Source organism: Rattus norvegicus, chromosome 10 (genome assembly GCF_021556685.1).
Source record: "Rattus norvegicus strain SHRSP/BbbUtx chromosome 10, alternate assembly SHRSP_T2T, whole genome shotgun sequence".
Classification (NCBI taxonomy): domain Eukaryota; kingdom Metazoa; phylum Chordata; class Mammalia; order Rodentia; family Muridae; genus Rattus; species Rattus norvegicus.
In genome coordinates, this window is record NC_141543.1 from 51,484,860 (window position 1) to 51,627,727 (window position 142,868).

Below are 142,868 nucleotides of genomic sequence, written 5' to 3' on the forward strand. Positions count from 1 at the left end.
CAAGAGAAAAACATATGCTACCTGTCTTCTGAGACTGGCTTAACGCAAGGTATTGTCTCCAGTTGGATTTGTTTTGTTGCAAATGGAAGTCCAGTGAGAGCTCTGTTTACTTAACCCGTCTGTGTCTCCTGTCTGAGGTGGACTCCTAGGCTGGCTGCACAGCTTAGCTATTGTGAACAGTGCTGCAGCGCAGAGATGAGCAAGTGTCTCAGGTGGCCTGATGCACATCCTTCGGGTAGCGCAGGACATGGCAGATCTCTTTTAGTGTTTTGAGAAACTTCCATACTGATTGCTGAACAGGTCTTACTAATTTAGAATCTTCTTTTAAAGATTTATTTATTTTATTTATTATGACTACACTATCTTCAGACACACCAGAAGAGGGCATCGGATCTCATTACAGATGGTTGTGAGCCACCATGTGGTTGCTGGGAATTGAACTCAGGACCCCTGGAAGAGCAGTCAGTGCTCTTAACCACTGAGCCATCTCTCCAGCCCACTAGTTTAGATTCTTACTAGCAATGTGTAAGAGTCCTGTTTGTCCACATGCAGGCTAGCATTTGCTGTTTTCTTAGTGATTGACTGTGAGAGCTCTGGCTTGCGTTGCTGATGAGCAGTGAGATGGAACAGTTTTCATGGTTTTGGCCATTTGCATTTATTTCATCTTTGCTCCACCTGATCCTTTTTAGAAGTTCTCCATGTATTCCAGATATTAACCCTCTCAGCTGTAACTGACCAAGTTTCTCTAATCCTGTTGACTCTCTCCACTTAGAGTTAAGCTCCCTTTGCTGTATAGAAGCCTTTTAGCTTCATGAGGTCGTTTGTCACTTGCTGGCCTTGTCACCTAAGCTGCAGGGGTCCTGTTCACAAAGTCCTTACTTGTGGAAATATCCTTACTTGTCCTTACTTATATCTGGAAATATCTTAACTTTTTCTTAACAGGTTTGCGTTTCACATCTTACATGAAGGTCCTTGGTGTTTTGGAAAAGATTTATTTCTGTGCAGGATAAGATAAAGATCTAGTTTCATTCTTGACTATGTGGATGCCCAGGCTTCATGGCACCATTTGTGCATTTTTGGCATCTTTGTAAAATCAGGTAGCTCTAGCGATGTGAGTTTCTAAGTCTTTGGTTTTGTCCCATTTGTCTATGTTTGCTTATTCTGTTATTATGCCTGTAATATAACTTCAAGCTATGTAAGGTGATGGCCACCCACGTTTATTCCTTTTGTTCAAGATTACTTTGGTTGTTTGGGGTCTTTTATGCTTCTGAAGTTTGTCTTTCTAATTTTTATTATTTTTAAGAATGGCTTTTGAATTTTGATGCAGTTACATTGAATCTGGAGATATTTGGAGATAGCCAGGTTCCTTCCTCCCTTCCCTCCCAGACTACATCTCAGTCTGGTCTCAGACTCGCTCAGTAGTCAAGGATGGCCTTCTATGTATGTCCTAATCCTCCTGCCCCTGCCTTTCAAGTGCTGGGGCCATGCATGTTTATGGAGTGGTAAATAATCAGACCTAGGGCCTTATGAATATTAGGCAGTCACAGACTGAGCTACATTACCAAGATAGCTATTTTCACAATATTAATTCTTCCAGCCCATAAGAATGGAGGTCTTCCCATCTTTCTAGTGTATTCGCTGTCTTTCTTGAATATTTTAAAGTTTTCTTTGTTGAGGTCTTTATCCTGTACCTTTGCTGAGAATGCGTGTCAGTTCTATTTTTCTGATGAAGTTAAGTCATGTAGAAGCATCATTTGCAAATAAGGATACTTTTCCCTTTTCCTGTTTGTTTTATCTGCTTACTGTTAAGCTGTTTTTTTTTTTTTTTATGTTTTATATGTATGGGTTTTGTCTGTATGCATGTCTATTGTGCACCATGTGCAATGTCTGATGCTTGTGGAGGCCAGGAGAGGGCCGCAGATTTTCTAGGACTGAAGTTATGGTTTTAAACTGCCATGTGGGAGCTGGGGAGAATTGAATTTGGATCCTCTGCAAGAGCAGACAGGACTCGAGCCATCCCTCCACGGCCTTGTGCTTTTTTTCTCTTGATCCTGACAGGTGATGTAAAAAGCTGCAAGTAGCCTAACACCAGTGTTGCAGACTTTCAAGTTTCCCAGGAGAAAGAGGAGTGTGCGACCAGACCTGGTGACTTATTTACCATGGCTCACACCTTGTCCTAGATGGCTCAAGAACTGTGGGTGAAATGTGGATACAGATCATGGGTGGCCTCTCATCTTCCAGACACCATCCACCCTCCTGCCAAGGAGGAGGAAGGACTCCTTTGTGTTCACGTAGATCGAAGTGCGGGGGGGGGGGGGGGACCAGTACCAGCAACAACTGTACTAGGGCTGCCGCTTAGGGTCCCCCACCCCTGTGACACAAGGCTACAAAGCACTCAGCATGTTCCTAGTGAAAAGCAAGCATCCTCCCCTCTTCTCTGATACTTGTTGGCTGGCACTTTGAGAAGGGCCATGTCCAGCTCCCATTCTTCCCTCTCCATTAAATAAGTCATAGCAACAGCACACTCAGCCATCACAGGAGATAGAACAGCAAACTGTTGAGGCTGGTTTGGGGGACAGTAGCAGGCAACTCTACAAGTGAGGGCACCAAGGATTCATGTGACCTGCACACTCATAGACACTCTAGCCGTGTCCTTTGCTTCTCATGTCAGATGATGACCTAAGCCCAGGTATGAGGGCAAGAGCCATCAGCAAGACTATAATGAATAGCTACTCCCAGCCCTGGCCTGCCTTCAACTCCTGCTCTCGAGTTTACTTTGTTCCTGACCTGATGTTGCAGTGATGCAGCACTGCTGACCTTGTCTTCTGCATCCCTCCCCACAACCTCAGCCCCTTTCATCCAATCCCTTTAAGTATCTTGGTGATAAAAGTTGTCTCCATCTTGATCTTGAAACCTGTGGTATATGGCCACTGATGATGCCTGACCCTGTAGCAGCCCATCCTGCAGGGCAAGTTCATGCCCCACAGGCTTAAGGCTTTGCCTTGCAACAAGGACACAGCCACTGGACCAGATTGAGGTACAAGTGGAAGGAGCTCCCCAGGCTCTGCCTGTCTGTCTACTGTTAACTGCCCCTTTATAGAGCGCTTTGCTTCTGAAAATGGTAGCAGGTAGGCAGCTGAGACTAGACTCCTTTGTTAGATTCTTTCTGTGACCCGTGCCCTGATGGGTTACACAGAACTGTCAGGTGGGTTTCCAACAGGATGGTCTAAGCCATGTGACTTTCTTTCTTCTCAACAGAGAAAGCTATTGTGAAAGCATTGTGGCTACCACCAGAATGTGAGGTCCATATGCTGCCCCTCTTATAGCCCAGCTACCCTTGCTCTTCTGGCCAGGGGCCAGATTACTAGATGGCATTTCAGAATCAGGGTTAATATACTTAACAAGAGTCACTTTGTTCAATGCAGCTTGGGAAATAGGAAGGAGCTGTTTGTACCTGGTTTCTATTTTAGGCAAGGGCATCTGCTCAGCTGAAGTGAAGTCCCCAGCCCATAGTCATCACCAACCCTCCCTCCCCCGAACCCCCCACGCAATCTGATGTGCTGAAAGAATATAGCCAGCCCAGGTGACTGCTTGTTACAAAAACCCTCCCATGCTGTGCTTGCCCATCAGGCTCAAAGCCAGCCTTCAGTCACTCAGGGGCTCTCACTGATACCAGATACCAATTCGCCCTGCAGACACTAGTTCATTACCTCTTCATCATCCCTGGAACCATTACTTTTTCTACAGTATTTGGAATTAAGTCACGATTTCTAATGCTTTTTGCAGGCTTTTAAAAATGTCCCCCAACTCTGGACCTCTCCTATTACAATTGCTCTATCACTCCTGTAGTTGTCTAAAACTTGCTTCCCTTACATCCAGGTCAGGCCCCCTTCCTGATGTCGGGCACTGCACCTTTCTATGGAGAAGCTGGCTTAGCTATCTACTGGAGACCACAGAAATGCCATGCCCCAGCCTTCATGCAGGCAATCACTTTCCACTTACTTCGAGCCTTAGGAAAAAGACACAAAGCTGGTCGTGGTGGCACACATGCCTTTAACCCCAACACTCAGGAGGCAGAGACAGTGGATCTCGAGTTCTAGGCCTGTGCCTGGTCTACACAGCAAGTTCCAGCAGAGCAAGAAAGACAGTCTCAAAACAAACCTTGTAAGGCTCACTGCCCTGGGCAAGGGCACCTCCCACAGCTTGGGGCACTGGGTTGAACTCAGGGTTACATTGTAACAGCAGCAATTTCTATGCTCTTTAAGTCAGTCTTTGGAGAAGGGCTTCTGGATGTGATGCTCCCCGGTGAGCCAAAGGGAAACCAAGGTTACCTACTATATCTTTAAACAGTACATCACCAGTGGAAACAAACAACATGGCCAAGGGGGACCACGACTGGGCTAGACTAGCAGGCCAGAAGACTAGCAAGCAGCTAGTCCTATTATGTCGTGCATTCTTTCTGGCAGGATGTTGGCTCTAGAGCCACTCTGCTGCAAGGAGGCACAGCAGGGTGTATCTGCAGCACTTGCCCATTTCACACACAGCAGCAGCTGCAGGCATAGGCAGAAAAAGAGAACAGATGTTGAAATTCTCATAATTTTAATGGTCAATAGCTTCCGGTTGGCTTCTGAATGGTATAGTTAAACAATATACTTAAGACACCCCCACAGCAAGTTCATACCCCTCAAAAAGTAGCATTGGCTCTATCCATATTCCACTGCTCAGTCAGACTTCCACAGCCTGGGAGCCACTCCTGGGTTATGGAAATAGACATCTTAGTGTAATGAGCTGAAACCCCTGGCACACCCATGATCTGTTATTTTTGCTTAAAAAAATAACAAGTATTAAACCAAACACTTTCCCAGGTGCTGCTGCTTCACAGAGAAAACCCAGTGTTGCTGTAGGGAATCTGAGTCCTGTGGGCCCTGTGGTTCTGCTTCTCGTCCCACTCTCCTGCAGTCATACGGCGTAGAGCTCATAAACCTTCTTTACACAGTACACCAGGGCAGCCAGGGCTATTGTGTTGTGCAGTCTCTTTCTGTGCAGGTCGTCCTTCCGAACCAGCACCACTGGTGTGGAGGAGGTGAGCGTGTGCAGAGGCAGGCGGGACAGTTTATAGGCATCATACTCCACCTGGTACTTGCAGCAAGGGTCAAACTGCCAGGAGATCCCATAGAGGGTACAGCAGGCCAGGCTCAGCACACCAGCGGGCAGGGAGATGTAGTGGGAGTAATCCAGGGGCAGTGCCAATGGGGTGAAGAGGCAGGCAGTACCTGCCAACACGGCCGTCTTGTGCAGGCAATTGCCTACGGTGATCCAGCGTGCTGTCTCGTCTCCAATCCGGGTGGGCTCTATCACAATGTACTTGTACTGGGCTTCCAGCGCCTGCTCCAGCTCATACTCAAACTGGTCCTGGGCATTCTCCCCACTGTAGATCTCATGCACAATGTAGCAATCTGTAGCTGACAGGCTAACCCTTTAGTGGAGGGAAAAGACAAGGAGGTTAGGTCGAAGGGTCTAACCTATTTGGGTGTGTAGGATTAGGTAAGTGTTTGCCTCAGACTAAAGGACACCCCACTTATAGGTTTCTTTGCTTCAGAGCCCAATCTACAAGAGAGCATTTTTTTCCTCTGAAAGAAATGGTGAAACAAAAGGTCACAAAGGTAGGCAGGCAGGCATGGTGGTGAACACCTTTACTCTCAATACTCTGGAGGCGGAGGCAGAGGCAGGCACATCTCTGTGAGTTCAAGACCTGTCTGTGCAACATAGTGAGAAAAAAAGTAAGATTGCATTCCAAGTACAGGGTGGGGGTGCCCCATACCCAGACCAGCACCCCCTTAGTAAAAAGGCAATAGATCGGACTCAGGCAATACAAATACTTTACCCTAAAATAGTGACTGCAATTAAGCTGGGTTCAGGTAAGGCTTAATTAAATCACACACAAGCTAGGTGTGCCCCAGGGAGGCGGCTATTCCTTGGGGTGGGACCAAAAGCCTCAGCATGGGGAATGGAGGTGGCTTAGAGACAGAACTTGCCTAGTCTGCACAGGGCCCCTGGACTCACCCCTAACACCACAAAAAAAAAAAAAAAAAAAGCCACAGAATGGGACATGGCCAAACAGCCTGTCCATTGGCGTGCTATGTTGCAAGCTTCCTGAGAGCCCCCAGGAAGCTGACTATCCCAACTGGAAAACAGCCTTTTCTCATGAACATCTTCTGTGGACTTCGTCCATTTAGAGTAAAGTTCAAGGGGAGGAAGGGGAGCAGGCCACTGCAGTTGCTTCTTCACAACAGGACAGAATTATTGTCATACACAATTAGTCAATAGAGTTGAGACCTGCCTCGGTGGCACATGCCCACAGTACCAGCATTCAGGAGTCTGCACCAGGAGGACAGAGTTCCAGGCTGGCCTGAGCTGCATAGGGAGAGCCTATCTCAAAAACAACGAAGTCTCTCAATGATACAGGACAGGTAATGGATTCTGTTTTGAAGTGGGTGTACTCATGGCCAAGAGATTGCCTTTGTAGTCTCATGTTCATCAGCCAATAAAAGCCAAAGCACCAATTTACACACCCACCTGTGAAACAGATTCCAGGCAGACTTACTTCCAAACCATCCCAAGTCCTGCCCACTTTCAAAATGGGAACAGGGCACCTCTCTATGCACAGAGTAGCTGAAGCAATTCTTCCCCCACTGTGGAACGCAAGGCAAAATGTGGGTTCAAGCTGGATTTGCAGTGCCCTTACAATGCCAGCTGGCTTTAGTGCCATGGCCTTCTCTGCCCTGCAGGCTGTGGCCATCCTGAACACAGGAGAAAGTTTGTCTCAGGAAAGCACATTCAGCACCTACAACAGCCTGCCCCATCTTAGATGTATCACTAGGCAGATGACACTTCTGATTTCTTCCTGGCCAGTCCCAGAGCCTTCTGCATGCCTAGCTGACACCCAATCCGCCCAGGCCAGCATGAGAGAGCCTACTCTTGCCTACTCTTTGTCAGAACAAATGAGTGAGCATGTTCATTGTTCTAAACATGTTTGGAAATGGGAGGCCAGTGCTCCAGAAAGTGGAGTGACATGAAACAGACACAGCCAGGGAAGAGCTCTGAGTCTGTGGGTCTGACTCCCACAGGTGCTCACTGCAGGCAATTCTGTGAACATCAGAACTGTGTTACAGCAGCTATAAACACAGGTATGCCTACCCAATCCTTCATATTCCTGAGCTGGTTCTATAGATGAGCTCACCACAACCCTTTCCTAACCCACTATGGACTTGGCCCAACTATACAGCATGAAAATCAAAGCAGACAACAGTAGGCGGTGTCACACCTAGGAGTAGACAGCACCTATACACCATGGCTACCAGAACCACCCACTCTTGGGGGACAGCTAGTTAAGGAAAGTAGTCCTGAGTCTCCTTTGGGATGGTAGAATCTTTAGAGAAGTGTATTTCCTGGAAGAAAATGGAAACACGCAAACCAAACATCCACGAAGCACAAGTTCCCCATTTTGCAGTGCATGGGACCAGACCAGGCACCAGCATGGTACTTGTTTAGCGCTGGTAGGAGGGAGTCCTGCATACCATGGCATATGTGGGCTTTGAAGGGTCTCATTGACTTCAGTAACTGGTGCTGAACTCCCCAGGAAAGAGCCAAGTCCAGCCATCTCTCAGTCACTCCAGCTAGAATGGCTGGATTTTGAGTCAAATCCCAGCCAAAAGGCCAGGTGATGAACAAAAACCTTGGTTTCCACACCAGTGGAAAATAGAAGTAGGACAAGTGACGGGCAGGAGCTGGCCCCAAGTTGGACAGCCCTGGGTCTTAAATTCTAGGTGATCTGACCTGCACCTGTAACAGAATAAAAGCTGCTGCTGCTGGCTGAGTGCTCCTCATCAGCAGTGCTGGAGAGCAGCACTCTGGATGTGTTCAGACTGGAGAATACTCAACAGACATAAGAGGTTATGGGCACGCCCTAAAGGTGAAAAGAAATTCAGTTTTGCCCTTCCTTTATATAAGCTGTGCTGGCTAGCTTTGTGTCAACTTGACACAAGCCAGAGTCATTTGAAAAGGAGAGAATCTCAATTGGGAAAATGCCTCCATAATATCCAGCTGCAGGACATTTTCCTAGTGATTGACTGGGGGTTGGGGGAAGGCTGCAGCACAGCCCATTGTGGGTGGTTCCATCCCTAGACTGGTGCTCCTATGTCTTGTAAGACAGTGGGCTGATGTGGATGCCTGTGGTCCATGCTTCTGCTGACTGACTTGAGTAACTGGATGTGACTTTTACCATGATATTGGTGACCGCAGATTCACAGTTGAGAAAGGACATAAGAAGGCTTTTGTAACCCCAACCTCCTCCCTACCCCCCAAAAAGTGACAGTCTAAACAGAAAGCCATTTTAAAGAACTCTTAAAAATTGTGGTAAGGATGCTGAAATGTAGCTCTCCACAATTAATGGCTTCTAGTGGGGGTGTGGGTAGGGAGACTCAGTTTTAAGAGGCTGGTCACCTATATGGGCAACACAAATTGGGACTTGTTTTTGTTTTTCTTAATTCTTTTTGAGTGCAGGTAAGGTGGGGGGGGCAGCGCAAACCTGAGAGAACTAGGAATTGAGGGTGCTCAAGTTTCATGATGTGAAATTCCCAAATAATCAATAAAAACATTATGGAAAAAAAGAAATGAAGTGGTCTGAGCAAGCCATGAGGGGCAAGCCTTAAGTAAACAGCACTTCTCTATGGCCTCTGTATCCTGCTTCCAGGTTCCAGCCCTGCTTGAGTTCCTGTCCTGACTTCCTTCATTGATAGACTATGGATGAGGAAGTGCAAGCCCAATAAACCCTTTTCTCCCCGACTTGCTTTAGCCATGGTGTTTGATCACAGCCATAATAACTAACCCAAGACACAAGTGAACCTAAGGTATTTTGTATGCTATTTTCAGTGCACCTGCATTGTGACTGCCTGTCAATGTCAACCGAGTGTGGGATTTTCGACTTCAGACTAGAGATATAATACTGTACCCCCTGCAAAGATGCTTCAATGTGAAATGACAGCTCAGAGTCAGGGGCTGAGGGACACTGACAACAGAGAAATTGAGTCAAGGGGAAAAAGCAAAGTAGAGAACCCTGTTTGTAATACACCTCTTGTTCTCTGCGTGTTGTATGCATGCAGAAGTGCTCAGGTAAGTACGTGCATTTGGAGGCCAGAGGTCAGTGTTATTTTTTTCTCCACCACCTCTCCACCCTACCATGTTTTTTTCTGGGTAGCCCTGGCTGCCCTGGAACTCACTTTGTAGATCACCAGGAAATTCTCGAACCTTGAACTCAAGAGATCCCCTGCCTCTGCCTCAAGTTCTAGGGCTAAGGGCATGTGCTGTGAAGACTTGGCTCCACCACTTTATTTTTCTAAAGCAAGGCCTCTCACTGTCCCTGGAGTTTGCCAACTGGCTAGACTGGCAGGCCAATGAGAGTTCCAAGCACCCATTTGTTTCTTCCCTCCCCTAGCACTAGGGTTCCAATCAGGCTGGCACAACCAGCTTTTATTTTGGTGCTCTTCCTGCAAGCAAAGTGAGCGCCTTATTCACTGAGCCATTTCCCCAGCCCTGTCCACCTTTGACCTTTGACCCTACACTAGGCACAATCTCTGGTACTTAATTAAGAACACTGTCCCATCACTCTAACACTGGGTGAGGGGTCACGCTATCCTAAGCCTTCAGCAGAGCAGGTAGCAACCTTGCTCCCACATTTCAGGTCATGGGCCATGGCTAGATCAGTTTTGTGTAAGGGAGGGGAATAGTTATAGAGGAGTTACTTGGAAATGCTGGGACTGCAGCAAAATGCAGCAATAAGGGAAACTCTGTGGAATACAGGAATAATGTCTGGCAGACTGTATATAAGGCTCTGTAGTTCCTGCCTCACTCTTGCCCAAGGCCTAACCTCAAATGTCAGTCTTCCCAAAGTCTAAAAATATCTGTTCAAGAGCCAAGTCTGTTTAGAGCTGAGCTATACGATGAGAACAAAACCTGCCCAAAAGTGAGAAAACTAAATCTGGACGCCTGCTGCCCAAACGGCACAGCACCCTGCAATGGGCATGCAAGCAGCAGGTGCCTTCCCTGCTTCACTTAGGTACAGAGCTAAGACGCTCTGGTTAGACTTGTCTCCAGTTGTCAACTGTGAAAAGTAAGGAAATGAGGCTTCACAAGCCGAGATGTAAGGTAGTCTCTGCTATGTGGGAAAGGCAAGACTCATAAGTGGTTAAACGCAAGGTTTTTGGTTTAAAGATGTGAGCCATGGCTGCTTGACTGAAGCACAGATTTTATTATCTGTGATAAAATATATACAACAAAATTTAGCACCTTATTAAATACAGCTTATACCATTATAGAACCAATCTCCACAAGGTTTAAACCCAAAATCTTATCCACGGAACCCCTGGTACCCACTGTTCTATTTTCTTTTCTGTCAGCTATTCTAGGTACTATACACATTCATGGAGTATTTGTTCTTGTGTGGAGTGTCCATTTCAATTTTTTAAAGCAATAAAAAATTGGGGTTGGGGATTTGGCTCAGTGGTAGAGCGCTTGCCTAGGAAGCGCAAGGTCCTGGGTTCGATCCCCAGCCCCGAAAAAAAGAAAAAAAAAAAGAAAAAAAAAAGCAATAAAAAAATTAATTTTTAGCTCCTTCTCTGACAGGGTCTCACTATATGACCCTAGTTGTTCTGGAACTTACTACCTAGACCAGGCTGGTTTTGAACTCAGAGACCCACTTCCCCCTACCTATTAAGTACTGGGATTAAAGGTGTGCACCATCACATCTGGCTAATGCATGGAACAGGACAACTTGCAGATGTCAGCTCTCCTGCCCTGATGTGGGTTCCTGGGACAGATCTCTCATCAGGCAAATATGTTGAGCCATCTCTTTGGCCCCCTATTTTCAATTCTTTCGAAATACCCAGATGTAAAATTGCTAGGCAACATGTAATTTTATTTTATTTTTATTTTTTAAAGATTTATTTATTTGTTTACTTATTTACTTATTATATGTAAGTACACTGTAGCTGTCTTCAGACACACCAGAAGAGGGCATCAGATCTCATTACAGATGGTTGTGAGCCACCATGTGGTTGCTGGGATTTGAACTCAGGACCTCTGGAAGAACAGTCAGTGCTCTTAACCGCTGAGCCACCGCTCCAGGCCCAGTAATTTATTTTTAAAACTGTTTTTGGGGGGCTGGGGATTTAGCTCAGTGGTAGAGCGCTTACCTAAGAAGCGCAAGGCCCTGGGTTCGGTCCCCAGCTCCGAAAAAAAGAACCAAAAAAAAAAAAAAAAAAAAAAAAAAAACAAAACAAAAAAAAAAAACAAAACTGTTTTTGGGCTGGAGAGATGGCTCAGCGGTTAAGAGCACCCGACTGCTCTTCCAGAGGTCCTGAGTTCAAATCCCAGCAACCACATGGTGGCTCACAACCATCTGTAAAGAGATCTGATGCCCTCTTCTGGTGTATCTGAAGACAGCTACAGTGTACTTATATATAAGAAATAAATAAATCTTTAAAAAAAACTGTTTTTATACTTACTTTGATTAAGTATTATGTTTCATGTTAGCTTGTTTTGTTTGCATGCATGCCTATGCATCACTTGTATGTCTGCTACTGGTAGATGTCCAAAGAGAACACTGGGGTTACAGTCAGTCATGAGCTGCCACAAGGGTGTTGGGAATAGAACTCAGGCTCTCTGAAGAGTAGCCAGTGCTCTTAACCACCAAGCCAGCTCTTCAGTCCCATTTATTTTAATATTTTCACTTAAGAAGAACAAATACATGCCAGAGTGTATATGGAGGTCAGTGCTACAGATGTTAGCTTTCTCCTCCCACTGAGTGAGTCCCAGGGACTCATCCTTACCTGACCAGCCTTGTTCACCCTTGTTTCTTTTAAGTAGTAGTCATTGTGGCAACTGTAAAATAGCCTTTATTTATAATTTATTTGAAACAAAGTCTCAAGTAGCCCAGGTTGGCCTTGAATTCAATCTGTACCAGAGGATGACTGACTTCCTGTTCTCCTGCCCCCACATCCCAAGTGCTGTCTCTATATGTAGCTGACAGTAGTTTTTGATAGCTGAACCCTTGACCTGTATTTTTTAACTCACTTTATCATATGAAGTACGGTGATGCATTCCCACTATCCCTGCCCATGGGCGATGGGGGTGGAAGGATCTGCATCTTAGGTAGCTCATCATCAGTAATTTTAGGCCACTTCCATCATTCCTGAAACTCTGTGCCCCTTAGGGGCACTTCCCTCTCCCTTGAGCCTTCTCAGTTGTTAGTAGTCACCAACTTTTTGCTTCTTCTTCTTTTTTTTTTTTTGGTTCTTTTTTTCGGAGCTGGGGACCGAACCCAGGGCCTTGTGCTTCCTAGGTAAGCGCTCTACCACTGAGCTAAATCCCCAGCCCCAACTTTTTGCTTCTTGACTCCTGGATTTGCCAAATCTGAGATTCCAGATAAACAGAACCACACACAGTGTGGGGTTTTGTGACAGTCTTCTTTCACTTAACACTATGCTTTTAAGAGGTATCATATATTAAGTTAGCATAATATAGTTAATGTTATTTTTATTTTTTAAAAAATACATTTATTATATATAAGTGCACTGTAGCAGTCTGAAGACACACCAGAAGAGGGCATCAGATCTCATTACAGATGGTTGTGAGCCATTGTGTGGCTGCTGGGATTTGAACTCATGACCTTTGGAAGAGCGGTTAGTGCTCTTAACCATTCTCCAGCCTAATGTAAACCCAAGAAAGTTATATGGAACATGTATCCAAGACTCTGCATACCAAAAGATCAACAGCCATTTTCTTCCAATGATGGTCTAATAGTTGACTTTAACATTTTATTTTTGATAAGACTTTCTGTTTAAAAAAACAAAACAAGAGGGCTGTGAGATGGCTTCATGGTTCAAGGTTCTCGTCACTATGCCTAAAGTTGAGTCTAATCTCCGGAACTTCCATGTTTGAGGGAAGAGGACCAACTCCAATAAATTGTTTTCTAATCTCCACTTGCACACTGTGGTATGACTACACGCAAATAAATGTAAAAGAACACTTAAATTACAGCAAAATAAAGCAAACAAGCATGTGCATGTAGAGACCAGAGCAGGATGTTGGTGTTCAGCTGTATCCCTGGCTACCTGTCTTCAGACAGTGCACTTGTAGGCAAAGTAAAATGTACCATTTCTTTTCTGTCAGAGGGTTAAATAAAACAAAGGAAGTTACCTGCCATCTGTGTCTCCTTTGGCGAGGGTTTGGGCTTACACTTCTGACCACTGGGATGTGCCTGTAGGCTTACTCGTCCTAATTCTAGAAGCTCTGATCTTAGGACAAGCCCACAGCCTAACATTTGTCTAAGATCAAAATATGTGCTCAAGATTGTGCCTTCTGCTCTCAAAACATACTTTCTTTATGAACAGTACTACTTTTTCTGTTAGCAGATCCCGTAAGACCATGAAGCTCTGCTGCTTTGCTTGACTACATGGCTGGCTTGATAAATAGTTGGACACCCTTCTGCAGAAGTAAACCTTTTGTTTTGTGTTTTGCACGGTGTGGTCATTTCCCTGAGACCCCAGACTGGTTTCTAATACCACTAAAACAGAAGCTTACCATTTGGCTAGGCCAGCTGGCCAGCATGCCTTCAGGCACCACCTATCTCTGCCCCTCTCCCCCAAATACTGGAGTAACAGGGTAGAGACAGCCATGCCCAGCCTTTTAGGTAAGTGCGAAAAATTTGAACTAAGGTGTGCAAGCACTTGTACCCACTCCAGCCCCATGCTTCTGTTTCCCCCCCAATCCCCATCCTTTTTTTGTTGTTATTTAGAGACAAGGTTTCTCTGTGTAGCCTAGGTTGGCCTCACAAGGATCTATGTGCAGCTGCTTCCTAATGCTGGAATGAAAAAATGTGCATAACCACCAGCCAATTATAATTTTTTTTTCTTAAAAAGAAAAATCTCAATTGGGCTTGGTAGGACATACTTATAGTACCAGCTATCCAGAAGGCTAAGGCAGAACGAGTTCTGAGTCTGAGTTCAAGTTCTTTGGGAGGAAGGAAGGAAGGAAGGAAGGAAGGAAGGAAGGAAGGAAGGAAGGAAGCAAGCAAGCAAGCTAGCTAGCTAGTGCTAGCTGGGGATGTAGCTTGGTGTGGTAGAGTGCTTGTACAAGGCCCTGGTTTTGATCAACAATAGGTCAGAAGAAGCCCAGCTTATTCTACGCTACATAAAAGTTCAATACAAGCCTGGATTATGTGAGATCCCATCTCAAAAACAAAACAAAAAAACATACTTATTCAATAATCTATACCCCTCAGAACAGAGATCAGATAGGAAGAGGGAGAGGGAGGGGGGGGGAGAGTGAGACTGTGTGTGAGTGTGTGTGTGTTAGGGGAGGGTGGTGTCTCTAAATCCAGAACAGTCCTCTTCTTAGGCTCTAGATTGCTGGGCAGGGTTCAAGTAGAAACTCACATCTACCTAGGCTAACAACTGGTGCTTGGGCCTTTTAAAGACAAACAAACCGGGCTGGAGAGATGGCTCAGTGGTTAAGAGCACTGACTGCTCTTCCAGAGGACCTGAGTTCAATCCCCAGCAACCATATGGTGGCTCACAGTCATCTGTAATGGGCTCTGATGCCCTCTTCTGGTGTGTCTGAAGACAGCTACAGTGTATAAATAAATAAATCTTAAAAAAAAAAAAAAAAAAAACAAACCAAGGGGTTGGAGATTTAGCTTGGGGTTGGGGATTTAGCTCAGTGGTAGAGCACTTGCAGGTCCTCAGCTCCAAAAATAAAATAAAAACAAAACAAAACAAAAACAAACAAACAAAAAAAACCCCCACACCAACCAACCAACCAACCAACCAACCAACCAACCAACCAACCAACCAAGCTACACCAACAAACCGAGGATGTTTTCATCAAGGTATCCCCATGTTGCTCTGCCTGATTGCAACAGGTTTCTAAGAATGTGTGTAATGAGGGACAGTAGGAGAAAAACACTATTGTGGCACAACAGCACTGCCCTTCCAGAGAACACCCATTCCAATACCCACATGGAGTGGCTCACAACCACTTACCACTTGCAACTCCAGCTCCAGGAGATCCACAAACACCCACACTCATACATGCACACTCAAACACACCATTAAAACAAATCTTGCATGCATCTTTAATCTCAGCACTGGGGAGGCAAAGGTAGGGAAAGCTCTGAGTTTGAGGCTAGCTTGGTCTACAGATTGAGTTCCAGGACAGCAGGGCTACACAAAGTAACCCTGCCTTGAAAAACAAAAACACTTTGCTACCCTGAGCCACTTTCCCTGGTCTCCCACTGGAGGAGTGTGAGGACCCGACTGGGTGCAAAAGAGGACAGGAACAAAACATCTATAGCTGTTTAAATGTAAATTAATTGATAAAGTAAAAACCTCAGCCCTCTGGCACAGTACCATTTCAAGCACTGACAGACACAGGCAACTAGTGGTGGCTCCCAACAACCGGCAGAGAGGCAGAAAACTCTTCTACATAGCCTTCATCTGAAGAACTGTGGTGAAAATCAATGGTTACTGGCTTTCCCCAGGAACTCTGGGCTCAGTAGAGTTGCTGTCAGCACGAGGACCCAAACAGAGATAGTAAGAATGACCCTTGTACATGCCACCTCATGAATCACACTTCCCACTCCAGCCACAGCTCTTTACCCACTGAAGAAGCAAGCCATAGTCAACCCAAGCTGGTCAGAGAGGCCTCTGCCTATTCGTTGCTCTTCCCTGGACACCGTTAACCCAGCCTTTCTCAGAGATGGGATCTACTGGGATGAGCTTGCAGGACTGACATAGAAGAAGACATCAAAGCAAGTGGAACTCAGGCTGCTTGAATAAAACCCAGGAAAACAGAAATACACCCCAAAGGCTGGACCAACTTACACACTCAGGTCTGTGAGCAGAACATGTGGCTCAGTTATCAGGGCTGTCATCTCTCACTAGCCCAACAGGTAGAATGCCCATGTCCCATCCCCATCCAGTGGCTATACAGATCAAGAGGCTTTGGTGTATGTCCCAGGCCTGCCTGCACACCTCATCTAGACCAGGAGGAAGAATCCTACCATACATACCAAAGTCCGAATGAGAACCTCTTGAAATATTAAATGCCTCAAATCTCTAGAGTCCCAGCTCTAGAAGGATCAGAACAGAAAAGGGTCTATCACCCCAGGAATGCAAAGAATGGCTGTTCAGTGGTAGTAGGTACTAGCCCTACAATGGCCACTGGGACCTTGTCTCCCTATATTCACAAATGACATGGTCTTCCAAGAAAAAGTGGCAGGGAAGGATGTGGAGCATGGCAACCAACCCCATGATAACTTGTTGCCTAACAATGCCCAGAGCAGGGGAAGGAAATTTGAATGCCCCCAAGCCACCCTGTATCATGATGAGATACAGATCAACTATCTCAAAAAAGGAACTCAGAGTACAGGGCCATACTCACATTCCAACAATCATGGAGATCTCAGAGATGCTCAGGGGCTCTGAGAGCAGCACCAAGTAGCCCAGGGAAGGATAGGCAGGGCTGTCTGAGAGCTGGTCCAAGCTGGCACAGGTGGTGGAATACGGATACCTGCTCTGCTTTCCTAGGTGGGTAAGTGGGCCTCAAAGAGGCCAGCAGGACAAACGCAATCTGTTTGCTGTGCTTGCTGTCAGTATGCTCAATTTTGGACAAGAATTCAGGTTACAGCTCAGAGTTTGATGTTCTTCATTACAAATACTGTTGTTTCCCTAGATTTAATGGAGTGGAGAGAAGAATCAACACACAAGCAGCTCTCTGTTTGCTCCTTTCCCCCTCCAATTTCAGTCTAGACCAGTACTGTTCCTATCTATTTCACTGACGGAAAACTTCTCTCTATGCTTAGTCATTAGCCCAAAACGAGTACCGGACACCAGACACATGGTCTACCATCTGGGAGCTACACTTTTCACCGCATTTAATCTTAACTTCAATGGAACTGCCACATATGGCTAGCAGCTACAATAATTGTCACTCAGCTCTAGTATTAGCCTGTGTTTTTGCACTTAACAGGCAAAGCAAGAACCACTGCACACTAAGCTGACAAAGAGCACAAAGCAGGGCCTTAAATATAACATATGCTCCAGCGTATGCAGCCACTGGCAAATACAATGTCTGTTCAAAGCACTGTCCATTCCAGCCCTTTTCACAAACCACACAGCATCCCCTTTGCCTTCAGCACAGGGAAGGCAGCAAGGTGTGAGCAACTCTGGAAGTGCTCTTAACATGAAGCTGAAATTTGAGCCAGTCCAAATGTGACATGGAACAAAGTCACTTAGAAGCCACAAACAGCCTGTGCCACGAGAGCCAATGATATACTCAGTCCTCACAATCTACGGTGCTGAGCGTACAATTATTCTGGCCTGCTCCACCCAGTCAGGCCACCAAGTGAGCAGGAATGGAGGTGTGCCCAGAAGTCAGTTTGCTGGCTATGAGGGGTTATGTTTCCAGGCACTGCCTAGAGTGGGAGGGCCTTAAGGAGATGGGATCCAACAGAGGGGTAATCTCCAGTCACTAGGAGGGCAGATGGCAACTCTCAAATCTTAAAATCAAATGCTCCCATTTCTGGCAGATATACAGCGTCTGCATGCTTCAGTTCCTGGCCAAAGGAACCTACACACCTACAGGAACCCAGGAAGATGGCCTTAATTAGTCAAGATGTCAGGTGAGAAGCAAACATCAGCTGCACTGAAGAGAGTCAACCACTAGCTTTATAGCGAATTCGGTCTGCATTTAATTACAAGAGTGAGTTTCAGAACATCCAGAGCTACACAGTGACTCTAATGACTCTACATACATGGCTCTAAAAACAAGCCAATAAATATATTAAGAATATCTTTGTGTGATTCTGGGTCTTCTAGGAAGGTTCTTCCCTGACTAATGAGCTGAAATTAAAATCCTAAAAGCATTCTTAGGTTATTTAAAGACAGGGAAAACAAGATAACCTCTCTGGCTGTTCTTATCTAAGAAGTGGGAGTTAGAAAAACCACTCCTTGCCACTGCTTTTCCATGTCACCGTAAATGCAGAATGGATTATTTAGCATAAATGAACTCAAAAGTAAAACTGTCTATGCCAGGCAGGAACAAGATTCGTGTGGGATGGGATCTTTCTCTCTCTCTCTCTCTCTCTCTCTCTCTCTCTCTCTCTCTCTCTCAGCAATAGCAAAGAACATGGGATGCATCAGTCAAAAAGGAACAACGCTGATTAGCTGACACACAACTTCTATGGATGACAGTACTCACTGGAAAAGACGGAAAAAGCCAAACTTTCCTTTTTTTTCTGACATCCGCAGTAAAATGTGGAGAACTTAGCAAAACGGACTGTGCATGTTAACCCAGTAGCGCCACCGATATACACCCACCTCCCCAAACTTCTTGTTTCTAGTAACCTATTAGCTAAAAATAATTCCCAGAAGGAAAAGGCTACAAGTTCAACAAGAAACAGGTCAACTGCTCTTGTCATCCGGAAATCATTGGAAGAAACAAATCCCTAGCGCCCCCAAACGCATCCAGTAGAAAAGGTCACTATAAAGGACTTAGGGCAGAAGTGCTTGAAGAGAACCCTCAAAAAGTGGCGACGATTGCTCGCTCAGAAGGCGGCCAGGCACAGGCTCTTGGAGGCGCGCCCGGCACGCTGCCGCTCTCAGCAAACGCCCCTATATAGCACACCGCCCCGCGAACCTCTCTACCCTCCTCCTCTCCCTGGAGCCCCTCCACGCCACACCGGGCGCCCAGGCCGAGAGGGCCACGTGCGCGAGCCAGCGGCCCAGAGTCCAAACGCCGCTCGGTAGGACAGCGTGGCGGTCCTCGCAGCCACTCACCCTGGCTCACTGCCCGCCCGGTTGCGGGTCGCCGCCCCTCCTAGTCGCGTTCCCCTCGTTCCTGGCCGTCGCGCCGCCCCGCTCCTCCCACACCTAGGCCCCCGCGGACTGGGCCCCGCGCGTGGCGAGCACACGATCTGGAGTCGCGCGTGGCATAGAGGCTTCTCCGGCTCTGCGGCCGACCTCCGCCTGCGGTCGCGAGCCCAGCTTACCTCTCTCGGGAGCTGCCGCCGCCCGGACCCAGACGCCTCCTTCCCCACGCGGCCATCTTGGAGACTCTCGGTTCGTCGGGGGCTGGAGCCGACGCGGCTCGGGGCGCGCGCAGGCCGAAGGGAAACGTAGTCCGGTGAGCCGCGCGTCCGCGTTGGGAGGTTGCGAGCGGACTCTACTGCCCACAATGCCTCACGCCGGAAGCCTGCTGTAAGCTGCCGCGCGCAAGAGGGCGAGAGGTGGGCTCCGCCTGAGGAAAGAGTCTCCGAGTCGCAAAGTGCGAGTCGCTGAGCCCACCGCCTGGACGTCCTTGGGCGCCCGGAGCGAGTGGCTGAAGGAGAGCGGAAAGAAAGCGCCTACCACTCCCAGAGCGCTTCGCGCGGCGATCCCGCCCTCAGGGCCTGAGAGGCCCAACCCTTGGCCTCGGCCCTGTTGCCCTTCATTGTGGCTTCGGCCGCTGTGGGCCTGCGTTCCCCAGTTCTCACACTTTACAATGACTTGAGCAGCTTAACCTCCATTTCTCTTTTCCCATCTGCAGAACTGAACTCGTGCGCCTCCAGTCTGAAGGTTACCTCTGCTTCCGTTGTGTCAACTGCCCCCTTCTCCTGACCGGAACTTGCCAGGCTGACAAATCCAGAGAGTTTTGAGGGTCTGTAGATGTGCTTACCTAAAACGCCTTTCCCTCCCAGTCAGGTTTTATGTTTGTCTGGTTTCTATAAAGTTCCTGGTTTTCAAATAATGCAGCCTCGCCTCGATTGCCAAACTCTAACACAATTCAAGTGTGGCAGAAGAATGTGATAGAGAGACATCAAGAATGAGGTATGAGGGCCTGCAGTTCGGTGGTTAAGAGCTCTTTCGAGGGACTCTGGATCAATTTCTGGCACTTGGCAGCTAACAATAGTCTGCTTGCAGTAATGTCTGGCCTCAACCACAGCACACATGTAGTGCACAAATAAAAACACCCAGGTTGATGGATTAAATAAATAAATGCCAGTTGATAGTGCCTGGAATCCCTTCCCCGCCTGGGTTACTCAATAACAAACAGCATGCAAGAGAAAAGCACGACCTAGAAAAGGCAGGTAGTGATGGCTAAGGACTTCAGTTCATGCATTTTTCCAGATCACTAGCCCATTCTCAACCTGAGTGTTTTTGTAATTGTATTTTAAATAAATTACCTCTTGTTAACTATGCATCTCTGATACAATTCTTGGTCCTGATACCCAAGAACCTAGGAACTTATGCAGATGGCCCCTGTGACTCACTCATATAGGAGGTAAAAAAAAAAATCTATGTTTTTACCTCCCATTTCCCCTTCCTTATCTACACTCTCACTTTCCCAGTAACATTTGTGGGAAAGCGCTCAGTTCTCTGAGAACCCTGACAGTAGTGCAAGGGCATGCTCTCTTTCCCATCATTCTTCACTTCTCTGTTTTCTGCTACTGTAGTGCTCTATGTCACTGTCTAGGAGTTGTCTTGACCCTCTTCTCAGCCCTACTGTAATATAAGCAAAAAAATAATGTGCAGTGACCAGGGTCTGCCAAGCCCACATTTAAACTGGGAGGCAGCTGGTCAGGAAGGTCTGCCTTTACTGGGAGGCCTTCGAGTGCCAAGTCTGAGACATGGTGGATCCCATTGGGATTTATGTCACTGTCTTAGTTCTGTTTCTTGTTGCTGTGATAAAAATACAAAAGCCACTTAAGGGAGAAGAGGATTTTTTTGGCTCACACTTCAGGTTACAGTCTGCGGTTGTTTTAATAATGGTCCCCAGAGGCACATATAGTTGAATGTTTGATTCCCAAATGTACTGTTTAGGAAGAATGAGGAGGTATGGCTTTATTGTTGACGGTGTGCCACTGGGAATGGGTTTGAGGTTTCACAAGCCCATGCCAGCCCCTGTTCTTTATGTCTGGTAGTTGTTTCAAAATATAAGCTCTCGGTGACTACTTCAACACCTGCCTGTCTGCTGCCATGTTCCCCACCATAATGGTCATGAATTCACCCTCTGAAACAAGCTTCTAATCAAATGCTTTCTTTTCTGAGTTCAGTTGTTCATGATGTCTCTTCACCACAATAGAAAAGTAACTGACCCAGTCCATGTCAGGGAAGTCATAGCGGCAGGAACGGGAGAACACTGTCATACTATATTCACAGTAAAGAGAACAGAATAATGTATTAATGCATGCTCATACCCAATTCTCTCTCCTTGTGTATAGTCCAGGAACTCTTGTCTCCCACAGTTGGTAGGTCTTCCCATCTTAGTTAAAATAATAATACCCCACATGTATGTCCCCAGTCCACCCAAGTCTAGGTAGTCCCTTTCCAAGTGATTCTAGTTTGTGTAAAGTTGGCAACACAATTTTACCACTTGTAAATTTGACACACAAACATTGCTGTAAGCCATAACCTTAAACTTTCACCCCTTCCCCAAATGTCAGGTTTAGCTCATAATATAAAATAACAATCCAATTTTTTCTTTTTTTCGGAGCTGGGGACCAAACTCAGGGCCTTGTGCTTGCTAGGCAAGCACTCTACCACTGAGCTAAATCCCCAACCCCACAATCCAACTTTTAAAATCCCAACAAAGTCCAAAGTCAATCCCAGCACTTGGGAGACAGAAGCAGGCAGAGCTCTGAGTTTGAGGCTAGCCTGGTCTACAGAGTGAATTCCAGGACAGCCAAGGCTACACAGAGAAACCCTGTCTTGAAAAACCCAAAAAATTCCAAAGTCTTAACAGTGAGCTACAATGATTATGGTGGTAGTAGTGGTGATGATGATGGGGATGGGATGATGATGGTTGTGGTGGTGGGGATGGGATGACGATGTATCATACACTGATACGGAATAAACATTTCTATTTCAAATTGGAAGGATCAGTGCATAACAAGGAATGATCAAAACAAAACAAACATTCAGCAGAGCAAACACCAAATCCTGAAGTTCTCTATATCTAGTATCTGGGGCTTGGAATAAAATTGGCTATGGTCTGAAAAGCTTGGGCAGATCCATTTTTCAAGTCCTGCTACTTCTAGCTCACATAGCTTAACTTTTGGGCCAGCTCCACTCCACACCTGCAGCCATTCTTGGCAGATACCCCATGATTCTAGCATCCCCCAAATCCTAGGTTATCTACTGAAGCACAGGTTTCAGCTTCACAGCTGTACACAGTGGCACTCAGGGACTCTGACCCTGCCACACGGTGTGTGGCTTCAGTGGCCCTCCATGCCTTCCTTGATCTTGCATCTTTGCCATCAACACCAGTACCACATGGCTAGTATTGTCAAGCTATGCTGCCAGCTTGAGGTATATAGATTCTAGCTCTCAGATCACAGCAATACCAGCTTCTGTGTGCTGACCTTAAAGAAATAATGTTCTATGGTCACCATGCAGAGTGTCAGGTTTCTCTTTAGCGAGTTCATTCAGTCCTTTAACAGTTGTTGGAGTAAAAATTAAAAAGATGTTTTCTATCAGTTTCGTGTGCTGGATCCACTCCCTCCGGCTGCTACTCTGCCACTCGGTCCACAAGCTGCCCACTCCCCAGTCTCCCTTTTAGCCACCCTCTCCGCATGGTCCCCTAAGTGGTTACTTGGTACACACACATCTTGTTCTGCGGGCTCTGCTAGTTCTCACTCACTAGTCCTCACTCCACACAGGCAACAGAACCACATCTATATGCTCCAACTGCCTATTAGCCATTTCTTTCACACACTGTCCTCTTTGGCCCGGTAAAACCAGAGTTCCAAAAACTTATAATTTAGCAATTACATTTATATGTTAAATTCTCAATCCACAGTTCATCCACACAATAAATTCACTGCCAATTGATAAAGATATAAACCGCCCACCTAGACAAGATAAAATCGATCTAGTTCACCTAAATCTGAACCATCCTTCCCTGTAGACTCCATCTTGATCTCCTTCCTCCTCTCTCCCACCGTACAAAACTTTGTCCCCACCCTACTCTCTACTGTCTAATCATGTATTGCCTTGACATCAACTTACAAACAGTTATGGCTGCTTTGTTGTCTGCACTCTTCTCTGAAACTTTAAGCTTGCCTACATATACTTTTCCTCTATCAAATTAATTAATCCATTATCTCTAAATTGAACTTCACTCAAATTCTTGGGACATGGCAGAATGAAACCAGATGCTTGGCCAACATATCACGAGAATGGCCCCTTGTATAGGTCCTGACACAGCCCTTGTTCCCCTGTGAAATCACATGAGCCACGCTTCCTCCATTGGGTTTCCCTCAACATTACTATCTTCCCGGCTCCCACCAGAATGACCCTTAATCTCTATTTGCAGCTTTCAATGAATTTTCTAACCTAGAGTTCCAGCTTCTTTGGCACTCTTCCCACAAAACAATTCCAAAGGCCTAAAAGCTGCATGATCAGGAGCATCACAGCAGCACCTCCACTTCTGACACCAGTTTCTGTCGTAGTTCTACTCCCTGTTGCTGGGATTCCCTGACAGAAGCACTTATTTGGTTCACAGTTGCAGGTTATATCCTGTCACGGCAGGGAAGTCCCAGTGGAAGGCATTCCACTCACAGCCAAGAAGCAGATAGCAATGAACACATCCTTCTGCTCAGTTCCTTTTCTACATCTCTACAGTCCACGATCCCAGCCATGGACTGGTTAACCCGCAGTGGGTAGCCGTCCTAACTTGACATAGGCTAGAGTCATCTGAAAGGAGAGACCCTCAGTTAAGAAAATGCCTCCATATGATACTGCTTAGGGCATTTTTCTTTTTCTTTTTTCTTTTTTTTTTTTTTTCCGGAGCTGGGGACCAAACCCAGGGCCTTGTGCTTGCTAGGCAAGTGCTCTACCACTGAGCCAAATCCCCAACCCCTGGCATTTTCTTAATTAGTGATTGATGGGGGAAGTTCCAGTTCATTGTGAGTGCTGTTATCTCTAGGCTGTTGAATCTATATTCTATAACAAACCAGTCTAAGCAAGCCATGATAATCAAGCCAGTAAGAAGCACCCTTTCATGGCCTCTGTATAAGCTCTTGTTCCAGTTTCCAACCTTGTTTGAGTTCCTTTCCTGACTTCCTTCAATGATGGACCATGATGTGAAACTACAAGCCAATAAATCTTTTCTCCCCCTCGATTCTGATCATGTTTCATCATTGCAATAGTAACCCTAACTAAGACACTACCCATCACATACCCATAGACCAAACTAGGGATTTCCCCAGCCCTGCCATGATAGATGCCTTTAATCCCAGCACTCAGGAGGCAGAAGCAGGCAGATCTCTGTGAGTTGGATGTCATCCTGGCTTATAGAACAAGTTCCAAGGAGCCAGGGCTACAAAGAGAAACCCTGTCTACAAAAACAAAGACTTTATTTTCAGATCTCTGTAGATAATGTTGGCATTTAAAACTAATTGTTCTAGCCCCCACTGGAAATGGGCCAGTGCTGGGACCATATAGGCAATCAGATATGCGGTGGCCACACTGGTACTTATAGTAATAATGTACCCCAGGCTGCTCTAGGTGTGCCTTTCCTATGCCGCAGCCGTTTTCCCTTTATTCCCTTCAGCCTCCCTTCTGTCTTTCTAGATGGGGTAATGGGAAGGGTAACTATGGTGCACTGCAAATGCTGACTCGGTTTCCTTCATGGTCCAACACCTGTTGGCTTCATATGCTGACCCAGCCAGACTGTTTCTGGCTGACTGTGCTCTCTACTCTAACACTATGATTTGTCTACTTCTGCCTTATACTGTAAGTGCTAACTCTTCCCTGTCTAATTACAGTAGGCAGTGCCACCCCTGAGGGTATGCAGATAATGTCTCCACTAACAAGATAGTCCTTGGGCATTAGTTCCAAAGGAGCTTCTTAGGAAGCAACCTTTTCCCACTATGATAAAAATAGGTTCAGAGATTGGTGGTGGCTGACACCTTTAATCCCAGTACCTGGGAGGCAGAGGCAGGTAAATCTCCGAGTTCAAGGCCAGCCTAGTCTACCGAGTGAGTTCTAGAACAGCCAGGTCTACAGAGAAACATTGTCTCAAAAAAAAAAATCAAAAACAAAACAAAACAAAATTCTCAGAGATGCTCACAGCAGGGAATAACGTTCCATTTTTATGACTGAATCCTGAGAGAGGGGCAATGTAGGACATTTGTCCAAACCCCATTTGGGTAAAGATTAACCCCAGAAACATTTGAAATACAAACTAGAGCTTCTGATTTTCCCATGACTAGTCTCAGATGCACCAGAGGACACTTAGGGGTGTGAGAACAGGATGGGTGGTTGATTCCTGTTCGGGGTTGGAGATGGCTCTGTGGGTAAAAGCACCTGTTGCCCTTGGAGACCAGGTTCAGTTTGCATTCAGTTTTCAGCACTCATATGTATGAAGGATCAGACACTCTCTTCTTACCCCTGAGGACCAGGCATAAATGTGGTGCACAGAGGTACATGTAAGCAAAACACCAATACAAAAAGAAATACAGTTTTTGGGTTTTTGGGTTTTTTGTTTGTTTTGGTTTTTGGTTTTGTTTTTTTTTTTTTTTTTCCTGAAACTCGATCAGTAGACCAAGCTGGCCTCAAATCAAAGAGATCTGACTGCCTCCACTGCTCAGCTTCAAAAAAGGAAAAAAACTGAAGAAGAAGAGAAGGAGGGAGAGGAGGAGGAAGAAGAGGAGAGGAGAGTAATGAAGGCAGGATGGAGAACAGCTCTTATCACCTTTGGGACTCCAATGCATTCTCAGGAATTGGAATAATGTTAATCTTTGAAAATATTTAATCTCTCTCTCTCTCTCTCTCTCTCTCTCTCTCTCTCTCTGTGTGTGTGTGTGTGTGTGTGTGTGTGTGTGTATTGTAGTGTATGTGTTTGTGCACATGAGCATATAGAGGCCAAAGGTAGATGTCAAGTAAGTTCTCTCCTATTACTGCTATCTTATTTTTTGCAACAGGATCACTCAGTGAATCAGGATGTCACCAGACAGCTGGTGGGCCAGCTTTAGTAACCTGCTTGTCTCTGTTGGAAGCGGGCACCAGACCCCCTGGAATGGAATCACAGATGGCTGTGAGCCACCTTGTGCTGAGAATCACACCCATCTGGTCAAATTTTACAGGGAATATTAGATAAACTCCCTGTTGCCTTGGAAGTTAAACACATATCACACACACACACACACACACACACACACACACACACACACACACACACACGCATGCACACAAATGTGTGGATGATTTCTTACTGTCAGTGGAACAAGAGCTCAACAGCTTAGCCCTGCCAAACTTTCTGGGGGGCGGAGACTTGGAGTTTCTAAAAAGTGACACGGGCTGGAGAGATGGCTCAATGGTTAAGAGCCCATGCTGCTCTTCCTGAGAATGTGAGTTCAATTCCCAGGACCCACTTTAATTATCTTACAACTGTAGATACTTTTAAAAAGAAGTTATGATTTGCAGAAACCTTTAAATTAGACTGAAGAGATGGTATGGCAGGCATAGTAAGAAATGCCTTCTAGAAATAGCTTAGTCAGGAACTCCACTAGAACCCAGTGGCATCATTTACTCATCATAACATGTGAATGCGTAAGCAGAGAATTCCATGATGCCTACTTGTCAGTATATTTTTTTTTTGTTTTAGATTTTTCTGTACTTCCTTATTGGCCCGTTGTCTCTCTTCTGTAAACCTGCTTTGAAACTATTTATGATTTAACTTCTTAAAAAGGCCCAAGAAGGGGTTGGGGATTTAGCTCAGTGGTAGAGCTCCTGGGTTCGGTCCCCAGCTCTGGAAAAAAAAAAAAAGGCCCAAGAAGAGTCATATGATGGCCCACACCTTTAATCCCAGCACTGGGGAGGCAGAGGCAAGCAGAATCTCTGAAACCACTTGGTCTCTGGTCTACAGATCAAGTTTCAGGACAGCCAGGGCTACCCAGAGAAACTCTGCCTCAAAAAACCCAAAACAAAACAAAACAGGGTGGGGGTGGGGATGGGGTGTGTGTAAGAAATGGATTTGAGACTGTTTAACCGGACTAGGGAGGGAGTCCTGGTGAGCCCTTGGGTGCATGTCAATAAAGTCAAGCTTGCTTCAAATTTGGCTCAAAATTATGGTGGTGATCTTGTTCTCACCCTGAGGGATTAACATAACCATTAGTCAAGAAAATAGACCACAGGCTAGTCTAGTGGAGACATTTTCTCAACTGAAGTTCCTCTTCTCAAATGATTCTACCTTGAGTCAAGCCAACAAAGAACTAACAAGGACACCTCCAGCGCTCATCTTAAATACTGAGAGACAAGAATTTTCTGGACCTGGAGCCCCAAGTTTAGAGTTACCTAGGCCAGCGGGTACCTGGGGGTCCCTGTGGCTGAGTACAGCCAAGCCCTTGTTTAAAATGAATCTGGGGCCAGGGAGATGGCTCCATGGAGAGCAGTGCTTGGTGCCAAGCCTCATGATTTGAGTTGACCCCTGGAAGCCACGTAATGGATGGAGAGAACTGACTCCTGCAAGTTTTCTTCCGACCTGCCTACGTGTGCACCTATGCACAAATAATAAATGAAGGTTAAAAACAAAATTTTAAAGAAAGAAATGGGTCTGGTGTTCCAAGAAAATGATCACACAATACAAAGCACTCCAGCGAGGCCGGAAGTTTTACCTCTGAGGAAGAGTGCGAAGCTGCTCTAAGTCCAGGAAGCACACCAAGAGCTCCCAGCTGGGGTTTTGTTTCATTTTGGGACAGGAACTCTCTGTGTATCCCTGGCTGTCTTGGCACTATGTGGACCAGGCTGGCCTCGAACTCACAGAGATCCACTGTACCTGCCTCTGCCTCCCGAGTGCTGCAATTAAAGGCATACACCACTATACCCGGTCCTTAACCCTTTTTCTTATACATTTAGGACCACTTGCCCAGGAGTGGCACCGCCCCCAAGGGGTCTGGACCCTCTCACATCAATCATTAACTGAGAAATGCTCTCCCAACCCACCAAGACTTGCCTACAAGCAGTCTGATGGAAGCATTTTCCCAGTTGAAGTTGCCAGTTATAGGTGTGGGGAGGGAGATCCCGTCATGGCTTCTCAGGTTATTTTATCAGCCAGTCTGTTTCTGTGGGCCTCAGAGTTGTGTCCCCTTAGGTGCCCCGAGATTGGATAATTGCAGTTTCCTCAGGCAGTTGGAAGTTTTCCAATACCTGGGTAATTAGTTCCTTATGATTTAATTCCTTAATTAGCCCCTGAAGCACGAACTGTTCTAAGTGCATTTACGGAGCCCCTTTTCTTTATAGCTTTTCCCCCCTTAACGTATTCGGATATTTTTGCTGGCTTGCATGTCTGTGCACTACTTGCATAGCTGATGGGAGGCACTGGGTCTCCTGAAACTCAGCCGCCATGTGGATGCTGGGATTGGAACCTGGGGTCCTCTGGAAGAGCAGCCAGTGTTTTTAACTGCTGGGCCTCTGTAGCAAGCAAGAAGGTAAGTATTCATAGTTAATATAACAAAAGTTCCATTTATTTTTATTTATTTATTTATTTATTTATTTATTTATTTATTTATTTATTTTTCCTGAGACAGGGTTTCTTTGCATAACAGAGCCCTGGCTGTCCTGGAGCCCTGGCTGTCCTGGACTCACTTTGTAGTTCGAGCTGGTCTTGAACTCACAGAGGTCCCCCTGCCTCTGCCTCCCAAACCCTGGGATTAAAGGCATGCACCACAATGCCTGATGAAAAGTTATATTTTATTATGCTAAGGTTTATTATCACACAAGATTCACTTAGATTCTAAGGTTTTGGCTATGGCCCTAAGCCTATCTCCCCAAGGTTGTTTGCCTGTGTGACATATCTTAGCTGAAGATCCGGTCTAGTCTCTGACCCTAGGGTCAGGATCCCAGGGGAGACTTTTCACCTTCAGGATAGATCAAGGTGGCATCAGCAGTCCTGGAGAGGGGAAAATCGATGCAGTGTTTAGTCTCTGCCGGGTTCTGCACGACCTTGGCGGGAACAGGATGACATGGTTCCTGCCCCTGCAACAGGGCCAGCAGCTGTGGGCCTCCACAAGTGTCCATGGCTGCTATGGGCATAAGGCTTGTTTGTATAATAATGTACATAGTTTACGTTCCTCCTTCAACGAATGTCCTCCCTGTTAGCGTTTATGACTCCACGATAATCAGAGACAGCAAAGGTATTGGTGTGTCTCAGCAAAATGGTAAACATTGGAACCTTCAGGGCAGCCCTTGAGGCTGTTGGAAAGAACTCTAAAAACATGGGTTCCCAAATATATAATTTCTAAAAGATAAGGATGTGATATGAATTGTATAAAGGGCTTCACGAATCTGAAGGAACAAAACCAGCTGCACGGTGAGCCAACTTATCAGAAAGATACTAAGGAAGGAGATAAAGATTTAGGGAATGGTGATTGCAGGAGATCCCACCCAGCTAAGCTTTTTGGTTTATGCTTCCAAAGGCAGACATTCCTGAGTCCAGGTGTGGTAGAAATGGTAATTCCAGGATGGGGTCCCACCCAGCTAGTTTAGCACCTGCACTTAACCAAGGCAGAGAGATCTCTGAATGTTAAAAGAAAATGTGTGCTTGCTGTCTCCTAATAATTAAGGGGCTGGGGTCACAGGATACAGATTCATAATTAAAAGGAAACATGAAGTAAATGGCTGGATTGATATAGAAAATAAAAGACTGGGCTTATAATCTGCAGGAGATGAGCTGTCCAGAGAACTTTTTAGAAGAGCAAGAGGGAACTGCTTGGAGAATTGTATCGAGCAGAACAGAGAGAACTCTCTGGAGATCTCCAGAGAAAGCAGAACATAGGGCTAGAGAGATGGCTCAGTGGTTAGGAGCACTGACTGCTCTTCCAGAGATCCTGAGTTCAATTCCCAGCAATCACATGGTGGCTCACAACCATCTGTAATGGGATCTGATTCCCTTTTCTGCTGTGTCTGAAGACAGCTATAGTATACTCATATACAATAAAAAAACAAAACAACAACAATAAAAAAAAAACCCGGAACATACAGAGAGCAATCTGGAAAGCTGTCTTGAGCATAACATAGGCCACCAGCTTGGACGCATGATTTGACTTTGAGCTGTTTCTTTTGCCACTAAGGTGGTTTCTGTATGCTTAAGGATGGTGATTAGGAGGGGCTGGGGATTTAGCTCAGTGGTAGAGCGCTTACCTAGGAAGCGCAAGGCCCTGGGTTCGGTCCCCAGCTCCGAAAAAAAGAACCAAAAAAAAAAAAAAAAAAAAAAAAAGGATGGTGATTAGGGAGAATCAGGGGAGGTCAGAGAGTGTTCAAAAAGCAACTGAAGGTCATGGGTTGAGACAGGTCAGGCTCTAGAAAACAGACCTAAAGCCAGCAACTTAGTTCTCACAGTAAATGGAGACCTACTTTTTTTTTTTTTTTTTTTTTTTTGGTTCTTTTTTTCGGAGCTGGGGACCGAACCCAGGGCCTTGCGCTTCCTAGGTAAGCGCTCTACCACTGAGCTAAATCCCCAGCTCATGGAGACCTACTTTTAACAATACAGCATAAAGGCCTTCAAAATGGAGTCAGGCAGGTTCTGGGCAGCAGCACCACTCCTGGGCCCGTGGTCCTGTAGTATATGAGAAAGCACAATAAGCCGACCATGAAGAGCAAGTGTCCCAGCACAGCTTCCAGTTCAGTTCTGGCCCTGACTTCCCTGAGTTACCCAGGATAGTTAGCAGAAACAGACCCTTTCCTCTTTGTCAGATCCAAAGGAAAGTGGGCACAATTGTGGTGCCCCTTAGCAAACCAAAGAGCAGCTGACCCTTCTCACTTCTTAGAGTCTAGCTGGCTCCTCTCAGCTTCTCACCACTCCTCTACCCCTTTCTCCTTTGCTCCCTCTTTCTTCTCTTCCTCTCTCTCTCCCCCATCCTCCTCTTCTCCCATGGTCCAGTTGGCCTCCTGTTTATGTCTGGTGACCTCCTTCTCTCCCTGCTTTGGATTCTTCCAGATGCCTCTGGCTGTGCTCTCCCTCAGATCTACAGTAAAACCCTGTCCCCCAACCTTACCTAAGAGCGGTCTTGCTCTCATTGTATTGGCTCCCCAAGTTCATTCTGGCTTTGGTGCTCGATCACAGCAGTTTCTACTAAGACCAGAGGGAGGTGTGCTGTGTGCTTTAGCCTCAAGTACATGGTGAACTTGCAGTGGCACTGTAACTTTGGAGAAACTACCTTTTGTCCTCTCATCAGAGTGCTAGGGGGCAAGTGTTGGTTGGGGTGGAATTGAGGGCCTCACATAAGTCAGATAAGCACTTTTCTCTTTGAGCCCAGCCTCCTTGATACTGTGTCAAAATGGTCCCCATCTGATTACTAACTTCTACGTACTTCCTCTACATATTTATATGGAAAAGTCGGGCCACCCAAGTGGCACGGCTGTGAAACAGGCTGCTGACACAGAACTATAAGGAGAGCCAAGGCAGTGTCTTAAGTCCTAGATCCCATGGCTCCTCTCTTCTATCTCTTCTCTCCCTGCCTAGGCATTTTGTGGCTGATGGGGATGCAGGCCTTTGGTCTGTGGCCACACTCATGCACACTGTGGCTGTACTGGCTGCTCTATAGAAGGTAGGCACTTCCAGACAAGGAAGGCCTATACCTTCGGCTTTACCCTGTTAAAGAACATCAACTTGAAGACAGAGAGATCTTCACAGCTCACTAGGAAGCAGTACATTGCAGCAGTACAGCCCCAAAGACCCAGGTCTCCTGTTATAACAATGGAAGCCAAATATGTCCTCTCATTTGGATGACTGGAGCCTGCAGGAGATTTGGGGGCTGCTCATAATTTCATGGAATCCTGTGGAGAGGGTCCAGGCAGCTAGTGATACACAGAGAGATGTCCAGCCCAGGAGTAGGCAAAGGAGGCTTGGACTTGAGCAATGGGTCGAGCACCATCTAGGTAATGTTACTTATACATTTAAAAACATTTACTGAGACCAGGCCTTAGATCAGTACAAGAATGCTTGTCTAGCATGTTCTAGGCCCTGAGTTCATCCCTGCTAACACACACACACACACACACACACACACACACACACACACACACCACACACTTACTGCCAGGTATGAATGGTGCACATCTGTAACCCCACAACTTGGGAGGTTGAGTTAGAAGGAGGAGGAGTTCAAGACCATCCTCAACTACATAGTGAGTTCCAGGCCAGCCTGGGCTAAGATCCTGTCTCAAAAAAAAAAAAAAAAAAAACCAAACACAAAGGAGCAAGACAATGACTAAACACTGCCTTTGCCAGGCTGTAGAGCTTTAGCAATGACCAAGACAGCTGTGGCTCTACCCTGGAGTATAGAGTCATAGGAAGACAACATGACCCTCCCCTCCGTACTTCATGTAACAGAACTGGCTGGGGCCGAGCTGGTGCTACACACCACAGGAGAGGCAGATACTGTATAAACTATAAGGGATACTGACATCAGGACCAGCGCTTTTGGGGCATTTCCAACCATGTGTTGCTGTTGCAATCTTTGTTCGAAGACACAAGAATCTGAAACTGGGTGCCCTTGGAACTCAGATCCACACCTATAACAAAGCTCATATATAAGACACTAGCTTAAAAAAAAAGACTAATAACATAGGCCTCTGTTAGACTAATAACATAGGTCTCTGTTAGACTAATAACATAGGTCTCTGTTAGACTAATAACATAGGTCTCTGTTAGAATTACATGGAGTAAGCTTACCAATATTCTGCATGTAACTGCTGTTTGGAATTGGACCTTATGTAATTTCCATTATGAAAAAGAAATAATTTGGCAAACATAAAGACACACACATATTTTTTTTCTTTTTTCTTTTCTTTTCTTTTTTTTTTTTTCCGGAGCTGGGGACCGAACTCAGAGCCTTGCGCTTGCTAGGCAAGGGCTCTACCACTGAGCTAAATCCCCAACCCCCTACTGAGCTAAATCTCCCAACCCCAGAACTTAAGTTTTTATTGATTTGTTTTATAGGTATTTTTTAGCATTTATTTAGTTAGTTAGTTTGGTTTTTCAAGACAGGGTTTCTCTGTGTAACCCTGGCTATCCTAGAACTCACTCAAAGCTGGCCTTGAATTCAGGAGATCTACCTGGCTTTCTCTGTCTCCCAAGTGCTGGGCTTAAAGGTATGTGCCACCACACACCACACAGCCTGGCTGTGTATGTGTGTTTTGCCTGCATGTATGTCTATGCATGTCTGGTGCTGAGGAGAGACCAGAAAAGGACACCAGGTTCTCTGGGTATAGTTACAAATGGCTGTGAGCTGACATGTAGGTTCTGGGGAGAACATCCTTAGTGCTCTTAACCACTGATCCATCTCTCCAGTCCCAAAATATTTATCTTGTTGTTTGTTTTGTTTTTTAAAAGACAGAAACTCATTAAGCAGCACTATCTGGTCTGGAATTCACTATAAAAACAGACTGGCCTCAAACTCACAAAGATTTACCTGCCTTTGCCTCCTGGGTGCTGGGAATAAAGGTGTGTGCCACCATACCATCTCTCTTTCTTTTAAAAAAGATTTTGTTATACTTTTTTTTTTAAAGATTTATTTATTTATTATATATAAGTACACTGTAGCTGTCTTCAGATACACCAGAAGAGGGCATCAGATCTCTTTACAGATGGTTGTGAGCCACCATGTGGTTGCTGGGAATTGAACTCATGACCTCTGGAAGAGCAGTCGGGTGCTCTTAACCGCTGAGCCATCTCTCCAGCCCTGTTATACTTTTTATGTTATGTATGTATGAGTGTTCTGTCTCTTGAATGTCTGTTCAAGCCTAGTGCCCTTGGAGGCCAGAAGAGGAGTTACTAGAATTACCAATGGCTGTTAGCTGCCATGTGGAATCTCAGAATTAAACCTGGATCCTCTGCAAGAGCAATAAGTGCCCTACACTGCCCAGCCATCTCTCCAGCACCCCTCATCCCTTTTTGAGACAGGGTCTCACTATGCGGCCTTTCCTGGCCTAGAGTTCCCTATGTAAACCAGAGTGGTCTTGAACTCATAAAGATCTTCTTGCCTCTGCTTCCCCAGTGCTGGGATCAAAGTCCTGCACTACCAAGAAGATCAGGTATCAATTAATGTGGCATATAATCTTTAACGTTTTATAAATAGGTTCAAAAACACACCTTGGAAACATTTTAGAAAGTTAAGAATATATAAGCAGTCTGGGCACTGGTGGCATATACTGGCAGCAGGGAAGATCTCTGAGTTTGAGGCCAGCCTGGTCTACAGAGTGAGTTCCAGGACAGTTAAGGCTACACAGAGAAACTCTGACTTGGAAAAAAAAAAGCTTGACAAATCTATACTACTTAGTGGGCTGGAGAGATGGCTCATTGGTTTAGAGAACTTGGTGCTATTTTGGGGAACCTATGTTCAATCTATAACTTCAGCCCCAAGGCTTCTATCACCACCCCATATCCTCTTTAAGCCTCATGTACACATGGTACACATATATACATGCAGATAAAACACTCATGCCCATAAAGTGAATTCAAATTTTCATTTGAGAGTCCTGGGATTAAAGGCATATGCCACTACCACCTGGATGATTTATTAAGCTTTTAAACACACAATTACACCTACAATGTATCTATGAGAAATTAACACCTTATAAACTTAGTCCAAACACACACACACACACACACACACACACACACACACACACACACACACACACAGAGAGAGAGACAGAGACAGAGACACAGAGAGAGAGAAAGAGAGAGAGAGAACACAAAATTTCTTAAATGTAAAAATGTAGATGCCAGAGACTTTGTTACACTTATTACTCTCTTTGAAATTTTATGTTGTTTGTAGATATAAAACAATGACCATGAACACATATATGAAACCTGAGTGTACCCAATTAAAAAGACAGAGCAAGTATAAAGGTTTTTCTTTCTGTTTCCTTGAGATGTTCCTCTGGTTCGGTGACAAGAAAGCTCAAGAGTGAAGCATGACATGAAGAGCTATCACAGGCAACAGAGGGGGCGTGCCCTCACAGATGGAAAGAAATGGCTCCATAGATGTCACTGTAAGCCAAAGATTTCAATGACATTTTTATTGTATTATTTTGTGTATGGGTGTTTTGCCTGCATGTTATGTCAGTACAGCACAAGTATCCAGTGCACTCAGAGACCAAAAGATGGTAACCAACGTTAGTCCTGAGAAGCATTTCCACGACTGTCTGATTAAGCAAGCGATATTTAGAGGTGAACAAGGGACTGGCCAGAGGGCTGCCTCATCCTGAGTTGGGGTTTCAGAGAACAACCCCTCATGGGTTTTTGGGGTCCCTTTTATGGGGAAGGATTAGTTTTGACAGAAAACAGCTGCCAAGATAATTAGCTGTTAGTACGGACATAAGAGCCAGGGACTCAGGGTTCAAGGCTGCCTGGGGGGGGGTAGATAAGTGTGATAGAAAACAGCTGTTGGGATAATTGGCTGTTAGAAAGGAGGCTATAAAAATAAGTGCAAGAATGTATCATGTTAAGGGGAGTCAGAGTCATCAAGGTATCTGGGAAGATACATTTTCGAAAGGCAAAAGGGCAATCGTAGATCACAGGTTTAGGACTTTAGCAAGGCAGAAGCCGTGGTGGACACACATTATGGTGTTACAAAAGTTCAGCCTAAGTTGAAAAGCATGATGTGTAGGCTACATTGGCTTAAGAAATAGAAACTTATTCTTGTAAAATATGGAGACTTAAAAACAATGTATAACAACCTGGATCCTGTTCAGGTTTCACACAGATGCCCTGAAAACCGGAGTTTCAGACAGTTGCCAGGCAACATGTGGGTGGGGGATCCAACCTCTACAGGAACGGTCAGTGCTCAGGACTGCTGAACTATGTTGTGCCATTCCTTCAATTGTTAAATCATTTATTTTGAGACAAGGTCTCATTTTTAAGAAATATGTAGTGAAACTAGATGGTAATTCCTGTGTTTGCTAGTATCTGTAAACAGAAAAGGGAAGCTGGCTGTGGTGGCCCAAACCTTTAGGCCCAGCACTTAACAGGCAGAGGCAGGTGGATGTATGCAAGTCTGAGGTCACCCTGGCCTAATCCCCTCTCAAGAAACCAAAGAAAAGAAAGAGAGGGAGTAGGAGGGAGAGGAGAAAGAAGAAACCAACCAAGGATACACACACCTCTTCTCTAATTGGACCAGACAACACTGGCCTGGCTCGGTTTCCCTGGACGAGACATCACTCTTCAATGGCCTCTTTAATATAGCCATTTACCCGCCATCTGAGTGTCCCTAAACTAGGATGGCTACTTTCTTCCCAGGTGGCTCTGAGACCTCCCCAGTCTGGATCCAGTGTAGAGTATACAGACAGACACACAAAGTAGCTGGGCTTCCAGGCCCTAGTGAAACCAGGCCCTGAAAGTGATGAAAGAATTAAAGAAAGGGATGATTAGAGTCTCACAAGGAGGAAGACTTGAGGCCAGCAGAACTTCCCTGGAGGCTGTTAGTTTCAGGAAGGGCAATTAAAGTAACAGTGAGTGTGTCCTTTGGAAAGCAGATGAGAAAAGCCACACAAAGTTCTTTTGGAAAACAGAGAGGCGGAGCAGCAGGGTACACCTACCAAGGGAGAGCAGGGGGAAAGGAATGTGGTGCACTGGGAGGTGACCCATGATGAAGAGCATATACTTCTCTTCCCCAGGACCTGAGTTCTATTCCCAGGACACACAAAAGGTGGCTCACAACCACCTGATAAAAACAACTCCTGAAGAAGACAGAGAGCAGGGAAACACCCATGCCAATGTGTTTTGGATCCAGAGAATGCTGCTTGGGATAGTTTTGTCAGTGTTCATCCCAAGCACGGTTCGTTTTCCCTGGCAAACAATCCACTGTATCATTTCAATCACGAATAAGATGTGGAGCTCTGCCTTTGGTGCCTGAGGCAATCATTGAGTAGTAAGTGGATCCTCGGCCAGAAAATGAAAGCTAAATGCATACATACATACATACATACATACATACATACATACATACATACATACATACATACATAAATACTCTGACTGGTAATCAACAGTCGCCTAAGAATCAGTAGGCATGGAATATACCAATGTTGTTCCGACAGACCCCAGATGAGTTTTAACATACAGAGACCTTTCTAAATGAGCTGTTTTGGTAAAGCAGGGCCAGAGATCTTGTAAAAGAGATTATGATGTAGGTGGACCTTGAAGTGGTAAAACTGATGCTACAAAAGATTTTCTAAACTTGCTTGGGAAGCACGAGGATACACATAATATAGTGTAGCTATAGGAACTCTGCCTCCAATATGACGGGAAGATAAGTACGTACACTGACCAGACTTGTTAGAACTGTAGGAATGAACATTTTGTAACATATTTGAAGTTTAGGGTTGTCGAGAAGACATTTCTGCTAATGTTTGTTCCTCAAGATTGACCTCCAATTAGGCTCCATTACCATACAAGAGGAGACAACAGCTTTTAGGTCCATCCTGTAACTTTTAGGTCCATCCTGTAACAAAGAACACGCTTCTAAAAGGCAACTCTAGGGGGCAGCACAGGGTTACAGCCATCATTAAGTCTTGGTCTGTCATTAATTTTCCTAGGTTATATTATCAGGAAAAGCATCATTCTCCCAGGTGGGCAAGATGAACCTGGATCACAAGAATTCAAAAAGATCAAGACTGATATACTCAGGAAATGATTGAGAGCTGGGTTTGGTCAGAACATGCCTGTAACCCCAGCACTCAGGCAAAGACAGGTGGATCATTGGGAATTTAAGGCCAGCCTGTTCTACATATGAGTTCCAGGATACAATGGTATTCCAGAAAGAGCATGTCTCAACAAACGAACAAACAAACAAACAAACAAACAAGCAAACAAGCATCTCAAAAGGCTGGGTGGCAGTGTGGTAATCCTGCTGCCTGACATATCTTTTTTAAAAAATTATTTTTTTTATTTTTTTAAAGATTTTTTTTATTATTTATTATATATGAGTACACTGTAGCTGTCTTTAGACACACAGAAAAGGGCATCGGATCTCATTACAGGTGGTTGTGAGCCACCATGTGGTTGCTGGGATTTGAACTCAGGACCTCTGGAAGAGCAGTCAATGCTCTTAACCACTGAGCCATTTCTCCAGCCCTAAAAAATTATTTTTAATTGTGGGTTTGTCTCCATGGGGAGGTCAGTGCACATGAGCACAGGGGTTGCAGAGCCCCTGGAACTGTAGTTACTGGTGCTTGGGAGCCACTGCTTAGCCACTGTGGGTTTTTAAGGTGGGTTCTGGGTAAAGGGTTTTGTTTTGAAATTCAACAAAGACTCTGGCCTGGGCTGGGCTGGGTTGTGCTGCCCATCTAGGTAAAAGGTTCATTATTCGAGTAACTAATGCCATGGACAAGCATATGGGCAGCCCCATGGCAGGGACTCTGAGGCAAATTCAGGAGCGCAAGGCAGAGCAGGAGGTCCCTTTGCACAGGTCTCAGGAGAATAGGGAGGTTTCGTGCCATGTGGTTGATGAGTAGGTCACAGCATAGGTCTGTAGTCAGGCTGTGCCTGATGCTCGGGGCAAGGGAAGGGCCAGGAATCTAAATCCTGGAGGAAGGATGAGAGAGGAGTCTGCTGCCCTGGGTGGTCTGTGGAGTTACTGGAGTCAGCAGCCTGAGCCTGTAAACTTCCTTGAAGATATGAGACTGGCACCTGCCACTCTCCTGGCATCTATCTGAGCACCTAAAGAGCGTGTTAAAGGACCATGGACAGACAGGCTTTGGTAGAGGGTTTGATATTTCCTTTACAGCAACTCTAAGAGAGAGGTTGCTGCAAGTGGGTATGACTTGAGTCCAAACCTAACACCGAGGACCTGAACTCAGGTCCTGGTGCCTGTGTATCCACAGTTCCACTGCCCCAGTCCCAAGAACTTTCTAAAACCTCAAGCAGAAATCCTTGGCATACTGCTCTTGCTCTAGGGTTGACATTCAAGGAAGCCAGTGCGGCCCTTACTCACTCCTGCTCCTCTGTTCCCTAGTGGGCTGCACCACTGTTCTGTTCTTCAGATCATGCAGTGTGTTCCGTCTCAGGGCCTTTGCACAACCTGTTCTCTCTCCCTGCTCTGTTCCTCTCCTAGATCTTCTCAGTTTGTTCTTCCCACATTCTGTCTGTGTTCCCTAGTAAAATCTGAGCCATTTCCCCCAATCCAAATAGAGGGTGGAGCATGGGTGGAATGTACCCCATTAAGTTCCTATCACAAGAGTGAAGGGGAGAGCATGCAATGGCTGAGGCCTCAGTGGTGACTGAATTCCAAGCACATGCTTTTCAAAGGCCCCTTCCTGGAGGAACCTGAATCTCCCGCACTCCATTGTCCTTGGGATCAAATCTGCCATAAAAGCACAGGTTTTTGGAGTTCTGCTCAAACAGGTTTGGAGCTTCCTAGAGTCCTTAGCAACAAAATATCTTTGGGAATTTAGGGAAATTTTCTTTCCAGTAAGTTCTGCTTGTGACCACACCTTTCCTAATGCCATTGAAGCAAGCCTCACTACTTTACCTCCTGTCTCCCTTATTTCTGTCTCTGTCTCAATGTAGGGAGTAGCTATGGAGTGTCTTTGATCCCTGCTAAGAGTAAAAGTCTCTGCCACAGCACTTGGGAAGTGAATCCTTTGCAATCTTTTTAAAAATTAATTTACTTTTAAACTTTACGTGCATTAGTGCTTTGCCTGCACGCATTAATGTCTATGTGAGCTGGTAGCCCACATTCTCCCTGCCCTTCTTTCTTGTTTACACCCTGTAGCTTGCATGAGCCACTCACTTATCTGCTTGTTTACCCATAAACCTACTTGCCCATCTGTCCGTCCATCCATCCATCCATCCATCCATCCCTCCCTCCTTCCCTCCCTCCCTCCTTCCCTTTGCCCACTTAGCTACCTGTCCATTCCCTCATTCATCCCTTTACCCGTTTGTTAACCCATCCAAGCGTATTTTGCATCTGTCCATCTACCCACCTATGTGTCCATCCATTCGTCCATCTGCCCAGCCATCTATCCATTATCCCATCTAACAGATATTTTGTGCACTGTGTATCCACTGTGCACTGATCTAGACACTGTGATGTCTTAGTAAGTGAAAGAGAAGCAATCTGTGATGTGTAGTGCCTAACTTCAGTCAAAGTATTTGGGAGGCTGAGGCAGGAGGATGGGGAATTAAAAGGCCCAAACAAACAAAGCAATTTTGAGGCCAGAGTTTGTAAGATCATGTCACGAAACCAAGTGAAACAAAAAGAAGGCAAAGTCCAGAGTGCTGGGATTAAAGGCGTGTGCCACCACCTCTCGCTTAGCACATCTTTTTTTCATGCATAGTTTTTTAAGCTCCATTGCCTTGAGGTCTATGGTAAAAATTTATATCACATATCATGGTGACTTACGAGAAGGCTGCTCATTTCCGTGGTGCCAGGAAGCAGACAGGAAGGGACCAGGTGCAGATACCTTCCCCGAGAGTATACCCCAGGTATCTAATTCCTATCGGCTCCACCCTGAAGAGCCTCCCTTACCACCCAATAGCACCACAGGCTGTCGACCAAGCCTTTAACACATAGATCTTGAGGACAGTCTAGATCCACACAGTAACAAATTTCCTTGATTTCAGCCACTGGAGAGGCTGTCAAACATCCTCTCAGTTCCACAACATGCCACATTTCTCCTGCAGGAGGTTGACTTCAGGAACAAATCTTCCAAGCTCTTGGTCAGGCCTTGTGGATCCCATCCCTTCCCTAATCCCAAAGTTTACCAAATAACACCATACTTCCTGGCTCAAGTGTGCTCCCTGGACCCTTAAGATAAATTGTTCCCAACATGAAAGTTTGGGCATTGGTGGTGCTGTGATCTCTGCCAGGTTTGCAGTAGTGACAGTGGATGAACTGATCTTCCTCCAAGGGTTTTCTATTGAGGTTGGTCGCTGAGGATGGAGCCAAGAACCTCATGCATGCTCTCTCCATCAGGCCTTGACCTATCAGCAGACTACACCATGGCTCAGGACGTGTCTCTGCTTAATTGTGTGGGCTGCCAGCTCTGTACACCATGAGGGTCTGCTGGACTGCAACCCACTTGTCAGAGACTTACCCACTACATTTTCAGTTAGTTCTTGTTGTTTGTTTGGGCAACAAGAGTAGCATACTTCTGGAATATGTTCATCAGGGAGAACCCCCAGAAGCCACGGGATTATGGTGTTGATAACTCTTATCCTTCCAGCCTCAGTGTAACCTGAGGGACTTTGAGGATTTTAACATTTTTAGAAGTTCTCTGCCCTATATCCCATATTGATGTACCTGGGTGGCCTTCATTTTTCTGTGCCAGCTGACAGTGCTGGGATTGGAACGGACTTCCTAGAAAGTTGGCCAATGTTGTAAACACGGATTGCGGATCCGTCCCCACCAAGCTGGAGCCCAGGAATAACCCCAATGCTGAGGAAAATGGACATTAAAATCTCACAGGAAGTACAACATGTACCAGGAAGGTCATGCGGTGAAGCTCAGCCCCCAGTGCAGTGGTGGCAAAATGTGGGACCTTTAAGAGGTTTCTAGGTCGTGAGCGCTAGCTTGTCCCTTAGCCATGGGTTATCCATTACTGCATTGTTACTGTAAAGGGTGTCTGATCACACTCCCTTGCTCTTCTGTCTGCCACAGAGAGTGTACCAAAAAGCCACGTATGACCCCTGACCTTGGATTCCCTAGCCCGGGGAATCCTAGAACCAGTCTGTTCTTTACAGAACATTCAATCCTGGTTCTGCAGTGACATCACACTATAGACTAATAAATGCCACAGTGATCACCTGCTTTGAAGGCAAAGCCTCAAAGACCCGATGGCCACCCCTGTGGCTCTGGCCAGGGCCTCCAGTTAGACTAGGGTGTAGTGACTGATGGCAACACTGAAGACTGACAGAACACCCCTGTGAACTGTCCTTCCCAAGGGACAGAGAGAAAACCAGAGAGCACCTTTGACAACCAGAAAAGCATCTTTAATATCTTGAAGCCATAGGACACAGCTGAAATCCCTAAATGTGATCCCCGAGGTTGCAGTTAAAAGGTTCAAGCCACAGCCTCACAGGATCTTGTGTATGAAACTTAGGGCAATGAGCTGGAAGCAGGACCCTGAGACTAGTAAAAGGATGTGTGGGAGGACTCGAACCAGCCCAAGTCCTGATCTGAGGAACAACAGTTGAGTGGCTAGGTGCTCTGGGGGAGTTCCTGTTCATAAGCCAGTGTAGATGCTGGCCATGCATGTACCTTGCAACTCAAGACAGAGCCCCATCTCAGCCCTTCAAAGGAATAAGGGAATTTCTAGAAATTTTATCTATTACTGAGGTCATCTGTTTCCTAACATTTGACCATAATACACAAGCTGGGAACTATCTAGGGGGCAGGGACTGGTTTTAGATCCTGGGCTGTCTGGTTTTGTGAGTTGCAGGCTGGTGACCCCCTTAATCTGACCCTATTCCTTCAAGTGCAGGGCAGGCCCAATTAAGTGGTGTCTTTTGGGATTTGCGTGAGAATTATGGTGGGGGCGAGGCCACAAGAGCCTGAAACTGCTTAGTACACTAAGCCTCACACTTAGCACACTAGACACACTAGCTACCTGGGCCCTCGAGGGTTAGGTCCCGTGAAGGAGCTGCATGAGCAGATTCCCTATGCACTTGCACCGCTCCTGTGTTTACCAACAGTTCTGGCAGGAACTCCCAAGCGGCCAACCTGAGGGCAAAGAGCAGCTTGCGTGTCAGAGGCTAGTGTGGCACCATGGCCTCTTCTAGGAATCCCTGTAGAGCTGCTGCCCAGCGATGAGGAGTGTGACCTCGAGGGGTAAAACTGCGAGGTTCAGGTAACATGGAGCTGGGTCACAGATGGCAAAGCTCTCCAGACCTGGGCTGGGAGCCTGATGCTAATTGGCACTGTTGTACTGGAGACCTCGGTCAGGCCATGGCAGCCTTCAGAGCCTGGACTCCCTGAAGCGGAGCCGAGCTGCTATGCAGGTAGTGCTGAGGATCAAGGAACAGGCTGGGCACCAGGGAGGACCCCTTCTTACACAACCTACCTTGTCCCATTTCTTCAGTCTGGGGCCCCCTGACCTCACTGTGCCTTTGTCGTTTGTCAGTGACCAACGGGATCATGCAACGTTCGAGAGTCAGAAAAGTAAGGGGATACAGGTCCCAAGCCCAGCCTTGGCCCAGATACTACTGGTGGCAGGTTCAGAGTAGGAAAGGCACATGAGTTACTGCCTGTGTAGACTGGGCAAGGAAAAGAAACCCCAGGGTGAGATCCAAGCACAGCACAGACCTACTGAAGGAACAGGGCGTCTGGAGTGATTCAGGACATGAGCAGGTGTGGGGGGCGGGGAAGCAGATGGGATAGCACCAGAGCGGCCCGGCTGGGCGGTATTGGCCAGGAGGAAGGGGTAGAGATATGGTTATTGCTACGCCGCAAGGCTGGGAAGCCTCTGGGGCATGGTCAGTGGGACTTTAAGGCTGCCAAGGCAGTGAGGAATGCTCAGGCCACCTGCAGGAACCTGACAAGCTCACAGAGGAAGCCCAGCCACTCTTCTTGGGTCCACATGACTCAGGGCCCTCATTCAAGTACTGTATTGTAGACAAACTGCCACCACAGCTGTCAAGAGCAGTCAGCAAGGTCTTCCTAGAGGCCCAGGGGTTTCTCTGGACCCCAAAGAGTCCCTGTCAGACAGAACGGGGTGGCAGAGGAGGGAGGCAGTAGTGAGGTGTATGCTGGGTTATTGTGGAACTCTAGGAGGCTGGAAAGGAGCATCAAGAACAGGGTAAGAGCTGGAGGTGCAGAGGTAGGGAGCTGCTGGGGGTGGAGACCGTAAGGGTCCGTGGCCATAACTGCAGTGGAGAGTGAGGCCCAAAGGTTCTAAGCTTAAGACCTCCCAGCCAGGATGCATGGCTTCTGGTACAGATTTCAGTACTCCTACAGAGTGGGAAGTTGTCTGTGCACAGAAGTCTGTGGGGAGATGACCAGAAGTCAGGAGTACGAGGAAAGATAGGAGATGGATTTTGTGTACCACCACCTCATCCATCTAGAAGGTGACCCACAAGGCCCTGGCAAGGACAGCTGAAGACCAGAGAGGGCTGAGGGTACTGGACTGCTCAGTAGACCACCACTGAGCCTCTGAGTTGACTACTGCAGGTGAATACATGAGAAGGCAGACCCTCTGACAGGGACCTTGTTTTCTTGCAGAACCCACATGAGAAGCCAAACAGTGCAGGTACCAAGGCGAGGAGGATGTCCGGTCACCTGCCCTGTCTCTTGTGCTCATGTGTTGTGTGCATGCTCACAGATGGGCCAGGGCCAGAGCTGTATGTCCACTGCTCTCACACACACCAGTAGCGGCTGCCCTCTGTTGCCGTCCCCACTGCCTGTGCCAGGGTACGGGAGTCTGAGATAGAGAAAGGGTTAGCGCTGGCAGTGGCTAAGGCTTGGCACCTCTACCTTGGGAAGCTGGCACACAGGGTTCCTGTTGTTCTTCTTTCTTTTTTTTTTTCGGAGCTGGGGACCGAACCCAGGGCCTTGCGCTTCCTAGGTAAGCGCTCTACCACTGAGCTAAATCCCCAGCCCCCCTGTTGTTCTTCTTGGCTCCAGGAACACCCTCCTCATTTGCAGAAAGGACATAATGCTAGGAGGTGGTGACAGGGACTCTACGTCACCCTCTTGCTGATCAGAGCAGGGACCCAGTAGCCGGGCCAGAGGGGATGTGCAGCTGGTAAGAGGAGGACCTCAGCAGAGCTGGAGGATCTCTGTGGGAAGGGGGTCTTGGCTGCTTGGCCTGCCCTTCATCCCACTCTGGACTTTCACACATCCACAGCCAGCAGCTGGTCCCCAGAATCCTGGATGAAGGCTGCAGACGAGTGTCCTTGCAAAAATAACTCTGAGCCCGTCCCCATGGGAACAGGTTCCTGAGAGCACATGAGCTGGCTGAGGCCCACACAGAAGGCCCACAGAGCGCACTCCTGCACACAGTGACCAGGGTCATGGCTGTAGGCGCTCCAGGTACTGTGGCAGGGGGTTCTCCTTGACATACTTCTGGATGTACCAGCAGGTGAGGTGGGCCTTCAGGTCTTCCTCCACCACGAAGTCCAGGGCGGCCTGGGTCAGCAGAGGGAGAACAGCTGTTAAAGGAGCAGCTTGCTTGGGGACTATGGCCCACTGAGTCACCAGCTCTCTCTGTTACTGCTGCAGGTTCTCCATGTGGCTAACCTTCCCACTTTGCCTAGGCCATCATCTTGAGTTCCCTCCCTGGTAACTGGGTTAACACACAGATTGGTCAGGTCCTGTATAATAGGGCACAAGGCTCTGGAAGCCCCACAGGGAGGGCAAAGAGGCCTCCTATCTAGGACAGCTAGGGGCAGGGAGTAAGGGAAGGACACAGGATTGGGAAACCAGAATAGGGCTCTCCTAGGAGCGCACCAGTGGGGCTGCACCTGAAAATCATTTGCTTCACCTATACTTGGTCCTAAGGCAGCCTGGGATTTTGAAGTGCTTGGGAGAGGCAGGTGGAGATGGAGGACCAGGGCACGAGGCCACTGACTTGGACACTCGTCCACTTTGCATTACCAGAGCTAAGCAAGTACTACATGCCAAGTCCTAGTCCCAACGGAGTCAGGCTGTGGTGCCCCTATGCTCAGAATAGTGGCCACCTGCCACAGAGGGCCTAGGAGCTGCATAAGCAGTATCTGGGCTCTCCCACGGCCACCTGCAAACTCTTGGCCTGATGGGCCTGGGAAGCTATGCTGTGGTCTAGAGGGAAATGAGTTAACTACCAGTCTATCTTCTCTTAAGGGGAGGCTGATAGCCGAGTTCTGGTCTGCTGCCCATCCTACCTTGGCCAGGTGCTTGGCGATGCCACGCCCACGGTAAGCATCTGGGACCTCTGTGTGTTGCAGGTCCACGATCCGTTTGCCCACATATTCATAGAGCAGGACAGCCCGGTCATGACATCCTGGAGCAGAGATAGAAACAGCTGAAGTGTAGACTCCAGGAGCCCTCAGAGCTTTGTCATTCCCCATGTGGAGGACACGGTGAAGGATAGTATGAGGAACCGACTACCAGTGTGCTACAGGAGCCGAATATTGACTGTGCCTCAGCTTTCATATGCCCAGAGTAGGGATAGGACAGCATTCCTCAGAGGGCTGTGTTAGTGTTCAATGGAGTACTCTCTGCAACAGGCTGGTGCTTACAACACACAATTACCCACAAGTCCTTGCTATTGTCAATTCCACTCAGCTAAACCCCTTTGCGAAGGTCCAGCACAGGACACAATAGAGCCCAGTAGATCCGTGACTTCAGCTGGAGGAGGAGGAAACAGGAGGCAGTATCAAAGCATAAGACCCAATCTCCCAGCCAAGACCCAAGACCAATCTGAGGCCAAGACCAGCCTGAGGCCACGAGGCACAGGAAGCAGGAACGGATGGGCACCGACCCTCCCAGCCCTGTCGGGATGAGAGCTCACCAGGCTGCCAAAAATCCTGCTGGCAAATGGGACTGGGAAGTTGCTCCAATCACAATCTGTAGTTCTCCCCACATCCATCCAATGTTTACTGAGTTGTAAACACTTTTGAGGTGCTGGGCATACAGCAAGGGACAAGGATCTGCCCTCGTGGCTAAGAGAAACAGGAAAAGCGAGCAGTCTGGAACATATCAGTAGACGGGAAGCAGACGAGAAATGCTGGACCTAGGAGATGCTCTAGCAGGGTCACCTGTGCAAAGGCTCAGGAGCAGTTTGGATGCTGGTGTGGCTAGCCAGAGTGGACCAAGGGAGGGGGAAGTGACATGGTGAGTGCAGTGCCTTCTTAGCTGTCATGACCTAGGTCCTCAACAGAGGGTTGGAAGGTAGCTCTTAGTTTCACAGACTCCTCCCACAGGAGTCCTCCCGCTGCATCAATACTCTAGGGCAGAAGAGTCCAGCTGCCTTAGTCCCAGTGTGAAGAGGAGGCCAACTGCTGCTCCAAGGGGGTCTCCCTTTGAAGGACTTGTTGGGGTGTACTTCAGTAGAAGCCAAAGGTAATCTAACACTTTTTATTTGAAGGGATTGTGGGTATGAAAGAAATGCTCAAGCCGGCATGGGGAGGGAGAACCATTATGGCAGTGGGTGCCAGAGGGTTCCAGGACAAGGCCCATTGGCTGGAAAGGGCAGAGTTAAGGGAGGAGCAAAGGAAGAACAAGTGCAGGCATGGCAGGAGAGGCCCTGAAGCCAGATGGGATCGTAGGGTTCCCTAGCAATAGAATAAAACATGTCAATGGCTGTCTGTCTGCCTATCTTTTTTAGATCAGGTCTCAGGGAGCCTAGGCTGGCCTAGAACTTACTAGAGCTGGGCCTGAACGATCTACTTTCTCTCCTTTTTCTTTGGTCTTTCCAGACAGGGTTTCTCTGTGTAGCCCTGGCTGTCCTGGAACTCATCCTGTAGACCAGGCTAACCTTGAACTCAGAGATCTGCCTGTCTCGGCCTCCAAAGTGCTAGGATCAAAGGTGTTTGCCACCACCGCTGGGCTAGACGATCTGTTTGTCAAAAGCGAGCTGCACTTCACAATTTTAACTCTCAAGCTACATTTTACATGTTCAAACATTCATGGGCCAAAGGATCAGCTCTTAAATGCTGCATGCGTCCCCTGCCTGTACCAGGCATTGTCACAGGGGAATGACAGGCTCAGTGGAGAGTCACATTCCACACACATTCCAGGAACCTTCGAGGGCTCTGCCTCCTGTGCAGAGTCTCCTGAAAGTTCCAGGAGGGAAACTATGACTCGTGTCATTTCCACAGGTAGACTCCTGAGATCCAAGTCGTTGCGGTTGCACGGGGGCTGGAGGCAGAGTGCAACCCAGACCTCTTTCCAGGCTGTGCCTCGGCTCCTTTTCTTCTTTTGAGACAGGGTCTCACTAGGTAGCCCAAGCTGGCCTAGAACCCAGAGTGCTGAAATCGCGGACGCGCCTCGCCACAGTTAGCCAGAGTGCTCTGATTCATGAACTGTGCCCTCTGCTTCCCACCTCCAAACCTACAATGCCATCTCCCTTCTGGGTCAGATCCACAAAGGCCATGGCCTTCCCCTGTGCTTAAACTCCCTCCTTAGATTGATTTATTCTGGGGCTGTGCCCATTTCCTGCCAAGGCCCAGCTGTAACCTCCACAGCTACCCCCTATAGCTGCAAGATGGGACACAGGTCTGGTTCTGTACTTAAGTCCCGCTCTGTTCTGGCTGTTCGGAGTGAACAGAACTGACACAGCACTCCTTAGTATTTTAGTAAGGGAGACACAAATGACAGGAGTCTCAGGAGATGGGTACAGAGAACAGAGAAGGGGTACAGAGCAGGGGTGGGTGAAAGCTGTCATTATAAAGAGGGCATCTGGTTCTTGTGCAAAGGACCTGAAGGAAGGAGGGACCAGGGCACTTTGGTGTGAGGAGTCCCAGTGGTAAAAGCAGAAGAAACAAAATCCCCAGAAGCCCAGGACAGCAAGGAAGCCAGAGTGCTGGCCCTAGTAAACCAGGCAGTGTAGGGAACCAGGTGACAGGGATCCTAGGGCTGACCATAGACCAGCTTAAGTTCCCAGAAGTCTTGGGGGCTTGGACGGTGGGGGGCAGGAGGGAGTGTTGAACTCTTTCGGACTTGCTAATGTCTTCAGTCTCTTCTTGCTCTCAATCCCATGGAGCCTACTCAGCCTATGGGCAACCCTGGGATACCTCAGTGATTCTCTGCCTAGGCCTTTGATATCTGGTGGTCAGGACCAGTTACCACCTTGTCCCTATAAACCCATCCAGGGTAGACATCCAGAAAATATCTCTCAAAACCCTGCTTCTTTCTACCAGATGCCTGCTGAGACTGGAGGTGGACCAATGGTATATGGCATACGGTAGCCCCAAGGCCTGGCCCCTGTGCCTTTGGTGGGGTCCCCAGAGAACAGTCAAGTCCCCAGCAGGTGTTTGCTTAGGCCTGCGGAGGTCCGTGGGTTTGCTTTCAGATAACGCCAGCAGGCTCCAGCCACAGCCCAACTGCAGCCTCTCCCTACGGCAGCCACTGACAGTTTGATTAGCTGCTTGCTTATCTTTCCACTTGTCACATCTATACCCAGGGCCTTCCAGTTGGACACCACCTTCTTCGTCCAGGTTTTCCCTCAGAGGCTTCTTCCCCTGACTGTCCACCATCATGGGACAGGATGCACACGTGGCACTGACAGCTATAATGACCCTCAACCCCTGTGCCACGGGTGAGTAGTCACTGCCACCTAGATTAGTGGCAATCTAGGCTAGACGGAGTGCCCCAGACCTACACAAGCATATTGCGGGCACAGAGGATTCTGGGAGGGATTGGAGTGAGCCTTCTTGCAACAAGTAGTGGTCCCAGAGCCTGGAGAGCTGGTTCAACAGTTGAGAGGGCTTTTTGCTTTTACAGAGGACCCCACTTCAGTTCCTAACACTCATGTCTGACAGCTCACACCTGCTTCTAACGCCAGCTGCCTGATCTGATGCTCTTATTTGACTTTTACACACACACACACACACACACACACACACACACACACACACACACACACACACAAAACACAAATCTTTAGGGGCTGGAGAGATAGCTCATTGGTTAAGAACACTGACTGTTTTTCCAGAGGTCCTGAGTTCAATTCCCAGCAACCACAGGGTGGCTCACAACCATCTGTAATGGGATCTGATGCCCTCTTCTGGTGTGTCTGAAGACAGTGACAGTGTGCTCACATACATAAAATAAATAATTTAAAAACAAAAACAAATCTTTAAACACATACACACAAACCCTGAGTGGCTGAGGGAAGTAAGAAAAGGCCATGCAAGGGCCCAACCTTTCAGCCTTCAGATGACAACTCTCAGAAGGCAATCAAGGATCCATTCTGGACTAGTTGTCCATCAGCCTTGTGCCTTGGTCTCCCAAGCACGGAACAGTGGCTACACGCCCAGCATTTTCAGAACGTCAAACTGGAGCCATGTAACTTGGGTTCCAGTCTCCTCCACAACAACAAACTCCCTCCATGCTCCCTGTCACAGCTGCTCAGGACTTAGACATTTCTTCCCAACCCTGCTCACACTGCTTCGACTTGTACAGTACGAAGCTCCCCACTCTATCACGTACCACAGTATGCTCCCCCTCGACACAGCCTTAGGGCTCCTGGTCCATGGCATCTGTCCTCTTTCCAAGGCATTTTTAGGAACCCACAGGTCAAAGCCACACCCCAGTTCACATGTCCAGGTCCTATATTATTCGTCCCCTTGATCTCTTAGCCTTATCCTACCTGTCACGCTCCTTTATGCCTGCACCACTCCTGGGTGCCCTCAAACACACAGTGGGTACTGCAGGGCCTTTGCTCTCAACTACTCCTCTCACTTGCTGCCTTTCTTCACCGCTACAGCTGTTTCTTGTCTCTTTCAGGTCTTTACTTAAATACCACCTGCTTGGAACTTGATGCCAAACAGCAGCTCTGCCCCAATATACCCTTTCCTTCCGCCCAGCTTCACTTCTCCAAGGGCCTTTGTTTTGTGAGATGTTACGCAATTCATTTGAGACCCATCTCCCTCTTTAGACTGCCAGCCCCACAAGTCCTGGGCATCTGAAGACTGCTGGTAAATGGTAGGTACTCAGTAAATTACTAGCCCAGGCTGTGCTGAGGAGCTGAGGAGTGGTTGCCCGCCTCTAGTCACTCTGTGTCCCCATCAATGGGGCAGCAGGTTGCAGAACGGTTAACTTTTAAGAATATGGTCTGTTCGCAGCCAGCTCTCAGAGTACTGTCCTTTTGACTGGACCCATTTGGAAGGGAAAGAACGAACAAACGAACTAGCCCAAGGGTTTGGCCTTTCTCTCTGTGGATCTGAGGTGCCTCCACAGTCACCTAGAGAAGCAGAGCCTCCCTGGAACTAAGAAAAACTTCAGAAAAGAGGATCTGAAAAAAAAAACCTCAGATAAGGCCTCTCAAGTGATCAGGGCCAAGTGTCACTGTCAGCTGAGCTACCATCAGCATGACAACAGGTCTTGTTTCTCTATGGAAAGAGTATGGCATCGGGCGGCTGGGCCCAGATTTGAATATGACTCTGGTCTTGTTAAGGCTGAACAGGTCACACTTCCTGCAGCCTCAGCCTCAGTTTACTCATCTATAAATGGGGCGGTATGTCACAACACAGGAAGTAACAGCTGCCGCCACAAAGGTTAGGTGGCACAAATGGGAGACTAGGCCTCCTCTGCTTGTGACCAAGTGCAGGTTGGCTCAGGAAGTCAGGATAGGGTGCTACACTTGACTACTTACAACCTACTGGCTGACCTCACACAAGTGCATCCATCCAATCAAAATAAGCGCAGTGGCTAAGTCCGGTCTCAGATGTCCCCAGAGGGTCCAGCTGGGAGGAGTGGGCTACAGAGAGTTCAAGGTCCCATATTCCACAATCTTTTCCAGACCTTAGGGAAATGGGAGGAGTGTCGGTCTGCTGGTACAAATGCTACAGAAGATGAGGCCTTGACCTCTCTATCTGGTTTGAAAAGTAACCATTTATCTATGTTTATCAGCACTTGCTGTGCACCAAATGTGTCATTCTGAACCTTTACTGCCACTGCAGCCAAAGCGGTGTGCACTACAGCTATCCGCACTGCAGATTCTGGGAGACCGAGGCACACACAGACTAGACAAGTTGGCCAAAGTCTCAGAATCACTCACTACCCGCCTCCTCCTCCAGGTCACACATTCCCTGGGTTATGCCCTAGGCCCGCGCAGGCTCCCCCAGGGCGGCAGGAAGCAACCGAACACCCGGGGGTTAGTGGAGTGGCAGGCCACCAGCGACCGGCTCTCTGAGATCCAGGGTGGCAGCCCTCCATCCGCGATGCCGAAGGCCGGCTACGCTAGCAGGTGCGGGCTGCCCGGACCGGCGCGCTCCGGCGGTGCCAGTCGGGGTTCGGGAGCCCTCCCGCCCGGGGATCCGTCCGCCCGCAGGTCCCGCCCCGTCCCGCCCGCGCGCGCGCGCAAACAAAGGCAGCGCGGTACCGTTGAGGCGCACGGAGAACTGGCGGCGTTGGCGGTCGTGCTCCACGCGGATGGGGCCTCCCTGTTCCAGCGCGCTCGGCGGGGTAGCGTGCGCCATCGCGCGCACCAAGACTGGGGACCGCGGGCCGCAGCGAACTGACTCTTCGGCGGCGCGGGCCGGAGAAGGGGGCGGGGCCGGAAATCAGCTGTGAGTCACGTGCACGCGCGCACGGTCTGTTTGGATACATTCCTGGAGTCTCTTAAAGAGACCGCGCTGCGCGTTTCGCTCGCGGCTTCAACAATGATGTGCTGGCCCATCAAGGGCACCGATTGTCTTCCTGAATGCTCCAGAATGATCATTAGGACCCACACGGACCCATCTGAAAAGCACGCAATGACCTGTGGGGCAATTCTGAACTTCCCCGGGACAGCCATCGAATTTTAGGCATTGGCCTCACTGCAAGCCTGAGGCATAGATATGTCAGACCTCTTTTACGCAAGGTATATCTACTCTCAGCTGGAACCGTGCGGGCTGGCGCTATGCAGCCCATCCACTCCGGGCACCTGTAGCTGATTTTGAGAGATTACCCCGAGGCATATTTAGGACTGGGTGAAAAGCCACCCCTCCTAAAGAAAGGCAGAAATGTGAGGTCCCTAGGGAGCTAGCTACCCAGGAATCAGTGTTTCCCTGGAAGCATAGTATTTGGAAAGCCTGCCCACCGAGAATGTTCACAGAATCATATTCTGTTAATTAAGGTGCACATTTGATGTCCGTATCTAAGAGACCACAGATAAACATACAGAAAGTTTGAGTACACCTCAAATGGAATGCTTGAAGGTTGTAAATTGAAACCTGTACAAAATGTGTGTGTGTGTGTGTGTGTGTGTGTGTGTGTAAGAGACAGAGGAGGGCGATGGCTGGGGGGGGGGGGTGTGTGAGGCGCGGGACAGACCAACCAGGAAGTATTTTACAGCTAAATGGAGATCTCCGTGGGTTGATGTAGCTCTGCCCCCTGACTTTTAGCACTACTGACTAAACAGCTTTTCCTAAGAACATCCTATCAAATGGAACTACACAATATTTACCTTTCAGTATCTAGTTTCTTTGCTTCCACCTGTCATCAGCCATGTTGTTACTGCTATCATGTTCATCACTGTGTCAGAGATTTTCCAGTGAGCATGTACTAGTTTTCCATCACGTGTTAATAGGTTGTTGTGTTGTTTTGGTTCGGGGCTGCTATGAGTAACGTGGATGTCCTCTGGCCAGCATTCCCTTAGGTAGCTCCCAGGAATATACTGCTGAGTTTTATAGCTGGTCTATATTTAGTTTTGTGAAAAACTACAAGATCCTTTCCATATTACAATCTTACCTACGTTGCTACAGATGGCTGGGTAAGCTGCAATGGGCATTTTGTCATTAGTGGCAGTGACTGGCTCTTGAACCTTTTCCCAGCCTGCCAGGCCATTTATATATCCACTTAATGAACACTTTCCCCTGGTTTTTTTGCCCACAGATTGTTCCTTTGACTTCTTCCAATTATTTTTATTGCTTGGTTCGGGGCCAGACATAGTATTGAGAGAATCTTTTCTGAGCAAATAATTTCCTTTCCTTAACAAGTGTGTGTTGTTACCACAGCATTTGTAAACAAAAGAAGGTGGAGGTGGGTCATTATATGCAAAGTGACTGAGAGGGATCCTGCAATCAGAGAGGGCTGTGAGCTCAGCTGAGTCAGGCCTGGAGGCCATGGTGAACTGGGAAGATAAAACCTGTGAGTCTCAGGTGACTTCACTTCCAAAGAATGTAAGTGGAGATGGACAAAATATGTTCCTGGACAGTGTCTGAACAGGCCACTCATCTGCAGGCTACTGGGCTTTGCATGACTGCCCGAGCACCACTTCCTGGGGAAGTTCTTGTGAATTTATGCCTACAGACGTGGCATCTGACCAGCCAGTCTGGATGGGGATGGGGATGGGGATGGGGATGGGGATGGGGATGGGGAGGGGGAGGGGGAGGAGGAGGGGGAGGGGGTGTCTGGTCAGATAAACCTCCAATAGGGCCTAGCACATGGGTTCTCACCCTTTCACAGTGGTTGTCTAAGACCACTGGAAAATGGATATTTACCTTGCAATTAATAACAGTAAAAAAAAAATCACAGTTAAGAGGTAGCAATGAAAATAATTTTATGGCCGGGGTGGGGGGTCACCTGAACACGAGGAACTTTATTAAGGGTCGAAGCCTTAGGAAGGTTGAGACCCACAGGCCAAGCACAATACAGATTCTTTTCTTTGACTCTTTCTTCTCTGCTTATGTCCTTGCCCAGGTCTGTACGCCCTATAGAAATCCCTTCTGGAAGCCAGGGATCCTGCTGGTCTGTAATCCTAGGACTTGGGAGGGGAATCTCAGCTACATCCTCATATGAAACCCTGCCCACCCAAACCAAATCCACAAAGTCCTTTCTGGAAAACAGAAGAACAATGTGAGCGATGAAAACATTTGCTGGAGGCACTGAGTCACTCGGTGCTGGAAGCTTCCCTGTGGCTGTGCCTGCTTAAGTCTCACAAGGACCAGAGGATGGGCCAGCCAGTGGATCTGACTTGTTTGGGTGCTCTTGAATCCACTGAGCATCTCCTGAGGAGCAGGCACTGTTGTGGGGACACAAATGAGCAAAGCAGATGACGTTCCCTGTGCCTTTGGTATTGCCCCACGGGAATGCACTTGACGGATGGAGTTAATGCTCCTAGATCCACCTGCTTCTGGGATCATGTGTTCCTGGAGGCAAACTGGCTTCAGATAGGGTGGCCATGACAGCTTCAGCTGAGATGGAGTCTTTTTAAAGAGGGCTCAAAAGAAGAAAGGGGTGAGCGAGTTGGGTGGTTAGAAGGAGAGGGGAGAGCAGTCCAGCAGAAAGAAGAGCTAAAGCAAAGTTGAAGAGGAAGCTGCTGACTGCCATGGGGTCATCTGGGCAAGGGTCTCTCACACTAGGTGGGGAGGGAGTAGAGGGGGAACGGGAAGAGACCTCTGTGGGGTTTATGCATAATTTCAAGCACATATGTAGATAGAATAGTAAAGGGATACATATGTAAGAGCTCCTTTGAGCAGGCATTCCACGAGACACTGAACCACCACCACCAGGCCTCCGTCTAAAACAATGTCCACCTGACGTTTCTTTCAACCCCTCCCCCACCTACCTGACCAGTTTTTGGTCCCTGTGCTTTTGCCTTTGCCGCAGAGTGTCACACACCAGGACCCTTGCCACCTGTGGCCTTTTGCTCCCCACCCCCACCCCATTCTGAGGCCCCTGCGGTTGGCTGGTCCACTGGGTCACTCGGCACCGGTCCCTTCACTGCTACATAAGAACCGGGAAGTGATGCTTAGTACTAAGTGATGCTCAGTACTCCTCTGCCAACTGCACAGGGGTGGGCCAGAAGTAAACAGGGATTAGGGACCCTGCACTGGTCCCAAGGACGGTGACAACATGGCTGTTGTTCCTGGTCCTAAGCTCTGCCCCCAGATCCCCATGACTAGGAGGTGTCCATGGAGCTACCTGAACATTGTGGACACTTTGACCCTTTGTTCCACTGCAGCCATCCAGAGAAGAAGTGAAGACATTCTAAAGGCACTGTTGTGTCTCTCCAAAAGACAGACTGTTGAAACAATAGACCCCGAGGAAGTAGGAATTTCCCCAGGAATTTCCTGCCGGGAGAAGGAAAAGGCTCGAGCCACAGGGAACTTGCCAGCTGTCAGAACACTGCAGATGGAGACTGAAGCCCAGACAATGACGGTCTACAGTAAGCAGGGAAGCAGGACCACACCTTGTCTGGCACTGCTTGGATGCGCTCATCCTTGGCCCTCAATTTAAACTTTGATCCCACTAAGATCCTGAAGGCTTAAGGGTTTGCTGGAGCTCTTTATCACGGGGCCACATTGAATAAATCCTTTTTTTTTCCTCCTCTGATTTGTACTTTTAATCTGGCTCTTTTGGTTGTGTTATTGAGGATGAGTGGCCAGATCTGACTTGGGACACGGGTTGTGACTTCTCCCCAGTCAAGTTTGATAATAGTACCAGAGGACACAACCCCAGGGAGGCAGACAGACCTGACCTTGGAAACTGAACAAACTGGAGACCCCACCCACCCACCTTGCACAAGTCACTTAGCCTGATGTGGGGGTTCCCTCACTCACTCCTATGAGGGAGCTGAAGTTCCACCAGGAGAGGCGCCCACAAGAGTTCAGTACCAGATCTTGGATCGATTGATTCCTGGTCTGTTTGTCTCCACCGCCTACAGTTTGGTAATCCTCAGTTTCTCCTCACGTGTGAAACAGAACTAATGAACATTTGTCTGGTGTCCAGGTATCTTAATGTTGGAGACCAAGGTTGGCTCGTCTGTCCCTGGGCTGCTGTGTGGTCTTAGACTAGTCACTTGATGTCCCTCCACCATGCTCCTGCAGACTTGGCTTTCTGTGTTCTCCAGCCCTGGGGCTCCCACTCCATCTCTCCTTCCAGGGCACACAGCTTTGCTGGGCCTGAGTGAAGTGTGAGTGGGTGGGATGGTGGTGGCTCTCTGTTTGACAGCTCAGCAGTTTTCCAGTGAGCCCTCTACCTCTACTTCACCTCTCATCCTTTAACTTTGTGTTCTGATTAGAAGCATGGGGGTGGGATGCTCATGTTAAAAGCTTAGGGAAAAAAGGAAGAAAATATTAAGAAGATAAAAGTCCCTCTTAAATCCATCCACCTTGCGAGCCTGGTTAGAACGAAACCTAATCTTGTCACCTATTGTCCACCCGTGCTTTCTGTCTGCAACCGCATGTTCTGGACTAGGGATAGTAAGAACTGAGGCAAAGTGCCTGTTCACACAGAGACTTGGCACAAACATGGTATTGTTTTAAAAAATGTCATCAAGTCACAGTGGTTGAGTTTTCTGTTTTGGTTATTTTAGCTTGGCTTTGGAGACAGGGTCTCTATAAAACCCAGGCCAGCTTTAAATTTGCAACCCTACCTCAGCCCTGCATGTTCAGGCCATAGACACAAACACTTTTTTTTTCTCTACTTAGCAATATATTATGAATATTTAATTTTTTTTTCTTTTTTTTTTTGGAGCTGGGGACCGAACCCAGGGCCTTGTGCTTGCTAGGCAAGCGCTCTAACCACTGAGCTAAATCCCCAACCCGAATATTTAATTTTTAATATATATGAAACCAGATTCATTCTTTAAAATATTTTTTGTTGATTTTTTTTGTTTGTTCATTTTATTTTTTATTGTTGCTTTTTTGAGACAGGGTTTTACTATGTCTGGTTGGCCTCAAATTCCTGCCTCACCCTCCCGAATTCTGGGATTACAGGTTTCCACACCACCATGGCCAGTTCAAAAATACTTTGCAATACCATTTTAATGAGGTCACTGTTATAGTTTAGATCAGAAGCATCCCCTCCAAGTCCCACATGTTGAAAGTTAGTCAACAGTTTGAAAATATTGGGGTTGGTGAACCTTTAAGAGGTAGGGCCTATTAAAAGAGGATAAGTCACTGGGGTGTACTCTTGAAGAGGGTTTCGAAGCCTTGACTCCTTCTTGCCTTCTTTTACTTTGTGGCTATGAGGCCAGTGACTTGTATCACCACAGTATACTGCCACAGGCCCCAAAGGAGGGGTCTCCAAGGCTATTGCCCAAACCAAACCTCTTCTCTTTAAATGTTTATTACCTCAGGTGTTGTGTTAGACTGGCGGAAAGCTGCCAGCAGAGTTGTAAAGTCAGATTTCTTTTTAAAGATTTATTATTTTTAATTTTTTCTGTATGAATGTTTTGCCTGCATATATGTCTGTGTACCGTGTTTGTGCCTGATGTTTGTGGAAGGCAGAAGAAAGCTTTGGGTCCCCATTGGAACACTGTCGGAGAATAGAGAGGTGTGAGGAGATTTCTGTGTTTGTGAGAAAACGTCGAGGAAATCAAGACAAGGGCTAGAGAGATGGCTCAGTGGTTAAGAGCATTGACTGCTCTTCCAGGGGTCCTGAGTTCAATTCCCAGCAACCACACGGTGGCTCACAACCATCTGTAATGAGACCTCATGCCCTCCTCTGGTGTGTCTGAAGACAGCTACCATGTACTTATATATAATAAATAAATCTTAAAAAAAAAAAAAGAAATCAAGACAAGAGTCTCATGACCTCAGTTTCTTCAAAAACAGCATTGTTCTTGGCTTGGTCTTTTGTGTCCATCACATGCAGCTTGCCCTGGTGATTGTTATTTACCCATGTGACTTCTATTAGCCCTCAGAGCATAAATTGTCTGATGCTCTGAATAAAGCTGACCATTGCATAAGACTTCAGTCTGTCTCGTTTATTGGCCCCATTCTCCCAGGTCCCACCATCCCTGGTACTCCTGGTACTGGAGTTAGGATGGGTGTGAATTAGGAATCAAACCTAGATCCTCTGTAAGAACAGCACGTGCTCTTGACTGCTGAGCCACCTCTTCAGCCCCGTCAAAGTCTTGTCATTTCTTATCTGTGAGGAATTGGCACAGGGCTCCCTTGCAGACAGCATGCCCACAAAGCCAGTCTGACTGACGAAGCGCCTCGCAGATGACTTTAGGCTTTGTCAAACTGACAGTCAAAGCTAACCATGACAGGCCACATGTTGCATGAAATCTGTCACATCCTTCTGTAGACTCATGATGACTTATCGTACCTGGCATAGGGTGGATGCTACAGAAATGGCTGCTATGTTGTCCTTCCAGGATATAATATCAATGAAAAAACTCTGCACATGCTCAACACAGATGTGATATCTTTGTGACTTGTGTGTGTGTGTGTGTGTGTTGTGTATGCATGTGTGTATGTTTTGGGACTGGAACCCATGAGCACTAACCAGGGCTCTACTCTACTGAACTACATACTACATATATATATATATATATATATATATATATATATATATATATATGTGTGTGTGTGTGTGTGTGTGTGTGTGTGTGTGTGTGTGTGTGCGCTCATGGTTGGCTGGAGACACAGATCTGGAATTTGTGTGCATAAAGGCTCACTGCAGATTCAGAACTGTGGAAAACCTGCCTCCCATTTTGTCTGTCATCTGCTGAGCTCTCCCTAGTCACATGCAATGGAACTTTTTAAAAAACCTGTCCCTTATGAATTCTTCCAGAATTTTACACCCACAAATACAAGTTAGTACCAATCTATATTTGTTCCTTTCTTTTATTTCGAGACAGGGTCTCTCTGTGTAGTCCTGGAGGTGTAGTTCAATTATGGAACACTTGCATGACATACACGAGGCCCTAATTTCAAATCCCCAGCATTATAATATATAAATAAACAAATAAAATTTAGATACATTAAACAACTATAACTAGAATATCTTTGTCTCAGCAGTGGGTTCTAGATCACCTCCAAATTCTCAAATCTCTGAGTGACTATGCTGCCATTTTTTCCCCCTCTCTTTCCCAAGAATCCTCTCAGGAGAAGGTACTAGAAACAGCACTGAGACAGCACTTCTCATGCTCAGCTTCCTGTGTGTTACCTGATTAGCTCCACTTCCCTACCAGAGTCTGGTGCCATGAGTTGGAGGTCACAGCCTGACAGCACCTGAGGACTTGGCACAGCGGGCTTCCTTGAGGACAGTTGGATTGTGACCGCCATGAGGCTGAGTCTGGAACATGACACCACAAACTGTAGACAAGCATGGACACCAATCAGCAGGCCTGTCACATATGTTCTGTGGTGAGAGCAGCATCAAAAGGACACAGAGGAGCCTGGACCCGCAGGGTGTTGCTCAGATGAGGAGACATCTGGGGGTCCGACCAAGAAGAGACATGTGGTCCTGTGGGGTTGCCAACCTTGCCTGGGATCTGGTCACTGTAGGTGTTCACTGTCAACAGGAGCAGGAAAGCAAGCTTTGGCATGGACTCTCTGTGCTTGCATAGTAGCAACGACAGCAGAACATGGTCCACACTGAGGTAGCTAAAGGAGGGGCGATGCCTGCCAGTACCTCAAGCAGCAACGAGGCTGTTCATTTGCAACTCACAGGTATCTTCTCTGGGTAGGTATCTATTTGAATCCTTCATGCATTTTCATTGGCTGGCTGCTTTTTCTCTCTCTGGTCGTAGGAGTTTTTCACATATTCTGATACAAGTCCCGCATCTGAAATGTTTTGCAAAGGTCTTTTTCTCAGCTTGCTTTGAACATTAAACAAGGTTATTAGCACTTAGTAGTGGGTGCTAGAGTCACTGTCAATATTGCCACAATTAGTTCATTGCCCCATTATGACACTGTGGCTAGGGACATGAGCCCTCAGCTCAGAACTGCCAAAGGCCTCTGCTCACCAATTCTTCTTGGTACCCCAAAACCTGTCAAACCTGTCACTTAGATCCCTCAAGCTAGACCTCTTTGAGGAAGCCAACAGCCTCTAGTAGAGCCTAGGGCCATGGTTGTTTCTGATATTTATTTATCAAAACCTGTCTGTCAGCTGGCCCAGGCTGATTGCTAGAGTTCTTCATGGAAGGGAAGGGAGGTTCTGGGATTTTGACCTTACCCTCCCTGCCCTGCCTGAGACACATAGCCATGATCTTCTCCAACTCCTAGCCCATGCCCACAGTTTGCCTTTGCTGGGTGCCTGTGGACAGGTCTTCTCATCAGAGCCCTGTCTCATCTCATCTCTGATTCCTATTTACTGCAAGAGACCACCGAGGCTCAAAAAGTATGGCTATACAAATTCCTGTATAGGAGAGGTATGGGACCAAGAGCTGCTTCAGAAACTTGTACTAGTGGTAACATTCCCATTACCTTCCACTCCAGCCTAGCCATATGGGGACCTACTGTGGGTAAACACAACCACTGAACACCTAGTAGGCTCCACACAGGCAGCCTCTTCCAGAATGATCACACATTGGGGACGTTCTTGTCCTTGTGTGATTCTTCTGTTTGACAAACTAAAAAGTCTGAGGATTAGAGACCCAGAGCTTGACTACTGGATCAGATGGGACCTTTCATGTAAAGCCCACATGTTCAAAGGCCTCGGGTATGCTGTGGGTACATCTTTGCTAGTCATCACGACAGTCCCCAGAGTCCCACTTTACCCTCCCTCTTCTGGTTCATCCTGGGCCTTCATTTTTGCTCCTACCATCCCTTGGAGTGCTACACCTTGTCCTCTGTTCCTGAAGCTGCCATCACCCTTATCTATCCAAATTTCCTGGGAGAACAGGATGCCCTGCTGGATGCTTTGTGCAGAGGGCAGTTTAGCCCCATCTGTCTTTATTCAGAGGCAAAGGAGATTTCCCCAAGCAGTCCCTCCCACTGTCTTCTTCAGATGCATTCACACTGGAGAGAAGGAATTGTCTGCACAAGGGCAGTCACTATCACTGCAAATCACTGGAGCCACCCAGATGCTGGTTAAATGCACCCCAGCACCACAGAAAGCCATTCGCTAGAATACTAATGGTGCAGCCTTGGGGTTCCTCCTGCCCAGTTGCTGGACATTGAGCTGATGGGGCCTGTGAGTCAATCCCAGAGGGACTTTGGACCTTAGGGGACAAAACAGACCCACTCTGTTTTTGTTTTTGTTTGTTTACTTTGAGACAGGGTCTCTCTATGTAGACCAGGCTGGCCACAAACTCAAACTCACAGAGGTCTGCCTGCCTCTGTCTCTTGAATGCTGGGATTAAAAGTATACACAACCACGCTTGGCTTCTACTGTTTTTGTTTTTGCTTTTGTTGTTGTTGTTACCAAATGTAGGCTATTTTGTACCAGGAAAGGGCACGAGCTGGGCAGTGACTTGAGAAATTCCCCCTTCTCATCATTATTCCTTGACTAGGGACTGAAGCTGTTGGGGCAGCACTGGTTTAGGACTTGGTTTGTGTCAAGCCCTAGCCTACAGTTCGCCCTGCACAATGAAGTAGAGATAACACTAGAATCAGGAACCATTTGCTTTGGTCCCATGTCCTGCCTCCATACAGATACCTCTTGAGTCTGGGGTCTTGAGTCACTACATGGTGCTGAGTCCCTTTTGGATCCATCCTGCCCCTGAAGATCTTGGGTTGGTGACCAGGGAGGCTATATGAAATGGATAGGATTAAAGCTATATAGAACAGGCAGACTTAAAGAACCCATATTTCATCTATTTATGTTAAAACACTATTAACATTAATTATTTTATATATCAATTTTATATATAAATATCAAATATATATAGATATATCAAATATATATCAATTTTTTGATATTTAAATCCTAAATACTTAGAAAAACTCTTTGTTCTTTCTTTCTTTCTTTCTTTCTTTCTTTTTTTTTTTTTTTTGGTTTTTAGAGACAGGGTTTCTCTGTATATCCCCTCTGTAGTCCAGGATGGCCTCAAACTCAGACATCCATCTGCATCTGCTGGGATTAAAGGAGTGTACCACCAATATCTAGGAATTACCAGGGTTGGGGCTACAGCTGGCTGGGGCTAAATAGTGAGTCCTTGTCTTTAAAGAAAAAGAAAAAAAAAAAAAAGGTAGAACAGTGTTAAAGAAGATACCCAATGCTGACCTCTGGCCTCCACGTTTGTGTGCATATGCCTGCATGCACGCACACAACTGTCATGGCTGAGCTCCAGCTCTTTCTTTTTTTTTTTTTTTTTTTTTTTTTTTTTTTGGTTCTTTTTCTTTCGGAGCTGGGGACCAAACCCAGGGCCTTGTGCTTCCTAGGCAAGCGCTCTACCACTGAGCTAAATCCCCAACCCCTAGCTCTTTCTTGTTTCTACTAGGCCACCTCTGGCTCCAGTGGAGGACAGACTAGCTGGTGAAAGGGAGTGTCCAACCATCCACCAAAGGAGTCCTGGCTAGCCCGGCTACCTCCCAGCTCTGTAGAACCCCTCCCTGTTATCACAGTGACCCTTCTGCTGCTCTAGTACCAGCCCCTCCCTTGAGATGTGACTCTGCTCTGAGGGGTAGGGACATCATTCGTTCATAAGACCTGCCAGTTCTTAGCTTTAAAATCCCTCAGCACAACTAATAAACTCAGGTTCAGAACAGATATCAGCACAACAAATAGACTCAGACTCAGGACAGTATAAATATCGAGGGCTAAGCGGGCACTGCTCTCAGGGTACCCAAGGCCTGACAAATGTACCCAACTGGCAAATGTCTCAACCCATCCAAGCTCTGGGTCCTAGGAGAAGAAATGTACTTGTTCCAGGTCTTCCATCAGCCCCCTATCTAGACAAGTTCTCTCAGACCCATATACAGTCGGAAGCCAAGTGTACAAATAGGCTTCTTCCCCAACTCAAGGAAGGGTAACTTCACACCGGAAACATGGTGTGGATGCCTGAGACCTGGGCTCCAGGCAAGAGAGGCCCAGGGCTGGCGCACTGGGCAAACAGATGGAGGTGTCAAGGCTTCCTCTTTGCACAGGCAATGAAAGATGTTCAGAGAAAGCCTAGCATTTGATTCCACTTCTGCTTTACTGTTTGCCTGGGCGGGGAGGCACTCACTCCCAAGAACAGATCTGTGACTTGGCCTGGGAGTATAGCTAGCTTGCTCTCTGGCCTGATATCCTTGTGGGAACCCACAGACCTCCAAGGCCTGGCTACAAAGGCCAACTCCTTGTAATTCAGGCCCAAGGCCATGTTCTCAGTTAAAGTTCGGGGGCGGAGGTATAACTAGGAACCCTTAGGCCAGCTCCTGCTGCCTGCCTGGCCCAGATTCCTCTCAGCAGGATGCTGCCTTGGAGTAACAGGGATAGGGTGTCTCCTAGCCTACCTTGGTTACCGGGATGCAGCCAGTGCTATTGGTGGGATGGCTACCTGACTGGAAGTATGACCAGGTGGGTACAGGTGGTCACTGTGGCTCAAGGTACAAAGGCCAAAGTAGCAATGGCCTCTTTACCCATATAGCTCTGCTGAGAAGCTTGTGGCTCTTCTGTGAGTCTGTAGTTCATGGGCGGGGTTAAGAGTGACCCTAGATTCTAGTTTTGGCCTTTTGGGTTTTTTGTTTTTTTTTCTGTTTACTCCTTGGCCTCCAATTCTTCCACACCTTTCTTCCTCTACATTTTCTCTATGTCTTGTATACAGTGGCCTTTTTAATTTTTCCCTGAAGTACATTTTTTATTTTTATTAAAGCACAGCAGGCACAGGGTGCTAGATGCTAGACGGCACTATAACAGCAACACAGTAACCAGCAGCCACCACTCCCCAGACTGCTCCTGCTACAGAGAGAGTCCCCATCAATCATGGGAGATGAGGCAGGGAGGCAAGCTGATCAAGTTCCTACCCTTGAACTCTGAACTCCCCCTTCCTCCCCTTCCTGTGTGGGTTTCTGTTCCCCTCCCATCCTTTTCCATTTTAGACAGCATCCAATGGCTTCCCACCACGGAAAGTAAAGACTCAGCTCTGTTACAAAGGGGTCATATATCTGGGTTCCTGTAAGTTAGACAGACCAGTGGACAGACCCCTTGACCTCCTGGGCACCAGGCAACTATAAGCACTGTTAAGGCATTCAAATTGCTTCTCAATGTTAATACACTTAAAGCTCGGTTTGTGACAGCTAGCTTTTATGTCAACTTGACAGTAGCCAGAGCCATCTGAGAACTTCAGTTAAGGAAACGCTCCCAGAAAAATCAGGCTGCAGTTAAGCCCATAGGACTTTTTTTTTGTTTGTTTTTGTTTTTGTTTTTGTTTTTAAGTAATTGATGGAGAAGGGCCAGCCCACTGTGGGTGGTGCCATCCCTGGCCTTGTAGTCCTGCGTTCTATATGAAAGCAGGCTGCCAGTAAGGTGCTCTCATCCATGCTTTCTGCATCACCTCCTGTCTCCAGGTTCCTGCCCTGGGTCCTTCAGTGATGAACAGTGATGTGGAAGTGTAAGCAAAATAAACGCTTTTGTTCCTAACTTGGCTTTGGTCATGGCATTTGTCACAGCAATAGTAACTCTAAGACAACTGTACGTGGGTTCTTGTTTTTTTGGATGTTCACTTTTGTAAATGAGCAGAATAACTGGGGTGGGCAATAAGGCGAGGCTCCCTACGTAGCAACAGGTGGACCCTCCCTTTCTGCTCTGAGCGAAAGGACAAACAGCCAATCAGACTACTCTATGCTAGCACTCCACTCTCAGAACAAGTTTTGAAAAAAGCATGGCTGACCACCTTGGCTCCTGAAGGTGCAGCTTCAGCCAGAGATGCTTGGGACAGTTTGTATCAGCCCCACCCTCACCCCCTCTTTCTTTGTGAGACAGGGTCTCTAGCTCAGGAAAGCCTCAAACTTCCTAGGCAGAGGAAAATGACCTTGAATTTCTGATCTCACTTGCTTCCACCTCTCAAGTGCCGGGATTACAGGCATGTGGCTCTATACCGGGTGCTGGGGATTCAATCTGGGGCTTTCTGCACGACAGGCAAGCATTCTGCTTAAGTACAACTTGACCCCTGAACCAGACTTTGCTAGCCTAAGTCTTGCTGAGCCTTATGACTCTGCAACTATTTTCACTCTGTCCAGAAGGGGCGCAATTTCCCCATTGATCTAGCTGAGGGACTGCTGAGGCTGCTGCTAAGAGGAAAGATTACGATTGGTCCAAACAGACGGCTCTGATTGGCTCAACTACTGACAGACTGCTCAGGCTCCCTAGACAGTCTTCTGAGTGACCTACCATTCCCGGTGTTACAATAGGGCCCAATAAAAGTTTCTCTCAGGTGTTCTTTCAGCCCTTGCTTTCAGTAGTGTGGGCCGAATTGGTGACCTAAAGAAATAAACGGAGACTGTAACAAGTGGTGACTGTAGCAGGGACAGCGGGAGAAGAGGGGAACAGCAGTGGCAGTGGCAGCTTAACAGGTGGCAAGCTAAGCAGTGAAGGCAACAAGGCTGCTGCTATCACTGAAAAAACCAGTGGTAGTCCTGGTGATGGTCAGTCCCAGTGGTCCTATGAGAAGGAAGGCCTGCTAGGTGTTCTAGCCTCTCGCTTTGTCAGGTGTCATAACTTCCCAGCAGTGGCTAAGTTGTGGAAGGAGCCAGGCAACTTGGGAATAGCTTAGAGGGAGCAGAAACAATGATGCTTATGGATGGGGGTTGGGGGGAAGCCCTGTCCAAGCACTAGTTCAGCTAAAGCACGAGGATCAAGAATTCAAGGCTAGCCTGGCTTACATCTTGGGATACTATCTCCCAACACCTCCCACCCCCTCCACACACACATGAAGCACACATGCACATGTGGCAGAGACAAATGATTGGCTCAAGGACTCTGTTGCTTCGTGGCTTAAGTTGGAGGACAGTCCTGTGCAGATGGACCTGGAACTGCCCCTGTGATATAGTTGATGAAGAGGTAATGTACTTCTGCCTCTCTTTTCTTGGCTGTGTGACCATGGGCAAGTTGCTGGTCTCTGTTTGCAATGCTTCTCACCAAATCATGGCAATAAGAACATTCCTGTATTTCTGGATTCCAGACAGCAGGATAAGCACTCTGGTATAAGGCCCTACCTGGTACTTTGAGACACTGTCAATCATTTGGGTTAGAATCTGGCCTGCTCCCTCCCTGCCATGAGACCCTTTCCGCATCTGGAAGAAGAATTTTCAACTATGTCAGCTTCACCAAGGTGTGAGGCCTGGCAGGCAACAGGTGCTTGTGTTCTCTGTCCCATACAGAAAGGACAGTGTTGGACACCTCTCAGCCTGGAACTCTTTCCTGATGTGGCCAGAGAGCTCTACATAACCCTGTAAGGACCTGGGTAGTCCAGATTCAAGGGTAAAGAGCTACTGTCTTTCTAGAAGGCCATGGAAGAAACTCAGAGAAAACTGTGTGGCTCAGAAGAGGACTGTGGTACATTTTAATGAGAGCAGGGGCAGCAAAAGGCAGGTGACGGTGTCATGATCTGCCAGACTGGAGTTTGAAAAACAGCCCTGTCACACTGCACTGGTCCTGTGCGTGTGCAGGTATCAGTCTCTGCCTTCCTCCCTCTCTCCCTCTCTCTTTCTTTTTTTCTCTCTTTGTCTCTGCCAGCCTCTGCCTCCAACTGCTGGGATTAAAGGTGTGTGCCACCACTGCCTGGCAATCCTCTGCTCTCTATTCTGCTCTGTGTTCGTGAAAATGTGCACCTCCTTGGGAAGCGTGTGCTCCAAGTGTTCAGTGAGCACCTGCTGTGCACCTTGGAGGCCAGTAGCCAAGTGTGGTGCAGCTCCCTACAGCTTGCCTCAGCAGGAGTTTGCATGAAGGACTAACATACAGTAGGTAGGGCTGTGAAAGTGGCACTTGCTATTGTACAGGTAGTGTCATGTTACACGTATGGAATTATCATGCAATGTTTCAAAATGGTGGCCACTTAATTTAAATACAGCAGGTGAAAAAATTCTTACTAAGAGGTAAGTATCCCCTGTGTTGTTTCACATGGCAGAGAAAGGAGGGTAGGAAGGCATCAGATGAAGAAAGGGAAGGACATTCCTGGCTGAGGGAACAGCCTTTGAAAAGACAGGATCAAGAAGGAAAGCTTGGTTTTGAAGTGTCTGATATGTCAACAGGGCCAGAAGGTTGGAAATTCCTACCTAGGGAACCAGGAAAGGTCTGAACTTGGCCAGCCCCATTAGGAAAGCTCTTTGCAGCATTGTGGAGCATCTGCAGCAATTAGCATGGAGGTGAGAAAGGTGGATAGCAGGAAAGCACAGATGGTATCAGTTTATCCCGAGCCAGGCACCCACACAGCACAGCCACGATAGTCACTTGAAGGCACCCACACCAGGTCAGCAAGCCTCAGAGGCTCTGCAGATGGCAGGGCACTGCACACACAATCAGGGCTGTGCATGACCGCTGTGCCTGTCAACAGGCCTGCCTCTGTGCAGCCATGCTAAATGCATACAAACACTGTGCATCTCATGGGAATTCATGTGTGCTTGGGGTGTATGACCAGTGCAAGGGGTGAAGATTAACAGCATTTGGAAGGGCTGCATCTAAGAGAGTCTCTCACCTCTGATCGTACCAGCGGTGACACTAGCTTGGGGTTTTCTCCCTGTCTTGGAAATGCTTATCCTTTGTTTTTGTTTCTTCAAGTCTCTGCTTCTGTGGCACCTTTAGGGAGGCTCTTCCTGAATGCTGTCACTACAATCACACTCCCACCTCTGGACACACTGCCTCTTTCCTTTTTCCCCCACAGCATTTGTCAACCCGAGACACACTATCATTTAACCTAGGTTGGAAGTCCATTCCTTTCTGAGAGCAGAGTTGTATCTGTTTTGTTCATTGTTGATCCTAATGAGTGAGTTGCTCCCCCAAACCCCAGGTGTGGATCACCCCCTTTCTTCAACTCACAGTCACATGCTAACACTGAGCCCTTCCCATTTCAAACTTCAGTTTTCCATAGAGGGGGTTTGCTCTCCTGGGAGTCAGGGTAAGAGGCAGCTTTCTGGGATCTGAGTCTAATGCTCTGGCCAGTGTCTAGGTGGTCATGTACTCCCCCGGCCTAACTGTGCCACTTAGGGACAGGAGGGTAGCAGATGTTGCCAAAGGTGATCAGAAAGAAAAAAGTTTGGTGGCTTTCCGTCATGCCCCTCATTCTAGCAGCTGACCGGCTTGCAGGTGTAGCCTAACCTGGCTTCCTGAGCAGATTTCCACTCCCTGGGCTGACCTTTCCGTTTCTTCCAAGGATGGTTTCTGACCTCTCTTCCTGGCTACTAGTCCATGAAGGTCACCTTCCCTGACCCCACCCAGGTGAGGTAGGGCCTCTTCTTAGGACTCTTGTATCTATTTATAGCACCCCAATGGAGTCTGTGATCCCTGGGCTGTTTGTCAAGTTCTCTGACTAACCCATTAAACTCCTCCTGTTTTGAGGGCCTTGTCTGAGTCACCCTGGTGCCTGGGAGGCTGGCACGGGACTAGAGTCACTTTACCCATGTCTGTGGCATGCTTTTCCTACTTCCTTTGTTCATTCCTTGAATAGTTCTTAGGCACCTACTATGTGCATGGCTCTGGGCTAAGCCTTGGGATACAGCAGGGGATGAGACATTCAGGATTCTTAATGGGGAGGGGCAGGTGACACGGGAAGAGGACTATAGTAGAAACCAAATATGCAAGCAAGGCATTCGGGGCCTGAGTGTTGGCCAGAGAGCTAAGACTTACTCGAGCTCTCGAGCTCTGACTGACTACTTGACTTTGTGCTTCTTGCCTTCACTAGACCTAGGTTTCTAACTGACCCCAGAGATTTCTGGCTAGTGTGAGGACAGAGGTTCAGCGACCAACTGCCGAGATGGAACCCCAGTCAAGGCTGGCCAAAGGTATTTCAATGTTTGGAATGACACTTTGTTTAATCTGAGACTATCCGGGGGCCCAGGACGTAGAGCTGCTATAATGTTACAACCAAAACAGTTACTTTGTCACTAGGCAAAGGTTAGCCACTGAATTCCCTGCTCCCTAGGTGCTGGCGTGCCAAGTGCTCTCAGAGACTGGACTTAAACGCGTGCTCGTTCAGCAAGGTGCAGTAAACTCTTTCCCACAGTCGGTGAACACTCACCTGGCACGCGCCCGCCGTGGGATCGCTCTTTTCCTGCTGCCCTAGGAGGCAAGCCGGTGGTCGCCGCTCTCTTCAGGGGAGCACATGGACGCTCACCCTCGGTATGGCTCAGCCATTTAGGAGTCCAGTCTCACTCAGGGAGCACTTTTAACCCCACCGAGTGCATCGGCCTGGCTCCGCACTCTAGAGAGTTTGGGATTTTCCAGATTACGACCGGCACACGCTGCGCCGTAGGGGGGCACAGGCTGGGGCACCCAGGACCACGCCAGCACAATCCCGCGAGTGGGTAGGGCTGTCATCTTGATGGCAAGAGGGCGGAGCCGGGCTGGACTAGAAAAGTGGGGGTTTGGATTCCGGCTGTTGGATGGTGGGGTTTGTACGTGACAGTCCGGGCGGTGTTTGATAGGCTGGGGCCTTTTCAGGCGGGCCAATCAGTACGATGGGCGGGGCCTGCGTGGCGCCGTCGGTAGGCGTCCGGCGCTGCCCAGTGTGGCTGTGGCGCCGCCCGCCTCGGACGCTTGGAACTGTCGCGTCTGTGTCGCCTGTCGCCCATCGCCTGCCGCCGCTGCCAGCCACCAGCAACCATGAGCGCGCCCGGCCCCGGTGTAGTCTGCTGTCCTCTAGATTAGTGCTCTCCTCCGCGACGGTCCGCAGCATGGAGTCGCCCGCCGCCAGCCCGCCGGCCAGCTTGCCTCAGACCAAAGGTAGGCTCTCCCGCCCTACCGCGCGGCCCGAGCCACATTCAATTTGAGCCCGCCCGTGCCCCTGGACTCCTTTCCCGGCTGGGCACAGGCACCCGGACTCCAGCCCAGGACTGGGTCCAGCCCAAGCCAAGCCCGGGACCTCACGGGACCTCATTGGAATTCGGATCTTAGGCCGTGGGATTTCACCCAGGCAGGACCTTGTTCTCCTTACTCCACTCCAAGTCTGGAGCCGCACCGTGAGCTTCTTTCTTGTCCAGGCTTCCGGGCTTCATCCTGGACTCAGCTGGGATTTCTGTGATCCCTGCTAGAGGGTCTTTCGGCTGCACTAACCCCCTCAGGCCAGACGCTTGGATTTTGTTCAGGCTGGAATTTACTCTCTTCTGGGCCCCAGGGCTGTGTTCCCAATGCAGGAAACCTGTCTACTCTTGAATTCAGAACTCCTCTCTTCCAACTCTTTCCATCCTTGTGAGTCCTCCTTTGCCCCATGCCTTGCTGGCCTGCACACTGGCCGCCTGCACTCCTCCCTACCGCTGTACCTGTAGAACTTCCTGGCGTCTCCACTTCGCAGCTCAGCCCATGCTACCTGCTACTTGTTGACTCAGTTGCAATCTTCTCACTGAGTTTTAGGAGCTGACCTCTTTTTTGCACCTAGTGTTTCTTAGTCTGTTGCTCTTAGACCTGCAGTTTGGTCCTTGGGCAAACAGCAGGCCAGGGGCTGACTGTACAAGGCTTGGGCTTGTCTTCTCCAAGTAACTAACTGTCTTTCCTGGAAATTTCTGTGAGGTGGCAGTAGAGCTGCGTGGGCTGCAGCAGCAGCATTTGTCATGGGAAGTGAGGGGGACAAGATTTGGAGGTCAGAAAGCTTTTTTTTTTTTTCCAGGAAGAGAGAAGGATGTTTTAACATGTCAGAGACTCAGTAGGTTGGGCTGCAGAAAAGAGTTCCAAGCTGGACTGTAGATGTGAATGGGTTGACCCTCTGCATCCTGGGCTGCCTCACCTGGCTAGTTTCTGGACATGTCTAGGCCTTATTAATGAAATGGATATCAGGGGTGCGATGTGAGATTGAAGGTAGAGTGATTTGAAGCAAGCATGTCTGAGATGATCAAGGGCCCAACATAGCACCCGGCACATAGTAGGTACCCAGGGGAAAAATAGTTGCTGCACATCCTTGACTGTTTCCAGCTTTCTCAGCCCTGTGGGGTCTGGGCTCAGATTTGGATTGCAGGGGCAGAGCACAGAGGACAGGAATGGTGGGCACTTAAGAGGGTGCTTGTGCAGTGGTAGCCTTCTCTCCTTCTGACTTAGGAAACCTTGACCTCAGGAGTCCTAGTCCTGGTCAGGTTGTCCTGAGCAGGTGGGGGCTTTTTGGGTCCCCTGCAGCTGGCCGCCATGGCTGTGCAGGAGCCTAGTGGGCGGGGTAATTGCGTCTTACATAAGTGGGAGGCCAGATCCCTGACCATTGCCCAACTTCTGTGAGTAACTAGGGAGGCACTTATTGGGGGAGGTGGCTGGGGAGGGACTTGCAGTGCAGACCTCGTGGAACTTGAGAACCAGGAAATCAGATGCTGCTCCACTCAGGAAGGGTTTGGAAGCAGTGTTTGTTTTGGAGGCATTTCAGCTCTTCCAGGCAAAGAGATGCCTCATCAAAATAAAAGTTGCAGTTGCAAATCACAGGGGGAGAGATTGTGAGTGACATTGCAAAGCACTGTGCAGGGAGACGGTGGACTTTTCATGTGCTCGATTGACTTGAGGCCTGGCACTGGATGCCCGGGGCCTCTCTTCTGAGAGGGCTAGTGTGAATTTGCAGGTTGTAGGTTAGGTAACATGATATTGGATGGATTGGGCGGAGGTCCTTTCCAAGGCCCAAGATCCCTGTAGCCTTTTAGGGGTTTGGAGATAGCTGTAGTGAGGGACTGACAATATCCACTTGCTAAAGTTCCAAGAGCTTTTCCTTTTCTTTTTGCCATTGCTTTGTTTGTTACTCATTTGCCTGTGAACAGAGGCTCAGGAACACTAACCATTTACAGAGGCTACACAGCTATGATGGCCCAGCAGAGCTACAGCAGGACTCAATGATGATCTCCCCAGTGTTCCTTCCATTCCCATTCCCATGTGAGGTGCTTAGGGGGTCCATGGGACACTGGTACCCTGGCCCCCTGGCCATCACCCCTATGTTCACTGGACCATGGAGTCTGCTGAAGCAGAGGACCACTTATTGTGCACGCAGACTTACAAGTGGACACTTCCCTCAATGTGAGCCTGCAACAGATGCAAAGTGGAGAACTTGGCGAGTCCACACCATTATGGATCCTGACAGGAACTCTTTTCCACCTTTGCAGGCGACTTAATTAAAAAAAAATCACACACACACACACACACACACACACATGCATACATACATGCCACAGCATAGCACATGTATGGGGTCAGTATACTTTGTGGGTGTCAGTTCTCTCAGTTCAGCCATGTGGATTAGCCCTCCATCATGTGGGTTTCAGGAATGGAACTTAGGTTGTCCAGGCTTGACAGTAAGTACTCTTACCTGCTGGGCCATCTTGCTAGCCTGTTTGCAGAGGACTTTGAACAGAGTAGGGAGTGGTAGCACCTGACCTTTGGCGGGGACTGCAACTTTATCTATGAACTTCCCACTGGACGGTTGTGCCTGCTGTTTGTGCCCGAGCCTAGGAAGTTCTCCCACATGTGTGAGGCATGTAGGTCCCACAACTTGGTTGGCTTCTCTTGTCTCCTTGCTCATTAGTGGGTCACTGCCTGCCATCTGAGGCCAAGGGCAGCTAGTACAGGGGCACATGTAGTCAGGGTGGTCTGGGTTTGCATGACATGTTTGTCCTTGTACATATTGTCAGGGATGGCCTTTGGCATTCTACTGGAGGTGTCACCTCTGGAGCTCATTGGTGGCTGGTGTCTCTGGCAGCCCGGGGAAGCTGGGGAGCACTGAATGTCTTGTCCTGGTCCTGCCTGCTATGGTTAGAGCTTTCCTCCTGTCCTGGGAGTTGGAAAGACTAGAGGGTGGCACCTTGGGGACTTCCCCCAGTCCTGGTGTGACGCACAGGAAACTCTCTATCAGCCAGCCTGTGGCTCAGGGCCTGAAGGCAGTAAAGTTCCCAGTCAGCCTGTGTGGGGAGAGGCAGCCAGGCTTCCGGTGGGTGAGTCAGCAGGCGCTGTATGCTGACTCACCACAGGCATGCCAGTCACTGCCTATAGCTTAAAGGGGCAATGCCAGGCAGGGGTTACATACCTCCACCTGTAGGCTGCCCCTGTCCTGGGCTGGATACCACAGGTGGTCTGCTCTGGACTTTCCGTTAAGCTGGGATTCTGGGCAGATCCTCCTGTCCTGTCCAGGAACTTCCTCTGTTAGGTAAACGACTCTTGCTTCCTCTTGCTCACCACATAAGAGCTGTTGTTGACTGCCCCTGGCCCAGGGAACAAGACCTGGTGAAAGCCAGGAGCAGTGGCCTTGCAGGGTCAGCTAGCTTGAACTGCCTAGGGTCAGATCCCTACTTTGCCCATTTTGCAATGTAACGTTGAACAAATTGTATCCAGTACAGTCTTGATACTTTGTATAGGTTTCAGTCCTGTGAGTATGGGGCATCTTTCAGAGAAGAAGCCGAAATGCGCCCCCTCCAACCCCAGCCTAACCCCCAGCAAAATGAGCATGGGTGTGTTGCCTGTTTGGATGCAGATGGTCTTTATCCAGTGAATAGGTGTCAGGTTCTGGGCATTGTAGCTATGTTATAATGGGCCTAGGATCCCATCCTGACTCTTACTTCCTCATCTGGTCAAATGGCATATCCTCTTTGACTCTCAGTCCTGTTCTGGGCAGTGGGAGGAAGCACCTCTTCCCTGCAGGGTGGTAGTAAAGATGGGAGATAGTGTTTCCCAAACAAATGGCATCTGTCATTATTTAATTGTTGGGATTGTGGCTGTTTCTCATTGGGAGGTGAATACATGGCCTCTGATGATGTACTCATGGGATTTGTGACACAAGGCTTCTTTGGTCAGAAAGCCACAGTTTGCCAGCCTCTAGGACAACCTTCCTAATGCTGCAACCCTTTAACATAGTTCCTTATGTTGTGGTGACCCCCGGCATCCAATTATTTTCATTGCTATTTCATAACTGCAGTTTTGCTACTGTTATGAATTGTAATGTAAATAAATATCTGTGTTTTCCAATGGTCTTAGGCAACCCTTGTGAAAGGATTGTTTGTCCCTAAAGGCGTCTCAGCCTCGGAAAGAGAGCTCTCGGCTCTCTTTCGCCTCTGCTTCCTAAGCTATAAGCTACCATTGTTGCCTGAACCCCCTGAGGAAATCAAGAAGGGGAGCAGAGACCTGAGGTAGTTGGTCCTTTCTGCAGATCTGTCCCTGTCCCTCAGCTTTGTTGACTAGTGGCATTGAAAGCATAAGTGAGGGAAGCTTGGGAGATGTAGGGCCGGCCTGGGATAGAATCTCCTGGGCTAGTTTCTCAGGTGGTAGAATTTCATCCATGTCAGACCTGGTGCTAGCCTGGAGAGTGAGTGAATGAGTGAGTGGGCAGCAGGACTCAGGTGTGAATTTTCTCACACCTCCCCTTGGTTGTTTTTCCATGTTGCCCATATCTGTCAGGTCTCTGTGCCCAGCAGCCCCTGTAGATTTTTTTCTTCCCCCATTGCAGGTAAAGAGCAGAGACAATGGCAGCTTGCCCTGTCTTACTGGGGCACACAGACAATAAGCCTATGGGAGGGTCAACAGCTTCCTAGCCCTCCCTATCCTTTTCCCTGCCTTCTGGGTTAGGGTAGTGCCTTGGCTGAGCTGGAGTCCAGGGCTGCTCTGGCTTCTCAGGATGCTCTCTGTCCAGCAGTACCCACAGTTAGTCCCCACACTGAGCAGCTCAATTGGACTCTCCTTGCATGTATGGGCCCATGGTGAAGCCTGCTCTGTGGTGCCCTCCTTCACTTTCCCTTCCCTCCAATGTCCTCCCTCCCCCTTTACTCCCCATCTTCCCAGCACTGCTCTTCATCTCTCCTCCTCCTCCTCCCCATCCCTCTCTCTTTTCTTTTTGAGACTTAATTATAAATGTGCCCCTCACCCACCACCCACCCCCAGTTTTATGTGGTGTTGAGGATCAAACTCAGAAGTCTCTAGGGATTCAAGTAAGGGTCTCATGCACGGTAGCTAAGCACTCTACCAATCAAGTTATATCTCCAGTTTTTGAAGTTGCGCTTATTAACACAGTTGGAGGCAGGAGGAGCAGTTCAATGCAGCAGCTAGCTTTAACCTCAGCACTCAGCAGGAAGAGGCCATCATGGGGCTCTGTCTTTTTTTTTTTTTTTTTTTTTTTGGTTCTTTTTTTCGGAGCTGGGGACCGAACCCAGGGCCTTGCGCTTCCTAGGTAAGCGCTCTACCACTGAGCTAAATCCCCAGCCCCGGGGCTCTGTCTTAAAGTGAAGAATTCAGTGTCATCCTCAGCTGTCTGGTATCCAATGAGGTCTTACATGACATTGCCTTAAAATGTACAGATGAACAAAATTGAACTTTGGTGTGCCCAAAGTGTGGTTAGCCCTCTGTCCTACAGAGGCCTAGGCTGTTCCACACTGTGGACTACAGGGTATCCCTGAGATGAGAAGAGGAAGAAGCTGGAGTCGGATGGCTAGGACCACCGTGCCTTTTCTCTCTTGGTTTTGGCCTCATTTGTTTCGGGATCTCAGTGGATGGAATGTTCTGTACCTGATGAATGCTGGCTGATGAGGTGCTGGGTTAGGACAGTGCAGAGTCTATGTCGGCGAGTGTTTTTCTGGCTGCCCCAACCTGTGTGGTGTCCACCTGTGTGGCTATGTGAGCAGCCTTGGCTTTGGTCATCTGCATCATTGCAGATGCCACCAAGTTCAGGAGTTTGTCTTGAGTTGGCAAGTGTGCAGTGACAGGCCAGGCTCCTTGGGGACAGGGCTGAAAAGGCCCCTGGATAGTAGCAGCAAGGTCTGGGCATAGTAAAAAATGTAGATGGTGATGCCAGGGGCCCAAGGGTCAGCCTAACACATGGTAATGCACTAAATTGCCATGGGAGTGGGAATGGGTGGGCTGTCAGAGGAAGGGTTTTTAGCTGAAGGGAAATGAGCATTTTGACAGCCCTCAGGATGAAGTCTTAATGAGGTCTGGCCAGAGGAGGAGAACTTGCTTATGTTGACCTGTGAGGCCAGTACTGGGTCCTGGAATTGGTTGGGGCTCTGCCCTCGGCAACCACACTTCTTCCCCTTTCCACATGTGCTTGGCTCTGCTGACATACCCAGGGGTCCTGGCTCAGTCATTCCATGCTCACCCAACTCCCAGGCACTTGGAGCTGGCACATCTTACCTACCCGGGGGAAGCTGCTCACCAAAAGCTTGCCCTTCTCTTTGGTCCACAGTTTATCCCGCTCAGTTGTGGATGGCCTTGAGTGTTCTCTGAAAGACTGCTGCATGTTGTTGGCCAGCTGAGTGGACAGATGGGACATCTTGCTTCAGACACTTTAGTGGCAGTATTAGCTCCCAATTTTGTTGCCCAGGCCCAGGAGCCATATGACTCTCTGGTGGTAGGGGTGGGGATCGTAAACAGGGCATGGGTGTCATTTTAGTCATTGCAAACCATGGGATGGGACTTACTGTCTTATGGTGCACAGCTTCCTGTGGCCTGCTCTCAGGCCTTCCCTGTTGATAGTTAGATGTTAGAGCAAGCAAGCCCGTTCAGGGTCGTATCCCTACCCCACCAGATGCCCACAAAGCCCTTCGTCAAGCCATTTCTCCTCTTTGACCATCTTGTACAGTGGATCAGTGAAAAACTTTCCCTCGTGGAGCTACTGGAAAGGAGGTATAACGTGGGTGGTGGCCTCAGTTACACTCCCTGATCCTTTGTTGGGCACTGCCGGGTCCTGGGAGGTCTGCATTCCTCTGCACATCACACTCAGGCCCTGGTGCCCAGAGAGGTGTGATCATGTGTCTGAGAGGACAGAACAAAGAAGGGGCTGAGTGAGGGTTGAGCCCAGCCACTTGGCTCCAGAGTGGCCAGTCTGGGAAAGTAACTGTGAGGACCGACAGTACAGGCCGGGAGGACTCAGGGACAAGGGGACTAAGTTGCAGCATCAAGTGCAGGGTCAGGTACCAGCCTGGATGAGCTGAAGGGTAGAGAGAATGGTACGTGCAAAGCAAATGCGGTGGGAAACAAGGTGGCTTGTCCAGGGAGGTATGAGGGGACGGTGGTGCAAGGGCAGGAAAGGGCCAGAGCTTTACCCTCTCCATGGGCACTTCGTTATCAATGCTGGAACCTCAGGTGAGTGGTCGAATCCCCCTCAGCCTCGGTGTCCCCACTTTTGCCTGAGGAGCTGCTGTGCGGTGCAGTTGGAGTGAGCTATTTTGATGCCTAGTACCGGGCTGGCCTGACAAAGGACCCCGCAATCCTGGCAGGCTTGTGGTTTGCTCAGGGTGGCCAAGAGCCTCTGTTTGTTGTGGTGACAGTCACTACCTTGGGCCACACCTGGGTAGCCCCAGGCTGCCTGACCATCTGGGCTCAGCCCTCACATTGGCATTGGATCGTGCCAGCCGTGGCTGGTGGCTCGAGGCCTCTTTCTGGTCTGTCTCCATGGCGGCCTTGCCCATTCCCTCTGACAGCTGGCATAGCTGTCACTCCTAACGTAAGCTGGTGACCCTGTTAGGGTAGTTGGCTGGGTGCTGCCTAGCCTGGTACAATAAGAGAACCTCACCACCATATCTAGCAGGCAGGTACGGGCATGACCTTGACAGACGGGGCAATTGAGGCCTGGCAAAGGGCATATCTTCAACCATCTCCCAATCCACGCAAGAGACACAGGAGAGCAGAAAGTGGAGGTGATGTGTGTGGGCAGCAGTGTGAGGCCCGACCTGGGCGGGTGTGCCAGGGCTGGGGTCAGGCTGTGACTCCAGATGTTCTGAGCAGAGCTGTGTATTATATTACAGAATATTTTATATTTTGGCTGCTATCCTCCTATCAGGGATGAAAACTAGATAGTGCAGGCCAAAGTGCAGATAAATAGCTTGCACACGTGCCAGTCTGGGTACATGCAGAGGTTATGTCTAACCATAGCCCATGTAGCCAGAAGTGGTGCCGGGCAAAGACTTAGACCCACAGGTGCATGAACCTTGGAACCTGTCCCTCCGGCACAGGGAGACACCCTCCCCCTCCCCAAAGAGGTCTGCAGTGAGCCCAGCTGCCTACTTTGGTCTTCTGGTCAGTACTTTTGAGAGTCACTCTGGGCTGACCTGAATACACAGACCTTAGTGCCTGAGTCCTATCCAAAGCTCTGTGTTGTGCGTGGCTATGGCTGGATCTGCCAGAAACTAGGTTAGATGTGGCTTCAGGAGCTGAGGTCTCCAGGGCAGGTTAATAACTATGGTGGGTAGTTCTGACTATAGATCAGGTGGCCAGAGTGAGCTGGTGGCAGTGTGCAGGATGCAGTGGAAGCCTCTGGGAAGGGCTGGCACTTGGTCACTGCTTTCCTGCTCTGTGTGACACTGGAGGCTTGTCATGTCCACCTCTCTCATCCTTCTTCTCCCTGAAGTTTTCTCCCCTTGTCAGGGTCAGAGCCCCTGCTTCCTGGAGAAGCTGGGACTGAATGAGTCAGTGCTTGCTGCCAGTGGTGGAAAGCCTAGGCAGTTTCTGCCAGTTGTGCACCAGGCCATGTCCTCGTTGCCCCAGTGGGTGTCTGTGCTCTGGTTTGACCAGCGGGTCACCTGAGGTTCAGAGTGTGGGGATACAGGGAGCAGGGAATAGAACCCAGTCTCAGGCACTCCCCCATGAAGCCTGACCCTCGTGGAAGGACACAGTGCAGCAGGGGTTGTTGTCATAAAGTCCCACTGCCGGCCTGCCGCAGAGCGGGCAGCTTCCACAGCAGGAGTCGGAGGGTAGGCAGTTCACTCAGGAGGGCTCTGCCTCTGCTTGCTTTCAAGCCTCTCTTTGGCTAAGAGTGGCATCTCCCGTGGCTCACTTATCTTCCTTTTCTGTACCAGTTACCTCTATTATAAAGATACCAGTGGTGCTGGGAAAGCATCCTGCACATGCACATGTGTGTGCATATGCACACATGCAAACACTCAACAGTCCAGTCACTGGATTAGGGCCAACCCTAATGATATCATTTTTATTTAATTGATTGCAAAAAACCCATTCTCCAAATAAGGTCACATTCTTGGGTACTGGGGTCAGGACTGCAGCACATATGTTTTGAAAGACACAGCTCAGCCCATAACAAGAGACGTAGGACATGAGCTTTTGTGTGGTTGGGAACACCGGTACTGGGCAGACGACATTCCATTCCTGGCAGTAAGAGGCCTGGAAACTCGTGCATAGCTGAGCATTTGAGTGTGTCCTATAGGTGCAGCTGTCTGGTGCCTCCCAGCTGCAGGGCAGCTCCCAGGAGGGTGGGGCTTGGCTTTGCTATTGTGGGAGGAGAAGGACTGAACCTGATCCCCAGCCTGAGTGGGACCATGCTCTCTGCCTACCCCAAAGCCCCGAAGCTCCTCTGGGGAGTGATCACACTCACTGACTCTCAGATGTGTGTGTGTGTGTGTGTGTGTGTGTGTGTGTGTGTGTGTGTGTGTGTGTGAGGGTCAGGTAGTGATGAGCTGGGGACTGAGTGACCTCTGTCCTTAGCTTTGCCAAGCCCAGAACTAAACATTGACCAGATCCCTGTCTTTTCTCCACTTCAGGAAAATCCAAAAGGAAAAGGGATTTACGGATATCCTGTGTGTCCAAGCCACCCGTGTCCAACCCCACGTGAGTCTGCCTTAAGTTTCTCACTCTGTTGAGACTCAGAGAGGCCAGGAGCATGAGTAGGAAGCAGGCACATGGGAGTCAGAGGTGGGTGAGAGAGCAGTCTCTTCTCATCCTGTCCTGGGTGGCTCCAGTGGGGACTCAGGGGCATCGGCTGTTTGCTCCATGCCTTCCCAATCCTTGTCTTGGGGTCTCTGTCAGGGCTGCCTGGCAGCAGCACCATTACACTAGTGGATGCTCGAGTCATTGATCTGAGGTGGCTGTGTAAGATGCCCCCATGGCCAACGTATTTCCCCTTCACACCGCCTGTTATTCCTTCTCTCAGGGAAGCTTATGGATCTGATTTCTCCACAGACCCCCCCGGAACCTGGACTCCCGGACCTTCATCACTATCGGAGACAGAGTAGGTGGTGACTGGGCACTGAGCGGCCCCCTACTTTACCCCATAGGGCCATTGAGAGGTGGCTGTGGATGGTAGACAGCTGGGCTCTGGGGAGGAGCTTATCTCTTATCTTGCTGGTGGTTGTGGCCCTGGGCTACCTGCCCTTAGACCTATCTGTAAGAAGTACATTCCACCTGCCTTGTAGGGGTGTGGGGAGCTCAGAGCTGCACACTGCCTACCTCAGCATGTGGGCCATGGTTCTGTATCATCTGGAAACAGCATGTGGGGCATGCAGGCTTCTGGGCTCCCCAGACCCCAGGTCAGACCCTAGACTCCATATTGTACATACCCCCGAGTGCCTTGGAAGACCACCTACTATTGAGAAGCCTGATTTGGGGATGTACATCAGGGCAGAGTATGCTGGGAGCCTCTTCTTAGAAGATCCTCCCCAACCCCTGTCACTGCTTGGTGTTCTGTTAGTCCGGTTGCATAATCCCTTGTCTCTTACTCAGGGGAGGGAACTCCCACAAAGGTTCAGTAGATGATTGACTAATAGCTCCCTTTGCTGAGATGTGTGTGGAAGACTTCTCCCAACGTCACCCAACATCACCCAACGTCTCCGAGTTTTTGGATTTGCACCCATTTTATAGAGATCAGTGACAGGCTCAGGTTGGCTAAGTTCTTTCCACAGGGTCACACAGCATGACTTATAGCAACTTCAAGCTCAAATCTGACTAGCTGGTCCTCTGCTTTTTTCTGGGTGAGGGACAAGAGCCAGTCTCTGGATTGATGATCACCAGTCACCTCTCCCTTTTGCCTCTTAAGAACTTCGAAGTGGAGGCTGATGACTTGGTGACCATCTCAGAGCTGGGCCGCGGAGCCTATGGGGTGGTGGAGAAGGTGCGGCATGCTCAGAGTGGTACCATCATGGCTGTCAAGGTAAGCAGGGCTTCACCCTACCCGGGGTAGCACTAGAGGAGGCATCGACTGAGTTTCAGGGTGGCTGCCTATCTGTGGCTCTGCCCTCACCGTCATCACCAGCATTGAGTGAGGTAGAACTTCTCAGCAAGGCCAGGCCATGCATGGATGCCCAAGGTTCCTGACCCTCGTGGACTGGGTAAGGGGAATCGGCCTAAACATGGCCCTGACGTGTGGCTCTCCTACAGCGCATCCGGGCCACTGTGAACTCACAGGAGCAGAAACGTCTGCTTATGGACCTAGACATCAACATGCGCACTGTCGACTGCTTCTATACTGTCACCTTCTATGGTGCCCTCTTTAGAGAGGTAGGCTCTGTCCCTGCCCACCTCCTGCCAATCACAACTGTCATTCCACCTCTATTGTGTGGAGGTCCTGGGACCTTGGGTATAGGAGAGCTATACCCAAGGTATAGGGAGCACCCTGCCACCTGAGGCAGCTCAGCTGGGATCTTGAGAGGCAGGCTTTCCTGTCCCTGGCCAGTGCTGTGTCTCAGATTCTTGTCTAATGATGAAGCAGGTGTCTGAGGAAGTCTCTTGAGGCCGTAGTCAGGGCCTGGAGCTCCGTGACAGCTGAGATTTGTATCTGTGGTCATTTGCTCCCATAGTGGGCATGCAGGGCAAGCCTCCAGGAGAGAAGCACTGTGGAGGGTGAGCATCTGGGCTAGGTTCTAGATGTATGCTAGGGTAGAGGAATGGAGGGTGAAGCAAGGTGTAAGGTAGGATCAGGCGCATAGAGCTGCCAGTTGAGTCAGTTGGAAGCATAGGATTTGGAAACAGCCTGAGGTGAGCACAGAATCAGGATGGAACAGAGACTTCCCATGGTGGCCTGTCATCTTGGAGCTCTTGAGTGGTCTATCATGTTTCTCTGCCCTGGCTTTCCTTTGGGTCCCTCTCAAGTCCAGGGATGGCTCAGACCCCACTTTATGCATAATCTCATGTGCTGGGCTGAGCACCTTGTGCAAGTGTCAGCCGAGGCTGAGCTCAGGGAGTCTTGGGCCGAGCCACTTCTTCTAGAGGCCACCCCAAGGCTATGCAGCTTTGCCGGGGAGAAGAGAGGTCATTTGCCAGTGAAGAAATTTGGTTCTTGTCCCTTTATGCCCTGACTTAATGGTCTCAGGACACACTAGGCTCCTGCTTCCCTGGGCACACTGTGGCACCAGGGCACAGATGGACGAGACTAGGGCTAGGGAGCATGAACTGTGTGGTGAGGTGCCGGAGAGGCAGATCTGAAAGACAGACGGTGGTGGTGAGGGGGGAGAAGGGTCACCATGTCCCTTCCCAGGTGGAGGCTGGACCTGGTGCTCAAGGCTGGGCTGTTAAGCTTGGGGCTGGGGAAGCCACTGGGAACCTGCAGACTGCCCAGGGCTGGGCAGCCTTGGTGGACCAGCTGAGCACGGGATGTTCTCCTAGGGGGATGTGTGGATCTGCATGGAACTCATGGACACGTCCCTGGATAAGTTCTACCGGAAGGTGCTAGAGAAGAACATGAAAATTCCGGAAGACATTCTGGGGGAGATTGCTGTATCCGTGAGTGACCTTGCTCTACCCAGTGTGTGCAGAACCTGCTGTGTGACAGTCCTGGCAGAGCAGCTGTCCCCTCTAAGGCTCAGTACTTCTGAGGCCCGAGAGCAATACCTTGCTGAAGAGGCCCCAGGGATGGGGCTCCTCAGGCTGGGCTGCTCCCTGGTTCCAAGCCCATGAGTGCGGCTCTCAAGTTCCCACTCACATTGAAGAAAGGAGCCCAGTACTTCCCTTGGACGGCCCATGACAACTCTTGGAGGTCTAGGCTGCTTTGGGAGATGTTTGCTTTCTGAGCTTACTGTTTCTAGAGGAGGACAGCAGCTCTGGTTTGAGCATTGTTACAGCCAAGGGTAAGAGGGTGGGCAGTGGAGTCAAGGATGCCCTTTCATTCTGCTTGCATCTGGAAGTGTTTTTTAAACTATCCCATGCCTCAGGCTTTTTTTGACTAGTCTCCAGAGGAGGCTCCTGGGGAAGTGAGAGAAACTTGGGGGACTGGTAGGTCTTGGTGATGGATGGTCCTTGGAGGCACCTAGGGATTTGTGGAGTAGGAAGAAGGCAGGAAGCTGACATGTTTGTCCTAGGACAGCCAGGATGATGGGCAGCTCTGGGGCGTGGGCAGGAGCTGGGTGACAGAAGCTGGGATGGGTTTAGAGGGGATGGGGTTTTATGGCTTTCTTATCATTGGTGTTACCTGGACTAATAGAGTCCTGCCTCTCCCACCCCATTCAGATCGTGCGGGCCCTGGAGCACCTACACAGCAAGCTGTCTGTGATCCACAGAGGTCAGTGTCCTCCATCAGCCCCTGAGGCTCAGGGAGGGACAGACTGTGATATATATAGTGTGTGTATGTATATATATATATATATATATATATGTATGTATGTATGTATGTATGTATGTATGTATGTATGTATGTATGTATCTGGTGGGGCAGGGGTCACTTTCTGCATTTGTGCCTTTGGCTCTGCTGTGCTCTGACTAGGAGGAACTAAGTGGACCCCTGCTTTTTCTGGACTCCAAGGCCAGCTTCTCATTTGTATGCACATTTTACGTGCTGTGAAACACCAAGGCTGTGGCATGTCACTCTAGGAGTCTGATACAAGCTTCCTCACCCTACACATAGCCATCCTTAGTTCTTCTGGGATTCTTTTGCTCCTGTGGCCACAAATCTGGATTTCCTCCTTCAGGGTTGTACTTATTTAAGATTATCTCCCATTAACTTGGTTGCACTGTACTTAGAAAACAAAGGAGGCTGAGTGACTTTGATGCCTAGCGTCCATCCCATTCTATCCTCAGGTCATCATTGCTGGCCCTTTGGCATGGAACCTTCCTGTCTTTTCCCTGGCATCTTTGTCTTTTACACATCCACACGGCCCTTTGCTTGGAAGCTCCTACTCCCTGTGAGGCAGGGGATGGGTCTCCTCATTTGCACACACAGATCCATCCTCACACCTTCACTCCACCCTCTTGTTCACCCACTACCTCCTGCTTGCTGGATTTGTGCCCATAGCAGGTGGCGAGCTTGGGTAGCCTCGAGGTAGATTTTCCAGAGCTCTGATGTTTCTCTTTGATTGGGATAGGCCGAAGTACTTTTTGATTTGTCATCTAGCTGAGTGATGGGTGCTGGTGCTGCAGATCTCACTGCCTCTGTTTCCTTGTCTAACCCTTGGAGCATTGGGTAGCTTGCTGCTGGCCCACAGGGCACCAGAGGAGGCAGCATCCAATTTGGCGTGGACTGAGAAAGGTATGCTCTGCTTGCAGATGTGAAGCCTTCCAATGTCCTCATCAACAAAGAGGGGCACGTGAAGATGTGCGACTTTGGCATCAGTGGCTACCTGGTGGACTCTGTGGCAAAGACAATGGATGCTGGCTGCAAGCCTTACATGGCCGTGAGTTGGGGGATCCCCACAAGGTGGAGGACAGGACAAGATTTTGCCTCTATGTAGTGGGCTGGATTTTTCCAGCTGTACCTCCAGTCTTAGGGCCCCTGCCACCATTTTCCTACACTCCATGATCCCTGTTTGGATGAACTTGTGCCTCTCTTGTTAGGAAGGCAGGGATCCTTAAGACTGATGGTCTGGTGGGAAGGCAGGGGTTGGCTATGACTCTTGCTGGCCTATGTCATACAGGCAGGGGAACCTAATGGCACTCTGTTTTGAAGTAGAAGAGAAAAGGTCTAATTGAGGGAGCCTTGTTGGGTGTTCAAGCCTTGTGGTCTCCCTTGCAGCCTGAGAGGATCAACCCTGAGCTGAATCAGAAGGGCTACAACGTCAAGTCTGATGTCTGGAGCCTTGGCATCACCATGGTATTGTCTGGGTTGGACTCAGCACTTGCTGGTCTGTTGGGGTGGGGTATGTCTGTGTAGGGTCCGTGGGCTCCATCAAACATTCCTATTTAAGTAAGAGGATATCTGGGAGTTGTAGGACCCCTTTCCTGGTCATCATGATGTTCTCTCTGTATTCTGTGATATCAGCCTTTTCCCTATAGCCACTGGTGTAGATCAGGAAATCGCAGGCAGTGTTAAGTTTACTTGGTTGCCATACAAGTCATTTCTAAATCAAGAAGGTAAACTCTTAGCTGGCCCTGGTAAGATGTAATGTGATTCCTATGGTGGCATCCTTTTGTAATGTGATCCTAGGTGTTCAATGGTATCCTCAGCTTCATAGTGAATTTGAGGGTAGCCTGGCCTACATGAGACCCTGTCTCAATATTCTCCCAACACTCAAAAAACAAAAACAAAAACAAAAACAAAACCCCCCAAAAACAAAAATAAAACCAAACCCACCTGGTCCCTCCTAGTTTCCCCTCCTCCAGCCCCCCAAGCAGGAGCCTATTGCTATAGGTTCCTTTTGTGTTTCTCCAGGTTCAGTAGGATGAGGCTTTGCATTCTGGCTTGTGGAGGCTGAAAGGATCCTTGGTTTGGAGGGCGGAGCGGGGCCCAGGCCATTAGGATTCAGTTGGATCAGACAAATCTAAGTCCAGGTGTGGGGTGGACCTTTGTCTTCTCGAGCTGCCTGGCAGAGCTCTAATTCACCTGCTGAGGTGATAAAACACAGTAACCAAAAGGGATTTGGTTTGGCTTCCAAGTGACCCATCTTGACTAATGGAAGCCTGGGCAGGAACCCCAAGGCAGGAGCTGAAGCAGAAGCCATGAGGAGTGCTACTCCCGGCTTGTTCAGCCTGCTTTGTTTCGTTACCCAAGACCAGCAGCCCAAAGGTCGAGTTGAAAGCCTATGTCGAGCTGGGGTATCTTACGTCAATCAATCAAAAAAAATTGCACAGGCTCGCCCCCAGGCCAATCTGGTGGGGGCCTGTTTTCAATTGAGGTTCCCTTTTCCCAAATGACTCTGGCTTGTATAGAGTTGACACAAAACTAGCCAGCACAATGTTACAATGAAGTTGATTCTTTGAAGACTGGGATACTTATGTACACATGTGAGAAAATGACAGAGGAAGAATAGTCTATCTTCAGTTGCAAAGATGTTTAACAGAAAGGGACATTCTGACCATCAGGAGTCACAGTTACCAAGATATGCTGCCCACTTTCTTGGTTCCTCCTGTCCAATTGTTTTGAGACTGTTCAAGTTCCCATGACTGATCTCATGACTGTCCAGTAAGATGTTTTGTTATTTTAAAAGAGGCTTTATCTCGAAGGCTGGGGCCAGGGTTTTACTGTAGGGTTTTTTAGGCCCCAGAAACAGGAGCAAGGCTTGGACTGTCTTTTAGAATCTCTCCCTCCACATCCACTGCTCATGTTTATCCTTGGCCTAACATTTCCTCTCAAAATGCTGCCATCCAGGGAGCAGTGGCATGGTTCAATGCATCCCTCTTGATGGGCTCTGGCCTTGGGAGCTCTGGGCACATACATTTTCTGTGTCTCGGAACACAAGGGAATTAATTACCTTGCACAGACACAGGTTACACTCAGGAAGGTTCTGAGCCAAGAAGGATCTGAGTAGTGTCACCATCCCCACTGCTGTCCCCAACACTCAGCCATTATAGGGGGCTGGCTCCCAGGAGTGGCCCTGTGATAGGTAAAGTGTCTTATACATCTTTATGTTGAGGTAGTTTTTGTTTATCATTTTCTAAACTCTTTTAAAAAATATTATCCGGCTGGGCAGTGGTAGTGTACACCTTTAATCCCAGCACTTAAGAGACAGAAGCAGGTGGATCTCTGAGTTCATAGCCAGCCTGGTCTACAGAGTCAGTTCCAGGACAACCAGAGCTATACAGAGAAACCCTGTCTCGAAAAACCAAAATAGACAAGAGGCTTGATGTCTAGGCTCTGGTGCTTTTTTGTTAAGTATATGGGTGCTACTGAGATTTCTCTTGTAGTTCCAGAAAGGTCCCACAGTAGATTCTGGAAAAGCTGAGTACAATTCTGTCCTCTGGACAGACACACATGTGACTGTCACACTTCTTATCCATGCTGTTCCCACGTTGGCTGCAAAGGCAGGGAGACTGACAGGAGAGCCCCTTCTCAGTGTAGTTACTAGTGCTCTATGTGGGACTAGTTGCATTTGCTATAGAGGTGTCTCCTCCATTCCTTATGGTGGTCACAGCCTGTCCCCGAGGCCTTCGCTGCAGCAGTCAGGAGGTATCCATGCAGGAGTCCACCATTCCCTGTTGGCCTAACTAGTAAAGCCAACAGCTGGATAGGTGGCCCTGGATACTGAAGTCTGCGTTGGGGAGGTACTGAAGAGGGAGCTGGGCCCAACAGGGGCTCAGGACTTGACTCATGAGGTACTTTGCTGACTGCTGCCTCATGAGAAAGGTGTATGTGACTGCCACTCCTCATGTTTGACACACTATCTGGAACCCAAGTTGTTGATAAAATCATCCAATTTTAGAGTGTTTGAAATAAACAGTGATGATCAAACCCAGCTTAGGGCTAGCCTTAGTCCGAGCTAGGTCTGCCGGTCCAGTCAGAGGAGCTCCAGGAGTTGGCCTGCTGCTCAGTGTGAGGGCAGCCAGTGTCAGGATCACTGGCTGGCCTGGCAGTGTCAGCATCACTGGCTGGCCTGGCAGTGTCAGCATCACTGGCTGGCCTGGCAGTGTCAGCATCACTGGCTGGCCTGGAGTGCTGGGGAAGGATGAGTAGGTCCCTTCCACTTCACGCTTCTGGGAACCAAATGAGCCTGCTGACTCTGCTGTCCCTACTTCAGATTGAGATGGCCATTCTGCGATTCCCTTACGAGTCTTGGGGGACACCGTTCCAGCAGCTGAAGCAGGTGGTGGAGGAGCCATCCCCACAGCTCCCAGCAGACCAGTTCTCCCCTGAGTTTGTGGACTTCACAAGCCAGTGGTGAGTATCTGGGCGGAGTTACCTTCTTCTGCATGAAGGTAACCCTTGAGCCACCTGGTATCAGAAAGCCGGAGGTAAAGCTACAGCACAAGTAAACCTGGGTCTCAGTAGCAGCTTTTAGTTTAGTCTTTGCAGAAATGGATGAATCAGGTAGACCCAAAGAGTGGAGGGATTGTGTGTGTGGGGGTGGGGGGGGGGAGAAGGAGAAAAAGAGGGAGAAAGGGAGAGAGAGATTATATATTATGGAAGATTAAAATGCACAAGTTGCTTTTTGGTGTCTAGAAGTTTTTACTGAATTACAGAATGTTCATGGAAGATTTATAAAAGTCATGATTTTGAGCCAGGCAGTGGTGGTGCACATCTTTTATCCCAGCACTTGGGAGGCTGGAGAAGGAGGAGCTCTGAGAGTTAGAGGACAGCCAGGGCTCTACAGGAAACCCCGTCTCACAAAACAGAAGAAAAAAGATGTTTGAAGTTACAAAAGAGTAAGAAAAGTGGCTACACAGACCAAGCTCTCTAACCATAATTAAGTAACCACATGGAAAGTCAAAGTAGATTCTTATAAATAACTCTTGGATTACAAAGGAGATTAAGAAGATACATTTTTAAGAAGAAACTAGTGTGGGCTGGAGAGATGGCTCAGTGGTTAAGAGCACTGACTGCTCTTCCAGAGGTCCTGAGTTCAAATCCCAGCAACCACATTGTGGCTCACAACCATCCATAATGGGATCTGATGTCCCCGTCAGGTGTGTGTGAAGACAGCAACAGTGTACTTACATACATGGAATAAATAAAATAAATCTTTAAAAAAATATTTAAAAAAAAAGAAGAAACTAGTGAGAGCAAACCAATGTTTGTATGTTTTGACCCAGAGATGCTCAGAGAACAAATGAAAGCCTCTTAATAAAAAACAAACAAACAAACAAACAAAAACAAAACAAAACAAACAAACAACAAAAAAACAAGAAAAATTGCAGGCCCGTGAGGCCAATAACAAAGTCATTGATCAGTTTAACTCCTTTTGATTGGAATTCATGCTCCAGAACCATTGGCTGGAGTCCTCCCTTCTGAGGATAATCTAGTGTGTGGTTTAGGCAGAGCATGGCAGGGTTGGTGCCATGGGCATAGCCTGCATCACCATAGAGACAACCGGACTCCAAGAGGCAGGGAAAGTTGCTGCAAGACTGTAGTTAGTACCCACGGACCCCAAGCCACTTTGCAGGACCCTCAGACAGTTTGCTCCTTCTCTGAGCCCCAGGAGTGTGCTGCTTAATGGGGGCAAGCCCAGCCTGTCTAGATTCGCTTCCTCTGTGTGAGCCTGGCTTCACTGCCCTCTTTCCTAGCCTCAGGAAGAATCCTGCGGAACGCATGAGCTACCTGGAGCTGATGGTGAGTGTGCATGGGGAGTGCCTGTCCTATCCCCTGTGCTGTGTAGTGCCTGGGTCAGGCTGTCTGGGACTGTCCATCCCAGGGTGGAGGGAGGGGTAGCTCTTCTGCCTGGGCCTGCATACACTTGTGTAGTTTCACCTTTGCTCACCAGTGCATCCCAGGCCTTGTGGAAAGGTGACAGGGCTGTGACAGTGGGGCATAGGGGTCATTGTGGCATCAGGAAAGGCTTCTTAGAGGGGATGCCATTTGAACTGAGCCTAGAAGGATGGATATGAACTCTTTGCTGGTGAAGAAAGGGTAGAGGGTCTGGTAGGGCAGAGGTCTGGTACCCTTGAGGGAAGATGTTTGTGTGGTGGGAGGACGACTGCAGGAGGGTGAGGCAGAGCCACAAGCTCTGGTGGATTTGGAGGGCTTCTAGGGGCAGCAGTCCTAGAAGGACCAGCAGGAGTTGGCCAGGTTGGAGGAGCATGTTGGGTGGATCAGGCTTGAAAAGAGGGAACCTCCCCTGTATACTTTCTCTTGTACTCCCTCACCCCAGAAATTGCACCTCTCTGTCCTACCAGGAACACCCGTTCTTCACCTTGCACAAAACTAAGAAGACGGACATTGCTGCCTTTGTGAAGGAGATCCTGGGAGAGGATTCATAGGGACTGGCCCAGGACCCCACTGGTCTGCCAGCATCCATACACCTGTGCTGGGGCAGCACTTACCTACAACCATAAGCTACTGCCATTCTGGTCCTGGGCATTCGAGGAATTAAGGGGCTGTTCCTGTTTGTCTCGCAACTAGCTGTCCCAAGTGCCAAAGAATCAGACCTCAGGGGCTCCCAGCCAGGCCATATGTGCCCACAGTGCCTCTGCTGTTGCTGCTCCCAGGGTCTCAGGCCTCTACCCAAGGGATGAATTTGGAGGGGCCTGTGTACCCCAGCAAATGCTGTTGCTTCTTGAAGAGCAGGCAGCTGGTGCCTCTGTGGACAGCCTATAGCCTTGTTACGGACCTGGATGCCATCCAGGTTGTATATATATTCTAAATCACAACTGAATGAATGGACTTTGTACACTATGGCCTGGATCAGGGACATCTCTATCCTGTCTCAGGTGCTGAGGACACACTGTGGGGATGAGCCATGTGAATCCCCTAAGACTTTCCTGGGAGATATGTTGAGCTGCCCAAGGCCTTCACCCAGCACTGGCCAGGTCTCTGAGGGGCACACTGCCCTCAGATAGCCCCTGGTTACCACCTCTGGTGGTATCTGCCTTTCTTTTTAAACTATTATCTTTGTTGCCTTTTGCTTTGTGGGTGTCGCTGGTTTTTCTTGCATGGTTTGGAGCTGATCACTTAACCCTGGGTACCAGCAGGTTCACAGCGCTCAGGCTGCAGTCTGCAGGCTCACAGCGCTCAGGCTGCAGTCTGCAGGCTCACAGCGCTCAGGCTGCAGTCTGCAGGCTCACAGCGCTCAGGCTGCAGTCTGCAGGCACACAGCGCTCAGGCTGCAGTCTGCAGGCACGGTCCTTAGGCTGCAGTCTGCAGGCACACAGTGCTCAGGCTGCAGTCTGCAGGCACACAGCGCTCAGGCTGCAGTCTGCAGGCACGGTCCTTAGGCTGCAGTCTGCAGGCACACAGCGCTCAGGCTGCAGTCTGCAGGATGGCTCAAGCTCTTTGCTCAAGACCACACGGGAGCTCTACCAACTGTCCAGGTGTGACCAGCTCATGGAAGCTAATAGGTTTACTTTGGTGGTGTTTTTAAAAAAAAAAAAAAAGAAGAGGAAGAAAATATATTTTTGTGAAGTAAGACCTGCCTATTCCAGCCTTTTCCCAGGCAGGAACCTATTGCTGTTTTAATTAAAAAACAAACCAAAAAAAAAAAAATTGTGTGAGACTGACTGTAGCAAGCCTGCTGTTTCTTGGGGAGTTGTGGAGCCCTAGGTGGAATCCTTACTTTGGGACCATGCTAGGACAATAGCTAGGGCCCAGAGGCTGCCAGCCCACCCGGGCCTCATGCTTGGCCGTAGTTCACAGGAGGACACAGGTGTTCCTAAGGCGCTGCACTAGGTGCTTCGTTCCATGGTCACCCAGGCTAGCCCCCTGTAGAGGCAGCCCCACTCACTGTCATCCCAAGTGATGTTCCCAGAGGTAGAGATGACTGGGTAGGAGGAGGCAGGTTCCACATTGTTTGCACTATGTTATTTCGGCTTACAGATGAGAGAATCTCAACACTTACTCAAAGCCAGCTGAGGCCCAGGGCAGGTAATGGTGCCTGCAAGTAGGCTCCGAGGGTACTGCTTGCTATAAAGCCCTTGCTAGCTCAGTGTGGTCCTGTGCTTCTTAAGAGGTGGACTGGGAGACTTCCACAGGCCCTGTCCTCCTGTAAGCAGGAATGTGTGTCATCTTAGACACTGGTGGATTCAGGACAACATCCTAAAGGACCTGTGTCCATATACTACTCAGTGAGGTCATCAGGATCTAGTGGCTGCTTCTCCTAGCTTGACAAACACAGTCCAATGGAGGGTTACACCTGGCTAGGAAGGAGTCATGTGCCCATGTCCAAGTCAGAAGACTGGAGAGTGACTTCAGGCATAGGAGGACCATGGGGAGAGTCAGCCCACACAGTCTGAGAGGAGTTTGTGTGCGTTAGGAGAATACAGAACCCCATGGGACGACCTCTGACACCACTCTTCCTTCACCTCTGCGCAATAGTTTCCTAGGTTTGGCTTTCATAGCTCCATAGAGCCTCTCCCCTTTAGACGTAGGTTGTTTCTTACCCCAGAGGTCTGTGTTGGTGGGGCCTGTCTCAGGATAGCCATGACTTAAAAGAATGGCCCACCAGGCTCAGTGCCATCAGGACACATGTGCCCTGTCACTGTTTTCCCGTGAGAGGAAACTGCCAATCCCCAAAGGGACTTGGTTAACTTTTTTTTTGAATGAATATCGAAAGAGAGAATCTAAATCCGGGTGTGAGCGCCCACAGGCTAAAGAGGGAGGGTGTTCTGCTCGCGCATGCGCAGGTTCTTCCTTGTGGCTTTCCCTAGTCTAGGGCGCGGCCAGATCGCCTTTCCCTGGCCGCCAGGAGGCGGCAAAGCTTCGACCTAGTCCAGCCCTGCAAGCTTCTGTAGGTTCTGCAGGGTATAGTGCTATTCTCCATATAGGGCTGAGGGAGCCCGCTCTGCAGCTGGCAAACCATTCCACTTGGAGTGAAGCACGCTTTACAGAGTGCCCAGCCAGCGGCTGACCAAACAGACTCTGTAAAGAAGATAACAATTTGCAACTCTACCACGTGGGGTTCCAAAGGACTTAATAATTCAGTTTGCTGAAATTTGGCTAGCACCTCACAGCCTATTCCTCTTTATAGTACTGCAAATAGTGGTTTTGGGTCCTCTTACTATTTGGAGACCTTTAGCCCACCATCCATTTTCCAGAACGCATTGGCATTTTCAAAGCATGGCCCCATGGCTACAATGAAGGTCCCACACCAGGCTTCTTGTCCCTATAAACACTTTTTTAAAAAAAGATTTATTTATTATATATAAGTACACTGCTGTCTTCAGACACACCAGAAGAGGGCATCAGATCCCATTTCAGATGGCTGTGAGCCACCATGTGGTTGCTGGGAGTTGAACTTAGGACCTCTGGAAGAGCAATCAGTGCTCTTAAACACTGAGCTGTCTCTCCAGCCCTTATTAACGCTTCTTAAGTCAGAGTCAGCAGACATAGAACCTAACAGGACCTAACAGAGACCCATTGTCTCTGTTTCTCATCAGGCAGCTGGCTGGGACCAACGGGCATCTCTAGGTCTGGGGTTGATGTCTCTGGGCACAGAGGCCTCTCTGTTTCAGGCATACCACAGAGCCTTCAAACAGCACAGACACTACAGATAGATAGGCCTGTCCTAGAATGGCTTCTGAAGGACATGTGGCACTTACAGGACACCCCTTACTGGAGGTCAGGGCAGGTGGCTTTGGTTCAACATTAGCATTGTTGTCTCCCTCAGAACTGTGTTGCAGCTCCTGCCTCAGAACTTCCTTAGAATGGTCACTATTGACAATGACTTGTAGACTCACCCAGGAGACAAACCTCTGGGTGTGACTGTGACAGAGTTTCTAGATTAGGCTACCTGAGGTCGGAAGACCTCACTCTTAAATTTGGGTGGCACCATTCTATGTGGCAGCTTCTTGGACTGCGTGAAAAGGAGAAAGGAAGGAAGAGGAAGCAGTGTTTGTCTCCCTCTGCCTCTGGACTGTGGATGCACGGTGACCAGCTGCCTCAAGCTCTGTCCACCATGTCTTTCCTGCCATGATGGGCTGTACCCTCAAACTGACCAAAGGTTAAACCCTCCTCCTTTAAATTGTCCTGTCAGGCATTTTATTACAGTAATTTAAAAAAAGATTTATTAATTTTATGTATGTGAGTACACTGTAGCTATCTTCAGACACAGCAGAAGAGGGCATCAGATCCCATTACAGATGGTTGTGAGCCACCATGTGGTTGCTGGGAATTGAATTCAGTACCTCTGGAAGAGCAGTCAGTGCTCTTAACCGCTGAGCCATCTCTCTGGCCCGGCATTTTGTTACAGTAATAAGAAAAATAGCTGTTACTTTCTAGGTGTCCCACAATGCCCATTATAGCTGGCCCTGTTGCCACCCTGGTCTCCTGGCTTTTGAATTTCTGCTCCCTCTCTTTCCCCAGTACTTTCTCCTGGATGGTCTTCTCAGAGACCACTTCCCTAGAGAATCTGCCTCATTCCCTTAGTGGTCATCTGTCAACATTCTTGTCCCTTCTCTGCCTCTGGGCCTGAACCAGGAGGGTCTGATTGCTCTGAGCCTGGTTCAGTGCATATGTGAGGGCTGGAAGGCAGGATGGGAGACACAAGACCTTAATGTATGTCCCTACAAAACTCTGAAGTCTGAACAGCCCTTATGTGGAGCCAGCCCCACCCTGACTGACGTCCTGTGGGGTCTCCCTGCAACCCAGGACGATCCAATTCTGTGCTGGGGGCTGGGACAGGAGAAGCCTATGTGACTGTTAGCTACCACCACCCCTCACCAGCTGTGAGAGCTGCACGGCCTGCCAACAGCTCCCTTTCTTCTATCTCAAGAGGTTTTCCTGTTTTGTTTTGTGGGCATGGCTTTACCTAGGCAGCAGGATCTGCTCATCTCCCAGCAGGAAGATAAAAATGGATGTCTAAGGCTCTCCCTAGCCACTCATACCCTGGAGACATCAGCATCTGCTTTATCTCTACATGGCCCCCTGCCCCTGCCAGAGAGGTCACTCTGCGAAGACCAGCTTTCCGGAGGGTCCTGGTTTGTCTTCTGGCCCTGTTCTGCTTCCTGAAGCCCACATGAGGGTCAGTGCACACTCTGGCCTGTGAAGCCATAACTTTGCCAGCTCCTGGAAGCACACGGGAGGGTATGCATTTGTACTAGCTGCCTTACATTCAGTAGAGTGCCCTCTAGCTTCACTCCATGGGCAGCAGGCAGTAGAGCTCTCCAGAAGCTCACAGAAGCTCACAAGGGTTCTGGCCACTTGAGAGAACAGATCCAGGCAGAACCCAGAAACCAGATGTCCACATGACCCAAGTTCTGCACCATTGCAACTGGGTTACCTACCAAGCTAGGTTTAGTTAGCCACAGTCGCCCTCTGTGGTACAGTGGGAGCCACGGACTGTTCTGTTTTTTTGAGTACCAACATGTGGGGGGACTTGATGTGGGGAGGTGGCAGTGGCTGCCATCTTGGGGTGGGGATGGAGCAGTTGCTCTGTGGGGTCACTCCCCAAACTTTCCTTCTGTGGTGTCAACTGCCCATGGCACCTACAGGAAATGAAATCTCTACAGCAGGGAGAGGGGCATCATCTGTATTCTCTGCACGGCTTGGCACATGGTCATTGTTGTGTGAGCACCTGTGCAGCAGGCAGCATTGTAGCCCTGGAGAGCAAGCCGAGTGGGGCTTCAAGCTAGCCGAGCCTGCTCTCAGTTAGCTCAGCTAGCACCTCAGATGTGACTGCTATCCACCTATCTTGTCGTCACTCCCCAGGGAGAAACATCTGGTTGCATTCAATTAATTAACGTGATCATTATAACTAATGAAGCTCAGCTATCATCCAGTCATTCCATTTGATTAATTGAATTATTTAAATTGAATTTAAACGCTCCCAGGTGGGAGAACACTTACTGGCACCGAGAAGACAGGGAGCTGAAGGACAGGTGTCACTGGTCCCTGTGGGTTACACAGAGGAGACTTGATTTCCAAGGAAGCGCTTGGAGCAGGAGACATGTGACAGGATTGTTTTGTGCCGTGTCCCTATCTCAGCCAGGTGACACCGATTTGCCTTCAGAGCTCTACTTTTTGCCCCATACTCTCAATCCCCACTACAGACAGTCCTTTGCTAGCTTCTCGCCTTCCTGTCCAGATACTCTATTTCCTCCAATTCCAGGATTCACTGCATCTGAACCCTCTCAGCGTACTGGGGGACCAGGTAAGACAGTATCTCTAAGGATTGTGGTAGAGCAGCCACAGGGGCCATGATCTACACACCAGTCCTACAGTTTGGGTTCTTTCCCCCTGACGGATACAGCTTATCCCATTCGGTAGCTCTGTTCACCTTCTTCCTTTCCACCCAGCTCCTCCATGCTAGTTGACTTGAGGAAATCCCTGCAGTTCTGTGATTCTTTCCTGGGACATACTGCCAGCATGGGCTCCTGGCGTTGGACTCATGGGCCTCATGGTGTTCTCCCACCCACGGAGGCAGGTAATGAGGTATGGGGACTGGCTAAGGTTTCCAGTGAAACATTTATCTTTAGGGGCCAAGGAATCACAAAGGGCCCGACTGTGAGACCCTCCTTCTGGATTCCTTGGGTGTAGCACTCTGTTGAGACCTTGTTTCTGGGATCTCATACTAATCCCAAACCCCGAATCTCAGACGAGCTTTAGAAGAGTATGAAATGGAAGGTCTGGACTCTTGGCTTACAACTGGACGAGTCCCAAGGTCCTTTAGGGTCCTGCTTCACCCCAACTGCCCTGACTCCTTCACTGATTCACACTGGGATAAGGACCTCAGTGAAGGTTCTTTGTCTCTGAAAGATTGCCTCAGGCTGGTTCTGGAGAACCTAGTCTGGGTACCATGGTGGGTCAGTAGAGCCAGAAAACTGGGTGTGTAGGCTTGGCTGCTTACTGGAAGACAAGGCAAACCCCACATGAGAGGAGTTTAAAGAAAAAGCTCTTATTCTGTCTCAGGAGTGGGAGGAATCAGTGGTTTGTCACAAAGTGGGAGTCATACAGGGCCATTGCCTAGATCCCTTCTGTTGGGCTGCTCTGCCTTTCCTCGAGTGTTTGATTCCTGAGTCCACATATCCCAGGTGATTGCAAGACCAAGCTTGTGATAGGATGGGGAGGTAGAAATCAATGTCCCCTTCCTTTGAAGTGGGACATACCACAAGGCTCATAGCCCCTTGGTTATGTTTTGATCACATGTTTAAGGAAGGCTAGGACATACAGTCTTTCTATTTGTAGCCGTCTGCTGGCTATACACACAGGGATCTGTGACCACAAGAGAAGGGCAGAAATAGGAGATACTTTTCCGTATCTCCTATAGGGAGGATATACAAATGTTACTTTGAAGCAGGACCATTTTTGCCACACAGAGAGTATCTTTGTTTAAAGAAATATGCCGAGGACATTGTGGGTGGCCATGTAGGAAGTGTCTCCCAGGGGGTATGCTGAGAGGTATCTGGTGTCTCATGTCTCAATCAAGGTACTGGAGGAGGAGGAGGCACAAGGCATGACCAGGGAGGAGTTCCTTCCTGGAACTCTTCCAAGGAAGAGACCTTCACTTTGAAACCTGCTCACATGAGTTTGGATCCTCAACACCCATGTAAAAAGCCAGGCATGGCAGCATGTGCCTGCAGCCGCAGTGCTGACAAGGCAAAACTTGGAGGACCTCTGGAATCTACAGATCAGCAAGTCTGGTCAATTTTCAGGGGACGCTTAACACGTAGTGGCCTGTGAGGGGAGGGGAGATCCCAGAAGAGGAGCAGGAGTGAAGGCTTCAAGGACCAAACCAGCTTGAGGATGCAGTGTGGCTGACATAGTACCCTGGAGGGCATCAGAGGTTAGAGAGCCTACAAACCTTTCTTCTGTGTGGCTGTGTGACTGTGGCTATTATGCAGGCTAGAGAGGCTGGAGGCCAACACTGAGTGTCTCCCTCTATCCCTCTTCACCTTATATTTTTGAGGCATTGGAGCTCCTCAAACCACCTGTCATATGGGATTTGCTTTATGAGGAAACCGGAACTCACCAGTTGGCATCCCTGGCTTTTCACATGGGTGTTGAGGATCTAAATTTAACAAGCCCTTAATCAACCAAGCCATCTTGTTTGGCTCCCCAGTAGCCTTCTGAGAACCGAGGCGGCCCAGTGAACGTGCATCAGCTCCCCTTACTGGTCAGCTTGTGTTTGAACCATGAGTGCTGTCCAGTGAGGGCAGGCTCAGCTTCCATTCACTCTTCTGGAGTTAATGGAACCAGTCATGTGGGGCTCGAAGCCATGCGTCCTCACCTCACAGAAGTCTGAAGCATTCTATTCACCAATTATTATCTCAGGAGGCTCCTCCTTATCCCATTATCATCTTTGTTGGAAGTTCACAGTCTCCAGGTTTCCTAGTATGGACGTCCTGCACAGGCAGCCCGTTGACATTTCAGAGTCCATATGATTCTGAAATGAACGTGTTCCAGGAAGGATACGCATGCGTAGAATCACATCTGCCCACGAGGGCCACAGTGTGTGATAGTGAATGACTTCAGGGCCTGGTTGAGCCAACTCTGACCCCTTCCTGTAGGGTCAGAGAAGTTTCTGCCCTGTGGGAAAAGTGGGTTTTTAAAGGGAACTGTAGAATATACTAAATAACTTGGAAAGAAAAACTTTATGTGTAATAATTCGCACACAAAAATTTACACATACATTTTTGTTATGTAAGTCCAACATAGCCAACAATAGAGAGGCATAACGTGAACCTTCTAGCACCCACCGGCTCTGGCGCCATCACACCCTGTCCTGGCTCCATCACACCCTGTCCTGGTTCTTTTGCCTTTGCCCACTTCCTCTCAAATCATCTGGACATCCATGCAACTCAGCTCAGACACGGATAATTTAATTTTCAAATATTCCAGTGTATTTCTGGAAGATTAGGGTTTTTAAAATGACAATAGCATTACTTAGTATTCATACATGTAACAACAATCTCTCACTATTGGCAAATACCTAGTTTCTGTTCAAATTTCTAATTGTCTCATAAACGTCAAAATTAGTAAAAGAAGTGAAACAGGGACCCCTAATGCGGCTCACAGTGCAGCTGGCTCGCACATCTGTTCAGCATTTTTTTCAGACACGTCTCCAAGTGTTCTCCCTTGGAATTTATCAGCTGAAGAAACTAGGTTATTAGGTACCCACACCCTATGTTCGCTGGACATTGTTAGCAGGGTCTACAGAGTGACCAGATACAGAGCCAGATGTGGTGTCACATGCCTGCATGTGCTTGGGAGACAGATGTAGGAAGGTCAGGAGTTCAAGGTCATCCTCAGCTGTATAGTCAGTTTGAGGCCAGCCTGGGATATACGAGACCGCTTTCAAAAAACAAAAGGAGCTAAGATTCTTAACCATACATGGGTTGTATTTTATAACTTACAATAATAAAATATAACAGTAACATATAATAATAACAACACGTAAAATGTAACAAAGTAACTGTTTTTGAGACAATGTTTCTCCATGTAACTCTGGCTGTCCCGGAACTCACCCTGTAGTCCAGGTTGGCCTTAAATTGATCCACTTGCCTCTGCCTCCCAAGTACTAGGATTAAAGGAGTGTGTCCACACCACCCAACACAAAGCCAACAGGAAGTGATGGTGCAAATCATTAATAGCTATTTCGTGAAATATGTCGGTATTTGACACACAGTGCACACATCAGTGTGTGTGGTTTTTTTTTTTAAACTGGATGCAACAGTGTGCAATGGGAGCATTTCCATCTCCCCACCTAGGATTTCTGTGTGTGGGAGCTTCCAAGTTCTCCTCCAGTTGTGCTTGCATCCGAGCATCTGACACTCCTTCCAACAGTGTTTTGATGTTCGTTTTTCATTCTGTATTCCTCCTTCCATTTCACTGAGGCTCCAGGGATCTGTATTTTATTCTCTACAATGTGGTCAACTCTCTTAGCTTCCTTATGCAAATGAAGGATAATGTGAAGTTTGTCTACCTAAGACCGCACCTTTTAACCATTCACCCATCAGTGGACATCTTGTAGATTTCCTCCCCTGGTTGTTGTGGATGAGGCTGTGATTGAGACGGGCATGCTGGTACTTTTTGCCTGCTGTGACCTATCTCCTTTGGCCCAGTCTGTAGTCAGCAAGTGGGCTTCTGGGCCATATGGTGGTTGTCTTTTCAGGTTTTGGAAAGTCTCCATACTGTTTTCCACAGTGGCCGCACTAACTGCATCCTGCTGGCTTCCTTGCCAACATCTATTGTTGGTTTTCATTTCTTCAGTAAGACCCGTTTAACTGGGGTGAGATGTCTCACTGTAATTTCAATTAATTTACATTTTTCTGGTGGTCAGCCAGGCCGAACATTTTTTATTTTTTTATTTGTGGTTGTGGACTTCTTACTTGTTTATCTTCCTTAAATGTCTATTCCCCATATTTAAAAAACAAACAGATTAAGGTGGGTTTTTGTTTTTTTTTTTGTTTGTTTTTTTGGCTATTAATTTAATTCTTTTCCAGATGAATAGTTTGAAGATGTTTTCTGTCAGTCTGTAGGCTCTCTCTTCACTCTGCGGATGGTTTCCTTTGCCATTCACAGCTTCGTAGTATGACACAATCCCATCTGTCTATTTTTGCTGTTGTTGACTGTGCATTTAAGGCTTTCTCCAAAACACTGTCTTTGCCAGTGTCTCGCAGTGTTCCCTCTCTGGTTTCATCTGGCTTCCTTCTGGTTTCTTCTGCTTCAGTTCTCAGTTGGTTTAGATTCATGACCTGTTCTGAGCTGATGTCTGTGCGTAGCAACATGGCTCCGGTTTCACAGTACCTGGCTGCTCTCTCTAACCCATTTTCCCAGCTCTGTGTATGGAAGAGACTGTTCTTTGGCCACTGTGTATCCATGGTTCCTTTGCTGAAAATCAGTTGACTGTAAATTCGTGAATGAATTTCTGGGTTTTATACTCTTTCTATTGGTCTGTAAATCCTCCCCGTCCCACTCCCCCCCTCCCCAAGGCCAGCATTTGGCTTTTTACGACTTTGTATTGTATTCTGACCTTAGCTTTTGATTGTTTGTGTCTGTCTAAAAGGTGAGCCCTTTGTCTAGGTTTTAAAACCCGCAGGTCTATAGCTGCTTGTGGCAGCCTTTAAGGGTCAGTTTTTTGTATTCCTGTGGTATTTGTTGACTTGTTTGTCATCTCTGATTTTATTGACATGATAATTTCCTCTTTTTTCTGCTCTTAGGAGCCCGGCTAATGATTATTCAATTTTATTCATCCTTTACAAAAAACTCACTATCGATTTTTTTTTTGTATTTATTTTAGTTTCTATTTTATCTATTACTGCTTTGGTATCTTTTTTTCTTCTTCTAGATTTGGGTTTGATTTTTCTTTTTCTTTTTCCTTGAGACAGGGACCCCTTCTGCAGCCACCTTCAGGGTGGCCTCGGGATTTACTCTGTAGAGGAAGCTTGTTGGTATTGTCTAAGCTCCACCCCTACAGCTACCTGGCAGCAGCCAGGTATGCTCCGCCCCACAGTCGCCTAGCAACTGCCAGCTGTGTAAGGGGCTGCTTGCCCCTTCCTCCTCCTCTTATGTTCTTTTTTTGGGGGAGTGGGGGACCGAACCCAGGGCCTTGCGCTTGCTAGGCAAGCGCTCTACCACTGAGCTAAATCCCCAACCCCCTTCTCTTACGTTCTTAATCCCCTCTTACCCCCTCTTGCTCTTTGTTCTTCACTGTTCTGGCCCCTATTCCCCCTTCCACGTACCCATGGCCTTTCCGCTCTTCTACTCGTCTCTCATTAAACCTCTCCACGTGGAACCATGTTGTCTGGGTGTGTTCTGTTCGGGCACCGGCCAAGATTCGAAACCCTAACACAGCCGGTCTTAAATTCACAGCTGTCCTCCTGCCTCAGTGTTCCAAATTGTTCTCTCTCTTTAACTTTAATTTTATTATTATTCTTTATTTGTTAGACAAGCAATCGCTATATAGCCTTGGCTGGCCTGGAACTCACTGTCTAGAGAAAACTGGTCTCACATTCACAGAGATCCACCTGCTCCCGCCTTCCAAGCGCTGGGATTAAAGGTGTGTACCTACCTCTATTTTGGCACTACCTGTGCATTACTGTGTGCATGCATGTCCCACAGTGCACAGGTGTCTTCTCTTTTCTACCATGGGTTCTGAGAATTAAGCTCAGGTCATCGGGGCTGGCACGGCAAGTGCTTTTACCTGCTGAGCCATCATATTTTGTTTTGTGATTCAAAGCTTACATGGTCTGTTTTGGAGAACAGTCCACGTGCTAATAAAATAAAACATGAGTCTCGACCATTAGATGACCCACTCTGCCATCTGTGTGCTGGGGTCCCTTGGTCTAGGGTATGGTTTAAATCTAATGAAAGTGGGCTGTGGAAGCCTCCAACTATTAACCACATTGGGATCCACCGTTGCCTTTATTGTGGTATTTGCCTTACGTGTTGTTGCTTCTGCTTGATGCAAACATGTGTGTAATTCATTCTCTCCTGTTGAGCTTATCCGTTTTTCTTTATATAGCTACCCTTTTGTCTTAATTACTTTTCTAAGGGTATGATGAGACACTATAACCAAAGCAACTTATAAAAGGTAAGTTTATTTGAGGCTTACAGTTTCAAAGGGTGAGTTCATGGTCTTCATGGTGTGAGCATGGCAGCAGGCAGGCAGACAGGCAGGCATGAGGAGCAGTAGCTGAGAGCTTGCATCTTGAAACATAAGCATGAGGCAGAGAGAGTTGACTGGGAAAGGCGTGGTCTTTTCAAACCTCAAAGTCCACCTCTAGTAACACACCTCCTTCAACAAGGCCACACCTCCTAATCCTTCCCAAACAGTTCCACCAACTGGGGATCAATTATCCTAACACATGAGCCTATGAAAAACACTCTGATTCAAATCACCACATCTTCCTTGACTCCTGTTAAGTTTTTAAAAATCTTCTTTGATTTATTTATTTTATTTTTGTGTATGAATGTTTTGCCTACACATACGTATATGCACCATATGCACATTTGGTGTCAGATCCCCTGGAACTGGAGTTGTAAAAGTTTGGGAGCCACCATGTGGGTTCTGGGTCCTCTGCAAGTGCAACAAGTGCTGTAAACTGCTGGGCCATCTCTCCAGGCCTCTCTTTCAGTCTTTGACTTAAGATTTACTTTATGTGGTATAAGCACAGCTGCTCTTGTGCTTTCTGTTTGCATGGGATACCCTTTCCAACACTTCACATTCAGCTTAGGTGTCTGCTAGTAGAATGGATGTCTTGTAGTATACAGTTGGGTCTCTTTGGATTTATTTATTTTTTTTTGTCTTAAATTCATCCAATCTCTCTCTGCCCTTCCCCTACCATTTACTCTAGTGATCTTCCTTGTCTTTGCCTCTCAAGTATCTTGGACCAGTGCCACTCTGTATTTTAGGGGATTTAAGCTACTTATATTCAAGGTTGTTATGGTTGTTATTAGTAAGTATGAATCTACTCCTGCCATTTTTTTTTAGTATTTTTTGTTTGTTAGAATAGAAATAGAAGACCTATTTAATAAGAATATATTTAAAAATCTTCCGGGCTGGAGAGGTGACTCAGCGGTTAAGAGCACTGACTGCTCTTCCAGAGGTCCTGAGTTCAAATCCCAGCAACCACATGGTGGCTCACAACCATCTATAATGAGATCTGATGCCTTCTTCTGGTGTGTCTGAAGACAGTGTACTCATATATAATAAATACATCTTTTAAAAAAATCTTCCCCAGTCTTGGGAAAGATACAGACATCCAGGCACAGGAAACTCACAAAATCCTGGTAGGCTTGACCACAAGAGTCCTCTTCAGACTGGAGCTGGACCTCAATTGCTTGGGTGGACAAGGTCCTGGGTTAATTCTCTACCCCACAATCCCATCAAAAAGTCTTCCTTTATCACAAAATTCAAAGTCCAAAACAAAGAGATTTCTAAAAGCAAGTCACATGTATGTAAGGGACTAGACCAGATGACAACAGATTCCTTATCTTCTGTTGTTGCTGTTTATATTTATGTATTCAGTGTGTGTGTGTGTGTGTGTGTGTGTGTGTGTGTGTGTGTGTGTGTGTGTGTGTGTGTGTGTGAATATGTATGCCAATGGGCACATGTGGAGGACAGAGGAGTTGGGTCTCTTCACCACATTGGTCCTGGGGATCAAACTCAGATTGTCGGGCTTACTGACGAATGCCTTTTCTGATAGGCGCCTTCACTCCCTGAGCCATTTCAATGGTCCCCAATTCCTCATCTTTTGTGTGTTCTGTTGGTCTTCTAATGGCCAAGTCTACTTGTTTTCCTTCTTCATGGGTATGTATTTTGTCAATGAGTTTTATTATTTTGCATGGACTGTTTTAGGTATTATGGTCCTTTGACTCCAGAACTTCCTTAAAGTGTGTAAGCCCCCATGTATGTGTGTGTGTGTGCACCCATGAGTGTGTGTGTGTGTGTGTGTGTGTGTGTGTGTGTGAGAGAGAGAGAGAGAGAGAGAGAGAGAGAGAGAGAGAGAGAGAGAGATGGTAATGAACTCTTTCATTTCGACTTGTCTAAGAAAATCTTCCTCTCTTTTCACTTCTGAAGAGCAGTTGTGCAGGGTATAGAACACTCTGTAGACAGTCTTTTCTTTCATAATTGTGAACATGTCATCCAATTCCCTCTCAGCTGTACAGTTTCTACTGGGTGTAACAGAATTCCTTAAGTGTGACTTGCAACGTCCTGCATCTGTGTTCTTTCATGCATGTGTGTTTGCGAGTGAGACCGGACTGACGCGTGTACAAGTTTGTGGTACATTTTCTTGATTGATGGTTGATGTGGGAGGGCCCAGCTCACTGCTGGCAGTGCTATCCCTGAGCTGGTGGTCCTGGGTGTATCAGAAAGCAGGCTGAGAAACCATGAGGAACAGGGACCCTTCTGTGGCCTCTGCATCAGCTCCTGCATCCGGGTTCCTGCTGAGTTCCCTGAACGATGGACAGGGCTGTGGAGGTGTAAGTTCCACAAGTGTAAGTTGAGCGAACCCTTCCTTCCCCAAGTTGCATTTGGTCATGATGTTCATCAGAGCAATGGAAAGGAATCTAAGACGTTGTGGCTGGTCTGGATCAGGCTCTGCCTCCTGGGTGTCTTGGTTACAGGCATGCAGCACCTCATCTTGCCTTGAATTTCCTTATTAGTCCTGACTTTTGGCATTCAGACTATATTACTATGAAGAGGAGGGGTTGGGGACAAGTTTTATTTGGAATCCTTTGAGCCTGCAGGTCTTGGATGTTTATACCTTTCCGAAAGGCTGGGGAAACATAGTTTTTAGTTCTCAGAATGGTTTCCCATGCTTTCTCTTCTTCCGTAACACCCATAAAGGGCACGTCTGCTTATTTAACGATGTTCTGCAAGTCTAGGCCTTCTCCATTCTTTTTTACTTTTGGTCTGCGTTGTTTCAAAAGACCTCTCTTCAAGCTAAGTAATTCTCTCTTTTTTTTTCTGCTTGGTTTACTCTGTTCAGATTCTCCATTGGATTTTCTATGTCATGGAATTCTTCAGTTCCAACTTTTTGTTTGGATTTTACAATGTTTGTCCTGTTCTTGAGGTTTTTGTTGTTTGTTTGGGTCCCCCCGCCCAAATCATGAGTTGCTTTCTTTCTTGAGTTCATCCGCGCAGTTCTCTGTCTGTACAGTTCTCTATACTGTTCTCTGTCTGTACAGTTCTCTATACAGCTCTCTGTCTGTACAGTTCTCTATATAGCTCTCTGTCTGTACAGTTCTCTATACAGTTCTCTGACTGTACAGTTCTCTATACAGCTCTCTTTCTGTACAGTTCTCTATACAGTTCTCTGTCTGTACAGTTCTCCATCTGTGTAGTTCTCTGTCTGCAGTGTTCTGTACTGCCCCCAAAGGTTAAGAAATAACTGAACTCATGAATGCAAATATACTTTCTGTGTTTTAATTGGTTGCAATAATTTCTGTTACTGAGGTTTGAATTGTCCTATCTTTCTAACCAGTCCTGAGCCCTTGGCTTTGACTCTGGTGTTCTTTTAGAGGTGCCTGCTCTCTGGTTTTGGAAAAGTGTTTCAGGTTTATCCAGAATCCTTCCTATTGAGGATAGACTCAGCCATTACCTCTGTGGAACCCAAGGCCTTGGTAGTGGGACATTATGCTTAGAAAACACAGCCTGGGCCTGAGAAGGATAGAAAAGTACCATACAGATCATGATTTCCATGCCCTAGGGTCAACTTTGGATCCACATTCAGTACCGCTGGGTTTTCATTTCACCTCAGGGATCTTACACAGATAAGATGTGGGGATGTGATGGAAAACTCTGGATGATTTTTCCTGTTTCTTTTTGTTATTGCATTAATTAATTAAGTTAGTCAGTCAGGGAGGAGCTTTGAATGTGCGCATGTGAGTGGAGGTCATAGGACCGCTTATGTGAGTTGGGTTCTGTGGATTGCACCCAGGTCATCAAGCTAGGCGGAAAGCTTCTTTACTCAGTGAGCCGTCTCGCTGGACATCTGAACTTCTTCTCAATGTTAGGGTAGATGATGACAGCAGACATGTCAGGCGATGGAGCACTGAAGTCCCTTGGAAGGGCTTTTTTTTTTATGCTGGCAAAACCGGAGTGCACAGACCCATTTCCTTTACACTTTATAGATCCGTACTGTGGAGGCCTGCACTTCTCTGAAGGGAAATAGAGGAGCAGTGGATCTGGGGGGGGAGGGGAGGTGGTGGTGGAGGTACTAGAAGGAGCGGAGGGAGGGGAAGCTGTGGTAAGGATGAATTGTAAATTATAAAATTAAAAGAAAAAATGAACTATTTAGAGTAGAGCTATGTATTGCGGTTACATTGTCTTGAAATTGAGTCTGGAGAAGAAATCATTGAGTTGACAATAAACAATAAGCAGGATATCCACGTCCAGTGTCCTCTGATGTGCTCACAGATCAAGGTGCTCGGAGGTCCCATGAGGATGTTTGAATACAGTCTTTGCATTGGCACTTTGCCTGGATTCTAGCTTCCCTGCCTCTTACTCGGTCTCTTTACCAAGATGCTGCCCCCGCACCTTCATACCCTGGGTTTTCTGCTGTGGAATGGGGTTGGAGGTGAGTTTGATTGGGCTGCTTTTCCTGATTTGTGATGTGGTCTTTCCCTGGCTTGGTGGTATCAGTCAATGTCTTATTGGCTATCACCTTTTTATGGGATGTTTTGGACCAGTTTTTCCCCTTCCTTCCTTCCTTCCTCCCTTCCTTCCTTCCTCCCTTCCTTCCTTCCTTCCTTCCTTCCTTCCTTCTTGCCTTCTTTCCTTCCTTCCTTTTTTGGAGACAGGGTGTTTTAGGGTTACTATTGCTGTGATGAAACACCATGACCAAATCAACTTGGGCAGAAAAGGGTTTATTCAGTTCATGCTTCCATATCACTGATCATCATCAAAGGAAGTCAGGACAGGAACTTGGAGACAGGAGTTGATGAAGAGGCCATGGAGGGGTGCTGCTTATTGAACTGCTGCTCAGCCTGCTTTCTTATAGAACCCAGGGCTGTAGGTTGAGCATACTGTGAACCCTGAGATTGCATTGTTTACTGGAAAAACCTGTTCCTAGTTGTGGTATGTCTCAGCTTTAGCACACATCTTCAATCCCCGTGGCTGGAATTTAGACATGCCCTTAGTTCATAACTTTGATCCTAAACAGTGAAGGTAAAGTTAGTTTGTAGAAGGAGGCATCCATGTTTGAAAGTGATGTCTAATTGAGTGGCAGACAAAGTGGTGAATCAGAAAAAGATTTGACAGAATAGGATATGCCTGACTCTCGTAAGAAGAGAGAGAAAAGAGAAGCTACTTAAGAGAGAGCAGCACACAGGAAGAACAGGCAGTTTTACTGGGACAGTTGTACAGAGACAGGGTGCTGAGATGCAACAAGCTAGACATAGGTGAAGACAGAACAAGCCTGAGATTGAGAAGGAGCTGGAAGACGAGAACAGATTGCCAGAGTTAGTCTGAAGCCAAGCAGAGCAATACAGGAGAAGCTGAGAGAAGCCAGACTGAATAGTCAGCTTGGAGAGGAGTTTGGGCCAGAATTGCTGAGTTGACCAGCCAGCCAGAGTTCAGAAAGCTTGAAGGGGTGAGCGTATTCAGCAGTAAGTCTCAGAGGTGGAAAACATTCTAGGCCTAGATATGATTGTATGGAGGCTGGAAGCTTCCAGGACTAGACGTAGGTTAGCACACAGAGGCAATAAGTCTTGGAGACTACACAATGACTTCAGGTGAATAAAAGATAACATTTACAATCCAGGAGTACCATCCCAGGATGACCCCACCTACAATGGGCTGGGTCCTATCACATCAATCACTAATTAAGAAAATGCCCCACCAACTTGCCCACAGCCTGTTCTTTTTTTTTTTAAAAGATTTATTTATTTTATGTATATGAGTACACTGTAGCTGTCTTCAGACACACCAGAAGAGCGCATCGGATCCATTACAGATGGTTGTGAGCCACCATGTGGTTGCTGGGAATTGAACTCAGGACCTCTGGAAGAGCAGTCGGTGCTCTTAACCGCTGAGCCATCTCTCCAGCCCCCCCCCCCCACAGCCTGTTCTTATGGAGGCATTTTCTTTTTCTCTTTTCTTTTTAAAGATTTATTTTATTATATACAGGTACACTGTAGCTGAGGGCATCAAGATCTCACTACAGACGGTTGTGAGCTTACCATGCGGTTGCTGGGAATTGAACTCAGGATCCCTGGAAGAGCAGTCAGTGCTCTTAACCACTGAGCCACCTCTCCAGCTCTGGAGGCATTTTCTTAATTGAGGTTCCCTCCTTCCAGATGACTTTAGCTTGCATTATGTTGGCATAAAACTATCTACCACACAAAGTATCCCTATACAGCTTTGGCTTGGAGCTCTGTGTGTGGGCCAGGATGGTCTTGAACTCACAGAGATCTGCCTGCTTCTGTCTCCCAAGGTCTAGCTAAACTTTCCTTGATGTGAGGTAACTAAATGTCTTTATGATCATAGCACTGTGACTGAGAGATTATGTTACCTGCAGATGAACACTTTTTGACTGGTAAACTATGAAACGGCCAGAGCAAGTGTCTATCTATTTTCCATTGCTACAACATAGTACGCAGGTGATGAGTACAGGAAAGGCTACTTAGCTAACAGCTTTGGAGGTTCAGGAGTATGGCATCATACTTGAGCCTGGTGAGGGCCCCTTAGCCGTCATATAGAAGATGGCTAGGAGCCAGAGTGGGAAACGTCAATTTGACCCTTTATACCCATCCTCTCACAAATCTACCCAGGTCTCATGAGAACTACACGGTTTCCTACAGCTCCCTCAACGATCAACAGCCTATTTTTTCAAGGTACCATCTCCCAACATAACCACACTGAGGGCCAAACCTCTAATAGATGAAGGCTATGTGGGTGGGTGGGGACAAATACCATCTAAATCATAACGGTGCATACTTCTGCTTTTACTGCTCCTGTTTAGTGGTCCTGTTCAGTGTTCCCACTCACATTGCCCAGGTTTTATCCTCACTAGGTTTCAGAACCAAGCAGACCTCCAGAAAGGCCTACCTCTAAGAACACCTCAGAAAGCTGGAGTGATGACTCCCTCCTTTGACACACAATTTGCCCTGTTTCTCCAGCCTTGGCACCAGTCTGTGGCAGAGTAAGGAGGGTCCTTATTCTCCTTTGTAGAGAGCTGCACCCAAGTCCTAGGGCTATGCCAGGCATGGAGCAGTTGCTCAATTAATATTGAGGATAATCTACATGTTATTTTAGTATCTCCACCCTGCCCTACCCAAAATAGGTTTAAAACAAAAACAAAAACAAAAACTTGTGCAATGGGGTAAAGTTCTCACAACACTCAGAAGTGGAGAAATTCAAAGTAGACCACTGACCCCTGCCACCCACCACCCACCATATACCTTCCTGGTGTTAGAGAGTCATATAGGAAATCAAGAAGCTAATTTCTTAAAAAAATTCTCTAGAATTCTAGTGGAGTTAATTGGCCAATGAAAAGATAAAATAGGATTTATACAGTCAATGAGATGTTACTTATCTTTAAAAGAATGGAAATTCTGACCCAAGCCAACCATGAAAACAAACACAGTCAAGTTCTACTCGTAGAGACCTACAGGGGAATCAGACTTGTGGAGACAGAAAGGAGAAGGGTGGGGCTTGGGCTGGAGGAGCTTTGGGGAGATGGGTTGAATAGGTCCAGAGTTTCAGATGTGGAGAGAGTTCTAGAGATGAGGGCAGAGATGGCCACACAGCAATGTGACTATATACAACACCGCAGAGCCACATGCTCACAGCAGTTAAGGCAGGGGGCCGATGACTGTCACGCCAATTTTATCCTAACTCAGTCTTTACGTGCACACACAGCATGGATATTCAAAGGAGTGTATGAAATGAATGAACATCTGGTTTGAACCTAACTCCAGGATAAACCCCAGAGGTCTACCTCTTGCCTAAAGAAATAGTGTCCCACTGAAGCCCTGAGTCCACTCTCAACTTCCTCCCCACCCCGCCCTCAAAAGTTCCCCCTTTAAACATCAGGCTGGCCATTTCTACTTTCTCCTACATTCTGTCGGCAGCAGATGATACCAATACCACGTCCTCTGTGGCTCCTTTCCTCCATGAGGATTTTGAGGGTGTTTTTCCTCCTCCCTTTTTCCTTCCCTCTGTCCCTTCCTCCTTCTCTCCCTCTGTCCCTCCTTTCCTCCCTCCCCTCCTTTCTTCTTTCTCTCCCTCTTTCTTCCTTCCTTCTTTCCTTCTTCCTTCCTTCCTTCCTTCCTTCCTTCCTTCCTTCCTTCCTTCCTTCCTTCTTATTATCTGTTAAACTTGTGCACATACCATATTCTCGGGCTGTTTCATGTATTTTATACTTAAATATAAATATGTTAAGTGCTAACTATGAAGACTGACACCTTTGAAAACACCTGACTGTTTACATAGCCTCTGGGTAGAAAACCATAGCACCAGAGACAGAAGCCACCGTGCACAGGCTGACACACTGGAGGGTAGCACAGCTTCATATGCTTCTGGATAAAATGTGTCTTAAGTAGAGCGGGAGCGGGACATAAAAGCTGGAAAGAAAGCAAGGGAAAATGCATGTCCTACAAATCAGGCTGACGGAAACCTCCCCCATCTCCACTTTGGTGTGTGCTGTCTCACTTAAGAAGGCTCATAAACAAGTCATTCTTTCACGAAGGAATCCCATTTTTAGGAAACAACCAGAGATGTGCTCTAAAAAATCATATGCAAGGCATCCTTCACAGTTGTGTCTGTAATCAGGAAAAAAAAAATGGAAATGACCCAAATGTTAAGCAGCAGGGGACAGTTCCAAGAATCAAAGTGCCCGAACTGTTCTCCAGAGACCAGTCTGCGAGAGCAGGGAACAGGGGTTGGAGTTTAGTTTCATGGGAAAAAAAAAAAAAAAGCAGACAATACTCTGATAGCTTGTAGGCTGGAGGGCAGCATGGTGTAGCCACTTTGACAAGCATTCTGACAGTCTCTTAGCAAGGCAAATATGCATAGATTGCCTAACCAGAAAACTTAATCTCAGCCCCTAACCCAATAGGAATAAAAGTGTGGGACCACATGAACCTGCGGCTAAGAGTACACTGCAGTTTTATTTACATAAACAAACAGGAAATAGCCCAAGTACCAGCAGCTGCAGCGAGAGTGGTGAGCATACTGTGGTATGCTATGCTGTGGAATAGCACTCAGCACTGAAAAGGAGGGGCCTCCAGACCTGTCTCCTAGGGGTTGAGATAAAGCTCTTCACAGAGGACTGTGGTCCCGTCATGAAATCTCTCACATATGACATTTTATTTTATTTTATTTTATTTTTTTGGTTCTTTTTTTCGGAGCTGGGGACCGAACCCAGGGCCTTGCGCTTCCTAGGCAAGCGCTCTACCACTGAGCTAAATCCCCAACCCCCACATATGACATTTTAAAAAAGGCAAGCCAGACAGGACATAAGTTTGCCAGGGGGTAGGGATCGCCTGCAAATAGGCAGAAGGTGCCTCTAGGTTGAAGAAAGTGCTCTGCATCATGGCTGTGGTGATGATTCCACAAGTGTTGCTTCAAATGGCTACATTGTCTTCTTGATAGGGATACAGCTAGAGCGCTCACCTCATATGCAAGGTCTCTTGGGTTTAATCCCTACTACTGACCTCCCGCTTCCTCCCAAAACCAACTAAGCTACATTTTAAACAGCTTTTAAGTCAGTTATAAAATGACAAGGTTAGAGGGGTTTTGATTTTGTGTGTGTGTGTACATGTGCGTGTGCGTGTGCGTGTGCGTGTGTGTGTGTGTGTGTGTGTGTGTTTGTGTGCGCATGCCCACTTGTGCAGGTGCAGAGAAGCCTTGTAATAACAAAGCCCACAGTTTTGATGATTGCTGGACCAAAGTAAGCTTAGCTTTCCAGTCTTACCTTGTAACTGGGGCCTTTTCCACATGCTGACCCTCCCTTCCCTCTTGTGATTCAAAGGGTTTCCACAGTGACTACCAACAAGGGAGATAGTAACGGCCACTCATCTGTCCTAACCTGGAGTGTTCACTACGAATTAAGTCACATGACCATACCTCAACAGCAGGAAGGCTGGGGGGGTGCAGGAGAGATAGACAAACAGCTCCTGTTGGCTCTTTCTTCTCTCATTCCCCCCAAATCACTTGTTTTGCTTACAAAGGACCTAGCCCTCACTCAAAACCTGTTCCTGACAGCCTTTGCAACAGCCTAACCTGTGGTCTCCCAGGGCGACATGCACTGGCAGTCAATCCATAAGACTCCTGTCTACCCTCAGCCTTCTGGGCCTTCTGGGCCTTCTGGGCTAAGAAAACAGGTGCCTAGCCTTTCTAGGTAGCTCAGTAATACAACAGGTTAGGACCAGAGAGGCACCGGAATCACTTCCGATAGAACCTGTCTAGACATTATATTTGGGACACCCTCTCCAGGCACGGTCTACCTACCCCATGAATCTCCCAGAGGTCTGCCACCCTGCTTTGGGGAGGAAGCCACCTGCTGGGGTCTTCCAGAGCCTCCCTATGGGTTCAAGGAGAGATTCTTTCTCTCCATTTTGTTTTCCCCTATGGAGAGAAAGATTTCCTACTTTCCCCAGCTGGTATCTTGTTTCTTAGAAGGGCGATGGTCTAATTTAGTTCCATTTTAAGTTTCAAGTCATCATAAGCCCGGCATGGGAGCTACACTTCCGGTAGAACTGGAGGCCTCTCTTCTCGGGTTGCTAGTTGCAGTAAATGAATCTCTCTCTCTCTCTCTCTCTCTCTCTCTCTCTCTCTCTCTCTCTCTCTCTCACACACACACACACACACACACACACACACACACTCCTGCCACCCGTCTTCAATCTTACTGCCTACTCAGTAATGCCAAAGGCAGTCTGTGTGGAGCAGTAGGTAGGGGGCCATGCCCTTAGTCCAACCTTTAGCCTGAGATTCTGTCACCCACTGACAGAGTTTGCAGGGTTTAAGGTTCCAAGTGGTTGAACTGCTGAACTCGCTCTCCCTGGGAGGAAACTAAAAGCTGCAGGGATGCTCCCGGTTCCTGCCCCATCTTTGTCCTGAATTTCTGACTTACCAGGTCCCTTTTGATTCCTTTTAAATGTCTTCCTTACAAGACTTGCTGAATGCAGCTAAGAACTATAGGCCCAAGTTCACTCAGTCCTCTCTGCCACCAGGGCGAGGAACTCAGAACTAACTGAGTTGCCTTCTAGGTGATCACATGGCCGTGGGGTGGGCGTCAGTCACGCTAGGTCACTGTCTTGGCCAGCTCCACCCCAGCCAGGCATCCTGATGGCAGTGTTTCTCAGCTTAGCTCACTCTTTTGGCTTTGCTTGTTTATGCTGTGTTGTCTTTTGCTGTGCTGGGGTGGTAACCAGAGCCACTGAAGGCCTCTGAGCCACACCCCTTGAGGCTGTATGTAAGCAACACTAGGACAGGCTGCATTAACAAAGTAACCAATGGCTCAGTGGTTAAGAGCACTGACTATTCTTCCAGAGGTCCTGAGTTCAAATCCTAGCAACCACATGGTGGCTCACAACCATCTGTAACAAGATCTGATGCCCACTTCTGGTGTATCCAAAAACAGCTACAGTGTACTCATATAAACACAATAATAAATAAATCTTAAAAACAAAACAAAACAAAGTAACCCATGATTCATATTGGAGAAGTTTGCTCTGTCCCTGCACAGTCCCCTGCAGCTGGATGGGGATCTAGAACTGAGGATCTGGGTCCCTTCTTCTCTGGCTTACCAACCCTCTTCCACTCTTGGAGTAAGAATACAGCTGCCTTACTGAGCAGATGGACAGGTAAGGCAGAAGGCACCCTCCTTGTAGTCTATGATATGGGAAAGTAGTTCTTCCTTCCTCTCTCTGGGGCCAAGGTGATACTCTGTACATCAGCACCTAATACAAAATGCTAGGAGCCATTGGAAGGTGACTTTGACCTGAGCATCTTTACAGTAATAAGTCCAATATGTATTCATTATGGTTTTCTTTAAAGGCAGTCAGACATGGGTTATCCAAGGTGTCTGAAGTCAGTGGAAGGTTTGTTCTATCAGAGAGAAGGTTCACATGTGTAGTATGGATGGGAAACACATTTCGATATGCCTTTATAAATGTCAGTGGCTCTGGCAACTAGATCTGTCTCTCAGTGAGCCCGAGTGTGGTCTGTCAGCTCTGTTCCTAACAGCCATGTCACAGAGTAGGTGCGATTGCGTGTCTGAGGCGGTTTTGGGATTAGAACTCAGTTGTGTTTGGCTTTTTGCAGCTGTCCCGGGCCAGCTGGCCTTGACTCCCAAGTGTGAGCCATTCCCAAGTGAGCAGTGACCTCAGGTTCCCACACCAGGATGTGTGGGCATGGAGGCTTGGTAGGCGGGTGTTGAGAAGAGTAAAGGCTGAGTTGATCAAAGCCTTCAACACATGAGAAAAAAATTCTCTAGACATCACAGCCAAGACTCCAGCCCAGACCTAAGTACAGGAGCAGAACCCTGCTGCCAGCCTCTCCTGGTCATAGCATGGCTGAGCTCTTGTGATCTCCCAGCCTTACTTTCCTTTCTGATGTGTTTGTTGGATGCTGGCGGCAGTGGGATGAGGCACCCCCCCCAGCTGCTCCTCGTCAGCTCTAAGGCAGCTTGAAAGAGAAACGTCCCCCTTAGGCTTTGAACACTTGGCTCCCAGTTGGTGGCGCTGTTTGGGGGAGGTTGTGAGAGGGGCAGCCTCACTGGAGGAGTTATGTCACTGGGGGAGACTTGCTCCCCTTCCGTATCTCTCTGGAACTCCAAATCCAGATGAACTCTTCCTTCTCTAAGGTGCCTTGGTCATGGTGTTTAATTACAGCCATAGAGGAGTATTTAATATGCCTGGAGAGGAGAGTTCCCATCTGAGCCGAGCGCCAGCGGCCTGCCCCAGATGGAGATACAAGGCTGGAGAGCAATGGCAGTGTCAGCAACAACAGGACCAGGGTTATTTGTTGGCCTCTTTTTCTTAATTTCTATCCCTTAATTTTCACGACAAGATTCTAGGGTTAGAGATGCATTAAGCCTGTCATGAAGGTCAGAAACTGAGGCAGAGAAAGGTGAGGTCACCTGTCTAAGCTTGCATAATGAGTCAAGGTGCAACCCGGGAAACCCAGGGATGGTAGCACAGACCTGAAATCCCGACATTGTAGGCTGAGGCAGAATCACCAGTTCCCAGGAAAGCTAAGCTACTCACTCTGTCTCAAAGAAACAAAGTGAAGAAAACTGTGTGTGGCTTTGGAAGGGCCCTAACACCAGTGGTCCTGCTCACATTCACCAAGTTGACCGGATTCAGGGCGGGGATGTGAGGCCATGGGCATCGTGTCAGTGGTGATGTCAGCTCGACAGGCTGTCAGCTGCTGTCTTGGAGCTGGGGAAATGGGGAACAGGGAAGCCAGGCCGAATGCTCAGAGTCACACAGCTTGTCAGCTTCAGTGGCAGGGAGTGGCTGTAGCAGAACTCTGAAGTCAAACATGCCAAACGTCCCAAAGCACCAGGGCCAACCAGGGAAATGGGTTCCCAGTGACAGTCAGCCATCTTTCCCTTCTGAGGGGACAATCTCAGAAAGATGCATCTTTGAGGTTCCCTCTGATCTGGCCAGCAGAAGAGAAAAGATGTTTCGGGGTGAGGGAGTGGGGGTGGGATTATCTTTCGGGATTTGGGAGAGAGGGGAATAAATGTGTACTCATCCCACACAGGATGTGGACAACAGATCAAAGCAGCAGTGTCACTTAGAGCCCACTTGGTGAAACAGAGGTTTATTGGGGTCACTAACAGGAGTATGAGTGAGGGGTCACGTTCAGGAGCAGGGAATGACTTCAACATCGCTGAAAGGCCCATCCCTCCTGAGAACTCTCAGGCAGCTTTGAAGGCTAGAGTGATGTCCTGTTCCACTCCATTCCTCATCCCCCATCTCCCATCCCCCACCCCCTCCACCTCCAGCATCCCTTCCCCCAGGCAGCTCTGTGGGTGCGGGAGTCTGTTCACCTAACACTTATTTTCTGTGACTCTGTAAGGCCAGCTTTCCTGGATTCGTTCATCTGCTTTTCCAGTCTCATGAGCCTCTTCTCCTCAAGGAGGGCACGTCTCATTTTGGAGGACATTCCTAGGTAGAGCCCCAGGAAGCCAGGGAAGGGTGTCAGGAGGGGGCTCACTGGTCCCTTGGAGGGGCTGTGTTCTCATCTGCCCCTAGCTGTAGAAAACATGCCCTATCCTACCTCCCAAGCCCTTACTGAGCGCTAAGCTCAGTTTCAGGCTCCGGGTCTGGGAGGCAGGTAGACAAGTGCATGCTGGGCTTGGGTACTCATCTCTCGAGGCCACAAGCAGAAGGCTGGGATTGGACTCTCTAGGTCTTGCTATGGGGTCTCTGCACTCTAGACTTTAGGAAACTAAGGTCCAGGGAGCAGACGGGGCTTACCCACTTTCCCAGCACTTGCATAGAAGAGCCAGCCATAACTGAAAATACCAGGTGTGTGGCTGAGGCCTATGCCTTGCCTACCTTCCTTCAGCCCACAGGAATACTGGGGATAATGATGGCCTTCCCCTCAGAGGATCTGTTCAGAGAGCAGATGAAGTGGAGCATCTCCTAGTGTGGGCAGACACTTAAAGTAAAGGTGTCATCAACTCAGGTGGCTAAGAACATTTATGCTTATGACAGTCCAGTGAGACAGAGAGCTGGGAGTGGCCTGAGACCCTGAGTTGGGGCCTTGAGAAGGTGGTATAGATAGATGGTGGCCTGGCAAGGGCAGACCATAAGCTTCGAAAACTGGGTGCCCCTGGGGTGGGGAGGGCTGTTTGCCAGTGACTTCCTTGGCTCTCACGGGCAGGCCATAGCACTGGTGGCATGGGGTGATGTGTGCTCGTGTGGCCTGGGACAGGACCATCTTTTTCTCATGTCAGGTGGGGTGGCAAAGTGGGCTAGGGGGCAGGCAGATGCCTCAGGTAGACATCAGCTGGCGGCCAGGAACTGCGCTTCACAACTACCCAGCTGGGGAGTTTTATTATTTACTTCTAAGCCAATATTGGGGAAACTGAGGTACAGAGAGGTCATGTATTTTGCCAAAAGCCAAACAGCTAGGAAAGGGCAGAGCTAGGATTTGAACCCAGGTCTCCCAGTCACAGATCCTATGAAAGTGACCGTGAAATCATTGGCCTTTCAGGGACCTTCCTAACCCCTGACCTGTGCCTCACTGGATCACACTTCCTGTTAAGCCTCCTGTCAGTTTACCTGCGCCCCATCATGCATTCCCTTTGACTGGCTAAGGGACTCATGGCGCACACCGAGAATAGCCTCTACTTGACCAGAGATCTGGGCCTCAGGTCAACTCAGGTGCGTGGACGCACACAGGTTTTCCAGGTCCCTGCTGGGAACTCCTGTGGCGCCTCATCTTGGCCTTGGGGTGGGAAGGGATATCGTCCCCCTTCCTTCAACACTACCTCACCACCCACCTTCCCTCAGGCTCCAAAAGCTTCTTCAGGGATTCAGTGTACATCCTGACCCTCCTCCAGCATTCCTCGGGCCCTTCTCCTCCCTTTGATCTGTCTGCCTTGCTGCAGAAGGAGCTATTCATAGCCAAGATGATGCAAAATTTATAAAGTGTGGCTGGCAAGGCTGAAACCGCCCCCAGCACATGGCATGCTGCCCCCACCCCCACCCTGGAGGTTCTTCCTCCATGTGAGGGTGTGTGTGAGAGTGAATGAGCGTGTGAAAGTGAGTGGGTGTGTAGTGGGGGTTGGATTGCCTCACTATCAGACGGCTGTCGCTGTCATGGTCCTGGTGGGTCATCTTCCCCTTCCTTGTCCTTCCCCTCCTTTGTCCTGACAGGACTGGAGATGGAACTCAGGGCCTCTCCCTTGTCACTTGGTGCTCTGCCTAATCTGTTTTTAGCCTTTGTTACTTTTGAAGAAATTGATTAATTTTGGTGTCGTTGGTCTCTGTTTTGAGACAGGGTCTCGCGTAGCCCAGGCTAGTCTCAGACTTGTATAGCAGAGTTTGACCTGGAACTCACTTCCCTCCTGCCTCTACCTCCTGGAGTGTGGGCATGTGCCGCCACACCCGGCTTTAGTGTGCTGTTTTGAAATATGTATGCCTTGTGCAATGGCTGCTTCCAGCTGAGTGACACAGCGTGACCACATACACTTGTCGTTTTTTGTGGTGAGCACACTGCTCACTCCTTTCCAAGGCTGAATGATTCTGTCCTGCAGACAGACATGCTATTCTCTTCGTGCCTCACCATGGATAGGCGGAGCTTGCTTTTGCCTTCTGGCTGCTGTGCATGGCACTGTTGCCAAAAAACTGGGGCCCACATTTTTCTCTGAATACTTACTTCAATTCTCCTAAACAGAGACGTTCAAATCCAGTTGTGGCTCACGGTTCTGATGCTATGAGGGCCCGTTTTCTTTCTGGTTGAAGCCTCACAACAATCCTCAGAGGCCCCCACTGCCCCCTATTTCCTCCTCTGGTCCTGTTGAGCCCGAAAGCTCCACTGAGCTCCCTGGCCCTGGGTGTATCTACCCCAGGGCTGCATCCATTGTATACTTTTCCCCATCCATTAGCCCCCGGTATTCCCTAGAGTTCCAGCCAAGGCCTTGAGCCCACAGGGACAAGATACAATGGCAAAGGCAAGACATAGGGAATGGCCCTGGCCTAGTTGGTCACAATCGAGTAGAAACTGAACCCCAGATCTGAAGCTTTTACTGAAGCTGTGTATCTTCCATGGGGACACCCACCCACCTCCTACCCAGGAATGTCAAGCCACAGGTGATACACAGCTAATTTTTTCTGGAAACTAGTTTTGCTAGGAGATCTGGGAAGGAAAGAATCCTAGGTAGACTTTTCTGATTATATATGCCCATATATATAACTATATATGCCTATATACCCTTATATATGCCTATGTATACCTATATATGCCTATGTATTACAATAGTCATCTATCTATATTTATCCATATATGTTTACATCTATCTATATGCTTATCTATCTATCTATCTATCTATCTATCTATCTATCTATCTATCTATCTATCTATCCTTTAGTGGGGTATGTCTAGCATGTAAGACTTTCTCCTCACCTACCAACTCCTGGATGCTCCCCTCCCCCCGATCACAGTGCTATCACATCTCCCTGTCAGTTTCTCCAGTAGATATTTAGGTGAGTGTCTTTTTTCCCCATCTTACAACTCTCAGGCCACACTTCATTCCTGATGAAAGTCAGGGCAGGAACTCAAGGTGGGAACCTGGACACAGGAGTGAAGCTGATGCCATGGAGGGATGCTGCTTACTGGCTTGCTCCCAATGACTTGCTCAGCCTGCTTTCTTATACAACTTAGGGCTACTTGCCTAGGACTGGCACCACCCAGAGTGGTCTGGGCTCTACCACAGTAGTTATTATCAAGAAAATGCCATACAGGCTTGTCTGGAGGTAAGTCTAGGGGAATATTCTCAATTGCAGTTCCTCTTTCCAAATGATTCTACCTTGTGTGAACTTGACATATAAACACATCACTATTAAACCATAAACTTCCCTTTCTTATTTGTCCCAGAGATCTTATATTAATATCACTAACACAATATAAAACATTGCAAAAGTCCTTCAGCCTTAAAAGAATTCAAATATTTAAAAAAATTCAGTCTCTTTAAAACATCCAAAGTCAGGGTTGGGGATTTAGCTCAGTGGTACAGCGCTTGCCTATCAAGCACAAGGCCCTGGGTTCAGTCTCCAGCTCCGAAAAAAACGAAACAAAACAAAACAAAACGTCCAAAGTCAGCTGTTGGTGGTGGCTCACGCTTTTAATCCCAGCGCTAGGGAGACAGAAGCATGTGAATCTCTGAGTTCAAGGCCAGCCTGGTCTATAGAGAGTTCCAGGACAGCCAGGGCTATATAGAGAAATCTTGTCTCAAAAAACCAAAACAACACAACAACAAAAAAGCCCAAACAACAACAATACCAAAAAACCCAAAAAGCCAAAAACAAAACAAAATAAAACAACAACAAAAAACCCACAAAACAAAACAAAACAAACAAACAAAAAAACCCAAACCAAAACAACAACAAAAACATTCTAAGTCTTTCTAAAATTCCAATGTCTCTCTGAAACCGCTGAATTTCTTTAAAAGTTCAAAGTCTCTCAACTTTGGGTTTTTGTAAGAATTAAAATAAATCATATCCTTTTTACCCCAGGAGGGAAGAACCAGGGGGCAGTTATAATTTAGTCAGAGCAAAACCAAAGTTCACCAGTGTAAAGCTCAGGATCAGATTCTGGAACCCACGCAGGATCCTCAGGGTTCCAAAGGCTGTAGACAGCCCCATTCCCCCAGCTCTGCCATACCCAGCACAACACAGCCTGTCTCAGGATCGGGCTGGCTCCATTCCACAGCCACTGCTGTGCTTGGCTGTCATCCCATGGTGCTGGCATCTCTGAAATGCTGGGGCCTCTGCTGCAACTGGGCTGTATCTTCACAGAGCCTCTCCTGGGCTCTCTTCAGGGACACTGACTGTCATATTGTACCAAGCTTCAACCTTTCTCTGTGACCCCCCTCAGTCCTGAAGTTTCTAACTCCCATCATGGCATCTCCTAGTTTCTCCTGGCACCAAGCCTCAGCAGCACTCCATGACCTCTTCATGCCTCCAAAACCAGTACTGCCTGGGAGGCTGTTACGCATGACCAAGTTTGGCTACTAGCATGTGGTATATATAGTCTTGGCCCTCTCTGGACCATGGCTTCTGTGTGCTGATCCTGAGGAAATAGTTCCCAGAAAAATCTTGCCTTGATGCTGACCTCTTATTAATCACAGATCATAGATCCAACTGAACAGAATCAATTGTCCCAGAAAAACAAAGGTTTTTGCCTTGATGGTTCAAATATTATGTAAGTGGTACTGATACAGTCTTCGCTTCCCTCTGAAATATCACAAGTTAGGCCTCCATTGTCTGCTCTGCTGACAGTTTCTCTCCTAAGTTCCCACATCTCTTAAGGCTCTTGAGTTAAGTTTCTATTGTTGTGTTAAAACACCATGACCAAAAGCAACTTGGGAAGGCAAGTTGTCATCTCATCTTAGAACTCTAGGGTCACACTCCATCATTGAGGGAAGTCAGGACAGGAACTGAAGGCAGGAACCTGGAGGCAGGAACAGAAGCAGAGGTTATGGAGGGATGCTTCTTACTGGATTGCTCTTCATGGCTTACTCAAGCTTTTTCTTACACAGCTCATGACTACCTGTCCAAGGCTGGCACAGCCCACAGTGGCCTGGGCCCTCCCACATAAATAAAAGTAGTCAAATAAAAAGTACTCCCCAGGTTTGCCCCCAGGCCAATCGTAGAGGTTTTTTTGTTTTGTTTTGTTTTGTTTCAATTACAGTTCCCTCTTCCTAAATGATTCTAGCTTGTGTCAATTTGACGTAAAACTAACCAAGACAGTGGGCTTCCCTCACTACCCCTGAACCTTTGAATCCCCAGAGCAATAGGAAAGAGACCACTGGCCATGTCGCCTGGGTAGCTAAGCAGCCCTTTGCCACTGCTGCAGACATGAAGCAGGCCTGTGGTTTTGCTTCTCCGCCCCCCACAGGGACCATGATTTCTGTCAGTGGTCAACCTCTCTATTGCTTTCTGAACAGCTACGTGCGCTCAAAAATGTTCAGCTGACTGACTGGTATTGTTGCAATTCAGACCTGGGACAAAGAGCTGAGTTACATACCAAAGCAGACCTGGCCTCCAGGTTCTCCCAGCATCCCTCAGTTCCTGCCTGGCATATCCCACCCTCTATCCTAAACTTTCCAGCCCAGGGGCTGGGCTGCCCTTCCCCCAAAGCCTTTTTCCTATACATTTCAGACATTTTAGTCTCTCCCTTTCTTTGTGTGTGCTCCTTTTCTCTTTCTCTTCCCTCCTCCTCTCTTTCTCCCTCCTCATGGTGACTTCCCTGGCCGCAGTCCTTGGAACAAGTGAACCCACCTGAGAGCCACTTCCCACAAAACCTGTCTATATACTTTAATCTTTGTACTCTAATTGGCTCATTTCACAGGTGGGCAAATAACTTATCAGGTATGTCTTTTCATGGACCAATAAAAAAGACAGGAAAAATCTCAGATGCATGATACAAAGAGAAGCTTCTCGCCCTGTAATCCAGTCAAAGCCTTTCAGTAATAGGAAGCAAGTATCCTACCACGATTACCAACGTCTCAAGTTCTTCCTCCCCTCCGAGCCATCAAACTATGTTTTCTTTCTAGAACTCTTACAGAAAATCCATTCATAGAAAAGGATATAAACCTTTTATGCTACCCTAGCAGCCTCCAATTTTATCTTCTCAGGTTATATATATTTCTATATGAGACATCTCCACACCTAGGTGTATCCTCCTGGTTACCTTGCTTTCTCTTAATTCTCATGCTTATGCTTTGTGGTGGATTGAATAAGAATGGCCCCATAGGATCATGCATTTGAATGTTTAATCCCCAACTGGTCGAACAGTATGGGAAGGATTAAGAGGCATGTCATGGTGGACAGGCTCTGAGGTTTTAAAGTCTTTCCCATTCCCAGTTAGCTTTCCTTGCTTTGGGTCTCAAGATGTGATCTCTCAGTTACTGCTCCAGTCCATGTCTCTATACCTGCTTGTCATGCTTCCTGCCATGATGGTCGCGGACTCCAGGCTTCTGAAACTGTAAACCCTAAATGAACTCTTCTTTGTAGAAGATGCCTTGATCATGGCATCTTACCACGATAATAGAAAAGTAACTAAGACAGAAGCTGGTACCAGGGAGTGAGCTATTGCTGTGACAGGCTTGACCATATTGGCTTTTTGGATGAATGTAGAAGTTTTCAGTACTTTGGACTAGGAAAACTGTTGAGCTCTGTCAGCAGAGTTTAACAGGCCATCCTAGTGAAGGCTTGGAAGACAATAGTGCTGAGAGTGAAATGGACTATGGAGGCCCAGTTCAAAATGTAGAAGGTAACAATATTAGCAACCGGGCTAGAGATACTTTGTAATATTTTAGTGATTAACACAACTGCCTTTTGCCTGTGTCCTAAGAATTTGCCTGAGGGTAGAGTGAAAACTATTGGATTACTTTCATTGGCAGAAAAGATTAGAGGACAGCCTAATATAGGCACTGTCTCAGGGTTGTTAGTAATCTTTTTATTGACATAGGCTTATAATTGAAAACCAAAACAACAACAACAACAACAACAAAAAACAGTAGCCGAAGACAGGGAATAGATTCAGCCCAAAAGAGAAGAAGTGTGTTGCAATCAGCAAAGCTGGAGGACAGAGCCATTTGAATCTTCTCACATCACACATGGAGTTATAGGATTTAGAGTTTTCCCTGCTGAGTCGTGGTCTTGTTCTGGTCCAGTATTTTCATACTATACGCCCATTTTTCCCTTTTGGAATGGCAGTGTATATTGTGTAACATTGCATGTTGGAAGTATGTGATTTGTTTTTTAATTTTGACTTTGTAGGAATTTACAGTTAAGAGATTACTTGGTGGGGTTGGGGATTTAGCTCAGTGGTAGAGCGCTTGCCTAGAGAGCTCAAGGTCCTGGGTTCCGTCCCCAGCTCCGGGGGGGGGGGGTGGGGGGGGGAAGAAACAAGAGATTACTTGGCATCTCAGAAGAGACTTTGAATTTTTAGTTAAAGAGCGTTAAGACTATGAAAGATTATGGGGAGCTTTGAAGTAACGCTAAGCGTGTTTTGCATTATGATATGGCTACAGGCCTATGGGAACCAAGGAATGGAATGTGGCAGTTTGAATGAGAATCGCCTCCATAGGTTCATCTATTTGAGTACTTAGATGGTAGTTGGTGGAACTGTTTGGGAAGGAGTAATGGGTGTGGCCTTGTTGGAAGAGGTGTGTCACTGGGGCTGGGCTTTGAAGTTTCAAAATCACTAGCCATTTCTAGTTAGCTCTCTCTCCCCTGATGTTTGTGTCTCAAACTGTAAGCTCTGAGCTATTGCTCCAGTCTATGCCTGCCTGCTGATGTGCTCACCACCATGAGGGTCATGGATTCTAATTCTCTGAAACTATAAGTCCCAAATAAGCTCATTCTTCCATAGGTTGCATTGGTCATGGTATTTTATCACAGCAATAGAAAGTAACAAAGACATGCCTCTATTAAAATATTTTTAGAAAAATCTCCAATCTTCTTCTTTATCATACCTGAAGAATTAGTTCCAAAATTCTTCCTGGTATCAAAGCCATGAATCCTGGTTTTGTTTCTAAGAGATTAGTGGTGGGCTGCTGAGCTTGACAGTATGGAGCTGTCTCCATTCTCTCGCTATTCACATCATGTCCTGGCAGACAATGATAGCCCTCTTGGGAAATTTTAAGAGCCCTTAACTGTGGTATTTGCAGCCAGCCACCGCACAGGTGAGGACATTGAGAACTTGGTGGTGTGCTGGTTCCCAGAGCTCTCCACCCAGTTTGTGTGGTATAGGTTAGTTGGCCAGCCCACTTGATCTCAAGCTTCCTCTAGACCCTGGAGTAGGCCCTGGTTCCAATACCACTGTATTCTGTAATGCTAGATTATTGCTGTCCCCAAGGACATAGCCTAGAATCTCGAAGTACTGAACAACCTGGTCAACAAATGTCAATCATCATGTGTGCTCCAGACAGCCCAAGATGGGCTGGTGGGCTGATGTCTTTAGTAGGAAGAGAGATGATACTAAAATGTGGAGCAGGAAGAAGTAAGTGATACAAAAAAGAACCAAGTAGACTGAACAAAGGGATGTGAGGGAAGATCTGAAAGAGCAGGCTTGACCAGACACCTGAAGAGAGTAAGCAAATGGGATTCTGGGAGACTACCTTTCCCAGCAGAGATCAGCAGTGCTCAGCCCCTTTGTGGGAACTGTTGGGTTTGGCCCAGTCAATTTGCCTTTGGTTACGTAGCTGCTAGGAGATTCTTACCCTTTTATCTAGTAAACAACGTTTTTGAGTGTGGGTGATAGCACCAGAGTAGAAGGGACCTCTTGGGGTACCAGGTGTCAGCTTATATTATCTGGCCTGATCCTCTTGTCTCTGTTGCTGAGGCCCGGCCTCTGGTGCCTAATCCACAGACTACTGCTGCTAGAGCTCAGAGGTTGCAGGAGGAGTGGGTTGTAGATTTTTGAGGAGTCTGTGGCCTTTATATCCCTGGGCCCTTAACATTTGCCACAGAGGACAGCTACCTTAAGGTTCTCCCCAAGTCACCTATCAACCACCCCTGATCTCGACTAGCCGTTCAAAGCCTCACCAAAGTATGGACATTTAGACATCTACAAGATGGAGATGGTCCAAGATATACATCTCCATCCCTCCATCCTCGGCTGATGACCCCCCCCCCGAGAAAGGATAGCTGTCTCCAGAGACCTAAAACACCATGTGGAATTGTTATTAACATGATCTCCCTACTCAACAAATCCATCCCCTTGTGGGCAGCCCAGCTGTGAACAAGGGGGAGGATTTCATCTGGCAGAAGGTGATTTGGGGTTGCAAAGGCTTCTTGGGCAGTGGGAGTTCTGAAACCATGCCCCCGCCTGAAGCAGATGTGTAGATTTTTACCTCATCAGGATGGGACCTCAGCCATCTCAGGAGACAGCCTGCCTCTTGCAGGTTTGGATTGGCTGCTATCCCAGCTTCCTTGAGATTGGCCATCATTCATTGTTTGTCCATTTTTCCCCAGAGAAGACCTGGCCCTCGCCTCCCATGTTCCACAGCCATTTCTGGATCAGTAGAAGGTACAGAATCCCAAAACCCATCCATAGGCTGCAGTGCCAGCTGAAAGGTCCCATTAGGTGGTCCAAGTGCCAGAACCACAACTCTGTACCTGTAGCTGACACTTAGTGGCCTGGCTCGAGAGTGGCTATGCTGTAGCTTCATCTCTGTTTTGGTTTATGTAAAATCCAGGCAAAATGTCTTTATGAGAAAAAAAAATCTGGCTCTGACAACTGTGGACTGTCCACCGTGGAGGTCCAGCACAAAGTCAGAAGGCAAGGGATGCTGGGGAGTTAAATGGGAGGACTGAGTACCTGCATGGAGGGAGGAGCACAGGGAGGCATCCGTCTTCACTCCTGCAAGAACCCTGCCGGTGGCTCATCCTTGCAGGGACCTTATGGGTGGTAGATATTCAAAACCAGGGCCTCCATCATCTGCAGCGTAAACACTAGACCCCTTGCCCTTCAATGCAATAGTCTCAGGGATCTTAATTCATCATTTCCCTCCTAGTCCTTTCTTGAATGCCTGGCATCCTTCCTCACCTTCTCCAGTTTCAGCCTTTCCTGAAGCTCTGGTGTACCACTGGCCCTTAAATTTGAGCAGTCCACAAGAACACTTGCCACAGAACGCAGTGGCATAGATGCCAAATGCCTCCTGAACCGGGCATTCAGCCTATAGCAGGTGGGTACTGAGGGACTGGGTGGAATCTACCAGGCACCAGGAGTTGGTTTCTCAATGAACTCTATCTCTCAGGCAAAATAACCCAGACTCTTATGTGTAAGATTGTAGGAAAAGGGCAAAGTACTGTGGTGACAGGCTACAATATGACCTCGAGGTCATATGTAGCTACCAGTGTGTTTGGTTACATTCCCAGAACAGGGAGCTGGGCTTTTTTTTTTTCTGTCAGAACAGTGATGGGATAGAAGGTGACAGAGCCAAGGCTGGTTTACTCTAATGTCCTGCCTTCTGCAATGCCTCTTTATGGAGAGAAAAATGGACGGGGGAAGAAATGTGGATATTCCAGGCCCCACATGGGAGACATCAATCTAAGAGCTGGAGATTCTAGGATCCCTTTGGTGACACCACATCCAATCATGTCACTTCACATCCTTGTACTAGGCATAGATAGGGTCCGTTTGGAAATCTAGGGTGTCATGGAGGGCCAACCCCTACCTTGAACATCCCTTTCAACTGGTTCAACTCCAGACCCTGTAGTGACTTCTCAGTATGCATGACATCTGCCCGCGAGGACCAAGCTCTCTGCTCCTAGGCTCTCTAGGAGAGGTTAAGACCTGGGATGGTGAAGGATGAATATTGACATCCCCTTTGCAGTCACTGGGCAGCCATATGGTCCCTCATTTCTTATTTCTACTCTCTTGAGAGCACAGAGGAAAAGACTTGGTCCCCAGATCCAGACTCTTTTTTAAAAGAATATTTTTGATGATTTCATCTATGTATCTTGGCCATATCCTCACCAAGCCTTCTATTTGATCTTGACTCCCATAGCTCCCTCTCACCTCTTGCCCTTGTCTTTTCATTTTTATAACTCGCTGGGTCCAGTTTCCACTGCCTGCATGCACATGGGTGTGGGACTGCATCCTCTATGGAACCATGAGTGCATCCACTCAAAGGAAAAAAAAATCTCTCCTCCTCATTTCCCAATAGCTTGTCAGTGTGGAGCCCCTCAAGAGTACCTCTCCTACTTGCGCTGGACAGTTGACTGGCTTGATCTTGTGCAGCCACTCATATATTATAGTTTATACCCAAGTCACTCATGGCTCATGTGTTTGAATACTTTGTCACAGATGGTGATGTTGTTCGGGGAGGTTGTAACAGGAAGTAGGTCACTGGGGTCAGGCCATGGAGTTTTATGCCTGGCCCAGTTTCTTATTTCCTTTCTGCTTTTATATTGTCAATGCAATATGAAGGGCAGGCTTCTTGCACCCACCACAGTGCCTTCTCCAGCATGGTGGACTGTATCCCCTATGAAACTGTGAGCCAAAGAAACCCTTTCTCTCAAGTTTCTTTTGGAGGGTATTTTATCACTGCAACAGAAAAGTAACAGAGGCAGAAATTGGGACTGAGAAGTGGAGGGGGATGTTGCTGTGATAAAGTTGGCCATGTTCCAAAAATGGGTTGTGGGAAAAGTTGGGAGAGTTTGGGACTTCAGGCTAGAAAGTCTTTGAATGCCATAAGCAGACCTTAATGAGCTCTTCTGGTGGGACTTTGGGAGATTAGAAGGGCAAGAAAAATGTGGCCTGGCTTAAAGGTGTGCTGGCTAGTTTTACGTCAACTTGACATAAGGTAGCAAGTCTTCTGGAAGGAGGGAATCTCCGTTGAAATAAATGTGTCCAGAAGATTGGCTGTGAGGCATTTTCTTAATTAGTTATTGATGGAGGAGAGCCCAGTCTGTTGTGGGTGGTGCCATCCTTGGGTTGGTGGTTCTGGGTTCTTCTGTAAGAAAACAGGCTGAGGCTGGAGAGATGACTCAGACATTAAAGGCTAGGATCACAATAAAAAATATAAGAAAGGAGACTGAGTAAGCCATGATGAGCAATCCAGTAAGCAACATCCCTTCATAGACTCTGTATTGGCTCCTGTCTCAGGTTACTGCCCTATTTGAGTTCCTGCCCTGACTTCCTTCAGTGATGGACTATGGTGTGGAAGTGTAAGCCACATAAACCTTTTTCTTCCCCAACTTGCTTTTGGCCATGATGTTTTATCACAGAAGTAGTAACCCTAACTAGGACATGAAGTTTCAGAGGGGAACAAAGACTTTATGGATATCTCTGTGAGAGACTAATTATTCAGGTTTTATTCTGACAACAACTCTGGCTGCATTCTATCCTCGTTCTGAGAGTTTGGCTGAAGCTGAATCCAAAAGTAATGGAGTACTTTCTTTAATGGAGGGGATATATATATATATATATATATATATATATATATATATATATATATTTTAAAGTATAACGTCACATCTGTAGTTACTGCTAATTCCTTTTATACAGGTCTACAATGAAAAAGAGCAACACATGGTACAGAAAGAAGGTACAGTTTGGAGGGGAAAAGCACACCGGGGTGCCTAGGATTGTGTCTGAGGCAAGTGATGGAAGAGAGGCTGTGCAAGAGATCAACATCATTCAAGAGAATCTTCCTGTTCTGATTGGGAAGAGAAGAAAGGTGCCCTGAAAGGCTGACCTCACCCAGCCAAGACTCCAACCTGTGAAAGAAGAGAGCCCAAGATTCCTGCTCCAAAAGAACAGCTGTCTAGGGACGTCTTCACCAGCATCAGCAGGCAGGGGCTGTTCTAGTTGTGGTCCAGAGTTTCCACCCCAAGCTGATGGCAGAGTTTGTGAAACTGGTTTGGCAGCACAAAAGATGCAAGATTGAAGGCGTAGCGAATTCTTCATCTACTGTCTTAGAGAGCCGCCATGACCAGGCAACGTGTATCAGGGTTAAAGTCCTTATGAGGAGGCTTTGGGAGGCCATTCCAGGAAGCTGTGACAGTAAGGCTAATGGAGAGCCCACGGTGTTGGAGATGTCAGGGTTGTGGGATGTTTGCCTAGTAGCAATGCATACGGGGATTGGAAACGGCCCAATTCAGAGGCGTTTGTGTTTGCTATGTGTCTCGGTCAGTGTTCTACTGCTGTGAACAGACACCATGACCAAGGCAACTCTTATAAAACAAAGCATCTAGTTGAAAGCTCATTTACAGCTGCAGAGGTTGAAGTCCGTTATCATCATGGTGGGAAGTATGAAGTCACAGTGGCAGGAATTGTGCTGGCCAAGGAGCTGAGAACAACATCCCTATTCTGCTGGCCCAGCGGGAAATTCTGGGCTTACATGAGGATTTTGAAACCTTGAAGTCACACCCAGCGACACACTTCTTCCAGCAAATGGGCATTACTCTCCCTGAGTATCATGGTTTTCAGTGCCATTTCCCATACATTTCATACTTCTATCCTCCTTTCTAGCTGAATGAGATTCCATTTTTGCTCATGTGCCACATTTTCACCATCCATTCATCTGTTGTTGAACATCAAGGCTGATTTCATTTTTTAACTACCGCAAGCGGAGCGGCAGTGAACACGCATGTGCAAGCATCTCTGTTGTAGGGAGCATTCTTTTGGGTATATGTCTAGGAGTGGTAGAGCTAGGCCAGATAATAGTTCATTTTTTTTTAAAAAAATACACACTAATGTCTTTAGTGGATATATCAATTAATATGTGTGTGTGTGTGTATGTATGTATGTATGTATGTATGTATGTATGTATTTTTGAGACTGTGTTTCTTTTTTTTTTTTCTTCTTTTTTTTTTCTTTTTTTTCCAGAGCTGGGGACCGAACCCAGGGCCTTGCGCTCGCTAGGCAAGCGCTCTACCGCTGAGCTAAATCCCCAACCCCGAGACTGTGTTTCTTTGTGTAGCCTTGGCTGCCCTGGAACTTGCTCTGTAGATCAGGATGACCTCAGATTCACAGAGCTCCACCTGCCTCTGCCTTCTGAATAAAGGCGTGTGCCACCACCAGCCGGTTCAGTTTTTATTTTTTTATTAACAGTAGGCTCCCCTTTCCTCACATGCTCACCAGCATCTGTTGTCATTTCTTTTCTTGATGGTGGCCATTCCGAGTAGGGTGAATTGGACTCTCAAGGTAGTTTTAATATGCATTTCCCTTATGATAAATAATGTTGCACAAACTTTTAAAATAGAAGGTTGTGTGTGTGGGTGTGTAAACTTTATTCCAGCATTGTGAAGCAGAAGAAGGTGGATCTCTATGAGTTCATGGGCAGCTTGGTCTACATAGTGGGTTCCAGAGCAGCCAGGGCTACATAATGAGACTCTGTCTCAAAAAACATACACATATACTCTGGTGGTTTGAATAAAAATGGCCCCCATAGGCACATAGATTTGAGTGCTTGATCACCAGGGAGTGGCATTATTTGGAAAGATTAAGAGGTTAGGCTTTGTTGGGGTAGATGTGGCCTTGTTGGGGAAAATATGTCACTGGGAGTAGGTTTTGAGGTTTTAAGGGGCCAGGCCAGGCCCAGAGTCTCTGTTGTCCTGCTGCCTGTGGATCCAGATGTAGAACCCTTCTGCCATGTCAGCCTGTGTGCAGTCATGTTCCCTGTCACGATGATAATGGACTAAACCGCTGAAACTGTAACAAGCCACAACTAAATACTTTCTTTAAAGGAGATAATATGGGTTATGGTATATATATATATGTATATATATATGTACCATTTTTTATTTCTTCTTTTGAGATCTGTGTTCAGTTCTACAGCCCATGTTTTGATAAGGTTGTTTATTTTATTGACACTTAGTCTCTAGAGTTCTTAGTATGTTCTAGATACCAATTCTGTTGGATGTATAATGGTAAAGATTTTATGCCACTTTCTAGGTTGTCACTTTATTTGATGGACAGCTTCCACTGCTGACAGATGCTTTTTAATTTTTACAAGATCCCATTTGTTGATTATTGATCTTATTTTCCAAGTGATCAGAGCAGGACTAGTCTCTCTCTCTCTCTCTCTCTCTCTCTCTCTCTCTCTCTCTCTCTCTCTCTCTCTCAAGACAGAAATGCTATGTAGCTCAGGATGGCCTCAAATTTGTCATTCTCCAATCTCCATTTTGGAGGTTGGGTGCCACTCCTGGCTGGGACTCTTTCAATGTTTACAAAACTTGAGAGCTCTCTCTTTCTGCCTATATGGTCCCTAAGTCTATCCTTTCTGAGGGAACAAAGTTTGGGGGATGAGAGGGCTTCTTTCGTGATCTTGACTCTACATCCCAGGGCTTGTGGCTAACCCCCAGCTAGCTTCTTTCTATTCCGGAATGTTTTCCCCAGAGGTTCCAAGAGTCCCGGAAGAGCCCAGCCTATGGGCTTGTAGATCCTGCCTGCTTCCTGTTGGAAGACAGAACCACTTGTTGGCCGCTTCTTGTTTTCAGACCTTGGCCATACCCTGTTCCTCCACCTACCCGTTTTCCTAGAAGCTTGGAATAGAGAGCCTGCATGAACCCTTAGGCTCAAAATGAATGTGCCCCTTTCTGTCCATGGGGAAAGCAAGACTTTTCACATGGTGGTCATTGAGTTGGGACTCCTCTCGGGCGATATCTGTGTGTTAGTCTTCAGGGTGCTGTGAGCAGCTTGCCTGTGGAAGGAGGATCCTGTGAGTGCAATGGTCTCCCCATGTGGTGTAAAAGTGGCATGGTAAGGGTTAGGTGACGGAACTCACTTGTGTCTGAACTCAGGGAGAGGCAGCTAATGTGAATCAAAGCACTTTTTGGGGAGAACAGTATCTAAACTGAACTGACTAACTACACTGATTTCTTCCTGGGGTTAAGACTGTGCAGGGGGCAGGGGCACAGCACCACGAGACATGTCCTTGTCCTGTGGGGATTCATCAGGGAACACGCACACAGCCCACAAACAGATACACAAGGTTAGACTCATGTAGTTGCAAAGACTCTCAGGGACACAGGCATATCAACACGAATACACAGAGACACACATGTGCACATTTACACGGGCACACAGAGACATACAAGCAGAGGATCATTTTGAGACATTAGGGTCACTCTTCAATATCTAGGCTCCAATATCCCCAGCTACCCAAAGGTCACTGTTGTTCAAGTCCTTTGTATAAAATGATGTATTTGCACCCAGCCTGCAGCCTCCTGTTACCTTTTGGTTACATAATCTCTGCTCCAATGCAAATCCCATATGAACAGTCTGTAGCATTGTTTAAGGAATAAAGATGAGAAAATGGTCTGTGTTCAATATGGAAACAGCAGCACAGGCCTGGGACAGAGCACACAAACTCTCAAGGCTGGCAATGCTCAACTATGGTGTGCTAGGAAGTGAGGCCGAGCTTTTAGGGTACCGGGAGCTGGCACAGGCTGTGTTCACATGTTGTTAGTTATGTGGATCCACTGTGGCTTTATTTTCTGTTGTTCGTCATTTGTTTTGTTGAGAAAAGGTCTCGTTCTGTTGTCCAGGCTGACCTTGATGGTCCATGTGATGAGGCGGGCTTTAAGCTTATGACAACACCCCACCCCCTGCCGTTTAGCCCCTAAGGTACCGGTGTGAGCTACCACGGTTGACTTTCTGACTTTTTATTTATTTAAAGATATTTGCATGTTTAGATTTTAATGCGTGTGTGTCTTTTGCCTGCTTGTATGGCTGTGAAGCGCTGAGGCACTTCTCCAACTTCCTGGGTGTTTTAATTTGTGCTTGTAGGACCCATGGTGTGGTGGTTTGAATAGGAACGCCCCCTCAGACTCTTGTATGTGAATGCTTGGCCCATAGGGAGTGGCACTGTTAGGAGGTGTGGCCTTGTTGGAGGAAGTGTGTCAATGTAGAGGCAGACTTTGCGGTCTCATATATGCTCAAGCCATGCCCAGTGGGAGAGTCTCCTTCTACTTCCTACGTGTTGAGATACAGAACTCTCAGCTCCTACTCTAGCACCATGTCTACCTGCCACCATGTTTTCCACCATGGTGATAATGGTCTAAACCTCTGAACCTGTAAAGCAGCCCCAATTAAATGTTGTCCTTTATAAGAGTTGCTTTGGTCATGGTGTCTCTTCACATCAAGGAAACCTTAACTAAGACACATGGCTTTGGAGGGTAAGTTATGCTGCACAGATACAAATGCACAGGAGCATGTGTGCGTGCGTGCGCACACACACACACACACACACACACACACACACACACACTCAAACACAGACGCAAGCAAGCATGCACTGTTCGTGATATACCCATGAAGCCCAGCCTGTGACAACATGAAGGTACGCATCACAGGGTCCCAACCTAGCTTGAGTCAGGCAGCAAGCCTGAGGTGAGGACTTTACCCTACAAGCAATGCACATTCTCAAAAATACTGGGGTGGCATCAGGAAGAGTCTGACACCCTTAGCCCATTCTGTGTGCTGTTAACCTTTGAATACTGACCTGGACATTTTCTATACACTCCCAACCGTCTACTTCCATCTCCCAGCTCCCCCCACCTTTCCCCAACACCCTTCTATCCCACAGTGCCTTCCTCATGGTTAACTGTGGCAACTACTGCAGGTGGACAACTGGGCAGGGCCGCTGGGTCATCATCAACACATCCCTTTGCTACAAGCTTCCCTGTCCTGATTGTTTTCACTGTGAAACACCAGAGTGGGAGTCAGGAATCCCAAACCCACAGGGCTGCTGGGCTTTGGGATGCTACCCCGCTTGCCTTCGTCCTACAGTTCTTTTCTCTGGGTTCAATCACTGGATTCCCATGCACACTTCTGAAGAGCCCCACACTCTCCAGATGGTTTTAATCTGGGGAGTGGGAGCCTCAACTGAGAAAATGCCTCCATCTGATCAGCCTGTAAGCGATTCTATCGAGTGTTTCCTTGATTGATGATTGACCACTGTGGACCAGCGCCACCCCTGAGCTGGTGATCCCGAGTGTCTAAAAAACTGGCTGAGGAAACCATGAGGAACAACGCCTGCTTTATGACCTCTGAACCAGCTCCTGATTCCAAGTTCCTGCCCTGAGTTCCCTGAAAGGTGAACTGTGATGTGGACATGTATGTCAAATAAACCCTTTCCTCCCCAAGTTGTGTTTGGTAGGGTGATCATCACAGTACTAGAAAGGAAACCACCTAGAATATACATAACTGGCTGCAGGGTTTTTCTGTGGCCTTGGTTTGAACAGAAGAGGTAGCCGGTTATGAATGCAATCCTGCTAGCACTTTGTTGTTTAAACTGGGGTGCGTCATCAGGTCACCCCCATTCATTGCAAACATGCTGCTGTTGGCTTTCATGCTCATCTGTCAGGGGTTGGTCATCATCGGGCTTTGTAGACCTGTCCTTTATGACAGTCTTAATCCCCAGGGTGGCCAGCCAGACCTGTGTGAGCCTCACCCAAGTGTGTCTACTCATCCATGTGATATGAGGTCCTTCCTAATAAGAGGGGTGAAGAACAGTGGGTCCAGGAGAATGAAATCAGCTTTGTACCAGAGCCAGGTTCAGGGTCCTGGGTGAGGAGGAAGGGCCTGAGGCCGGGAGAGCGGCTTCCATGGAGGGTAGGTACTACAATGCTCAGGGTGGGTATGAACCGTCTATGTCTTAGGCTCTCATTTAGGAGCATTGACCTTTCCTGAATAGCCTCCTTTACTGGTGCGAGTGGCTGGTATTACATCAGGATGAGGAAGAGGGAGGTTCAGTCGGCACACAGGCAAAGCCACTAGCATGCGATTGTTTGCAGGGAGCAGAGTGGGCTTGGCAGGAAGGAAGGAGGACAGCCATCTCATCCAGCCTCTCAATGTGCCTTTTAGGCACCAAGGAACCACATTAGTATGGGGAGAAGGAGAAGAAAGAGGGGCAGGGTCTTGTCTGCCTTAAGGAGGAGTGAGTGGAGGTGACTTTACAAAGAGCCCTGTCCCCCTTAGCAAATAACGAACCTGGGATAGAGCGGAGGCCAATATTTTATTCATGCCTGGTGCAGAGCAATCAATTACAGGCTCCTGCCATCCAGCTGGGCACGGCCTTCATCATCCTGCCATCCCAGGCTATTTTGGGTAGGGTTTGGCCTCACCTCCCCCACCATCAAGGCCTCTTCCTGTCTAGGGTAGGGGGTACTCACTGTGGATCAGTGTAAGAGCACAAATGTATGTTCCCACCGAGCACTGGGTAAATAAGCTCAGAGGGGTGGGATAACAAGGCCAGGCTCCCACAGCCACAGAGGGCCAGAATTCACAGCCTCCCATGAAGCTCCAAGGCCCATGGATAGGGGCTCCCTAATCCAGTCATTCCCCCAGGCTTGCTTCCTTACTTGGACCCTCCATGCTGTAAGTAACCATCTTGCCACCCACTAACTGGGCATCAGGGCCTGGGAGAAGCCTCCAAGAAGCCTTGGAGATATGAGAATGCCCTCCCTCCAGTGTGCCCTGCACATGGGTAAGTAGATCCATGCTGTTGCACAGGATGTGCTGACCGAGGAAGTGAAATGTGGATCCTGTAGGTGGATTGGGATGTATGGAGGAAGGGGCTAGGGCCAGGATGAAGGGGGTGGGGCAGACAGCAGGAAGAATTGGATTCTTCTTGAGGGTTCTCCAGAGCCTGCCTGGGAAAGAGCTCAGACATGGGGTCTGTGATCACCCAGGCCACGTCCTGCTGTGATTCTCCCCTGGCCTAGCTAGGCACTGGTCTGAGCCATCTAATGTCCCATGGATGTACAGACGCATCAGTCATGTGTCCCCACTAGTGTGTGACTTTCGACTCATCCGCCCAGGACCCGTACCGTGCCTGAATACTTCTATTTAGCATGTGTTCAGCTACTGACGCAAGGGGAAGGATGGGGGTGAATACCATGGGCACCCCAGAGACACAGTAATGTTTGCCTAGAGCTCACTCCCTGAAAGTCCTCTTTATGACACTTCTCAGGACTGTGCACCAACCTCTGTGCAAGGTGATAGGGATGTGGAGCTGGTTTTCGAGCTACGGAGACTGAGAAATATCAACCTGCAACTGGCACCTTGGAAACATGAAGCAGGGGAAGGGCCCATGCTGACAGGTAAGCCTGCCTTGAGCAGGAGACAGCCGGGCAAAGATATGGAGCAGGTGAAGATTAAGATTTAGGGGACAGCATTCAAGGCATAGGGAACAGTTAAGGAAAAGGCCTGAGTTGGGCCATTTTTTTTTTTTTTTTGGTTCTTTTTTTCGGAGCTGGGGACCGAACCCAGGGCCTTGCGCTTCCTAGGTAAGCGCTCTACCACTGAGCTAAATCCCCAGCCCCGAGTTGGGCCATTCTTAGTACCACCACCACCACCACCACCACCTCCACCACCACCATCACAACCACCACCACCATCACAACCACCACCACCACCACCACCACCACCACCACCACCTCCACCACCACCATCACAACCACCACCACCACCACCGTCTCAGAAAACAGCAAATACTCCCAACAAGTCCAGGCTCTCCCATATTCCTATAACCCTCTCCTACAGGGGAAGATAATCCTACGTTGTAATGTCCATCAACACAGGAATACATAACAAGACTCGGTCAAGCCACAAACCTGCACACCAAGCAGGTTTCAGTCCATGCATCTGTGTGACAGACTGTGAAGACAGGATACCAAGGAAAGATAACCAGGTACATCAGGCCCCCTGAAGACCTTTGGGGTAAACTGAGCATTTTGGAACTAAGCAATGCATAACACTGTACATAGATCAAACACCACTGTGTTGTATTTTACTTTTTTTTCTGGATTTTTTTCTTTTTCTTTTTTCAGAGCTGGGGACCAAACTCGGAGCCTTGCGCTTGCTAGGCAAGCGCTCTACCACTGAGCTAAATCCCCAACCCCTGGATTTTTCTTAAAGATAGGGTCTTACTATGTAGCCCCCAAACTCGTGGTGATCTGCCTGCCTCAGCCTCGTGTTTTGGATTACAGACGTAAAACACCATGCCTGGATCTGTAAACAATTTTAAATTTGTGTACCATGTAAAGGGCATCTCAATTTAAGTAAAACCAGGGAGATTTTTCCTATCCCTGACTCAAGTCTTCCAGTCACTCCCCATGACACAAAACAAAATCCAGCAGGGCCCACAGTCTGTAGAAGCCATACTCTCCTCTGAAGCCCATGTTGCTCCCACTTCTGCCTGGGAGCTTCAGTCTCTAAGCACCACCTTGGCTGGTGCTGACCCTTCTCCCAGAGTAGCTGTGCTTATCTTCTTAGTTCTCCACCAGAACCAGGGCCTTTGGGGCTTGTCTGTCCTGCTTCCTGCAGCAGAGTCCTTACTCCATGGTCCCCAGCCTTGGGCTTCTCCTGCCTCCCGTGGCAGTATTGGAAGATGGTAGAGCCTTCAGGAGATTATCCAAGACTGGGTAGGATAAGGAAGGGACAGAATGGTCATGGCCGACAGAGTTGTGTTTATTTATGATGGAGTTGCTATAGTAGCCGGGGTCCCTGGCTCTGTCCCCAGGAGCCTCTGCCCTCAGCACTCCTACCCCAAATAGGCAACCTGGGTAGCATGGCAGGCACTCAGCTGTAACCCCAGCACGTGAGGGGCAGGGTAGGATGGTTACTGTAAGCCTGAAGCTAGCTTGGGTTCCACAGTAACAACCTGTCTCAAAACCAAAACTAAAACAACCCCAATCCCAAAACACCCAAACAAAATGACCAAAAGCTTTTAGACAAAGGACTGGGTGATTAGTTCAACTACAGGTGATTAGCAGCTATCCCTCAGTCCCACTCAAAAACTGGGTGTCGAGAGGCTGAATGGAGGCCTGGCACATGGTCTGGGAACATCAGAATAATGAACTGCTATTTCTTGTTCTGGGGCTCTTTGTCCTGGTGAACAAATCATGAGCCCCAGATTCACTGGGTACGGACCAAGGGTTTGCAGGAGCCCAGACAGCCCTGAGCCTGTCTAGAGCACCTAGTAGGGGGAAGAGAGGAATAGTGTAGAGTAAATAGCCGGAGCGAGGTCTATGTGGGGAAACCGAGGCCTTGCAAAGGCCGGCCGACTCTGTCTGGAAGGGGTGAGATAAGTACACAGGGCCATAGAAGGGCCAGGAGGGGATGGGCCATCAGGCACCTCAGAGATACATTGTGACCTCTAATGTTCCAAAAGATACCGTCTTCTCAAATCTATCCTTGCACGGAGAAATTCAAACGATTATCTGATGGGTAGACCAGTAGAATGTGTTGGTTGACTGCTCACCGTCATCCACCTGTCCCTCCAGCTATCCCGAGTCTAGTGTGACCACCCACCCAAATCTCTACCCACCTGCTCATGCATTCACCCAGCTCTCTACTGATCTGCCTGTCGACCCCCTCACCCACCCACCTACTATCTCCCCACACACTATCAATCCCACCACCCTCTTACCAACGCACCCTTCCCCCACGTCCACCCATCCAGCTACTCAGCCAACATCTCTGCCTGTACAGTTATTTCCTACAACCAGAACTTTCCAGCGCCCGGCTTCATTCATATACTAAGCTCATTCTTAGTTTCCTATTGCTCAAGAGCTTCAAACACACATTTCACACTTAGCCAGACTTTCAAGGCTATGTCATGCTGCCTCGTCTTTCCTTTCATGGCCAGCCGTTACTGTGACTCTGAGTAGATGTGTGGCCCGACATTAGGTTTGCTGTGTCAGAGGGATGACTGCCACATCCTACTTTCTCTGGCTAGGATTGGAAGCAGGGGGTCTGTGGGTGGGAGTCTAAGCCCAGAGAGGAGGGAGCCACAAGCATGGGAGGGGTGCAGAAGGTGTGACTGAGACCAGATTTGTGTATTAAGACATGTTTTACAGCATGTCACCACGGAGTATGGCCCTGTTCTCCTGATCACTACAAGATGGATTCCTGGCTCCTTGAGTATTCTGCAGGTACAAGGGAGGGTAGCAGGGACTGTGTGTGGAGGAGGGGCTGGGCCACTAAGCTCTGATGACCTTGGGCCCCCAAATGAGGGCCTACCATGGGAGGGGCACACTCATTAGCAGAGCTTAGGGAGTCAGGGGCCACCAGGGCCCAGCTGCAAGGCCATTAGCAGTCCATTAGCCCCAGCCCCCACTGGGCCTTTGTTCCTACCCTCTACTTCCTGGCAGTGTGCCTACTCCCTGACCCTCAGGCCTCAGAGGTCCTCCGGTCTTTGAGGGATCTGCACCTGTCAGTCTGTGTAGAGCTGGGGCAGATCCTGTTAGAACTGTGGAGAAAAGATGCCAAGCTGTGGTGGGGGTACCGTGAGGGGTCAGTGATGTAGGCTAGACTCTGGGGTGGGGCTGCCATAGTGAGGGGTAGCAGTGATGTAGGCTAGACACTGGGGTGGGGCTGCCATAGTTTTAGAGGCCGTAGGAGATGGCAAGTCCGGAGGGGTGGGTCTTGGGGCCAGCCAGTCAATTAGTCGCTCTGTAACGTCAGAGAGATGCTGGATGCTGGTCTCTCAGTCTTCCATCCACCCTTGGCATATGGGAAGTGCTTCCCAAAACAGAGAGGTTGGGTTGTTCCACCACAATTGTTCCGGTCGGTTGGGGCAATCAAAACATTCTTTGAGCTTCAGGTCTCAGGCAGGAGGCTGACACGGGATCCACTCCCTTTCATTTTATTCAGTCTATACTCCTGTGCCCTTCCCTGGCATGCGCAGTGAGGGGCAGTGGGTAGGGGAGGAAGATAGCTTCTAGCTGCTAAGGGCGTGGAGCCCCAGGATCAAAAGCTGGCTCAGGGTTTCTGGGATCCTTGGCTGGGCCTGGGTGTAGTGTGTGTCAGGTACTGGGACTCCAGTCGGGTAGCAGCATAGAAAAGAGGGTGGACTTGAATCCACTGGAGTCATCAGGAATTAGAGTCCTCATGATTCTTAGAATTAGATTATCCTAATTAGAATGAGAATTGAATTAGATGCATCCCAGAATCCTAGGGTGGAGGCTGGCTGGCAGCTCTGCAGGGCCTGGCCTCTTCCTAGGCCAACTGCTGTGACTGTGAACTGTCTCCCTTGTCTCCCACCCACCCACCCAGAGGCCCCTCCATGCTGGGGTTTCTCACTGTTACAAGCCTAGATCTGACTCATAGGTACACTCACTGGAGTCTTCAGGCTGGTGTGTGCCAAGGCATAGACTTGGATGAAGGACACATTAGACATACAGAGAGCTTGTGAAGAGAGGGAAAAAAAATTCTAAGAATGGGAGTGGGCTAGTGAGCTGAGGGAAAAGCATGTGCTGGAAAGGCCCCGAGGTTGTCCCTTACATGGCACCTGTCCCTCCCACAGCTGCACAGGGCAGGCTTTTCTTGGGTGTGCTCCATTTGATGTTCACAGCCCAAGGAGGGAAGGGTTTCTTGCTCTTCCTCGGCTGGCTTCTCCAGCTTTTGTCCTGTGTTTAGCTATCTGCTGCTGCCTCCACCTTGCTCCTTATGGAACTAGAGGACGAAGAAACAGAATTATCACTGTCTTGTTCCAGGCTCTCAGAGAGGTGCTAGAGTCTTCCCTGACCCCAGAAAAGGAGGATCCCAGGCAGGCGGGGCCCTGCCAAGTATGAGGGGGTTGCATGGTGTTTTAAGCACTACTTGCCCAGACTGAAAGAGGAGTACCAAAGACCTGCTTAAAGTAGAGGAGTCGAAAGTACCATCTTGGGATACTTCCAGAAAGAAATTTGTTTCAAATGCTTGATGGTTTTATGATTAGCCCATCAGTGTGTAAAGAGAGCTACAAACATTTACAAGGCTGAAGTGTGTGTGTGTCTATGTATCTCTCTGTGTGTCTGAACACATTTCTGTGTGTATGTGACTGTATTTGTGTGTATGTGTGTTTAAGTATGTGTACATATGGCTGTGTATCTATGTATGTGTATATGTATGACTGTGTGTCTGTGTCTATGTAAGTTTATGTTTGACTGTGTGTGTCTATGTATATGTATGATTGTGTGTCTGTAATGCACATTATATAGGTGAATTGTCATGTGCTATTTAAACTTGTTCAAAATGGACTCTAGGCAGGAGGAAACCCTCCCTTGTTTGTTTCCAAACTTTGTCATCCTGAGTCAGGCTGGTCCCCTACCTCTGTAACAAGGAGAAAGGAAGAAGCAAGCAGCTGACTAAGGGCATAAAAACATTGTATCCTTGAGAATGGCCAGAGGTAGCTATTTCCAATGTACGTTGTTATAGTTTGTCCCAGGACATTACAATGCCTGTGATGAGGGTGGGAAGCAGAAGGCTCTGCCTTGGCAAGGACTGCAAGCCTCCTCCTCCTCTTCCCTCCACCCTGACCCCCATTCCCCCTACAAGAACTCTCAGTTGGGAACTCAGGCTGACTGGGAGCGCCTATGAGAACTCCCACTGGCTTCCCCTGTTTGCTGGTGCTGGTGTTACTTCTCTCAATTGGACTACTCTCATCCTAATGGTTTACCAAGGGTCAGCTGCTCCTCTTCCTGCTGCTCACTGCTTAGACTTCACCTGTGCTTGCTATAAACTTAGTAACCTCACTCATTTGAACCTGTCACAGGGCTGTCACAGTTCATTCTCCCAGACAGGATAGTATATGTGTTTGTGTCTGTGTTCATCTCTGCATTTTGTGTGTCCTTCTAAGTATGTATGTCTCTGTATGTATTTGTGTGTGTGTTTATTTGCGATGTTTTTTGTGTGTATCTGTATTTATCAGCATATGTCTTGTCTCTGTGTATATTGTTGTATGTTTCTGTTTGTGTCTATGTATGTCTGTGTGTTCCTGTGTGTACGTGGTATGTGTGTGTGTCTGCATACACTTCTCTCTCTCTCTCTCTCTCTCTCTCTCTCTCTCTCTCTCTCTGTGTGTGTGTGTGTGTGTGTGTGTGTGTGTGTGTTGCTGATGGAGGGACTGCAGACTGGATGGAAGCTCCTTTTCTTGACTGTGAGGAAGAGTCGGTCACCAGTCTCCTCTTGCCCTTTTGGTCACTTTCCTCATGAGTCATTAATGGAGGGATCTCAGGCCTCGTTGGCAGGAATGATCACTTTCATGAAGATCCCTGAATTCACCAAACCCTCTGTGCCTGTAGGTGGGTGAGAAACGGTGGGCAAGCCAACTTCCAGGACAGAGATTAAGAACACCTTGGGAGGAACGGCCCTCATCTACCCGAGTGCCAGGAACTACCAAGCTGAACCCTTCCCGTAGATCCTTACTACCCATTGACCTCAGTGGTGTGCTATAACCCTGCCCAACCCACCTCATGCTCTCCCCTGTTCCTACTCTGGGTCACTCCGGTTTTCAGCCGGCTGGCCCTGGTGCCAGGACTCCACGTAAGAACCTTTTCCCCCTGGTTTCCTGAGTTTTGAGTTCTGAAAAAGCTCTCCAGTTTGCCTCACCAGGCAGGAAATCCCTACCTGTCTGC

The 142,868-nt window shown here is 48.0% G+C and overlaps 3 protein-coding genes and 2 long non-coding RNA genes across 7 annotated transcripts; 2 read left to right on the forward strand and 3 right to left on the reverse strand.

Annotated features, from left to right (window-relative positions):
* Window positions 1-4,582: 4,582 nt before the first annotated feature.
* On the reverse strand, window positions 4,583-19,410 carry Tmem11 (transmembrane protein 11). Of its 2 annotated transcripts, NM_001166165.1 has the most exon segments (3): window positions 4,583-5,476; window positions 16,498-16,784; window positions 19,106-19,410. In NM_001166165.1, coding segments are annotated over 2 exon segments (531 nt in total). In that variant the 5' UTR covers window positions 16,512-16,784; window positions 19,106-19,410; the 3' UTR covers window positions 4,583-4,959.
* A 22,601-nt stretch (window positions 19,411-42,011) lies between these two features.
* Window positions 42,012-52,187, reverse strand: Natd1 (N-acetyltransferase domain containing 1). Its single transcript, NM_001170541.1, is given in 3 exon segments — window positions 42,012-45,166; window positions 45,901-46,019; window positions 52,065-52,187. Coding segments are annotated over 3 exon segments (333 nt in total). The 5' UTR covers window positions 52,162-52,187; the 3' UTR covers window positions 42,012-45,049.
* A 118-nt stretch (window positions 52,188-52,305) lies between these two features.
* On the forward strand, window positions 52,306-55,987 carry LOC102546946 (uncharacterized). Its single transcript, XR_015631674.1, has 3 exons — window positions 52,306-52,544; window positions 53,680-53,844; window positions 54,365-55,987. It is a non-coding gene; the product is annotated as an uncharacterized LOC102546946 (long non-coding RNA).
* Window positions 55,988-59,230: 3,243 nt separating this feature from the next.
* On the reverse strand, window positions 59,231-69,838 carry Map2k3os (mitogen-activated protein kinase kinase 3, opposite strand). The gene is given in 3 exon segments (NR_132629.1): window positions 59,231-60,186; window positions 62,003-62,095; window positions 69,498-69,838. It is a non-coding gene; the product is annotated as a mitogen-activated protein kinase kinase 3, opposite strand (long non-coding RNA).
* A 145-nt stretch (window positions 69,839-69,983) lies between these two features.
* On the forward strand, window positions 69,984-91,418 carry Map2k3 (mitogen activated protein kinase kinase 3). 2 transcript variants are annotated; one of them, NM_001100674.1, is given in 13 exon segments: window positions 69,991-70,201; window positions 79,909-79,975; window positions 80,327-80,375; window positions 81,180-81,293; window positions 81,521-81,640; window positions 82,745-82,861; window positions 83,585-83,636; window positions 84,617-84,744; window positions 85,083-85,160; window positions 88,021-88,160; window positions 89,504-89,549; window positions 90,113-90,922; window positions 91,010-91,418. In NM_001100674.1, coding segments are annotated over 12 exon segments (1,044 nt in total). In that variant the 5' UTR covers window positions 69,991-70,152; the 3' UTR covers window positions 90,197-90,922; window positions 91,010-91,418.
* The last annotated feature ends 51,450 nt before the right edge of the window (window positions 91,419-142,868 follow it).

Excerpts from the sequence above, each read along its gene's own strand:
- Map2k3 (XM_087571796.1), top strand. The coding sequence starts at position 70,153 with ATGGAGTCGCCCGCCGCCAGCCCGCCGGCCAGCTTGCCTCAGACCAAA. Across the intron at positions 81,294-81,520 it reads GTACCATCATGGCTGTCAAG|CGCATCCGGGCCACTGTGAA; the intron begins GTAAGCAGGGCT and ends GCTCTCCTACAG. Across the intron at positions 81,641-82,744 it reads ATGGTGCCCTCTTTAGAGAG|GGGGATGTGTGGATCTGCAT; the intron begins GTAGGCTCTGTC and ends ATGTTCTCCTAG.